The 144,179-nt window shown below is 42.5% G+C and overlaps 4 protein-coding genes across 7 annotated transcripts in view; 1 reads left to right on the top strand and 3 right to left on the bottom strand.

Annotated features, from left to right (window-relative positions):
• mks1 (MKS transition zone complex subunit 1) overlaps positions 1 to 26,733 on the bottom strand; it is a 61,733-nt gene extending 35,000 nt beyond the window's left edge. For both annotated transcript variants that reach the window (XR_013889315.1, XM_080211103.1), the window contains exons 1-9: positions 26,644 to 26,733; positions 26,053 to 26,180; positions 18,294 to 18,358; positions 17,950 to 18,105; positions 10,650 to 10,747; positions 7,054 to 7,182; positions 6,852 to 6,956; positions 4,770 to 4,878; positions 1,856 to 1,912 (exon numbers count right to left, since the gene is read on the bottom strand). Coding sequence is in view for 1 of the 2 variants with exons in the window: in XM_080211103.1 (XP_080067229.1) it covers positions 1,856 to 1,912; positions 4,770 to 4,878; positions 6,852 to 6,956; positions 7,054 to 7,182; positions 10,650 to 10,747; positions 17,950 to 18,105; positions 18,294 to 18,358; positions 26,053 to 26,180; positions 26,644 to 26,717 (921 nt within the window). In the remaining variant the exon portion in view is untranslated. The remainder of the gene's footprint in view (positions 1 to 1,855; positions 1,913 to 4,769; positions 4,879 to 6,851; positions 6,957 to 7,053; positions 7,183 to 10,649; positions 10,748 to 17,949; positions 18,106 to 18,293; positions 18,359 to 26,052; positions 26,181 to 26,643) is intronic.
• A 7,952-nt stretch (positions 26,734 to 34,685) lies between these two features.
• Positions 34,686 to 65,964, bottom strand: LOC145357316 (B-cell CLL/lymphoma 7 protein family member B-like). 3 transcript variants are annotated; one of them, XM_080210552.1, is made up of 8 exons: positions 65,784 to 65,964; positions 49,823 to 49,898; positions 47,927 to 47,956; positions 46,496 to 46,610; positions 43,010 to 43,180; positions 40,930 to 41,009; positions 39,417 to 39,545; positions 34,686 to 39,287 (listed from the first exon to the last, which is right to left on the bottom strand). In XM_080210552.1, exons 1-7 carry the CDS (start codon positions 65,873 to 65,875, stop codon positions 39,447 to 39,449), a joined length of 663 nt encoding a protein of 220 aa, XP_080066678.1. In that variant the 5' UTR covers positions 65,876 to 65,964; the 3' UTR covers positions 34,686 to 39,287; positions 39,417 to 39,446. The 3 variants fall into 3 exon arrangements, with proteins under 3 accessions (XP_080066678.1, XP_080066677.1, XP_080066679.1); XM_080210551.1 differs by having other exon boundaries at positions 34,686 to 39,545; XM_080210553.1 differs by having other exon boundaries at positions 34,686 to 39,545; positions 40,930 to 40,988.
• Positions 65,965 to 68,487: 2,523 nt separating this feature from the next.
• Positions 68,488 to 72,683, top strand: LOC145357435 (uncharacterized). The gene has a single exon (XM_080210766.1). It carries the CDS (start codon positions 68,500 to 68,502, stop codon positions 69,649 to 69,651), a length of 1,152 nt encoding a protein of 383 aa, XP_080066892.1. The 5' UTR covers positions 68,488 to 68,499; the 3' UTR covers positions 69,652 to 72,683.
• Positions 72,684 to 91,046: 18,363 nt separating this feature from the next.
• On the bottom strand, positions 91,047 to 141,845 carry vps37d (VPS37D subunit of ESCRT-I). The gene is made up of 4 exons (XM_080210524.1): positions 141,670 to 141,845; positions 121,159 to 121,330; positions 111,144 to 111,226; positions 91,047 to 92,586 (listed from the first exon to the last, which is right to left on the bottom strand). The coding sequence occupies exons 1-4, from the start codon at positions 141,766 to 141,768 to the stop codon at positions 92,080 to 92,082; spliced, it is 861 nt and encodes a 286-aa protein (XP_080066650.1). The 5' UTR covers positions 141,769 to 141,845; the 3' UTR covers positions 91,047 to 92,079.
• Positions 141,846 to 144,179: the final 2,334 nt, after the last annotated feature.

The following is a 144,179-nucleotide window of genomic DNA, read 5'->3' as shown; positions in this document are numbered from 1 at the left end:
CTCTCCCCACCACCTAACTCCCAACTGCGCAGGATTTCCCTGACAACCCCCCTGCATCCGACGTCCCACCCTCTTGTTGTCCTCTTATTTTCAGTGGGACCTTTAAGTTTAACAGCTTTACGGCAGTTAATGATGTAAAAAGGTGCGTCCTATTTCACTCAGCCTCTTTTAGACTGCGATGCTGGAGCCAGGAACCTGCTGCACTGCCTGAATCTCAGCCAGAGTCAGGAAGGTCGGGTGAAACAGGTGTTTTAGAATTTCAGCACAGCGAAGTTGGCACGGAGTGGCAATCCGATGATGTTGATTGCCACTCTGAGCAAGTTACAGCTCAATGTGTTAATATGATGCAGGACTAGTCATACAAAATCATTTTATATCTCTAAGGGGCAAAACAGACAGCCATGGCAACTAGTAAGTATAAATAAAAAAGCAAACTGATCCAAAAAAAAGCACAGATCTGGGAAATATACAAACAACTGCAAAGCTGGGACTACAAAACGGAAAGTATGAAAAACAATGTGCAAAGGATCACAAAATCAATTAAGATTCTTTATTAGGGAATTTAAGAAATACTTCTACACAAAAGGATATTAGAAGTTTGAAACCCTTTTCTGCAAACAGCAAGTGAAGCAAGATCATTTTAAAACTGGGATTGATACGATTTTTGTTAATTTAAGATTTGGGTCAAATGCAGATACATGGAGTTAGGTCACAGATCAACCACAATCTCGCTGAACACTAAAACAGGCTAAATGCCTTACTCCTGTTTCTACCACTTGAATTACTGGTAAAGCAACTTACAAAGAGCAGCTGAGTCATTTGCTGAACAGATAGCAGCAGTGAAGCCCATTTGATACCAGAAAATGACAACTGCTCACAGAAAATTCTTGTCTGCTCAAACAATATGTCTTAACTTCTACTTCAAAATCACATGCTCCTCTAAGTCTAATGGTCAGTGTATGCCATTTCTGGTTGAACTACACGTAACTTTGCGCAGCAGACTTGTTCCCACTAGGTATCTAGCACACGCCAATTTTACAAAGGATCCTTGCAGCCAACACATCATTTAAAAAAAACATTCAAGACATGTGAACACTTCTAGTTAGGTCAGCATTTACTGTCCATTCTAATTGCCCTGAAAAGGTGGGCATGAGCTACCTACTTGAACTTTCTTGTGTCTGTTGCAAGCCACGTAGCGTAGGTACACCAACAGCGATGTTAGCAAGGAAGATGCTGATTTTGACACAATGTCAATGAAGGAACAGCAATATATTTCAAAATCAAGACGATTAGATGCTTGGAGGGAAACTTTCAGGTGGTGCTGTTCTCATATATCACTGCCCTTGCCTTGCTAGATGGTTGGGGTTTGAATGATGCTATCTGGAGGGCCTTGGTAAGTCCCTGCAGTGCATCTTGTGAACAGTACACACGGCTGTTGCTGTATTTTGGTGGTGGAGGGACTGAATGCTTGCGGAAGCGTTGCCAATCAAGCAGGTTGCTTTATCCTGGATGATGTTGAGCTTTGAGTGTTGTTGGAACTGTACAAATGGAGAGTATTTCATGACACTCCTGGTCTTTGCCTTGTAGATTGTGGACTGGCTTTGGGGAGTCAGGAGGGGAAACCAAGCTCCCAACTTGCTCCTGTAGCCACAGTATTTGTATAGCTCAAAAACAGAAAATGCTGGAAAATCTGAGCAGCTCTGAGAGAGAATAAAGCCAACATTTTGAGTCAAGATGACCTTTTATCAGGGCTCATTTAGCTTCATATGGCTGTCCAGTTCAGTTTCTAGTAAAATAGATAAAAGTATTGCTCCTTCTTAACAGGAAAAAAAGGAAGGAAAAGAAACATACTTACAATTTCAAATTCTTCTCCAACCAGAGTGTAAAGGTACTCCTTGTGTCTGTTGTACAGCTGTTAGCAAAACAGTAAATTCTGATCATTCAAATTTTACCCTAAAATTGAATAAAAGGCAATATATTTTGGATACTATGAGAATCTACATAATTTTCAACGCTTGATCGTCACAATGGCAATTACTGTAATGTACATTAAACAAACCTTTACACTCAGTCTGGTTAGGGGTGGAGCAAGGACTTGTTACTGGGAAAATTGGAGGAGGGTAACAAGGCATGGTATCAGATGTCACCAGGGTTGGGAAGATAAAGCAGGTAGATGGACAAGTGTAGACGGAATGATGCTAAGCATAGGGTTAAAAGAATACAGAAGGGACAGAAGATGAAGTGAATAAGGAATATTCAGGCCTTCGTTACACGAGTTGGAGGACAGTTAACCAATACTAGATTTCAAAGTTTCAGGGAAGATGACAACTACAGAGGATGGCCCACCTGGGAAAAAAAAAATACCAGGGGAAAGTTCAGAGGAACAACAACCAAAATAGAATCAGCGAATAAGAAAGTATGCAACAGAAAACTGGGAGAGCAAGTTAGGTATTTTTCCTAATTTATTAGGAGTGTGATATTCTCCCTTGACATGTAAAGTCTTCAAGAACTTGGACGTCATACAGAGCAGTTGAGGGAAACATGTTTCACAGGAACCAAAAGCAATAAAATTCAGAAAAGGTGCAAGTGCTCCAATGAAAATCATGGCAAGAACCAGGACAAAAACATTCACAGAAATAAGAGAAATAAGAACAGAAAATATTGGAAAAACACAGCAGGTTAATTTGATTTTCAAATTTGTTGATGACACCACCATAGAGGGTCGGATCGCAAACAATAATGAAACAGAGTACAGGAATAAGAAAGAGAATCTGGTGAATTGGTGCAGAGACTTCAGGAAGTGTAAAGGAGAACATGGCCCTATCTTCATCAATGGAGACGAAGTAGAAAGGTCGAGAGCTTCGAGTTTTTAGGTGTCCAGATCACTAACGACCTGTCCTGGTTCCCCCATGTTGACTCTATAGTTGAGAAAGCCCACCAATGCCTCTACTTTCTCAGAAGACGAAGGAAATTTGGCCTATCATCCACGTTCTCACCAACTTTTACAGATGCACCATTGAAAGCATTCTTTCTGATTGTACCACAGCTTGCTATGGCTCCTGCTCTGCCCAAGATCGCAAGAAACTACGAAAGGGCGTAAATATAGCCCAATCCATCACGCAAACCAGCCTCCCATCCATTGACCCTGTCTACACTTCTCACTGCCTTGGCAAAGCAGCCAGCATAATAAAAGGTCCCCACGCCCTCTGGGCATTTTCTCTTCCGCCGTCTTCCGTTGGGAAAAAGATGTAAAAGTCTGAGGTCACGTACCAACTGACTCAAAAATAGCTCTTCCCTGAGGCCATCAGACTTTTGAATGGATTTACCCTGCATTAAGTTGATCTTTCTCTACACCCTAGCAATATTTAGCACTACATTCTGCACCCTTTCATTTCATTCTCTATGGACGTCAAGCTTTGTCTGTATAAGCACGCAAGAAACAATATTTTTCACGGTTTGCTAATACAAGTGACAATAAATCAAATCAAAATCTGGCAGCATCTTGAAGTAAAACGGAATTTGAAACTTTTAACTGTTTCTCTTTCCACAGATGCTGCGAAATCTGCTGAGCCTTTCCATCATTTTCGGCTTTAATTCAGATTTCTAGTGTCTGCACTGTTCGCTTTTATCATAAGAGGTGAAAGGTAGCATCTAAACTTGTGGAGAAATACAAAATGATTTGGTGGAAGTGACAGAAACAGAATGGCTTTCAACGTGAAGGAAATCAATTGGAACTGAGGTAACTTGTATCGTGAGACTATTGCATAGTCAGTGCAATCAGAGGAAGACAGGAGATGGTGCTATTCTTCAATCCCTGTGAGGAGTCTGCAGGGGCAAAATAAAACATTGTTGGCTACAGGTTACCACACAGGAACAGAATACACAGCACCTCCTTGTGAGCACACATTACACAGCAGCAGATTGATTTTTGACCATCCAGGAATCTTGACTTTGTTGGTTTTGTACAATGTTGTTTTAGTTAAACCCACTTTGAATTTGCAACTGTGAAACCTGCACTTATCTAACGCACTGTATGGTGATGTGGTCTTTGGATTACATTTATAATGAGAGTTTTTAATGGAAAAGTTAAAATGATGTGTTTCATGCCCTGGGAGTCCGAGTCAAATTGTTACAGACACAAATTACTTGCTTTCTAGTTTGAAATGAAGTCATTGTGAAAATCCACTAGGCGTTACGCCCTGGTGCCTGCTCGGGTACACTGAGGAAGAATTTAGGATAGCCAATGTACCTAACCAGCACATCTTTCAGATTGTGGGGGGGAAACTGAAGCACCTGGAGGAAACCCACAAAGACACAGGGGGAACATGCAGACTTCACAGGAGTCCCAAGGAGGGAACCAGATCCCTGGCGCTGTGAGGCAGTAATGCTAACCACTGAGCCACCATCAAGCTCAAAGGAGGGTCACTCATATAAACTGTACAAGGATGGCCATGTCATAATATCATGCCCCATCATCATAGACTTGTGCTCCATTGTGCCATGGCGGGCTCAAAGGAGTGCATAACAATGTTTTCTTGCAACACAAACAGAAAATGCTGGAAAATCTCAGCAGGTCTGAAAGCATCTGTGGAGAAAGAATAGCGCCAACGTTTTGCATCAGGATGATCTTCCATCAGAGCTGTTTTCTTGCTTCTGAATCAGCACATCTTATACCTTTTTTGCTGAGAGGGACTCCACATATGACCCTGGTGGAGATTAGACTTAAGAAAATGAGCATCAACTCACAAAGAAAAGCAATTTTTCCTTACATTTTTGTAGAGACTTTCCTCCCTATCTTGCTCTTCCTTCTGGACTGTGGCGGACGCATTGTTAATTTTGTATAGCCACAGGTCCCTCTTCTCTCCCTCAGTCTCAATCCTATTCCCAGAAAGAACAGAGAATTTAAGAAACAGGAAATTAAATTTCAAAAAGGAAACTCTAAAACAGGTCTGTCAGATAAACATGGAGAACCACTGGGACTGGAGGCAGAGGAGAAAAATTAGACAAAAATCTTAAGATTTCACAAATATTTTTAAAAAATGATGGCTATGCATAGCTGGACAATTAGCATCTGAAATGACAAAGGTTGTAGCTTCAGCTGGAATTAATCAGAAATGCCAAGATCAGGCCTTCTATAAAGAAAAAAAATGAAGGCTTGCATCTATACAGCATCTTCCATGACCAGTTTTACAGCCAATGAAGCTTTTGGAAATGCAGAAATCAACTTGCACACAGCAAGCTCCCACAAATTGCAATGTGATGACGACCAGATACTCTGCTTTGTGATACTGATTGACAGATAAACATTGATCAGGGCACTGGATAATTCCCCTTTTCTACTTCAAAATAGTGCCATGGGATTATTTAGGGCCACCTGAGGGGGCAGGCAGGATCTCAGTTTAACATCTCATCAAAAAGTGGCACCTATGAAATGCAGCAATCCCTTTGTACTGCATTGGAATGTCAGACTTGACTATCATTCTCAAGTACTGACTGAGAAGCAAAATGTAGACAGCACAGGATGGCTTAGAGCAGAGATGGTGTTTTCACTGCAGGGCTGTCACATTGTTGATACTAACAGTTCATGGTGAGCTGTTTCAGGATTTATCCACTGGTGAGGCAAGTATCCTAAGGGAGTGAAAAGAATAGGCATTGGTCAACTGGAGAAACCAAAGAAGTGGAAGGGCCAAATACAACTGAATTAATGAGATTAATGGCCACAGATAAGATACCCTCATTATACAGGGCTAACTGCAACATGCCTGGCACTGTATCTAATTCTATATTCTATTTTTCTTCCTCAATCCCTGTCCACTAAACATATCGTGGGAGCTTTCTGCTTTAAAAGGTACCATCTAAATGCAAGCAATGTTTTTTGTTGAATAGCCTTACAATTAATTTTACTTTAATAGAAGGAGTTGTGCACTGCCTCAAACAGAGCATGATATGCAGGGAAAAGCACTGGAGAGCCAGGGGGCTAGTCAGATGCGTCTCCAAAACTGTAAGGGGAAAAAGTGAATGAATTGGTCCTTGACAGTATATAGTACTTTAACCGCATTCCAATATTTCAAACCTGTTATTGATAATTCATACCTAGACTCTTCGCCTCTATCAGTCCTCCCTTCTCCTCCAAGTAAGTCCTATACAGTGATCAGTTCTGACCCAAAAGTCAAATTATCTCTTTTAGATGCTGAGTGACCTGTGTATTTCAAATGCTTAGTTTTAAGTTTAGATTTAAATGGAAGATCATTTACTTTGGATCTGAAAAAGGCAAATAGAATAGTTTTCTTGATAGATGGAGACTGAAAGCTGTAACAGATTAGAGATTTAATCCAGTAAACAGATATAAAGAGTGTGGCAAAAAAGGCTAATGGAATGTTAACACTTATCTCGAGGGAAGCTGGAAAACAGTGAAGAAGTGATGCTTCAACTGTGCAGAGCAATGGTCTGACCTCATTTGGAGTATCACATTCAGTTCTGGACACAACACCTCAGAATGGAGTTACTGGCTTTGGAAGGTGTTCTGCAGAGATTCAACAGAATATACCAGGGTTCAATTATGAGAAAGCATTTCAGAAACTTGGTTTGTAGTCCCTTGAGTTTGGAAGACCGAGGATGATCTAAGAGATTCAAAGGATAGATGCAGAGAAATAACTTCTGATGAGGGAATCCAGAAAGAAAGGGGGAATGACCCGGACTGAGAATTCAAACACAGAAAAATCAATAGCGAGATGATTTTGAAGTATCTCAAACACTAATGCACTGGCATAAATATTTTTAATATGATGAGAAATGTAGTTGTGATTAACTAGTGTCGTCAACATGCAGAGACATCAGAATACAGTACTTGCCTGTAGGGTGATTTGGAGCCACTGAAGTCTGGTTTTATGGAGAGAACTCCATTGTTGTCCATCTTAATGGTGCACAATATGTACTCATCCTCACGTTTCCCCAGCCTGAATGAACACACAGTACAGAATTAACCATTAAAACAGCAAACAATCTCACACACTTCAGTCTGGAATAGTTTTCATTCAGAGTTGGAAAACCTACTTTCCATAGGGCCCCAGGTCTCCCATAATGTACATGGTTTGCACAGGATTGTTCAGGACATGATTGTTCCTCACAAACTCCTCATTCGGTGCCCAGGTAATGATCCGGGACTGTGGAGTCTTCCCTTCCCTAAAGGTCAATGTAAAGATAACAAATAGGTATTACAGTTTGGTTCCCACACCAACCAGTACACCCCAGGTTCAATTTCTGTTTTACATTGAGTAATCTGAATTTAGCAAGGAGTTACAACAGGGTTCAGAGCTGTCAGCTTTTGATGAGAAGTGAAGGATCAGTCAACCTTCGCTAGCAGCGAGTCCCTGCAAAGGAGGGGCATTGGGTGAGGATTAGACCAGATTTGCGATAATACTTTAGCAGTTGAATTGCTTGCTGGCATTTATATCTCAGTTCATATTTAACGAATGAGGAAGCCTGACTTTGGATGCTATTTATCCCCTTCTTACTCCACACGTTATTTTGCCAACATGTTGCCTTCAGCTAAGAGATCAGGTAGTTACTTGCTCCTCCACTCTTGTTCCTGTTTCTTTGTCTCATCATGCCTAATGTCTCCGCCTATATGCACAACCATGATAAGAAAATTCCGAGTTGGCAGACTATTAGACAGAAACAAAATAACACATTGGTTTGCGAATCTGGATAGCACCAATCAGACCACTATTGACACCTGTAGATTGAGCCCCCAGCCAGATAGCAGACTGGTGCAACCCAAAGTCACAAACCAACATCTGAGTTTGACCTGCAATGCTTCAAGCTAACTCAGGAAACCTGAACCCCCGCACCAACATCCCCTCCTTTGCCAAGTACACAGTAAAAAGTCTGCTCTTATTTTGCAAATGAAAGAAGCCTTAAGTTTGGCCCAAACAGACTCAAGATTCAGTCTACTCCTTCCCAGGGAAGCCAAAGAAAATGTAAAAAGTCATCCCATATTACAAATAAATATTAAATTCCTGAAAAAATACAGAGAATGGAGTAAAAGAAATTCATTCAAAGGGACAGAATTCACGCAATTCAATTAAAAGGGAACAAAGTTAATCTAACTACTAGCCAAGTTGAAAAAATATCAAGTTCCTCGATGACCCAAGTCATTTAAAATGCAGTGTGGCACAGCACAAAACGAGAAAGATTGGAAGTCCAATAGTTTGATCCCTGTCCTGTCCCAATTCAGTGGATTTGAAACTAAGCAGCAGTAGGCTTCTTACAATTGGAGGTCAAACTGGAGAAATCCACCTGATTGCAAACTAATGACTCCTGCTGGATAAGACATAGACTCATCATTTTCAGGCTCATCTGTGATATCACGCTGCGCTTCCTCTCAAATATTCTGCCAACAGTCACTGTCTAGGTCTACATATGGACACGGAATGGAGGATTACAAATAGCTCCCACTACCCCAAACTCAGCATGGTAACTGAAGGAAGAAGAATGAAATATCTGTTTACACAACCATATCTTCCAATTTCTGAAAGCATTGGTGCGCCACTAAAGTAACTTATGAAAGCAAAATAAAGCAACACAAGACTGATAATGTTTTTCCTCTATACAGATGCAAGTTGGTTTGTAATCAATATCAAAAAGAAAAAAAATGCAGTAGGTCCATCCTTTTTTCCAGTAGATCAGTCCCTTTTACCTCTGGTACTATAAGGCCAGTTAGCTTAACTTCTGTAGTAGGGAAAATGCTCGAATCTATTATCAAGGAAGAAATAGTGAGATATCTAGATGTAAGTTGTCCCATTGGTAAGATGTTGCATGAATTCATGAAGGGAAGGTCATTTTTGACTAATTTGGTGGAATTCTTTGAGGACATTATATGTACAGTGGACAATGGGGAACCTGTGGATGTGGTGTATCTGTATTTCCAGAAAGCATTTGACAAGGTGCTGCACTAAAGACTGCTACGTAAGATAAAGCTGCATGGTGTTACGAGTAATGTATTAGCATAGATAGCGGATTGGTGAACAAACAGAAAGCAAAGAGTGGGAATAAATGGGTGTTTTTCTGGTTGGCAATTAGTGACTAGTGGTGTGCCTCAGGTATCAGTGCTGGGACTACAATTGTTTATGATTTGCATAAATGATTTGGAGCTGGGGACCAAGTGCAGAGTGTCAAAATTTGCAGATGACACTAGGATGAGTGGCAGAAGCAAAGTGTGCACAGGATGCTGAAAGTCTGCAAAAAATATAGATAGTCTAGGTGAATAGGCGGTATGGTAAATGGAGTAAATGTTAGGTAAATGTTAGGTCATCCATTTTGGTAGGAATAACTGCAAAGTGGACTATTATTTAAATGGTAAAAAATTGCATCATGCTGTTGTGCAGAGGGACCTGGGTGTTCTTGTGCAGGAATCTCAAGGAGTTGGTTTGCAGGTGCCACAGGACATTAAGTAGGCAAATGGAATTTTGTCCTTCATTGCTAGAGGAATGGAGTTTAAAACAGCAAGGTTATGCTGCAGCTAAAAAGGTACTGGTGAGGCCACACCTAGAGTACTGTGTACAGTTTTGGACTCCTTACTTGAGAAAGGATATATTGGAACTGGAGGGGTGCAGAGGAGGCTCACTAGGTTGATTCCAGAGTTGAGAGGGTTGGCTTATGAGGAGAGACTGAGGCTATACTCACTGGAATTCAGAAGAATGAGAGGAGTTCTTATAGAAACATATAAGATTATAAAGGGAATAGATAAGATAGAAGTAGGGAAGTTGTTTCCACTGGCAGGTGAAACTAGAAACAGGGGGCATAGCCTCAAAATTTAGGACTGAGTTGAGGAGGAACGTCTTCACACAAAGCGTGTGAATCTGTGGAATTCCCTGCCCAGTGAAGCAGTTGAGGCTACGTCATTGAATGTTTTTGTGGCAAGGATAGGTACATTTTTGAACAGTAAAGGAATTAAGGGTTATGGTGACCGGGCGGGTAAGTGGAGCTGAGTCCACAAAACAATCAGCCATGATCTTATTGAATGGCGGAGCAGGCTTAAGGGGCCAGATGGTCTACTCCTGCTCCTAGTTTTTATGTTCTTATGTTCTCTGATTTCTTCAAACCTCTACTCTAATTGTCCACTTCCATGAGCATGTATTCCACAACTCTCCTTTGTTGATCATCTTCAAGTGATCTGCACAGGACAGTGCACGGGCTCAGTTGTAAAACTGCCCAAGGTTAAATAGTTTGCCAATGCTCTATATGTAAACTTATACATTAAGGATGTCCACCATTAACCATACAACAAACATGAGACAGCAGAAAGAGAAAGGAAATGGGAAAACCAAAACAGATTAGTTATTTCAAAAGTAAAGAAGCAACAGTGCCGCAAGAAATATTCTCCTCAGTTTGAAGTTAGCTGTGTAGGAGCTGTACCAGGATCAAGCACAGGATGCCCTTAATTGGAAACTACTCCCAGCACTAACGTAAAGACATGAATAAAAGTTCAAAAGCTATTTAAACAAAATGCTGTGCAGTTTACAGAGCTGGCACAAGCTGCTTAATATTTTAGGCAATACTTAAATCGTATCTTTGTTTATAACAAAAAAACTCAACATACCAGCTTTTCAACTATATACTTGCCACCTACCACCACACCTATGCCTTACGTAATTCTGCGCTCTTGTCTCCTGCGCCGAACATGTGACATCCTCTGAACCAGGTACGAGGGAGTCTCCTTCGATGATGTGGTCATTGTCCGAGAGTACTGGAAAACAGGAAGTATGTTGACTACCAACAACCGGCACAGCTTCAACGGTCTAGCATTCACACAACCCTATAGCAGATGTCATTCACAGAATTTTTAATGGGTCACCAGCTTTACTCTTCTCAGGCAAACACATTACGTGATACAGGGAGATTATTGGAAAGGCAAAAGGTGACTTGGGAATAGATGAGAGACACTAGAGACAAATCAACCAGCACCTTCTGCTGGAAGGTAAGCATGAATGTAGGGCTAGAAAAGTATTGATCTTGACCGGATAAATAGCCTATTGACCTGCACAGTGTAGGTTCACACATTGAAAATAGACACTTGAATAAAGAAATTGAAAAACTGTTTTTTCTATGTACAAAGGGATGAAGCACTATGCTCGTCTTCCTATGCGTTAAAGTCAGAATATTGTATCATCTTTCCAACAAAAAGACTTAAATCAGTTATTTGAGCAGTATATTTAGTGGTTAACTTCATTTTTTAAAGAGGATGTTTCTATCAATATGACAGATTGTGACATTAGGAAACTTTTTTCAGTGGGGTGGTGGGAAAGAGAAGAGGAATTGGTGAAAAAACATAAGTCTGATGACACAATGAACAGGAGATGAAAGTAACTGTCAGATCTAGATCAGGAACAAGGGTGAAATAAACAGTCAGGGAACAAATCACTTATGAAACAGAAGCATCAAAGAACTGTCAAAAATAAAGTTAAAAGGAACAACTGTTGGGTCACTGTGTGTGGAGGTTGCACATTCTCCTCAGGTCTGCATGGGTTTCCTCTGGATGCTCCAGTTTCCTCCCACATTCCAAAGATGGATGGGTTAGCTACATTGGCCACGCTAAATTGCCCCTTAATGTTCCAGGATGCGCAGGTTAGAGGGAGTGGCAGGGCAAAATATGTAGGGTTACGGGGATAGGGCCAAGGTGAAAGTATTGTTAGTGCAGACTTGATGAACCGAATGGCTTCCTTCTGCATTGTAGGGATGCTATGGTTTATTATACACCAGTTAAACTGCCAGTATAGGTGATGTAGACAGCATCCAAAAGAAAATGGGCCAACTGGAGGCAAGAATCTGTAGCGTGGAATCACAATACAAGGCATTATGAAGAAAAGGACAGGCAACTAAATATTGCAAATACTAACATAATTAGAAAAAATAGGGAAGTAAGAAGGTGGCAGGGCCTGCTGATTAGATAGACTAGTTAAAATAAACATAATGGCAACAGAAAATAGGCACATAACCAACAAAAGGTTAGGAGTCTATATGGGTTGAAATATAAAAATAAGGAGAACCAAGCATGCTGAAAGAACCACATCACAGAGCATCTAATAGCAGAAAACAGGAAATAAAAGCAAGGGTTGGCCATTCAGCTCTGGGCTTGAGGTGAACGAAAAAGGTGGACAAGGAAAATCTGTGACAATGAGTGAAAGACATAATTAATAATTGCACAAAATTTTAGCTACAAATGGAAATGAAACTAAGAAAATAAACTGAAAACTGCTGACAAAGCAACAGATCAAAAATGATCAATACAGAATTTAGTATAAACATATCCCACTAAAAAGCAAGAATAAACTAGTCAGCAATAAAACATAATGAATGAATAAAGAAATAAAAGCAAAATTGTAAATGACAGAAAAAAGGTATATTCTAATGGCGGCACAATGGTGAGCACTGCTGCCTCAAGGCACTAGGGTTCGATTCCAGCATGTTCTCTCCATGCTTGCGTGGATTTCTTCCAGATGCTCCAGTTTCCCCTTCACAGTCCAAAAATGTACAGGTTAGGTGGATTAGCCATGGTAAATGCATGGGGTTATGGGGGTAGGTGAAGGGGAGGGCCTGAGTAAGATGCTCTTTCAGAGAGTCGGTGCAGACTTGATGGGCTGAATGCTCTCTTTCTGCACTGTCAGTATTTCGTGGCTCTAAATACATTGTAAACAAAGCCAAAGATGACAAAGTTAAAGAAGAAAAATGAAGAAAAAATAGGGAATCAAAAAACTAAAGAAATTAAATTGACTAGGAATATTAAAGAGTAACATCCTACAGGCACATAAAACCACAGAAAAATCAAGAGAGAGTTTAAGGAGAGATGCACGAAATAAATTCATTGGTAATGACAGCAAAACGTCAGAAATATTAAAGAGTATCTTTATGTTTTTTATATTGTATTAATATCTTTGGATTTCCAAAATATTACTTTGGCTCGATATTTACAAGAGAAACCTTACAGAGAGGTTCAAACACAGACCCTCCTCACACACCATTGATCAGTGCTACTGCCTTCAGAGAGGAGTCAGTAGGTTGGGTAGGTTTAAATTTTCCTCCAACATTAAGGATTAAGTGGCCCCTGCATCCTGAAGGCAGTCCATTGGACACGCTCATATTTTGAGACAGGATCCCAAAAGGGCAAAATAGTGGAAGTTCTCTGGAAGTTTGTCCAGCTCAGACACACACAGAGTCATGCCCTCAAAAGGGATAAGTTTCTGTAGCAAGAGGTTCCACTTGCTTTGCTCTTACCCATTGGGGCACCTTTCAGGGGACTGTTCATATGAAGCCCAATTATGCCAATGGGTTTTCCTCACAATCTCCAGTACTCGGATCTGGAGTGCCATATTTTATTGTAATAGGAATACAGCAGGGGTTCTTCTTCCAGAGCTTCTCAAACCCTCCTTCATATTTTCTTTATTGGGTGGGAGGCTTCCCTACCCAGATCATCCTGTTTATCTTCCCAACGTGCATGGGAATAATGTGGAAAGGCCCTGGCCAGGTTTTCAGATCTATAGGTGAGATTACAGCTGTTTGCTGGGATTGCTGCCTCCCTGGCTACAAGGATTCTCCGCTCCTCCAAATGCATGCACAGGTTGAAGGACAAACAATTTTTGAATTAATAGAACAATACCAGCTCATGCAATCCCACATAGTTTCCTGAGATTCTTAGGGAGTTTACCCATCGGTCAATTGCAATTTGCTCCAACCATTCGTACTCGATGTAGGTGTGAGTGAGCTTCTTAGGAGTTTTTCAACTGTGATACACTTCTAGGGCTAATTTGTAGGTATTTAGGATGGCAGCCTTGGTCTGCTCATAATTCATAGACACATCAGGAGTCAGCATGGAACCGATCTCTCCGGCTCTCCCTGACAGCTGCCCTTGAATTAAACATCTTCAGATAGCTGATGGCCATTTTAACTGACCTGTTATTTTCTCTTGTACGTTCCTTTCTTCACATTAGGGAACGAGCCACACATGGTTTTTGTCATTTTAAAAGATCATTGGCACTTTTTAAAATTTTGGGATTTGGCAAGCTGCATATAAATCTATCTTCCATAAAAATGTATAACGTAAGGTCTTAGCCTTGGTATACCATTAATGTAATTCTTAAAATAAAAATGGAGATAAAACAAGTCATTGAACTAGACATGAATTAGCTTAGGATCAATAATAGAAAAAATAATCAAATTACAATGGAAAAACATCAAGGACAAAAAATATATTAAAGAGCTGTCAGCAGATTCACAAATGAAGGTTTTGAATTATTTGAACAAGTAACAGACAGAGTTGGCAAGAGGAATACAATAAACTTGATTCATTTGGATTTCCAAAGTGCCTTTGACTTGGTACTAAACAGTAGGCTTTTATCTAAGATCTGAAGACAAGTAGCAGAATGGATAGCAAGCTGATTACGAAACAGAAAACCCAGAGCAAAGGTTAAACGTGTTGTATTCAGTGTGTTAAATGGTGAGAAGTGGGGCTCCACAACAGACAGCACTGGGACTACTGTTGATCACAACTTACAGAAACAGTTTGAACTCAAGATTTAGCACAGTTGGGCAGTTAATTCTGAAGAGGACTGTGACAAAATGGAGGAAAATATTAATAAACTTGCTAAATTGTCATGCAATTGGCAAATGAATTTCAACGTATACAAGTATGTGGTAATACATTTTGAAAATGAAGAGGAGGTTCTAAATAAGATTAAGGAACAGAATCTGGGTATTAGAGAAACACATATCAATAAGCATAATAACCTAGTTTAATGAGGCCACAAATGTAAACCAAGCACTGGAAATCATTTCTAGAGGGACAGAATTGAAATGCAAACCACAATTGGAGCACTGAGAGCTGTTCCAGGCTCCAATTTTTAAAAAATGATGTAGAAGCCCCAGAGGGATCCACCAAAGAAAAGATTCACTGTCCAGCACCATCTTTTATCACAGACTCGCCACAATGTCCACTGCGCCCTGCAGGAAAACAACTCATTGCAAACACTAAGGATTCAGAGCTCCTTGCCTCAAGTTTCATCAGAAGTCAAAGGTTTCTCAATCTGCTACAATGTGGTTCATGTGCCAGCTTGTACAACCGATACCTGGGTTGTGCTCAATGCAACTGCAAAATGTTCATAGACACATTGGGTGGTCAGGACCAAGGTGGGTGAGAAGCTGGCACAGCTCCTCCAAACCTATTATGATCACACAAACACAGACATTGTTTTGTAAAGTGCCGAGCCTGCCTCAGGTACTGACTGTAGCCGAGACCTGAACTGAAGGAATTATTACAAAGTCTGAAGCATGTAATATAAGGCAAAAAGAAAAGACGATTAATCTGCACATGTGGGAATCAATCCAGTTGCTGGAAATTAATAATACTAATGTTGAGGTGATAAACAGCTATCAGACTAAACTTGGCTATGTGTTGTGAGGCATTGTACCACATTTTACTTCTTCATTACAATGAGATTTCAATTAAACTACAACTGGAAAGAATTGTATGATGATACTGTGCTATTTTTCTATATTTTGTTTTTAAGGTGGGGCTGTTTTGTTACAAGAGTCAATTTGTCTACTAAAAGTGCTGCAGATGCTAAGATTGCAGGCTACTAAATTGATTTTAGCTAGGAACGGATTACTTAATGGACCTTTTGTTTATTTAAGTTCTCCTGGGATTTTAGACTAGTTATGCTGTCATATGAGTTTTGATTCAGTTGATTGACAGAGAAAGAGTCATATGGTTAGTAGGAGGAGCTAAGATTGCAGGAACAAAACAGTTTCACTCTCATCTTAGAATTCAAGCGGTTGCTGTCTGGGCTGCCAGAGGAAGCATTGTCACTTTCTCACTCACTCTCTCTCCAAAGGCTTCTGAAAACTCCAAGCCCAGTAACCTACATCAACGCAAGTATACCTGTGTTTTGGTAACTAATTTTAAAAGGGAATTTAAGTCTATAAGAGAAATATTGCTTGATTGGAACTTAGTGATAGGTTAGCAGTTAAGAATTGTGTCTCATCATGTTTAAGTGTTGTTCAATTGTTTAAAATTAAGCTAATTCATTTATTATAATTGAACTATAATCAAATAAAGTTTGTTTTGATAGAAGTTTCCTGGTTTGTCACTAGAATCACACCTGATGTGACGCATCTTATCCTCACTCATGCCAAAACAAAAAAATGTTTGGGGTCTAGTCTAGCTTCAGAATATACCTTGGGGTTTCTGATCTGGTACCCCAACAATTGGAAAACCTGGTTAAATATTGAAATATTTACAGGATAGGTGGATTAGCCATGCTAAATTGTCCCTTAGTGTCCCATGATGTGTATGTTAGGGAAAGTTAGTGGGGAAAATACGTGGAATTATGGGGATGGGCTCTGGGTGCATCGGAGGGCCAGTGCAAAGTTGATGGGCCAAATAGCTTGCTTTGGCACTGTAGGATTCTTTGATTTCTAAAACTGACTGCAATAGGAGTTGTATTTATTTAACTCTTGCAAAGCTGGTTGCCATTTCATATCAGGTCCTGCATGATCTTATTCAACAACTGGTCACAAACTTCATAGCAGTTAAAAAATTAACAAGTCCCTCTGGGAATTTTAATGCCTTTTCCTAACTTAAAAAATTATGGTGAGTATTTGATTTTTGTTTTGTATACACCTCCTCTTAAAGCAGCCCCACCTTTGAAACAAAATACGGAAAAATAACAACAGTATCATTACACAATTCTTTTCAGTTATGGTTAAATTGGAAACCTCCCAACTTTTTCTAGCTTTCTATCCTTCTGAAATGTCAAGTACCCATGATGCTTAGGTCACAGTATTGGTCACCTTGCAGCCACGTCTCTGTAATGGCTATCAGATCAAACATGCTTATGTCTATTTGTGCTGGCAATTCATCCGTTTTGTTACAAATACTACCATGTGCTCAGGTACACAGCCTTAAGTTTGTTTTTCTATTTTTGCAAACTCTGGCTTTAACTGTTGGCGCACTCTTAGGTTTGTATGTTCTGTACTTCCTGCCACACCCCAATCATCATTAAACTTACAGCCTTTTAAGTTTAAGATATATTTATTAGTGTCATAAGTAGGCTTACATTAACACTGCGATGAAGTTTTGCTTTATTATCTTGTCCTTTCCCTTTATTTACCCTATGATTCCTCCCCCTATTACTTAGGTTAAAGCTCTCTCTGCTGCCCTAGTTATATGACTCACCATAACTCAAAAAGCATTATCTACCAGCAAATTGACCAACTACAATGAAACCTTTAGCTTAGTCTGGAGATGCCTCCCACTCCTACAACAGCACAGTTGCCTTCTTCAGTTAAACAATAGTATAGCCCACCAGATCACAAGTAGGATTTGAATTCATACTTCTGATTCTCCTTTTCTCAAAACCTATAATTTTTTTTATATTCAATATCATGAAAATCATAGAAATGCTATTGTGCAGAAAGAGGTCATTTGGCCCATTGAGTCTGCACTGGCCACAATCCCGAGGCCCTACCTCCATATCACTTCATTTTCACTCTCTAATCTAGGATCTCAGAACACTAAGGGGCAAGTTTTAGCATGGCCAATCAAGTTAACCCGCACATCTTTGGATTGTGGGAGGAAACTCATGCAGAAGAGGAGAATGTGCAAACTCCATACAGACAGTGACCCAAGGTGGTAATCGAATCCAGGTCCCTGGAGCTGTGAAGCAGCAGTGCTAACCACTGTGCTACCGTGCATTATATACAGTACAGAAATGGACACTATCAGATGTTAATGATCAATACAATGAGCACAATACTATCTGGCTGCATGAGACTCCCGAAGTTGTTCAGAGCTTCAAGTAACTGAAAGATCAACGTGCCCACTTTAACTATTTGATTTGATCCATCCTTTGCTGAATTGTTTTAATATATAAAAAAGGGATTATTGAGTTTTAGTACCTCTTCCATGCTGGTGTATCGATCAAAGTCAGTATAGGTGAAGATTCTGAAGTTCTTTCTTGCTTCAGTTTCCTCCAGAGACAGAATCTCCTTGTGGTATTGAAAGTCTAGGGGACTCTGGCAGGCATGTTCATTCCTGAACAGGTCAATTTCAAACTAAAATAAAAGACATTCTATAGTATTCTTTTCCAATCACCATTCTTCCATTAGTCTTCTATATTGCAAAGATGTTAACTGAAGGAATTTGCATTACTTTCTCAAAGAATATCCTTTCTCTTTAATAGACATGCTTCTAAATCAGTCACTGAGATTCTGATATTACTGTAGAATGACAGACAAGTTACCTGGCTGAATAATTTCTCTTGCCAACCCAACACAACCTCCTCTTGGTCGTATATCCGATAACCAGCTGAAAAATTAACGGAAGAAGTTACAAATATTTGTGCAGTCTTGCAAGGTGAAGAAGAAATTAGGAAACGTGTTAGTATAGTCAAGGATAAAGTAAGGGAGTACCTAAGCATAAATAAGGAAACAATGGAAAATTAACTCAGCAAGACATGGAGAAATATGGAAAACCTCACCATGGTTAAGGAGAAAAAGATGAAATCAGGATAAAATGAAGGAACATTACAGAGTGGATGATAGGAACATCACCACACAGGAAATAATTAAAAGACTTACAGTAATACATAATCTTTCACAAGACATCCCAAACAAAGTACTTCAGAGATATCGATAAATGCAAAAACACCATAGCACTTGTGGTAATAGACTGGGGTAGTAGCACTTCAGGACATAAGAATATAATGAGGAAATACCTTAGCGCAAAAAATTAGTAAAAGGATTCAAGAAGCAATTAGGCTGGTGTGTTTGAATAGTGGTGGGATTAGAGATGGTAAGTGGGGAATACGATTAAAGAGACTTCTTGGACAGCCAACTAAGCCTTTCTTTTTCTTACATTCCATTGAGTCCATTGTTCAAACAAATCAACCAAACAACCTGGAATGCAAGTCTCACCCTGACAACTTAAAATCTAAAAATTTACATTATTTTAATTATGTGACAGAAGTAGTCGCAAATAATTTCCATAAGAAGTAGGCCATTAGGCCCAATGAGTCTGCTCTGCCATTCAATGAGATCATGACTGATTGGATATGATCATCCTCAACACCACGTTCCTGTGTTATCCCCTTACTGATTAAAAATCAGTCTGTCTCAGCCTCAAACATGCTTAATCACCCAGAATCTACAGCCTATTGTAGTAAAGAATTCCAGATTCACTACCTTCAGAAGAAATTCCCCCTCATCTCTGGCTTAAATGGGTGATCCATTACTCTGAGGTTATGCCTTCTGGTCCCAGGCACTCCCACTAGGGGAAACAACCTCTCAGCATCTACCCTGTCAAGTCCAGAGAATGCTACACGTCTCAATAAAGCCACCTCTCATTCTTCTAAACTCCAATGAATACAGGCCTAACCTACTCAACCACTCCTCATAAGAAAATCCGTCCATGTGAGGTCATTCATTTCAGTCACAAAAACAGGAAGATTATCTGAATGGTGGCAGTTTAGTAAAAGGGCAATGTGACCTGGGTGTCATGGTGGAACAGTCACTGAAAGTTGGCAAGCACATACAGCAGGTGGTGAAGAAAGTTAATTACATACTGGCCTTCATAGCAGTGAGGATGTCTTGCTGCAGTTATACAGGGTCTTGGTGAGGCCACACTTTGATATTATACACAGTTTTGGTCTCCAAAAGGATCTCTATAAAGGATCCCTAATTAGTCAGTGGAATTACTCCTGGAGCGAAATATCCTATCCTCACCTTTATGTCAAAATAGAAAAATTGTTGGGGTCAATTCCAGTGTCCTAAGGTAACCTGGGAATAGGGATCCTTTATAGTAAAACAAACGTTATTTTATGACAGAGTTTAAACATAACCCTATAACTGTAACTTTAACTATAACTACAATGAAGCAATTTAATTATTAACCCTTTAAGAATATTTAAAAATGAAATATTTCCAACTTTTCACTTATTGAGTTCCAAATAAGCAAATCCTTATAGACTTAAATGCAACCTTAAATACAATTAGTAACCATGAATATACTGCCATAATGAATATAAATGGTCTTGAAGCTTTCAGAGAGATTTTATGGAGACAGAGCAGCTTGTAGAAAACCTCTGTCTTCAGACAAATCAAGCCCAAACTGAGAAGTGTTTCTTTAGGTCCAGTACCCTAAAAAACATAATTGTCTACCACCACCATTCATAATTGGATGTGGCAAGCATCTGACTCACTGGGTATGAGATTGTTTAGCTGTCAACAGCATACATACAGTCCTGTGCTATTGCTTCACCAGGTTTCCATCTCATTCAATGGTACATCTGATGTTGCTCTGGCAAGTTTATTTACTCTTTATCGAACCAAGTTTGGCCTTTCTGTCCAGCACTGGTTTGATGGTAATGGCAGAGTGAAGAATATGCCAGACGTGCTGTAGACACTAGATAGAGAGACGTAGTCATGGAGGTGTGGAGTTGATTGGGATGGAGTCTTCCGACTGTGGCACTCATTTCTATCCCACTCTTTTTATCATGATGGTTGGAAGCACTCACTTTTCAACTCATTTGAAGCTACTGACTCTTGCATGGATACAATCATGAATTATGCTGGCTGCATATGTTATAGGCTTCAAATCCTCCTGAAACTGGCTACTCCTCATATTAGTGCATCATCAACTTTGTAGGGAAGTAGCGAGGGAAAACCAGGCACATATCCTCAGGGAAAGAGAAAGTTTATTGGCACCTTCCAGCACCCAGTGATATTGCAGAGCTATCAATGTACGCCCCTGGGTGACTGAGAAGACAATACCGTAAGGAAGGGAAATATAGAAATCCTGAAATAGTGTTGCCTAATTCTTACTGATGGGATAAAATCTCTCAAATGCTGTGCAGCAAAACACAGGAGGACACCTTGTGCCATCCCTGTACCTTCTTTCTTATCCTGCATATTCTTCCTTTTCAGACAATAACCTAATCCCCTCTTGAATGCTTCAATTGAAACTGCCTCCAGCATAGAACATAGAACATAACAGCGCAGAACAGGCCCTTCGGCCCACGATGTTGCGCCAACCAGTTGGAATTTACCCTAGGATTCTCTGGGAGGCAAGGGAGGAGATTGCAGAGCCTCTGGCTCTGATCTTCAGGTCGTCGTTGGTCACTGGTATAGTGCCAGAAGATTGGAGGTTAGCGAATGTTGTCCCATTGTTTAAGAAGGGGAACAGAGACTTCCCCGGGAATTATAGACTGGTGAGTCTTACTTCTGTTGTGGGCAAGGTTTTAGAAAAAATTATTAGGGATAGGATTTATAGTTATTTGGAGAGTAATGAAATGATTAGAGATAGTCAGCATGGTTTTGTGGAGGGTAGGTCGTGCCTTACTAACCTTATTGAGTTTTTTGAGAAAGTGACCAAAGAGGTGGATGGGGGTAAGGCAGTTGACGTGGTATATATGGACTTTAGTAAGGCGTTTGATAAGGTTCACCATGGAAGCCCTCTGCAGAAATTGCAGATGTATGGGATTGAGGGTGATTTAGGAAATTGGATTAGGAATTGGCTGGCGGTTGATGGTAAGTATTCGACATGGAGTTCAGTTACAAGTGGTGTGCCTCAGGGATCTGTTTTGGGGCCACTGTTGTTTGTAATTTTTATAAATGATCTGGATGAGGGTATAGCTGGGTGGATTAGTAAATTTGCTGATGACACCAAAGTCGGAGGTGTGGTTGATAGTGAGGAAGGGTGTCTTAGTCTACAGGGAGACTTGGACAAGTTGCAGAGCTGGGCCGAGAGGTGGAGGATGGAGTTTAATGCGGAAAAGTGTGAGGTAATTCACTTTGGCAGGAATAATGGATGTGTAGAGTATAGGGCTAACGGTAGGACTCTGAATAGTGTGGATGAACAGAGGGATCTAGGTGTATGTGTACATAGATCCCTGAAAGCTGGGAATCAAGTAGATAGGGTTGTTAGGAAGGCATACGGTGTCTTGGCGTTTATTGGTAGGGGGACTGAATTTAGGAGCCGCAGCGTCATGTTGCAACTGTACAAAACTCTGGTGCGTCCGCACTTGGAGTATTGTGTGCAGTTCTGGTCCCCACATTATAGGAAGGATGTGGAGGCTTTGGAAAGGGTGCAGAGGAGGTTTACCAGGATGTTGCCTGGTATGGAGGGGAGGTCCTATGAGGACAGACTGAGGGATTTGAGGTTGTTTTCGTTAGAAAGGCGGCGGCTGCGAGAGGACCTTACTGAAACATATAAGATGATTAGAGGTTTGGATAGGGTGGACAGTGATAGCCTTTTTCCTCGGATGGAGAAAGCTAGCACGAGGGGGCATAGCTTTAAATTAAGGGGTGGTAGTTATAGGACGGATGTCAGGGGTAGGTTCTTTACCCAGAGGGTGGTGAGGGATTGGAACACATCTCTTATCGCAGATACTAACCATTGTCTGTGTGAAAAAGTTTCTCCTCATATGCGCACTGCTTCTTTTGCCAATTATCTTAAATCTTTGCCCTTTGATTCTCAATCTTTCTACCACTGGGAACAGTTTTTCCTCTATCTACTCTGCCCAAATCTCTCATGATTTTGAATACTATCAAATCTTCTCTTCTCCAATCTATCAATTTAACTGAAGTTCCTCATCCTTAGAATCACTCATGAATCACTTCATCAGTCATTCTAATTCCTTCAAATCTGTCCTAAAACGTGATGCCCAGACTGGACACAATACTCTAGTTGAGGCTGAAACAGCTTTCTATACAATTTTAACATAACTTCCTGGCTTTGATACTCTATGTCCATAATAATAAAGTCATGATGTGGAGATGCTGGCATTGGACTGGGGTAAACACAGTAAGAAGTCTCACAACACCATTGTACGTGATCATTGTATGGTTAAGTTTTTGATGCAGATGGAGGATGAGAAAGTAGGGTCCCGAACAAGTGTCCTCTGTTTGAACAGAGGGGAGTACGATAGGATGAGAGGGGAATTGGCAAATGTAGATTGGGGACGCAGATTGGTCAGTAGGATGGCTGAGGAACAGTGGAGGATCTTTAAGGAGATCTTTCTCGGTGCTCGGCAGAAATATATTTCAAAGGTAAAGGAGTAATGTAGGAGAAGGGATAATCAGCTGTGGTTATCGAAGCAAATAAAGGAGAGTGTTAAATTAAAAGCTGATGCGTTTAGAGTGGCTAAAAGTAGTGGGCGAGTAGAAGATTGGGAGAGGTTTAAAAACCAACAAAATATGACTAAGAAGTTGATAAAGAAAGGAAGGATAGACTATGAAGCTAAACTAGCACCAAATATAAAAAAGGACAGTAAGAGTTTTTACAAATATATAAAGAGGAGGAGGCTGGCTAGAGTGAATGTTGGACCCTTAGAGGATGAGAGGGGGGATTTAGTGGTGGGAGATGAGGAAATGAGGAGATGAGTTTGCCGGATATTAAAGATAGAAGGATGGTTGGAGTTGAGGGCCTGAATGCGATTACTTTCACTAGAGAGGTAGTGCTTGATAGACTAGCGGGACTCATGGTGGACAAGTCCCCAGGACCGGATGGAATGCATCCCAGGGTTCTGAAGGAAACGGCAGAGTCGATAGTAGATGCCTTAGTGATTATTTACCAAACTTCGCTGGATTCCGGGGAAGTGCCGGAAGATTGGAAAACGGCTAATGTTATGCCTCTGTTTAAAAAAGGTAGCAGGCAAAAGGCAGGGAATTATAGGCCGGTTAGTTTAACGTCTGTAGTTGGAAAAATGCTTGAATCCGTCATCAAAGAAGAAATAGCAAGGCACCTAGAAAAGAATGGTTTGATGGAGCAGACGCAGCACGGATTCGTTAAGGGGAAGTCGTGTTTGATGAATTTATTGGATTTCTATGAGGACGTGACTGGTGCGGTAGACAGAGGGGAACCGGTGGATGTGGTGTTTCTCGATTTTCAAAAGGCGTTTGATAAGGTGCCACACAAAAGGTTGTTTCAGAAGGTTAGGGGGCATGGAGTTGGGGGTAAGGTGTTAGCGTGGATAGAGGATTGGTTGTCTAATAGGAGGCTGAGAGTTGGTATCAATGGGTGCTATTCTGATTGGCAGTTGGTGACTAGTGGAGTGCCGCAGGTATTGGTGCTGGGGCCTCAGCTATTTACCATTTATATAGATGATCTGGAGGAGGGGGCTGAGTGTAGGGTAACAAAATTTGCTGATGACACAAAGATGAGTGGTAAAGCAAATTGTGCGGAGGGTGTGGAAAGTCTGCAGAGGGATCTGGATAGGCTGAGCGAGTGGGTGAGGATCTGGCAGATGGAGTACAATGTTAACAAGTGTGAGGTTATCCACTTTGGCAGAAATAATAGTAGGAGGGATTACTATTTAAAGGGCGAAAAGCTGCATCATGCTATGGTGCAGAGGGACTTGGGGGTCCTTGTGCATGAGTCGCAAAAACCCAGTCTGCAGGTGATCAAGGCGGCGAATGGGATGTTGGCCTTTATAGCAAGGGGGATAGAATATAAAAGCAGGGAGGTCTTGCTGCAACTGTACAGGGCACTGGTGAGGCCGCAGCTGGAATACCGTGTGCAGTTTTGGTCGCCACACTTGCGCAAGGATATTTTGGCCTTGGAGGGAGTGCAGAGGAGGTTCACTAGGCTGATACCGGAGATGAGGGGGTTAGACTATGAAGAGGGACTAAATAGACTGGGTATGTACTCATTGGAGTTTAGAAGGATGAGGGGGGAATCTTATAGAGACGTATAAAATAATAAAAGGGATGGATAGGGTAGAGGCAGAGAGATTCTTCCCACTCAGAAAGGACAGCAGGACTAGAGGGCACAGCCTCAAGATAAAGGGGGGGCAGTTTAGATCAGAGTTGAGGAGGAACTTCTTCACTCAAAGGGTGGTGAATCTCTGGAATTCTCTGCCCGTTGAAGTGGTGGAGGCTACCTTGCTAAATATATTTAAGACACGGGTAGATAGGTTTTTGACAGACAAGGAAATTAAGGGTTATGGGGAGAAAGCGGGAAAGTGGAACTGAGCCACTTCAGATCAGCCATGATCTTATTGAATGGCGGGGCAGGCTTGAAGAGCTAGATGACCTACTCCTGCTCCTATTTCTAATGTTCTTACGTTCTTAACACCAGGTAAGCAACAGATTTATTTGGTAATAAACGCCACTTGCTTTCGGAATGCTGTTCCTTTGTCAGGTGAGTGGAGAGTTCTGATCGCAAACAGGGCATATAAAGACACACACAGATTACAGAATACTGATTAGAATGCGAGTCTTTGCAGCTATTCAAGTCTTAAAAGTGCAGACAATGTAATTGGAGATAGCATTCATTATGACAATGGATGAATGAACACCGCTCGACAATCACCAGGCAAGACTGTTCCTTTCCTATTGGCGAACACTTCAGCGGTCACGGACATTCGGCTTCTGATCTTCGGGAAACGCTCTCCAGGGCAGCCTTCATGACATACGACAGCGCAGAGTCACTAAGCAGAAACTGATAGCCAAGTTCTGCACACGAGGACAGCCTCAACCAGGATCTTGGGTTCATGTCACACTATCTGTAACCCCCATGACATGCCTGAACTTGCAACATCTCACTTACTGTCCTGTCTGGAGACAATACACATCTCTTTAACCTATGCTTAATGCTATCTCCAATCACACTGTCTGCTTCTTTTAAGGCTTGAATAGCAGATTAGCTGCAAAGACTCACATTCTAATCAGTATTCTGTAAACTGTGCGTGACTTTATATGCCCTGTTTCTGATTAGAACTCTCCACTCACCTGACGAAGGAACAGCATTCCAAAAGTTAGTGGATTTACTCTCAAATAAACCTGTTGGACTTTAACTTGATGTTTGAGACTTCTTACTGTGCTTACCCCAGTCCAATGCCGGCGTCTCCACATCATAAACAGATTTATGCATTCTCAACCAAACTGTTGTTAGTTGTAGTGGTTAATATGTGAGCAATTTTGCATTAAATGCACTTTGGGAAAAAAAAGATTTGCAGATCAAATAGCAGGCAACCCAAAATGTGGTATAAATGTGGAGCTTACAGGTTATTCCCTCCGAAGTCGGGACGTCAAATGCAGACATTTCGATGACATCTTGTTCCTGTTCAACTGCTGGTTGCAGAATATGTCGGGTGAAAACAGCTGTCGGGGTTACCCGCTGAAGCCATACTCTTTAAAAAAAATACACTTAATTTCTTCCTTCAGTCAACCTTCGACTTAAATTCTTTAATTCAGTAAACCCATCAATAGCACTACAACTGCTTGGAGGCTGGGCAGCGTGACTTTGGAATAAACAACTCCCTCCAAATACCAAGGGGTAGTTTCAAGAAATAAATATTGCACAGGACAGCTTCAAAGGAAGACAACCTCTCCCCCTGCAGGAAACCACTTTCCATCTCAGCAACCAGCCGTTTATAAATGAGTTTAAAAGCTGGGCAGGTACCCCACTGAAACACCAATTTCATTTGTTGGACACCCTTTACCGAACACATTGCACTAATATCACCCACCAACCCTGCATCAATCTCACTCCTTCCTGCCGAACCCTACACCAATCCCACTCCCTCCCCCCAAAACCCTGCATCAATCTCATTTCCCTTTCCCTTTCCCATTCCCATTCCCAGTCCCAGGTACCGGATCCGGAGGTTCTTCACCGGGTCTCGAGTTCGGTAAATCGCCTCCACTCTCTCGCTGCTACAATCCGCCATTTTCGCCGGTTACCGGGGCAACGGAGCAAGGGCGGGGCTGCGATTCCCATAGCAACGGACTAGGCCTCAGGCCTGCTGGCGGTGGGACGGACACTGTTCTGGCCGATGGGGATAGTCCACGGAGCAGCTCATAGCCATAACCATCCTGCTTCCCAGCCTCGGTGGGCCCGACCCCAGGCAGCAGAGCAGCAATCCTGAGGCTGGCACTCTATCTCCTAAAGCTCCCTGATCAGAAACAGCCCTTTCTGGCAACTGGGGATACGCTGTTGAATTTTTGCTGCCCAATTGTTCAGTTTTCTTCTCCTTAGGCTCCTTCTGTATAGATGCTCAACCCACATAAAATCATATAAACCAGACCCCCTTGGAGAGGTTCATGCAGTAAAGAACCCAAGGGTAAAGTAAAGAAATTATCCCATTAAGTGAGCCCAAAGATATGCCAGTTAAGTTGGTTATGCTAAATTGCTCCTCTTGTCACGGGATTAGTGGGGTAGTTCTTGTTAGCCAAACGAGCAAAACTAACTCAAATTAACTTAGGGACAAATTAAGAGGGGCAGCCCCCCAAAAAGGAAGCGGGGGGATGGCCCGAACAGAAACCAAAGTTTAAAGGAAACTTAAAACATTAAATCAAAATGTGATTGAGGGGGTCTATAACGCACGCCAGCCCCTGCGGTGCCCAGCGGGCATGGAAGGCGTTGACTGCACCTGCGGACACCGCGTGCTCGCTCTCCAGGGACACCTGGCCGCGAATGTATCCGCGGTAGAGGGGCAGGCAGTCGGGACGGACAGCCCCGTCGATCACCTGCTGCCTGGACCTGTTGATGGCGTGTCGCACGGGATTAGTGGGGTAAATATGCAAGATTTCAGGAATTGGGCCTGGATGGGATTGTGGTCGGTGCAGACTTGATGGGCCAAATGGTCTCCTTGTGCACTATAGGGGTTCTATGATTCTATTTTCTGTATTGTCCAAGTGGTGCCCAGTAGCCTTGGATGATCTTGAATACCAGTGGACTCAACATGCTATTCAACTGGCTATCTCAATACAGCATTTAATATTTATAGCCCAACTCTTTTCATTACTTCTCAAGAGTCTCCCAACTGCATCTAACCCTATCAGCATAACAGACTATACCTTTCTCTACCTTCGCTATTATCGAGCTACCTCTAAAAAGCACTTTTGCTAGTCACCTTGACGACTTGGTAGCAAGCGCGACACTTTCATTATACTCTCTGGCCAAAGGAATTTCTCCTGAATTCTTTACTGATTTCTTACTCTGTCAGCCTCCATCTTGTGAGTTGATGGTTTGGACCTCGGTGCATGATAAACGTCGTCTGAGTTTCTGAGGCATGCTACAGTGCTCACTGGCCCAGGATTCAACAATTTTCAAGAAACTGGAAATTGTTGAAATGATGTAGGGCAACAGAAGAATCATGAATGTAGATGGAAAGAGACTGGACAAGGAGAAAAATAGAGTGAAGAAGTAACTTCAGTGAGGCAAGAACAGGATGAAACAGTGCTGTCAGGGTTTCTGGAACCGTTGCTTGGGGGAGGTAGTGGAAGCAGTTACGGTAATGACTTTTAAGAGGCGACTTGACAAGTATATGAATACAATGGGAATAGTGGGATATGTTCCTTGGAAGAGTAGCGGGTTTTAGTTGGGTCGGACAGCATAGTTGGTGCAGGCCTGGAGGGTTGAAGGGCCTGTTCCTGTGCTGTAATTTTTCTCCCTATCTTATGTCTTTCAACCCTACACACACATGTTGCCACTTTTGTTCCAATGGGCCATCTTCTTTAAGATACTTATAAAACACATTGGGATTTTTCTTTATTTTGCCCACCAGTGTTTTTTCATATCCCCTCATTGTTACCCTATTTTCTTTTCAAGTATCCCCTGCCCTTTCTATACTCTAGGGCATCCACTGATTTGAATTCCCTAAATCTACCATAATCCTTTTTTTTCCAATGCTGTATATCCCTTGACACAGTAAAAAGTCTGACAACACCAGGTTTTAGTCCAACCGATTTATTTGATAATACTCACAGCTTTCGAGGGGACTGCCTCTTCGTCAGGTGAATGGAGAGTTCTGGCTTCAGACAGAGCATATAAAGCACAGACAGTTTAGAGATTACTGATTAGAACGCGAATCCTTACACCTATATATGCTCTGTCTGACGCCAGAACTCTCCATTCACCTGACGAAGAGGCAGTCCCCTCGAAAGCTTGTATTATCAAATAAATTGGTTGGACTAAAACCTGGTGTTGTCAGACTTTTTACTGTGTTTACGCCAGTCCAACGCCGGCATTCCCACATCATGACTACTATCCCTTGACATCCAGGATTCTCTGGAATTTTTAAAATTCATTCGTGGGACGTTGGCATTCTGGCTGACCAGCATTTATTGCCCATCCTTAGTTGCCCTTGAGAAGGTGATGGTGAGCTGCCTTCTTGAATTGCTGTAGTCCACGTGCTGTGGGTTGACTCACAATGCCGTAAGGGAGGGAATTCCAGGATTTTGACCCAGTGACTGTGAAGAAATGGTGATATATTTCCAAGTCAGAACCATGAGTGGCTTGGAGGGGAACTTCCAGGTGGTGGAGTTTCCATGCATTTGCTGCCCTTATCCTTTTAGAAGGAAGTGGTCGTGGATTTGAAAGGTGCTGTCTAAGGATCTTTGGTGAATTACTGCAGTGCATCTTGCAATTAGTACACACTGTGCAAATGAATGTCAGCGGTGGAGGGAGTGGATGTTTGTTGGAGCTGCACATTCAGGCAATTGGGGAGTATTCCATCTCACTCCTTGCTTGTGCCTTGTAGATAGGATTTGGGGAGTCAGGAGGTGATTTGCCACAGAATTCCTAGCCCCTGTTTATTTGGTGAGTCCAGTTGAGTTTCTGGTCAATGGTAACACCGTTGAATGTAAAGGAATGGTAGTTAGTGTCTCTTATTGGTGATGGTCATTGCCTGGCATTGGTGTTATGCTACTTGTCAGCCCAAGCCTAGATATCACTTTGGGACCAGTGACTATAATTCTATTAGTTTTATGATAGCTATGGAGAATGATAGGTCAAAATTGAGGCAAGGCCAATTTTAATGATATCAGGAACTTTCAAAAGTTAATTGGGGGAGTCTATGGGAAGGCAAAGGGATGTCTGGTAAGTAGGAGGCTTTCAAAAGTGTGTTAGGGAGGAAATTGTGGGTCCCCTAGCAGAGATGTTTGAATCATCGATAGGGTAAGCACGTTCCTCTTAGAGTGAAAGGCAAGGCTGGCAGAAGTAGTGATTTCTGGATGACTCTGGATATTGAGGCCCTGGTCAAGAGAAGGAGGCACATGACATGCACAGGCAGCTGGGATCAAGTGAATCCCTTAAAGAGTATAGGGGGTGTAGGAGTAAAGTTAAGAGAGAAATCAGGAGGGCAAAAAGTGGACATGAGATTGTTTTGGCAGATAAGGCAAAGGAGAAGCCAAAGAGCTTTTACAAATACATAAAGAGCAAAAGAGTAACAAGGGAGAGAGTAGGGCCTCTTAGAGATAAACAAGGTCATCTATGTGCAGATCCACAAGAGATGGGTGAGATCGGAAGTGAATATTTCTCACCAGTGTTTTCTGTTGAGAAAAGCGTAGATGTTAGGGAACTTGGGGAAATAATCTGAAGGAGTGTACATATTACAGAGAAGGGGATACCGCAAGTCTTAAAGTGCATCAAGGTGGATAAATCCCCAGGACCTGATGAAGTGCATTCCAGGATGTTCTGGGAGGCCAGAGAGGAAATTGCGGGTCCCCAGCAGAAATATTTGGATCAGTGATAGTCACAGGTGACGTGCCTGAAAATTGGAGGGTGGCAAATGTTGTGCCTTTGTTTAAAAAGGGCTGCAGGGAAAAGCCTGGGAACTATAGACCAGTGAGCCACACATTTGTGGTGGGTAAGCTGTTGGAAGGTATTTTGAGAGACAAGATCTATAGGCATTTAGAGACACAAGGACTAATTAAGGATAGCATGGCTTTGTGAGTGGAAAATCATGTCTCTCAAATTTGATTGAGTTTTTTGAAGGGGTAACCAAGAAGGTAGATGAGGGCAGTGCAGTTGATGTTGTCTACATGGATTTTGGCAAGGCTTTTGACAAGGTACCGCATGATAGGTTGTAGCGTAAGGTTAAATCTCACAGCATCCAGGATGAGGTAGATAAATGGATACAAAATTGGCTTGATGACAGAAGCCAGAGGGTGATTGTAGAGGGTTGCTTTTCAAACTGGAGGCCTAAGATCAGTGGTGTGCCTCAGGGATCAGTGCTGGGTCCACTGTTATTTATCATTTATATTAATGATTTGGATGAGAATATAGGAGGCACGGATAGTAAGTTTGCAGCTGACACCAAGATTTGACAGCAAAGAAAATTATCTCCAATTGCAATGGGATCTTGATCAATTGGGCCAGTGGACTGATGAATGGTAGATGGAGTTTAATTTAGATAAATGCGATGTGTTGCATTTTGGTAGATTGAACCAGGGCAGGACTTACTCAGTTAATGGTAGGGTGTTGGGGAGAGTTACAGGACAAAGAGATCTAGGGGTACAGAGTCCTATCTCCTCGAAAATGGAATTACAGGTGGACAGAGTGATGAAGAAGACTTTCAAAATGCTTGGTTTCATTGGTCAGAATATTGAATACAGAAGTTGGGACATCTTGTTGAAGTTGTACAAGACATTGGCAAGGCCACGCTTGGAATACTGTGTACAGTTCTGGTCCCTCTATTATAGAAAGGATATTATTAAACTGGAAAGAGTGCAGAGAAGATCTAGTAGGATGCTATCGGGACTTGACGGTTTGAGTTATGAGAGGCTGGATAGACTAGGACTTTTTTCTCTGGAGTGTAGAAGGCTGAGGGCTGATTTTATGGAGTTCTATAAAATAATGTGAGGCATAGATCAGCTAGATAGTCAATATCTTTTCCCCAAGGTAGGGGAGGGCATAGGTTTAAAGTGAGAGGGAAGAGATACAAAAGTGTCCAGGGGGGCAATTTTTTTACAGAGGGTGGTGTCTGGAACAAGCTGCCAGAGGTAGTAGTAGAGGCAAGTACAATTTTGTCTTTTAAAAAGCAGTTAGTTACATGGGTAAGATGGGTATAAAAGGATGTGGGACTAGCTTTGGGATTTAATAAAAAGGGCAGCATGGACAAGTTGGGCCAAAGGGCCTGTTTCCCTGCTGTAAACCTCTACGACTCTATTGTCCAGATTGGTTGTTTGAACATGGGCAATGAAGCTCAGGCTAAAAGTTAGATGATGCCTTTTTCTGAGTGACTCTATGAAAGATCTTGTGTCGTTGCATTAAAAAAATCAAATTCCACTGAGGAGGTTTGAATTTAATTCTTTGGCACCTGAGGAGTCATGAATAGTGCAGAACATTGTGCAATCATCGATGATTATCACAACTTCTGACCTCATGACGGAGGGAAGGTCCTTGATGAAGCAACTGAACTTGGTTGGGCCTAGGACATTAGCCTGAGGGACTCCAAAGATTTCCTGGAGCTGAGATGACTAACGATCCACAAACAGAACCATCTTCCTATGTACCAGGTATGACTCCAACCAGAGGAGTTTGCGCTGTGGTACCCATTAATTCCAGTTTTGCTCAGGCTCTTTGATGCAACACTCGGTCGGTTGAATGTGACCTTGATGTCAAGGGCTGTCACTCTCACCTCACCTCTGGAATTCAGCTCTTTCATCCATGTTTGAACCAAGGCTGTAATGAAATCAGGAACTGAGTGACCCTGGCAAAACCCAAATTGGGCATCACTGAATAGGTTATTGTTGAGCAGGTGCTGCTGGATAGCACTATTGATGACTCCTTCCATCATTTTACTGATGATCGAGAGTAGATGATTGGGTGGTAATTGGCTGGATTCTATTTGTCCTCTGCACAGGACATACCTGGGCAATTTTCCACATTGTTGGGAAGATGCCGGTGTCGTAGCTGTACTTGGAGAGCTCGGCTAGGGGATCGGCAAATTCTAGAGCACAAAGTCTTCAGTACTATAACCGGAATGTTGTTATCAGGGCCCACTGTCTTTGCAGCATCCAGTGCCCCCAACCATTTCTTGATATTGTGTAAAGTGAATTGAACTGGTTGCAGACTGGCATCTGAAATATTGGTGAGTACTGGAGGAGGTTGAGATGGATCATCCACATACCACTTCTGGCTGAAGATTACTGTGAATGCTTCAGCTTTATCTTGTTGGTCTCACCCTTTATGGGAACATGTACTCTATTTCTTTTTGAATGATGCCCACTGCTGTGATGTGGATTTTCCCACAGTTAGCTGCTCCCAGTCTACTTTGGCCAGATCCTGTCTCATCCTGTTACATAATGTGGAGATGCTGGCATTGGACTGGGGTAAGCATTGTAAGAAATCTCACAACACCAGGTTAAAGTCCAACAGGTTTATTTGTTAGCACAAGCTTTCGGAGCTTTGCTCCTTCAGATGAACGATGAGTTGTGTTCACAGATGGGACATATATAGACACAAACTCAATTTACAAGATAATGGTTGGAATGCAAGTCTTTACAGGTAATCAAGTCTTAAAGGTACAATACATACCTCTTTAACCTGTGCTTAATCCTCTCTCCACTCACATTGTCTGTACCTTTAAGACTTGATTACCTGTAAAGATTTGCATTCCAACCATTATCTTGTAAATTGAGTTTGTGTCTTTATATACCCTGTTTGTGAACACAACTCCTACTCACCTGAAGGAGTGACACTCTGAAAGTTTGTGCTACCAAATAACCTGGTGTTGAGAGACTTCTTACTGTGTTTATGCTATTACCATCAGCCTTCCCCCAATTCAGAAAACTTATTTCCAGTCCATCTTTGTCCTTTTCCATAGCTGTCTTAAATTTTATCTAGTTATGGTCATTATCACCCAAATGCTCCCTCACTGACACCTCTACTATCTGCCCGACTTAATTCCCTTAGATCCAGAACTGCCCCCTCTCTTGTAGGGCTTCCTACATGCTGGATCAGAAACCTCTCCTGGATGCACTTTAAGTGTTCTGCTCCCTCTAGGCCTTTCACACTTTGACTATCTCAATTAATATTGAAGAAGTTGAAGTCCCCTACTATTATTAGCTTATTATTTTTACACTTCTCTGAGAGGGAGAATCGGGATATTGAATATAATCAACCATGATCAAAATGAATGGCAGAGCAGACTCGAATGGTCCCTTTTGCCCCCACCTGACCCTCTCCCCTTCTTTGACAGCAAAAAGGCCAGCACATTTCTACTTGTCAATTTTGAGGAAGTCATATTGAATTCAAAACTTTCATTCTTACTCTCTCCACAGATGCTTCTGGACCTGAGAAGTTCTTCCAACACTTTGTTTTGATGTTAGATTTGCAGTATTTTGATTGTATTTTACTGGTAGATTTGCAATTTATTGTTCTTGGTCAGGTTGCTGTCATTCCATATTATGCAATTATTAATGGCTATTAATATAGCATCCACAAATGAAAATATCTGCTGTACCTCTCAAGTTCCCTTATAATCTAACACATTAACTTTTATTTAGCAAGGAGTAGATGAGCTTATTCCTCAAACTTCATATCTATCATTTGACATTTATAGGCCTATTCTGGAAGTTAATATTTTCTTGTATTTTGTCAGTCCTCATTAGTATAAACTAAACACTCAACTTTGGCAAAAAGCATTTATGTATATGAATAAACATGGGTTTAAGCACTAGTCCCAGTGGAAGACAAACTCCAATTCTGCCATTCTGAAACATGAGCCTCTAATTCCACTTTGGTCAACGGTCCACACTTGCCTTTTGAAATCCCAGGTATAGTAAACCTTCCGCATTAACCTTGCCCATTTTGTGGGGGGAGGGGAGAGGACGGCTAGGTTTTATTAATCTACAAATATGCCAGTTATGTTATAGTCACTTGTAATATAAAAGATCAAAATAAAAACATGTTATTTTCAATCAATTGCAATACTTTATTTTCACAAGCATTTTTAATAACAATCTAAATAATCATTCAGGTTTTACAATATGAAAGGCAACACTTAACCTCTGAGGTAAGAAAGTATTTTTTGACATTATGGTTTGCATCTTCAGCAATTTATTAATCACTGAGGCACACACCAGTGATTTATACATTGTTTGCTTTTGTCTCAGTGTTCATGAATAAGAGGCAAATTTTACAGTGAATAACGCAGTGAAGGCAATAGAAAAGTATTAGCACCCATTCTAAGGTGCCCCAGTAAATATCAGAAAATAACTTTCACTAAGTGCTTTATCTTAAATGGAGCGGAGTATGCAAATAACCATAATACACAAATACTTTAAAAATACACACGTGTGCTTATTCCGATTGCCAAGTCTGGTGCTTACCTTTTCAAATTTAAAAGAAAATATCAACATGAAAAACATTAAAACCAAATGCATAACTGAAAATCCATTGTTTAGAACTTGGGCTGTGCAATAGAATCAAACTAGTCATTTTGTAAAATTGAGTGCTAGATAATTGGTGTTGACATAATGTCTGTCACTGTAACTAGAATGCAATCTGAGCAATATTCCCCATTTGACAGTCAACATATACCTTCAAATCATGTTTCTTTGGAATGTCACACTGCTAAAGTGTGACAACTTATTAACATTTCTCTTCACTACCTTGACAAATTCATTTGAGCAGTAAAAGCCAGGAACAATATTTGCAATAAAGCTAACAAAGTTTTTTTAATTATGAAAAGAACTTATTTACATTTATGAACCATTTAAAACACAAACTTCTACAGACTGTTGAATTAATTTTCAATATTGGCTGCTATGCACAGGTATATAATACACTGTGTCCATGGACCACCTTTATGCAATGCCTATTGCTTCACTGGTCTAATAATGAACAAGGCTTTTCACACAGCCAACTCACATTAGAATCACTCCTACATCAGTATATTCTGAGACTGATTGAAGAAAATTGAGTTACAAATCAGTATAAAACTCAAGGACATAAGTCCATTACAACACTGAAAATGAACTGCCTATTATATCTCAGGAAAATTCAATTAACTACCATTCAAATCTTATTATGAGAAAGTGTGAGTCTGTTCACATGTCCCAGAACATTCTGGCTGGTTTCCATTCCATTGCACAACACTCCTTGCACTCAAAGCAAACTTTTAACGTAATGTCCTGGACCAAAAACAAACAGTAGCAAAATGGAATTACAAAGAAAAATATTCAACGTACAAATCGATTAGTCTATTTAGCTCTTTGTATTCAAAAAATATATCTCTTATGAATTTTACTTCAGAAATTACAATCTTTAATAGTTTTCACATTGTCCTGGCTTCATTTCCATGAAAAGCAAAATCTGTATCAGCAAGTTGGATGTGTCCATACTATAATTAGGAAATCTCTGCTCTTCAAAGATTCTGAACAAGAACCCAGTGGTTGAAAGATCTACTATGTACAGCAGCCATCTACTATGAATCTCCACTGGGATGGAGATTGGGATGGGCACACCATAATTGGCACTAAAAAGATCCATACTTTGCTTATTCACACAGAATTTTTTAATACTTTTTAATGTTGTCAAGATCCACAAAATAAATGATAAAGCTAAAACATACAAAGTATTGACAGGGGCCACAAGTAAAAAATTAGGAAGTTAGGAGTAAAAAGTAGAATCAGGAGGAACTTTTTAACCCAAAGGGTAATGTAGATCTAAAATATTACATAAGGACAAGATATTGAAGCACAAAATACAAAAGCTGTACAAAATGCAGTCAGATCCATATTTGGAAAGGAGAGACTGGAGGTACTTTTAACTTGCACTGCTCTGTGAAAAACAAGTGATAGCAGTTATGCTGCCCATTTTATACTCTACCTCATTTACATCAACTTCAGTAGAAATGAAACATTGGGCAGATTTAAAATGGCTGCCAAATCACTATTACCTGCTTTTCATATGGCGAATATGGAGATAGTGAGAAGATTTGTACATGGACAGATGTATAAAAGAGGGGAGAGCCATGTGCACCAAACAGAAAAGTTGAATACAAAATGAGGACAACAGCAAGTGAGGATCAGAAATTATTTTCCAAACTCAAACAAATAACACTGACATACACCTAGGCCAGGCAGCAAGCATAGATCGTGAATAAGGATTTGATTAGGGGACACCACAAGAACACACGTTTTGGGCCATTTGTGAAGGGCTGAAAGAGAGGATGCTTAGGCAGGAGCACTGTCCAGGGAAGAAACTTCTATTAAGACAGGCAGGCTCCAAGGACAATGGGAATAAGAAGAAAATATTATGCTTTACCCTGAACTGCCTTTTCATTGTCCAATTAATAAATGATTTTTCTGCACGCTTGTGCCTAAACAGGCAATTAGAAAATTATATAGAAAAACATTCTGCAAAGTTGGGGGTACAAAATATATAATAGTTTTAAAATAAAGTCAGTATGATGAATGTCCAAGATTTTGTTTTTGAAAATTTCTCCTTTCTTTAAAGTGTTGGTTGTCTCTTGCAGGGGCTGGGGGTAGGTTAGACAAGTCTGATTTTTTTACCACTCCTAAGTGATACTTTTTCATGTAAGCCCCAATGCATTTTCACAAAATTCTCATCAGTTGGCAACATGCCAGCTAATAATTAAGATGATTAAACAATGATGTTTTCAATAAAAACTGGAATAGTGGTATATGATAACCAGTGTAATGCACTGGGATCATGACTATGTTTATGGATCTGCATACTACAACTGTCAGATTGTATTTTGTTAAACTCATTGATTAATCAGTATTACTTGTCATTTTACGCAGCTGGCATTTAATCTAGTATCATCCCTAGTTAGGAAGTTGTCTGTTTTCAGTAAAACCAGCTGCAGAAGACAGTAGCCGATTGATTTAGTGACCAAAGTAATAGAATGTGACTTGTTTTGGTAGCTGAAAAAGAATTTTCTTTCCTCTTCCTCTCAACATGCCAGCTCCTTGCTGGGATTCTATTCCATGGATGCCAGTAGTCTCCAATTATATTGCTAAAGTAGTCAATTTTCTTGTGTGAGCCTATGCAGTCAGTGCTGACAAGACAATTCAAATACGGAGGGAATTACAATTAAATCCAACCCAGTCATCAAGTCATCTACACATACATTTTAATGTCATAGTCATAAGGAGCAAGAACCCTGGCTGGTTTTCCACTGAAGGTGAACATATCCAAGAACAAAATTTATTTATTTTCTTAGTAAGTCTCTAAATCATCTGTGAGCCACTGTAGAGTTCTCCCAAAGGAAAAATGCAACTCCTGGTTAAAAAGGTACAGAAAATTGGTTCAGAGTCACTGAAAAAGTGCATACTTTTCTGCAAAAGGTACAACAAAAGCCAACAATATTTAAAGATATTGTTTCTCCACAAGATTTCCCAATCTTTTTTTCTTAAGCAAATTTATTAAAATGCTTAGCTCCAGAAATGTAATGCCAGAACATTACCGCCCCACCTGCCACGGAATCGGAGCAGATGAGGGGAGGACAACGGAAATGTCCATTGACATCAGGCGGGATTTTCCGGTCTTGCTCAAACAAGGCTGTAAAATCAAATATGCGTGGTTTATATGCTAGTCTTAGAGTTGTTTTATCAGGAAATGTTGAGCAGGTTAAGTTTATACTCATTGGAGTTAGGAAAAAGAGATGATCTTACATAAAATTCTGACAGGACTTGACAGAGTGGATGCTGACAGGATATTTTTCCTTGTGGTGGAACTAGAGCTTAGGAAGTAGAGCTTCAGAAGAGAGAGTCTCCCATTTAAAACAGAGATGAGGAGGAATTCCTGTTCTCAGTGGGTCATGAATCTTTGGAATTCTGTACCCCAGAGCATTGTGGAAGCTGAGTCATGAATATATTCAAGATTGAGACAGACAGATTTTTGAAGTATAGAGAGTCAAGGGTATGGGTAAAAGACAGGAAAGTGGGGTTGAGGTCAAGATCAGACCAGCCATGATATCACTGAATGGCAGAGCAAGTTCAAGGGGCCAAATGCTCTTAGTTCTTATGTACTGAGTATTTATATACAACTTCAACAGTATTTTTTTTTAAACAGTGCCCTTTGTGCCTTCCTTGGCTGCAGATGACAACTTCCAATTTTGCATCATGGAGAAAATTTCAGGGTGAAGACTGGGTGTTTAGGGATAAAGTCAAGAATCAACATCAATCTGTCTTCAATCAGCTCGTTTAATCTTCATTAAGACTTGGAGGCACTTCAGTGTCAAGGCACTTTCATATTGATGCTCGAGCTCCGTAATAGCAGCCCTCAAATCTCCATTCCACCTTTTTTATTGTAGCGGTGTGCAGCCATTCCCTGTGGAAGGCCAATAGGAAGGAGGCCAATGTTTTCTTGCTTTCAATAGGTATCCTTAGGACCCATCAAACCCAAATGATGCTAATTAAGAGGCGAGCAGGACAATTCCTTTCTATTAGAATACTGCTTTTGACACTATCAATATAAAAGTGTCTTCAACTAGGAAGACCCAGTGGAGCCATGGACCACACCCCACAAAAGGGACATCATCCTGCAATACAGAAACATTTTAAATTCAGACCCAAAAGTCACAACCATCACAATTCATTAAAAGTAAAAAATAAATATCATTCTTCAAAAATCAGTCAGTCAGTCGTGTGATGGTTAATTCAGAGTGTACCATGGAATAGAGCCAAGTCGAGATTCTGGGTTAGCTCTCAGTTACTGGCTGGGTCACAGCGTTCTGTCCAGTGCAAACCCTCTTCAGTGGTGGTGCCCCTGAGTCTTCATCATCCTCCTCTTCCACGACCTGTGAACAAATTACAGAAAGAATTGATCTGAAGAATTAGCAAATCTGTCCTGTCATAGTTAGAAATTTTTGACTGAAACCAAAATTCACTGCAACAAGCACCCAAATTAACATTATGAAATTGGCCCCTATGAAATAAACACTGAAAAAATGTAAATCTTACTGATGCTGAGTACAAAACTAAAGTTTTCTTTCCCGGTAAAATTGCCTGGCCCTGTGAGATTTTCAGGGCCCTACCAAAATATTTTCTTCACTGAATTAATAAATGAACTAGTAAAAATTCTGAATGGTTTAGTGAATCAGTTTTGTTCCAAATCAATTCAATGTCAGTGGGATTTGAAAATGTAGAGATAAAGAGCTAAAAAGAATGCATCTCTCTTGAATCTCAAAGTTATTGCTAACACCTTTTAGTTTGGTTCTGACAACAATAATTTTAACATTCCTAAGAGAATTTGCAGAAGGAAAATTAAAAGGCCAAAAAAAAGCCCCCAAAAGGGTAATTTATAGCTCAGCTTTCTGGATCAACTCTGCAAATGCCCTCATCTCAAATTTCTGCTCTATTCGTCATTGATCCTAGCTGGTTGACCACTTTCCAGTACCTTGCTGAAGTGGCTATTCATGTGCAAGCCTAAAGACAGGGAACCTGCAAGCTATGGGAAGCACCAGAGCAAGCTTCATCCTGCTGGTCCCTACACAATTTTAATTTCACAGCAAAGACCACAGGAAAAGTGATCAGTAACTTGAGCCGATTTTCCCTCTTTAAATAAAGGCAAGTGTAGCTTCCCAACTGTCATCATTTTAACCCACTAAATCACCAGGAAGCCCAAGTATAAGGTTTATGGTCATAAAGTGCAAATGTTTTAAGTGTATTTTAAACCATCCTGTACAAAAGTTTTAAACAACTGTACTATCTCTTGAGCACTAAAAGTGTTGGCAACGGTCATCTTAATTTATAAACCAATGGTTCTGCAACATGGCTAAAATTTCTCTAATCATTTTCACCTATGTGTTTGTCAGGAATTTATTATTCCCCTTCCACTATGGCTACGTGATATCTGATCTGGCATTGAAACAGGAACATTAATAACAGGAACATTAATAACAAAATGAAAGTGGCAGTGTGCATACATAGACTAAGATTTGTCCTTCATTCATCACTCTGTGTGCTTTTCTAAAATAAAATTCTGGGATTTGCACATTTGACTCACCCATGTCCAATCAGAGCTAAATAACCCGAGTAAAAGAAGTGCTGTTTAAAGAGTTCAAAGTTGGTTCTGGAGCTCAACGTAAACATGTGTTCTGCTCTAACTACTTAAATATATATATATATAAAAGCTCAGTATTTCCTGAATGTAGGTGTGCACGCAATATGTTCCTGGCTTACCTGAGGCTGCAAGGGAACCAGTTCCTCCTTTGTGAGCATTGGAGGGTCATCTCCTACTTCTGAGGAAGGAAGGGAAGGTTCTGTGAGAGAGAATTGACAAATTACAACTGCTATAACCATAATGTCCATTTGCTGAATAACAGAGAGATGGCAGCGAATCTAGCAGGAGGAGAGAGAACAGTGAAACTCTTAACCAAAAATAAGCTGGAAATTGGAATGTTAGTTTGCAATATTTTCAAAGCAGCTTTTTATACTGATCATTCAAACACTGTCAGGAAAGCATTTTAATAAATTAAATGGAAACTGTGTCTAGACAGGAAGAGAACTATTATTTTCTTGTTTATTCAGAACTTGCTGACAGCAATAGATAGAACACTATAAACTGGTTTCAGTGCCCTGAAAGTTGAGTAAGCAGCCAGGGCTCCCATTCCTAATTACTATCCAGTGACAATAGTAAAGCCTTCTGACACTCAGTCTAGGCTCAGTTAGCTGATCTCCATTGGAGCAATTGGTATTGGTGTATAGAATGGTTATTATGGCAAACTACTCAAAGGAAAAACTGCAGTACTAATAGAACTGTGCAATAGTGAGAATCTGTGTTTTCCGGAGAGAGGATAAGAAAGCTGAGTACTAACTGAGTTCTACAGCACCACAGTTAAGGTGCACATATAACCAAAGGGACACCTGTTCTCCTCTCTAAGAAAACCGTTGTGATATAATTCTATGGACACTAAATATTCTCCAGTATCTTGCTCAAACTATTACTGTTCACTCATAGCTCTGGACATTCATTGGTGATAGTTATTTATTTTGAATGGCGTAACATGAGTGTGTGCCTATCTCGAGAACAATTATAGAGATCAGTTATTTCAGCACATACTGGAGGTTTAAATGGCAAGTTTCTGCACTGTATTCACTTTGGTAGTGAGAATAGAAAAGCAGAAGATTTTTAAGATGAATGAAACACCTAAATGTTACTGTTAGAGAAACGGAGGCGTATTCACACAAGGAACACAAAGCTAGGAATTAGGAAGGCAAATGGCATGCTGGTTTTTATTGCAAGAGGATTGGAATACAAGACCAAAAAAGTTCTGCCTACCACACAATTGAGCAATGTGGTATATGAATTTCAATGTCGGTGTGATACTAGGTACAGAGGCCGTACGCCGATGGTTGACTGATCAAACCAAACAGCACGTTCCTTCGGTTGTTCACAATAGGCAGAGCACAGACCATATTAAACATCCCATGCTTGCAAAACCCAAAACAAAATGTCTATTGTGATGTGATTCTGCGACTGGGCAACAATGTACTAATAACTACATTAATAAACAATTTAAGATAATCAGTTGAGATTGTAACATGGTTCGTTCATGCTAGCTAGAAACAAGTAAAAAGTCTGACAACACCAGGTTTTAGTCCAACCTATTTATTTGATAATAAATAATTATCAAATAAATAGGTTGGACTAAAACCTGGTGTTGTCAGACTTTTTACTGTGTTTACGCCAGTCCAATGCCGGCATACCCACATCATAGCTAGAAACAACACATACATTCATACACAAGGACCATTCTCTGCAAACAAAAGGAATATGATTAAGCCTTGTGGCTTTTATATATTACCCAGAGGCTTGTGGAGCCTACAGTTCCTCATTGCTTTCTCCATGGCAATACCTCAGCCAGAGTTAATTCACCAACCAATTGACATTCCTTTTTTCCTGTAGTATAAATTGTTGTGACTGTTGGTGAAATTTGGATTCTTGCATTTGTCCTGATGAGTGTAAGGTGAAAAGTTTTGACAACATGTCTCACTTTTCAGCAATAACTCGTTGCCCTATTTTGATGATATTTATTGGGGAACAAATCAGATCACCAGGAGAGCTCTCTGCTCTTGTTCACAATTAACTGAACAGTCAGGCAGGGCATTTTAACATTTTAATGAATAATGGTATCTTTGACAATTTAGCACTCCCTGCATACCATTCTGAATTGTCACCCTAGTACCTGTTCAAGAATAGTTTTGTAGTTCACATTGATTACACAGAAACAGTAAAGATAGTTTCTATTGCTCTCCATACCTTCCATGCTTTCCTGCCCAAGCATGGGAGGCTGAGAGTCATCTGCTTTAAAATCAGACAGAAGCGTTGGGCTGACAGGTTCACTTTGCTCCGGGCTGGGGCTCGAGTTTGTACTGCTATCCACTTTTACCTGGTAGGCATCTGACAGGGAGCTTTGATTACTCGTCTCATCTGAAAGATTAGGAAGGAAAGACATACTTAAATCAATCTGAATTTCTCATAAGGAAAAAAAAAGTCCAATAATTTAGGCCTATCATTAATAAGCAATTTAAAACTCTTTCCTTAATTTCCATCCCTGCTCCCCTGGAGGCATTGACTCCTGCTTGTTTATGGGTACAAGGTGCTTTATCGTTCCTAGTGACCATTCTCCATGCACAAGTCTGGACAGTAAATACTGTCAAATTGTTCTTCTACATCTGGCATCCGAGCCAAGCCCAACTCATCCAATACAATTGTTTCTCATTCCTGACTCAGGGATATTAAGACCAATCACTGAGCTATACCATGATGCTCAATCAGACTAAGTAACTGGGATTAAGAATCAAGCTGAGAATCAAACATGGTACTTTCGAGTTTGTGCTACTCAGAGTGATGCTGTTATTAATTAGTGCCATTGCAGGAGTCTACTCATCTCTCCATTAAAGGAAGAGCTCAAGTCTGGAGATGGTCCCATCAATAAAGCCAGTCAGTGTTGGCAGTCCAGATAACAGTGGGAACCTTAACAAACAACCTGAGGTGATGTCTACACCTGCACTTTTTTCAGTCAAGGCGGTGGGGTGGTGGAACGGTGTGCTTGCAAGATTGGAGGAAGAAAGGGGGTTGAAGAATAGAGCTGTTCCTGGTAAACAATCAGTAAGAAAATTCCCACCCAAGTTTTCTTCCTCCTTAGCTCAAGGACTTTGACAAAATACTGTCCTGACACCACTGCTATCATTTAATTAGATAAAGAACAAAAATTAAATCTGGGACCTTCAGGTTCTATACATGGTCAGTGATAGTTGATGCATTTACTGACTGAGCTAAAATGTGTTGCTTCTTTTAAAATATATATGCAATTAATTAATTAGTATCTAATTTGTAGTTGATGTAATAAAGGTCACAGCACCAGTTGTATTGGAGGTCAGTCATTTCAAATTTTCAATTATTTCTTCTGTATTTATTCCTCAGCTTCTCTACCCATGATGATGGTGTGTTAACAGTTCACTTAGGGAGTCCCAGATGCTGCGCCAACAAGTACTTTTGCATGTTATAATCTGGAGCAATAGATAGTGATGGTACAGGCTCCAACATTCTTAACATCACATGGCTGACCAGGGATCTCTCCAACTCGTACTGCTTGGCACATTTGGAAGGCTTTGCAGGTTAAAACTCAACCTGCTTGGTCATATTATGAATGCATCTTCTTCGGCCATCAAGCCTAGGGACGGGATGCAAACCAGAGCTTCTGGCTCAGGCAGGGATACTACCCACGATGCCACAGAGCCTCCTATCCTCTACTGTCCTGCTCTACAATCAGCCACCTAAAGTGTTTCACGCAATCCCAAAGTGGCTTGTGCTCCAGCTTTCTTTACAATTGAATTGTCCCTCCTTCCCCAGAGGGTGAGATGAAGTTTGGGAATTCATATTAGCGTTGACCATAGATTTCAGTGAAGTTTTATGCCACTTTCAATCTGCATGAATTTTGAGAAGAAACTGTTTATTTACTCTGTTCTTCCGAACTTGAACAATGTAGCGTGAGCTAGGGTAACATTCTGGTGGTCACAAGTTAATAATTGCTTGGGACCCGTGATGAGGCCAATTTGATGCGATGAACTAAGGCTGTAACAAGGAGCATTTCAGACAGAAATGTCGTTGCTCTGATAGTGCTTTGATGCTGTTATGCTGAACAAGCCTAGGGACAAAGTTATTAGGGACAATTCGCCCATCCCGCTGTGCCGGCCGGGAGATTTAAGTGACACCTAAAGCTTGGGATTTGCGTTGGGCATTGCACCATGAAAGCAGCTCCCAGTGCCGGATTTCCGGCAGCATCAGCTCCACGCTGGAAATAGGCGCCAAGCTGCATTATGTATGCAGGATTTCATTTACATACTTTATATTAAATTAGCAAGCCCAGGACTGAAGTCGCTGGTCCTATTAGCCTCTCCCTGCACCAGGAGTATTTAACACCAGCGGGATTTATAGTAGCTCTTCACTTATGGGGAGCTGGCAGCTCGACACTGCTGGAGTGAATGGGTCGGGAGGGGGCAACAATCAGGGTCCCTTGGGCATTGGCACCTAGGCAGTGCAAGCCTGGGCATCCTGTTGGCATTGCCAACAGGGTAGGAACTAATAGGGAATGGGGCCTCTGGGGGCGACAGGTGGGGGTGGGGAGCTGGGGATCCCACTGCCACTCTGCATTTGGGATTGGTGGGGGGAGGGAGGCCAGCGATTAGGGCTGGCCATTGGTGGGGGAAGGGGGATGGAAGAGAGAGAGAGAGAGAGAGAGAGAAAGAAAAAGAGATCGGGGCTACTGGGAATGTTCGGGGGGACCAGCAATCAAGTTGTGGGGGAGTTAGAGAGTTGGTGTTGCAGGGTCCATGGGACTGGCCAGCCTCCCAGGTGGGAATAGGCCCTGCTCACTGATTTTCAGTATGATTCACAATGAGGCGCTCTGCAGTGCACACAATGTGGGAGATTCATTTTGAGATTTCCACCGAAAAAGCACGATTTGCTCTAATATAAATGCGAATTCAACACTCAGAATTTTTTTTGGGAGAATCCCGGCCATTGTGTGTGAGCATAAGAAAATTGCCATATAAAAATGTAGCACAGAAACATATAAGATAGGAGCAGGAGGAGGCCATTTGGCCTTCGAGCCCACTCCGCCATTCATCACAATCATGGCTGATTATTCAACTCAATAGCCAAATCCTATTTTCTCCCCATAACCTCCGATCACATTCGCCCCAAGTACTAATTCTAGCTGCCTCTTGAATACATTCAATATTTTGGCAATTAGTATTATACATGAACATTTTAAATGATTAGATATTGCTTTACACAGTTCTTTACCAGTTGATACTTGGGACATAGTAGCAGAGCAGGTATGATAATAGACTGGACTAGCAACTCAAATCCCAATATGGAAAAATCTGGTCATTTGTGGAATAACACTGGAAAAAAGTCAACGTGAAAATCTCAACCAATTTCATAATAGCTGTCAGGGAAGACAACCTACCATCTATATCAGGTCTGTCAAACATGTTACTCCACTCCTACACTGCACAAGTGAGTCTCAAAACCCTCAGAAGTGAGTTTGCAAGCCACTCAGTTGCAAAGAAAAACTAAATAAATCTCTCAAAAAGGACAGCTTATCATTACCATCTCCAGTGTAACTTGTATCCCAAAAGATGTAACAGTACAGATCAAATAAAACTAACAGTAAGTGCACTGGGTCATCTCTACATCATGTCAGAGCACCATGCAATAGAATTTAAACACACTCACCATTCAGCTCCAGAAGAATGGGAGAGGAGCTGTTATCAGACACAGGCAGCAGTGGGAAGCTTTTGTCTCCCTTTGTACCTTTTGTTTCAAGACTGTTCTTCGATTTTGATTTGTCCTAAGAACATAAAAACACAAGAAATAGGAGAAGTAGTCTAGTCGGCCCCTCGAGCCTGTTCTATCAGTCAATAAGATTAAGTCTGATTGGATTGTGGACTTAACTCCACTTTCTTGCCTGTCCTCCATAACTCTTAATCAAATTTTCTCTAGCCCAGCCTTGAATATATTCAACAACCCATCCTCCACAGCTCACAAGGGAAGAGATTTTCAAACACAATACTCACCCCTGGGAAATGAAATTCCTCTTCATCTCCGGCCTAAATGGGAAACCCTTTACTCTGAAACTGTGCATCCAGTTCTCGATCCCCGCAAGAGCAGAAACATTCTCTCAGCATCTACCGATAAGCCCCCTCAGAATCTTATATGCTTCAATAAAATCAGCTCTCATTCTTTTAAACTCCAACGTGTATAGGCCCAATCTGCTCAACCTGTCCTCATAAGACAACCCTTCCTCCCAGGAATCAGTCTATTGAACCTTTTAATTGCTTCGAATGGAAGTAGTTCCCTCCATAAGGTGACCAAAACTGCACACTAGATGTGATCTCACCAATGTACAGTTATGGCAAAACTTCTCTACTTTTATACCCCACCAGCCCTCTCTCACCCTTGCAATAAAAGGTATTCTATTTGCCTTCCTAATTCTTGCAGGATCTGCATGCTAACATTTTGTGATTCACGTATAATCACATTCAGAATCACAACATTCTGCAGTCTCTGACCATTTAGTTAATATTCTGCTTTTCTATTCTTCCTACCAAAATGGACAACTTCACATTTCCCCACATTATACCCCATCTGCCAACTTCTTGCCCTTCCTGATACATACCTCAACAGCCGTTACTGGATAGTGATCATAGTGAGAACCTGGGATGGATTTTTTAACTCTATGGCAAACACAGGGGCACAGAGGTCAAATGTAGCATTTCTGAAAGAGGCTGAGTTGGGATCAACTAATTCTAAAGTTTATTTTAAAGTTTATTTATTAGTAGTCCTATATTAACACTGCAATGAAGTTACTGTGAAAATCCCCTAGTTGCCACACTCCGGCAGCTCTTTGGGTACACTGAGGGAGAATTTGACATGGCCAATTCACCTAACCTGCATATTTTTGGACTGTGGGAGGGAACTGGAGGAAACCCACGCAGACATGGGGAGAATGTGCAAACTCCACAAAGACAATGACCAAAGCTGGGAATCGAACCCGGGTCCCTGGTGCTGTGAGGCAGCAGTGTTAACCATTCTGCCACTGTGCTGCCTCTCAGCACAGAATTGAACCTGGGGTCTTCTTAGTTTTACCCTGGTCAATATACTTACCAATTGAGCCAATCGAGGAGCTCGGATGTCCTTTGGGAAAAAAAAGAGAAAAATAAGAGTATCAAGAATTGTCAATTGTAACAATTAACTTAGTGACTGCTGATATCATTAAGGGGAACTGGTTTGAGGAATTGCTAAGACAGTCACTTGGTTGTACAGAACTTGAATATTGCTGAAAAGAGACATGTTGCCAAAGTTTTTGCCTTGCACTCTACTGGGCAATGCAAGAAAGCCAAATTTCAAATCAACATAACAATTTATATTGCAGAAGAAAAGGAATGCTAATTGATCGACAAGTCAATTTTGACCAAGACATTACCATGGACAAAATAGCAGGGAAATATAGGCTCTCCAAGTCTCCAAGTAATTTAAAAAAGGCACAAGGCTGAACATATTATTTTTGTTTTCAGAGAGTGGGTCCTGGAGAATGGAGATATGTCACTTTTAGCCACATAGTAAATGAGCCACATTAAGAGCTTGTTAAAAGCTCTCTTTTCAGCAATTACTGAGACCAATAGTGCGAGGAATTGGAGTTAACTCTATTGGTATAGTACTTTCAACATTGAAAAGTTGTTTTACAGCGTTAGCTACCAAATAAACCTGTTGGGCTTTAACCTGGTGTTGTGAGACTTCTTACTGTGTTTACCCCCGTCAAACGCCCACATCTCCACAAATGTGTCAGGGAAAAGGCTGAAGAGTCAAGCATTACTAATAGGACAATATAAGAGGGATGAATAGGGCAGAGATACATAATACTGGAGTCAAGGATGGTTTGAAGATGGTTGTAGAACTGGAGAAGGTCAAACATGTAGAAGTGTGAGGCTATGAAAAAATTTAAGCACAAAGTGAAAATCTTTCATTTGAATTCCTAACCAAGAACAGATGTGAAGAGCAAGCAGGGTTTGGTGTGGATTAGATTAAGAGGCAGCAGAGATTTAGACAAATTGCGACTTATGGAGGATGTAGATGATGACCAGCAGAACATTGAAGTAATCATGTTTGGTAGTGACAACAGCAAGAATAAGTGTCTCAGTGACAGAAGGGTTTAAGTAGGGATAAAGGCTGGTGATGTTACAGAAATGCAAGTAAGCAGAGTTTGTGATGGACAGCATATGAAATTGGAAGCTCAACTTAAAGTTAAATAAAACAGGGTCTGATTCAGGTAGAGACAAGGGCCAGGGAATGGGATAGAGTTAATGGCAACAATAAAGTCTTTGTGGTGGAAGCAATTGCAACTCATCCAAAGCTGGACATTGGAGGAGCACTACAAGAATTGAAAGTTGGGGTAGAGAGATAGAGCTGGCTGTCATCAGGATTTCTGTGCAAGTCTTTCAGCATCCACAGAACACTCAATAGAAATGTGGAAAAAACAGTCAAAAGGAAAAATGGCAATTTTGTCCATTCCTTCTTCTCTCACTCAGCCATGAAGGCAGTGGAAGCAGTCTTTGAATATTTTGAAGCTAGATAGATTCTTGATAAGCAACAGGTGAAAGGTTGTCGGGGACTAGGTGGGAATGTAGAGTTGAAGGTACAATCAGATCAGCTGCAATTTTATTGAATGGCAGAGCAGGCTCAAGGGGCTGAGTGGCTCATGCTCCCTATTCATATGTTTGTTTGTATGTTTTGAGTGCCTATGTCATCGTGAGCCACTCAAAGGTGAGGTGTGGCACAGCTGCACCTATCATAACAAAATGTAAATTAGCTCCAACAATCAATAGTCTGGCCTTTTTTGGTGTGCAGCAAGGGATTTAGTTTTAAAGTTGGGGCAGTTTTGTGCTGTGGGCCTAAACCCACTGGGAACTGGATTAGGATTGTCTAACCAATTTTTACATATGGCCTTTTGTTACAGACTTCAATTTTTATGTCAATCAAAGTGAATAATGATGAAATACCCACCTCTTTGGGGTCAGTCACTGGTACCCATTTAAAGATCCGCAGCGATGTATCACCCACCGTCACCCACTTCTTCTCCCTGTGGTGGTTCAGAGTTCACTGTCAATGAGCTGAATTTGTGAGGAACCGAGAGCTTCAAGTTTAATTAAATGAAGTGCTAATCCATAAAGACTAATAAAGGCTCAGTCTTCAACACTAACCAATAGAAAAGTTGTAAACAGCACACAGCAGTTGCAGCAAGGCAGGCTGCAACACTGCAAAACTGCCTCAAAAAAATTTAACCTCTTAAGGAACACAACTATCTATTTCCCTGTACAAATATTATCAGAATCTGTCAATATTGATTAAAAAAAAATCAACAAATTGCAACTGTGCTATATTAAAATTATTTTCAAAAAAAAAATCCTAGCCACGTCATGCTCAATCACAGTTGCTGAAGGACGTTTATAAACTGGTCAGGGACCAGAAGTTTACACTACTGGCAATCTGCCCACATACTGCATAAACATTGATGTAATTCTTATTGACCTTCCATCACTGCTTATTTACAGAGATTATACTTTGCTACCATAAAGAGACAGGTAAATGCAAACATGGTTTCGCTGTAACAGTTAAATAATATATTCTGCTCCTGCCTTGCATTCAGCCTACTCTGGGAAATTCTTCTGTTAGTTTATTAAAAGACACAGAAATAGCTGTACCCAAGTTGCTTGAATACCATGAACACTGAGGACCCTTTAAACATCTTTTTAAATTACTTGTAATATATCCATAAATTGAAGATTGCTATTATACCACATTGGAATTGAATAAATTTAGTGTAATTAATAATACTGGTGAGCTGCAGGCAGAAACTGCTGCACGCTACAATATGATTGCATTAACAGAAACATTTCCAATTTTCCTGTGCTAGGTCCCTTCTTTAATCTCTGAAATTAATTGTCAATGTCTTCTGGTCAGTTTCCATAATTACTTTAAAAGGAATTATGTTGTGTGCATTGTTAGCTAGATGATTACTTACACCGCTGCACTTCCCAGAGCCAGATTTAACACGGTCTCCTTCCTTGCCTGACTTGGATCATTATCAAAAGAATGACATTTATAGATTGTTTCATATCTCTGTACATATCAAAAAGTTCTTTCCTGCACTATCCTTAATGCTATGGGGGAATTTGCAGCTATGTTTGGACATTAATCACACCTCAAGCCAAATAGACTCATGTAGTAAATCCATGTAGTAAACCATGTAGTAACCATGTAGTAAATCCTTTCCTTTTAGAACTATCATATCATTCCATGTACCATGTAGTAAATCCTTTCCTTTTAGAACTATCATATCATTCTTAATCAATACAACAATGTCCCCCTCCTCTTTTTTTCTTCTCTGTTACTATGGATCAATGGAGGGCATTTAGGAAAAACAGTTCAGGTACAAGATATGCATATTCCTGAAGGGAACTAAGCCCTTCTGGATGACAAAAGGAAACAGAAGTTAAAATAAATTTGAAAAAGGAAACTTACGAAAAATGTCAGCAACAAGATTGAGTTAATAACCTGGAAGATTATGAAATGTACAGAAAATAATTGAAATGGCTAATATGAGAGGCAGAGGAGTTATGAAAAAAGACTAGCAGGCAACATTAAATTGAACTATAAAACATTTATAAACATAAAAAGTATAAGCGGTTAGTGAGGGAAAAGGTTGGTCCTGTTACCGATCAAAGGAAAATCTTCATGTCAAAAGGAGGAAAATGCAAAAGTATTAAATGATTTGTATCATATTCACAAAGAATGTGGATGATTTGACAATTACTATCAAAAAGGAGAGGAAAGTAATGGATAGGATAATAGAGAAGATATAGTTAAATGATTAGAATGACAAAGTTGGTTAGTCACCTGATCCAGTTGGAATACATCTTAGGGTGCTAAAAGGAGCAAAAATAGAAACGGAAGAGGAATTGGTCACAGTCTTTCAATTTAGGAGATTGCTAATTTTATGCCTTTATTCAAGGAGGGGGAGAGGTATAAACCAAGAAAACTATGGACTTTGTCAATCCAAAATTGGTGGTGTGAAGGCATTGGAAACCTTTTTTAGGGACAAAATAAACATTCATTTGGGAAGCTACGGATTAATCTCAGACAGCCAGTATTGTTACAGACAAATCAGGTCTGACAACTTGACTGAATTGTTTGATCAAATTGCAAAATTTGATCAAGTTACTGTATTAGATGTATATACAGGCAGTCCTCGACTTTATGACACTTGAGTTATAATGAACATGTTTCCAAAATTTATAATCTGACACCCTGTTCTGACTTTCTTGTGTTGGTTTCAATTTGGGGTGGCATTCATACATGTGCATTGACATTCAATTGCTGTTCTGATGCATTTTTACAGTACTTAGTGCTTTTGTTTTTTTCAAACCCTTTCTTAAAATTCAGAGTTTCTTTGCCTATAATAGAAGAGTACAAATCTGGTGCAAGTGACGTTTCTTCTTCTAAGGAACGTTGAATAATTACTATGGAAACAAAAGTGGAAATAATTATGAGCCTTTTAATACAAGTAGAGGGGTGGTTTATGCATTTTAAAGGCAGGGCCAATTTGCAGAACATCAATGTCTCCGGTGAAGCTGTGATGTGGGTATGCCGGCGTTGGACTGGCGTAAACACAGTAAAAAGTCTGACAACACCAGGTTTTAGTCCAACCTATTTATTTGATAATATACTCGCAAGCTTTCGAGGGGTTACCCTCTTCGTCAGGTGAACTCTCCATTCACCTGACGAAGAAGGTAACCCCTCGAAAGCTTGCGAGTATATTATCAAATAAATAGGTTGGACTAAAACCTGGTGTTGTCAGATTTTTTCCGGTGAAGCTGCCAGTGCTGGTGAGGCAGCAGTTTGTGCTTTTCTTGAGACATTGACTGAAGTTATTGAAGAGGATGGGGATTGTACGTGGCAAGTTTTTAACGCTAACAAAACTGGAATCTTTTGGGGAAAAATGCTATCCACAACCTACATTGCCAAAGTGGAGAAAATCCTTGCGGGTGACTTTAAACTTAAACCTCTGCATTTAGAAAACCCAGGTCTTCAAGGGATAGTCCAAGGCATTTCTCCCAGTGATCCGGGAAATCCAGTTGTAAGGTGTGGGTCAAAAGGGACATCTTTAAGGATTGGTTTATTTATCATTTTGTGCCAAGTGTCAGGGATTATTGCAACAAAAACAATCTTGCATCTAAAGCACTGTTAACCCTGAGAGTCATCCAACCATCCTTGATGACATGCACCCTAACATCAAAGTGGTGCTTCTGTCTCCCAACACCTCATTGTTGCAGCCTATGGATTTTAATGCCTACAATCGTAGGAGCACATTTGCTCAGGGCAACTCAGAAGCAAGGAGGACCAACTCTGAAGGAATTATGAAAGGGCTTCAAAATTTACCACACAGTTAACAACATAGGTAAGGCATGGAATTACGTCACACAATCAAAATTGCATGCTGTTTGGAGGAAATCGTCTGACTTGCAAGGCTTTGTGGATATTGTTGAAGAGATCACTGAAAATGTTGTTTAAATAGGTTAAAAACCTCAACTTATACAGCACAAGAGAATGCTGATTAGTTTCTGATATCACATTCTGAAGAATTAACTAATGAGGACTGAATTGAATTGGAACAGCAAAACGTGGCAGAGGAAGAAGAAGATACACCTACTGTTGAAGAATTATCTCCCCATAAAGACTCGACAGCACAAGCGTTGGCTGAGGCATTTCAACATTTGGAAGCTGCCATATTCCTGTTTGAGGGACACAGCCCCAACATTGAACATGGTGCACAGTGAATAGGGGCATATTCAGCTGCTCCAGAGAAATTCACAAGGAAAAGAGGAGCACATCTGCCCTCATTTCCTTGGGCACCTTCTTTAGGAAAGCAGGCAAAACTCCAGAAAAACTTGCAGCCAAGAATCCTAAGACAGCTCCGGTTAAAATACCTTCAAAAAGTCCAGGTCCCCTCACTGAAATCATCTCAAAAAACCGTGAAATCCTCACTCAGTCTGACCCACCCATGAACCCAGGAATGATGAAGAAAATGTAAGGCTTTAAAATTTGTCTGTGCTTTCTTGTAGGTAATGCACTGTGTACAGTACCATACAGGGCATGCATTTCTGTGATTTTTATGTCAATAAATACATTAATGTCGCTATATCTATAGTTGTTGAATACAAAATTTTGGGTCATTTTGGTGAAAATAGGAATATCAGGTTTTGATCAGGAACAATTCCCCATTAATAACATTAATCTTATGACATTGACTCAAATGGCAATTTTCAGGAACAAATTGTGTGCTAAGTCCAAGGGCTGCCTGTATGGACTTCTGGAAGGCATTTACAAAGTGGCACAAAGAGGCTTTTTAATGTAGATTGAAACCCTTGATTAAGGGTAAAGTGTTGGTTTGGATATAAAATTAGTTTGGCGACATAAAGCAAAGTGGCCTGATGTTTTTCAGATTGGAAGATGGTTTGCAGTGGTGTTCCCCAAGGGTCAGTTTTGGGTTCATTACTCTGCATTTTTTTTAAATAAATAACTTAGACTCTGGTGTAGGAAACAATATTATAAAACTTACAGGTATTTGGTAAAGTAGATCATAATGAAGGTAGTTTACTGTATTCAGGATGACTTAGGATGGTGAAATGAGTTAAGTATGAAGTAATGCACTCTGAGAAATAATATGAAAAGGCAGTGTACAATAAAAGGCAAGATGGTGAAAGTGTAGATGAGCGGAGAGACCTTGAATTTCAAAGATATAAATCCTGAAAAGGAGACAAGGAACTTGATAAGATGATTAAAAAGCATATAGCTTACTTGGGTTTATAAACAGAGAAATATAACATAAAAGCAAAGGTCATACTAAAATGTTATAAAACATCAGTTCGGCCTCAGCTGAATAATTGGGGAAGATGTAAAAATATTCAAAAGAGTACAAATTAAGTTTACCAGGAATTACTGGGGACGTGCAACTTCTGTTCTGAGGACAGGCTGCAAAAATTTGGAACAGAGAAAGTAAAGAGATGACCATGGAGTTTTTCAAGATGAAAAGAGGTTTTGACAGAGTAGATAAAGAAAAGCTATTTCCCTCTGGCAAATGGGTCAATAATTGAATGTCAAAGACTCAACAGCAAAATATCTACAAGAAAAATTAGGATTTTCCCCCACTCACTTGAGCTGCTGGATGTGGAACACTCTACTGATAAAATGGTGGAAGCTGATTTCATAAATAGTTGGGAAACTTACAAAATGACTGACAAGCAACAAGGACGTGGGACTAAGCATGACTGATCTTTCATAGAGCTGGCACGGGTACAATGGGCTAACTGGCCTCCTTCTGTGTTGTAAGTTAGTTTCTATGAAGCACGTAGAACCAAGGAATCAATTTAATCAACAAGATTTGATAATTAAATTGTAAACCTTTTGATAAGGAGGTTCTGCTGCAGCCTACAATTCATTATTAGTACATTAATGTTCACTTGGCAGAATGTTGAAAGCCAAGTGGTCACTAGGATTGCAAATTGGGATTTCAGGGATATGAAATTTTTAGTCACTGTCTAATTTTTCCATCCATTAGCATTCTATTCAAATATGATCAGGTGTAAAATATTGTGTTCGATTAAAAACATATTCAATAGCACAATAAATTGAAATGCTTCCAATCCATCAGGATGGGTCACACAGAATGTTCACAGAATTGACTGCAGAATTTGATGCAAGAGAAAATTCAGTGGAGAGGGGGAGAGGAGGTGCTGCTTTTTATTTTTAACTCTAATATTTGTAGTAGAAGATTTAGGCAGTACTTTTGTTCACAGCTTAGTCTAGGTTAGAGTGTAGAAACAGGAAAATGTCTCACAAGGCACGGTATTTTCATACACAACAATAACAGAAAATGCTGGAGAAACTCAGCAGGTTTGACAGCATCTGTGGAGAGAGAATAGATCCAACATTTTGAATCTGGATGACCCTTTATTAGAACTGAAGGATCTGGGGCCAGCTCATGGGACCTGCTGCTTAACGTAAACATATACCAGAGGAAGCTACCCATGGGCTGGCAGTTTCCATCCATTTTCCCACCCGCTGTGCCACTCTGCCTAAAAATGAGAAAATTCTTCCTAGGGAAGAAAAAGACATTGCCTGTGCTGGCAACACCAAGAATTCCCAGGATCTTGAAAGATAAGAAACTTTTTTGTTATCTTCACTGCTTGTGTTAAGTAATGTAAAATCTTGCTCAATAAATTTTTACTTTTTTCACAAATACTATTTATTCATACCTTGAAGATCAAGCATAACTGAGGATCATAGTGTTAGAAATTAAAAATTTGGATCTTAGAATTTGTTAAATTAAAGGGTTTTATACCTTGAAATCCTAAACCTTACACCTGGATGCCTTTGTTCATAAGTCAGTAAAAGCTAGCATGTAGGTATAGCAACCAATGATATGTTGGCCTTCATTGCGAGGACATTTGAGTATGGGAGTAAAGATGTCTTGCTGCAATTGTATAAAGCCTTGGTGAGATAGTACCTGGAGTAGTCTCATCCAAGGAAAGATATATTTGCCATTGAGGGAGTATAATGGAGATTCATCAGACTAATCCCTGGGATGGAAATACTGCTTATGAGAAGAGACTGACGAAACTAGAATTGTATTCTCCAAAGTTTCAAAGAATGAGACGTGATCTCATTGAAACTTTCAAATTCTTACAGGGTATTGCAGGGGAGCTATAGAGGGGTGTGGAAGGCCCATCACTAAGTATGTTCAAAAATCAATAGGATACGAATTATATCAAGGGGTATGGGAATAGTGGGGAAAATAACTTGGAGGTAGATGAGGCCGCAGCTGGAGTACTGTGTGCAGTTTTGGGCGCCGCACCTGCGCAAGGATATTTTGGCCCTGGAGGGAGTGCAGAGGAGGTTTACTAGGCTGATACCGGAGTTGAGGGGATTGAGCTATGAGGAGAGGCTGAATAAACTAGGCTTGTACTCGTTAGAGTTTAGAAGAATGAGGGGAGATCTCATTGAGACGTATAAGATGATGAATGGGATGGATAGGATAGAGGTGGAGAGACTCTTCCCGCTCAAAAAAGACAGTAGGACTAGGGGGCACAGCCTCAAGATAAAGGGGAGGCGGTTTAGAACGGAGTTGAGGAGGAACTTCTTCACTCAAAGGGTGGTGAATCTCTGGAATTCTCTGCCCGTTGAAGTGGTGGAGGCTGCCTCGCTAAATATTTTTAAGAAGCGGGTTGATGGGTTCTTGATAAGAGAGGGGATTAAGGGTTATGGGGAGAGGGCGGGAAAGTGGAACTGAGCCACAACAGATCAGCCATGATCTTATTGAATGGCGGGGCAGGCTCGAAGGGCTAGATGGCCTACTCCTGCTCCTATTTCTTATGTTCTTATGTTCTTATGATCAGAATGATGGGTCAGGTGCAACAGGCTGCATGGCCTACTGCTGCTCCTATGTTCCTATAGACCAGTTATCTAAACTTCTGTTATCAGGAAATTGATATAGCTAAGGACGGGGTGATTGAATAGCTTGAATATTTTCAGTTGGTCAGAAAGAGATACCAGCATTTGTAAATGTTAGGTCATGCCTTCTGAATCAGATTATTTTAGTCGTCTCTTCAAAAAAAAACAATGAACAAATTATCTGTGGATGCTATTAATATGGACTTTAAAAGCCATTTGATAAAATCCCTCATATAAACATACAATCATATGAAGATATGAATTAGGAGCAGGAGTAGGCCACTCAGCCCCTTGAACCTTCTCCACCATAAAATAAGATCATGGATGATCTAATTTTAAACATCAACTTTGCATTCCAGCCTACCTCAGATAACTTTTCACCCCCTTACTTGTCAAGAAACTATTTCTGCCTCAAATGCCTTTTGAGGAAGAGAGTTGCAAAGTTTTACAGCCCTCAGAGAAAACATTTTCCTCATCTTTGTCTTTAATGAGCAACCCCTTATATTTAAACAGTGACTTCTAGTTCCGCATCCACCCTGCCAAATCCCCTCAAGATCTTATATGTTTAAATCAAGTCACCTCTTACTCGTCTAAACTCCACCGGATACATGCCTGGCCTGTTCAAGCTTTCTTCATGAATCAGCCCGCCCGTTATTAATCTAGTAAACCTTCTTGGAACTGTTTCTATGCATTTACACCTTTCCTTAAATAAGGAGACCAATACGGTACACAGTACTCCAAATGTGGCCTCACCAGTGATCTCTACACCTGGAGCATAACTGCTCTACTTTTGTATTCAATTCCCCTCACAATAAACAATAACATTTAATTACCTTTGCTAATTACTTGCTGGACCTGCATACTAACTTTTTGCGATTCTTTCATTAGAACTCCCACAACCCTCTGCATCTCAGAGCTCTGCAATTTCTCACCATTCAGATATGTTTATTTTTTCATTCTTCCTGTCAAAGCAGACAACTCACATTTTCCCACATTATACTCCATTTGCCAGATCTATGCCTATTCATCTAACCTTTTGAAGCCTTCTTATGTCCCTTTCACAACTGACTTTCCTATTGTATCTTCAGCAAATTTAGCAACCATACCATTGGTCCTGTTATGCAAATTGTTGATGAAGATTGTAAAGATTTGAGGCCCCAGCACTGATCTCATGCCACACCACTTGTCACATCCTGCCAACTGGAAAAAGACCCACTTATGGATACTCTTGGTTTCCTGTTTGCTTGCCAATCTTCTATCCATGCCAAAATGTTACCTCCTACGCCATGAGCTTTCATTTCCTGCAGTAACCTTTGATGAGGCACCTTATCAGATGCCTTCTGAAAGTCTAAGCACAGTATATCCTTTATTGACAGCACCTGTTACTACTTCAAAGAACTGCAATAAATTGGTTAAACATGATTTCCCTTTCACTCTGTCTGGTTACCTTGAATTCATCTAAATGCCCTTTTGTAACATTTAATTCATAGCTTGTAACATTTAATTCATAGCTTGTAACATTTTGCGTCTAAAAGGTGTTATGTTTTCTGCCTTTTTTGAATAAAGGAGTTTTACATTAGCCATTTTCTAATTTAATGAAATCATCCCCAAATCTAGTGAAATTTGGAGAATTAAAAACCAACTATCTCACCAATCATTTCTTTTAAGGAACAGTACAAAATCCATTAGGACCTGGGCACTTGTTAGCCCAGAATTCCAACAATTTGCTAAGTACCACTTCGCTGGTGATTGTAATTTTCCCAAGTTCCACTCTGACTTCCATTTCCTGAGTTACAGCTGTTTCTGGGATGTTACCTATATCATCTATAGTGAAGCCTGATAGAAAATAACTTTAATTCATTTGCCATCTCTTTATTTTTCATTATTAATTCTCCACTCACTTTCTCTTGTTCACTCTTCTCTTTTTAAAATATCTATAGAAACTCTTCCTATATGTCTTTACATTTCTCACTACTTTCTCACCTACTCTAATTTTTCCCTCTTTATTAACCTTTCATGCTCTTTGCTTTTTTTTAACATTTGGTCCAATCTTCTAAACTGACAGCCATAGCTACACAATCATAGCCTTTTGTTTTAAGTTTAAAATTATCTTTTGTTAACCACAGATGGTGGGTCCTCACTTGGAATTTTTGTTTCATTGGGATGTATTTATTCGTGTATTCTGACATATCTTAAATGGCTGATCCTATTGACCTATCCCTTTACCTAAATTGCCAGTTCATTTTTGCTAGCTGTTTCCATGCTCTTACAATTGTCCTTATTTGAGTATACTAGTCTTAGACCCTCCCTTCTCTCCCTCAAATTGAAAGTAAAATTCAATCATAACATGAATCCACAAGAGACTTACCCAAAGTTAAAACTCATGGAATTGAAGGCAAATTGTTAGGAATTGGTTAGGAAGTTGGCCAAGTCACAGTAGACAGAGAATAGGATGAACTAGCAGGCAAGATAATTAGCAGGGTGTGACTAGTGTAATATCCCTTGTAAGATGCACAGGTATGCTACAACCCAAAGGTCTCTGCACAGGTTGTGCATAAGGTGACCCCTAAGTTGCCAGGCCAAAAAAATTGAATTAACTAAATCTGCACACTCCAAAAAAAGAATTAAGGGAACATTGGACTAGTGGTATCCTGCAAGGCTGAAACTATTTATTGTACACATTAACAACTTAGTTGACAGGATAAAAAGTCACATATTCAAATTTGCTAATGGCAGAAACAAAGGTGGTGTTATAAACTGTGGATGGAAGTGGAAAATTACAAAGAGATATTCATAGATTCAGTGAATGGATAAAACTGTGGCAAAGAGATTTCAATGTAGGCAAATGTGAGATAATCTACTTTGGGCCTAAAAAGGGATAGACTAGGATACTTCTAAATGTGAAAAGCTAGATACATGAGGCCTAAAGATATTTGATGGTCCAGGCATACAGATCTTTAATGTGTCATGGACAGGTACAGAAAATAATCAAAAAAGCTAATGAAAAGCTGGCCTTTATACCTAGAGGACTAGAACACAAAGGGTGAGAAATCAAGGCTGCAATTCTCCTATTGTGACTTGCAACTTTTCTGTTGGGTCACAGTGGGAGCTGCGTGTCTCCAGCCTTGAACAGGTATTTGCATGCCAAGAAGGCATGCACATCTCCCATTACATTGGGTGGGGGTGTCAAGGCTGGCCTGGGAATTGTTGTGGGGGTCACAATCGGGCAGTGCGGGGGAGGGGGCTGGAGGGGCAACATTGGGTGGGAGACCCGAGCTGGCCAGCAAACAGGAGGTTGACAGTTTGGGGCCACTGCACATGCACAGAGCTCCAGAACTGTCAAACTCAAATGCGAATAGGCCTGGCTCCCCTGGGTTTTTAATGAGATTCACAAGTGGGACCTCTTCAGTGCACAGAGTGTGGAGATTCAGGTGAGAAGCTGAACTGACAAAACAGTTGGTATTTAGAACAGTTCTCTCACCAATTCAGCACTTTTGGGAGAATAGCGGCCTAATTTGCAGCTATACAAAGCCCTAGTTAGACAACTGGTCCTGATTGCCATACCTTAGAGAAGATATAGTGTCCTTTTTATGAGTGCAGCTGCAAAGGGAGATTAAACAAACCAAGGTTATAATCCCTGGAATTTAGAAGGATGAAGAGTGAGTTGACTGAAGTTTTCAAGATGTTAAGGGGAACAGGTACGATAGATTTAAAGAAACTATTCCCACTAGTTGAGTAGTCTCAGAACATAAACAATAGTCTCCAAATAGTCAATTGTGATTGGCAGGTCATCCTGGAGTCTCAAAAAGTTGATTGTCATTGGCTGTTGAACAGCTGCTGAAAATGCGTGGGACTTGGGACTTCTTGTGATGACAAGCGAATCAGGTTGGTCCAGTACAATGCAGTACTGTGCACTGCATTATCAAAAATGTTAACTTTTGATGAAGGATTAAAAGGGACCCATCCGTCTGGTCACATGGATATAATAGGACATGAACATGACACTTTTCTGAAGGATATTATATGCTTTTCTGAAATGCATTATATGATTCGCTTAATGTATCATCTCACATTGATTCCAACAATACCAATGAAGATCAGTTTTATTTTTTCATTGGATATGGACATCATTGGCACAGTCAGCACTTGTGCCTCATCTCTAATTGCTCTTGAACTTGGTTCGTCAGGCTATTTCAGAGGGCAGTAAGGAGCCAACTACATTGCTGTCACAAAGGCCAGACCAGTTTAGGACAACAATTTCTATTCCTGAAGGGCACAAGTGAACCAGTTGGGTTTTTAGGAAAATGGATGATAGTTTGACAGTCACCATTCCTGAAACTAGCTTTTATTTCCATATCCTAATTGAATTTAAATTGCATCAACTGCTATAGTAGGATATGAACCCATTTCATAAGAATGTAAGTAGTAAGAGGAGTCGACCACATGTCCCATCGAGCTTTTCAACACAATCATGGCTGATCTCATATTTCAACTCCACTTTTCTGCCTGCTCCCCATATCTCTTGATTCCTTAAGATACCAAAAATCTGTTTATCTTAGCCTTAATTATTTCCAACATTGGAGCATCCACAATCCTTAGGGGCAGAGAATTTGGAAGATTCACAATCCTTTGAATGAATCTCATCTCAGTCCTAATTAATTGGCTCCTTATCCAGAGCCTGTGCTCTCGTGTTCAAGATTTCACAACTAATGGAAATCTTTTAACATCCGCCTTTCAAGCTCTTTTAGAATTTTGTAGCTAACCACTTCTCATTCTTCTAAACTTCAGAGAATACAAGTCTGATTTACTCAGTCTCTCATCATAGGACAGCTCCCTCATCCCAGGTACCAACTTAATGAATGTTCACTGTATTGATCCAATGTAAATATATCCTTTTTAAGTGTGGAGACCAAATCAGAACACAATATGCCAGATGCAATCTCACCAAAGCCCTGTACAGCAATAACAGGACTTATTCAATCTAGTACTACAATCCACCTGCAATAAAGCTCAACATACCACTTCCCTTCCTAATTGCTTACTGCACTTGCATTCTAATTTTCTGTGTTACTTGTCCAAACACACCAAAGTCCCTCTGAACATCAACACAAGCTTCTCACCTTTTAAAAAATAATAGCCTGGCCCTCTGAATACTAGTTCAGAGACATTACCTCTATGTCACCATCTCCCCATAGAGACCAACCATTTTTAAAATGATACTTGAATTCCCTGTGACTAAATGAAAGGATCACATTACAAAATGTTAAGTTTTCAACTGTAATAAACAAACTTAAAGCAACATTGACTGAACACTATTTCAGCAGGCAGCTTATACGTTAAACTACAGAAAAGAGTCCCCGTATTATGCGTCAATTCTCAGAAAAACCCATCTGCTTCACTAATGTCCTTTTGGGAAGGAAATTTTGCCATCTACATCTGGTCTGGCTAACAAGCTACTCCAGACCCACAGCAATGTGGTTGACTCTTAACCGCCCTCTGAAACTGCCCAGCAACTCACTCCATTCAAGGACAGTTAGGGATGGGCAATAAATGCTGGCTTTGTCAGTGAATCCCACGTCCCATGAAAGAATAAAAACAAAAAAAATTAAAAGGGGTACAGGAGCAGGGAAACTTGGATATATAGGTACATACGTCATTGAAGATGGTGGGATAGGTCAAAAGAGTGGGCAATAAAGCAGCTGGTATAGGCTTTACTAATAGAGACAAGAGCAAGATTAAGTTGAACTTGTATAAGGCATTAATTCAATCTCAGCTGGAGAACTGCATTCAGTTCTGGATGCTGTACTTTAGGAAGGATGTAAAGGCATTGTAGAGAGTGCAGCAAAGGTTCACAGGGACGATTCCAAAGGTAAGGAATTTCAGTTATAAAGATAGATTGGAGAAATTTGTTACCGTTTCCCTTGAAAAAAAGTCTGAAAGGAGATTTGATAAAGGTATTCAAAATCATGAGGGGTGCAAACAAAGCAGATAGGTAACAGAGGAGATTCACTAGAACAATTCCAAGGATAAACCACTGTAACAATGAGGATAGATCGGAAAGATTGGGTCTGTCTTCCTTGGAGAAAAGAAGGCTGAAAGGAATCTTGATCGAGGTATTCAAGATCCTAAGGGATATGGACAGGATAAATAGTGTAAAATTGTTCTCTCTCAGGCATACATCAAGAATTGAAGGGCACAGATTCAAAATAATGGGCAAAAGGAGTAGAAGAATTGTGAAAAAACATTTTTCACCCAGAGGGTGGTCGGAGTCTGGAAAGAGCTTCCTGTCAGGCAGAGGTGATTTTGATCAAGGTATTAAAATGGGAATTAGACTGTTACCTGAAAAGAAATAATGCACAATGCTATAAGAAAGGCAGGGAAGTGGAATTAGATTCCAAGCTAGTGCAGACTCAATGGGCTGAAAGGCCTCCTTTTGCACTACAAAGATTCTGCGATTTTGAGATAGGGTAAAATTACTTCCACTTGTCAAAGGATCGAGAAATTACAGATTTAAAATAATTAGCAAAAGAAGTAGAAACGAAACAAAAAAGTTGTCTAGGATGTGGGAGTGTGGTAGAAGCTGGTTAAGACAAAGCAATGAAAGCAAATTAAGTGAAAAGGAAAAACATACAGGGTTTCAGGGAGAAGGTGGGAGAATGGCACTAGGTGAATTGTTCATTCAGATAGTCAGTGCAGACACGATGGGCCAAACAGTCTCATTTTGTGCTTTAATAATTATGAAACAGTTGGAGGGAGGAATTAAAAAATGTACAACACAATAAATTAGAATGTGAAAGCAGTTTAGAGACTGGGGTTATTCTATCATTGATAAGATTTCCCAACACTATCCAACCCCTACCTATTCTCCTCAAGTAATGCATAGTACAACAGTTAGAAACTTCTGGATAAAAGCAAAATACTGCAGATACTGAAACCTGAAACAAACAGGAAATGCTGGAAAATTTCAGCAGCTCTAACAACGTCTGAAGAGAGAAAAGAACCAACATCTCGAGTAAGGCTCTGACAAAGGGTCATCCTGACTTGAAATGTTGGCTTGATTCTCTCTCCACAGAAGCTGCCAGAGATTTTCCAGAATGTGTTACAAGCTTCTGGAATTAAACTGCATGGCCCTTACAGCATGCTGCAATATGTCAGCAAAAATGCAGCACCAAAACGAACAAACCAAGTCATAGAATCATAGCATCCCTGCAGTGCAGAGAGTAAGAAGTCTCACAACACCAGTTGAAGTACAACAGGTTCATTTGGTAGCAAAATCCATGAAGCAGTGGATTTTGCTACCAAATAAATCTGTTGGACTTTAACCTGGTGTTGTGAGACTTCTTACTGTGTTTACCCCAGTCCAACGCTGGCATCTCCACATCGTGATGTGCGTATGCCGGCGTTGGACTGACGTAAACACAGTAAAAAGTCTGACAACACCAGGTTTTAGTCCAACCGATTTATTTGATAATAGACTCACAAGCTTTCGGGGTTAGTCCCTTCATCACCTGACCGATCAAATAAATCGGTTGGACTAAAACCTGGTGTTGTCAGACTTTTTACTGTATCTCCACATCGTGCAGAAAGAGGCCATTTGACCCATCATGCCTACACTGACAACAATCCCACCCAGGCCTTAAGTCTGTAACCCCAAGTATTTACCTTGCTAATCACCCTGCCATTGAGCATGGTCAACACAGCTAAGCTGCACATTTTTGGACAAACTTTCCCTCCAGTATGTGAAACGGCCTTAGTTTTAACAGGTTGCAGGCCGTTTCCCACAGGGTACTAAGGGCTGTGAGAAAAATATACAGGCTAGTCAGCATTTGAAGTGGGAGCTCATCAAGTGGTGAAGCAGGGGATTTCCTCTCTGTCCAGGGACGGAATGGAGCACTGGTCCACTTTGGGGAACACGATGTGGAGATGCCAGCATTGGACTGGGGTAAACACAGTAAGAAGTCTCACAACACCAGGTTAAAGTCCAACAGGTTTATTTGGTAGCAAACGCCACTAGCTCTCAGGGCTCTACCTCTTCCTCAGGTGAGTGTTCATTCAGATTTGAGGAAGGAGCAGCGCTCCAAAAGCTAGTGGCGTTTGCTACCAAATAAACCTGTTGGACTTTAACCTGGTGTCGTGAAACGTCTTACTGCGTTTACCCCAGTCCAATGCCGGCATCTCCACATCACTTTGGGGAAGCCAGTTTCACTCTGAGGCTCTCAGCAAATGAATCAGACTCACTGCCCACCCAGCTCCGACAGAACAGGAAATCCCACCCCCAACTGATGAGTCAGCCCTGAGACGCGGTTACCATAACAACCAAGAACCGCCGCAGTCCCTGACTAGTGGGCCGGCACGTCAATCAGAAGGCCAACACGTCACTTCCGCTGTCAGCTCCGGTTGCGCCGCCGTTTCTCCCCCCACCTTCAATAAAAGTCCGGAGCGGAGAGAGCCTCACCATTTGCGGACCTTCTCGATCGCTGCCATCACCTTCTTGATGTCATCCTTGGCCCGGCTGCGTGTCTCCGCCCTCACTGACCGGCCCGACATCTTCTCATCCGCGATTTGGCTCCGAATTAAAACTTTATCCTTCTGGCCGACCAGAGCGGCTCCGACCCGCCAGCCCGAGCCTTTCTGCGCCTGCGCTTTGCGTCCAATTGACGCAGAGCTGGGCACGTGCAGGAGGTACGTCATCGGCAGCTTCCTGCAGACTGAATGGGGAAGGTTGCATTTATCAGAGCTGGAAAGCTCGGGAAGGGGGAAAACATATTCACAAAACACAAGCATAGGATTTAGGAGCATGGCTAGAGGCCATTCAGCGACTTGAGTCTGCTCTGCAATTCAGCAACATAATGGCACAGTGGTCAGCACTGCTGCCTCAAAGTGCTGGGACCTGGGTTCAATTCCAGCCTTGGGTGCCTATCTGTGTGGACAGTTTTTTTCGCGTTTTCTTGGGTTTCTTCCGAGTGCTCCAGTTTCCTCCCAACCTGTGGGTTTAAGTAAATTGTTTATGCTAAATATGCCTCTTAGTGTTGAGGGATTAGCAGGGGTTAGGGCCTGGGTGGGAGTGTTGTTGATGCAGGCTCAATGGGCTAAATACCTCCTTCTACACTGTAGGGATTCTGATGTGGCCTCAACTCCATTTTCCTATCTATTTTGGGCCCTCACCCCTCATCTGCAACCCTTGACTCTCTTCTATCAAAAATCTATTTGATTATACCTAGAATAAATGCAATGACTCAGCTACCACTGCTTTCTAGGGTAGAGAGTTAACTAATGTGATCCTCAGTAAAAATGTAATAACACAAATGCAAAGTACTGCAGATATTAGCAGTCTGCCAAAAAAACACCCAGAAAATGCTGGAAGTACTCAGCAGGTCAGACAGCATCCACAAAGACTTCATGTTTCAGATCCCTAGATCACAAGAACTGCTCAGATGCTAATGTAAAAGCAAATAATGTTACATTTGGAGAACACTATGGTTGTAAATATTTCTCAAACAATGCAAATAATCTGCTATGTTGAATTTTGTTGTTGATCATTGAATTTGTTTCAGGTATAATTAGATAGATTTTTGAAAGAGTCAAGGGTTATGGATGAGGGGTGAGGGCCCAGAGCAGGTAAGAAAATGGAGTTGAGGCCACATCAGAATCCATACAGTGTAGAAGGAGGTATTTGGCCCATTGAGCCTGCATCAACAACTCTCCCACCCAGGCCCTAACCCCTGCTAATCCCCCTCTCTGTTTCTCTCTCTGCAGACCAGCTAATAATTCCCAGCATTTTGTTACATGTAAGTATTTCTCCATTGAGATGGTCTTATTGATCACCATAGCCATAGCGGCATACAATGCAGAAAAGGCCCATACAGACTGTACTGACAATAACTATCACTAAAGGCATGCTAATCCCAATTTCCTGCACTTGACCCATATCTTTGAATGTTATATTTTGTGTTTTTCTAAATATTTTTTAAAGGTAAAGGCAAATACTGTGGATGCTGGACTTTAGGGGAAAAAAATAGAAAATCTCAAAAGGTCTTATAGTATCTTATAGTGGAGAAAGAATAGAGCCAATGTTTTGAGTCTGGATGATCCTTTGTCAGGTTGTGAGGTTTCCAGCTTCCAGTACCTTCCCAGGCAGTGAATTTCCTTTGTACTTTTTGTTTTTGTTCGGGCCGTTCCCCCTCCTTTTGGGGAGCCGCCCCCTTTTTCTTTGTCCGAATGTAATTTGAGTTTGTTTACTTGGTTTGTCCGGAAAATACCCCCCCCAGGCAGTGAATTCCAAATTCCCACCCTCTGAGTTAAAAAAGTTTTTTCTCAAATCCCCTCTGAATCTCCTGCCCCTTACCCTAGAACTATGCCCACTTGTGATTGACCTCTGAACCAATGGGAACAGTTGCTCACTGCTTAGCCAATCCATACCACTCATAATCTTATGCACCTCAATCTCCCCTCAGCCTTCTCTGTTCTAAAGCAAATAATCTCATAGAAAGAAATAATCATAGAAACCCTACAGTGCAGGAAGAGGCCATTTGGCCCATTGAGTCTGCACTGACCAGAATCCCTCCCCAGGCCCTGCCCCCATATCCCTGCATATTTTACCCGCTAATCCCTCTAACCTACACATCTCAGGATTCTAAGGGACAATTTTAACATGGCCAATCAACTTAACCTGCATAACTTTGGACTGTGGGAGGAAACCCACACAGACACAAGGAGAATGTGCAAACTCAACACATACAGTGACCCAAGCCAGCAATCGAACCTGGGTCTGTGGTGCTGTGAAGCAGCAGTGCTAACCACTGTGCTACCATGCCGCCCAATCTCTATCTGCTGGATACTTCAAATCACCACCATTCAGAATATGGTGCATATTTTCCCCCTGAAACATATTAAATTTGCCCATAAGTTTCTCAATAGTTTTCCCTGAACAATAAAGTTTTAAACTTTTCAAATTTGGCCACTGTGCTGTTTCCAGTGCAATTGGTGGAACTGCAACAGCTTGAGCTGCCAATCAGGAAGATGGGGGCGGGATTTGCGGGAAAGCGCCGCTGCCATAGGCTGAAGGTGTTGGGCTGTAAATGGCTGGAGGTCGGGTCCATCATGAATCCCTGGCGTGTGATTGGTCAATAGTGCTGTCCGTCAAGACCGCGGCACTCCTCCCAGCTGGTAAAATGGCGCTGCTGTTTGCTGGTCGGTGTGTGAGGAGTCACCGGGTACGGGATGCAGGGGACTGGGCCAGGAAAGTGGCTGTGGGTGACAGCCAGAGACACCACCAGAACCTGGGGGATGAAGTGGCAGCCAGCTTTGGGCGGGGGCCCCAAGGCCGCTCGGAAACTCACTGGCGGCCGTGGCCGCCACCCGCCGCGGGGGAGCGGCTGTATCCCGGTAGGACAGCCGCAGAGCCCGGGGCCCTCCTCTCACTGACCCTCACCGTGCCACAGTCCCACCGCTCACAGCGGATACCCGGCCTTCCTGGCACATCATTCCCTTCAGTGAGTGAGCCCTGCTGTGGGGGCACAGCACTCAAGGACACTCAGCCACCGAGGATGCACAGTAAAGGGCCTGCAAACCCTGGAAGTCGCTTGTCCTGTCCTACCCTGGTCTCCCAGAGGAGGAACGACACTTGTCACCATGGACTTTGGAGTTTTCGTACATGTAAATGGCTAATCGTCACAAATACGCCTGCATCACTCCAGGATGGACACTTTGTCACCAAAATACTGCACCAATGCAGAACCTATGGCTACTTTAAAGAGGGCAGATATTCCAATAGGAACAATGGACCCCCCTTTTGTCAAAGCAACACGGTATACTATGATATTTTGCAAATCTCTCCCAATGCCACCCAGAGTCAGATCAAATCCGCTTACTACAAGCAGTCACTCCTTTATCACCCAGACAAGAATGCAGGCAGTGAAGAGGCAGCATTGAGGTTCACTCAAATAAACGAGGCCTATTCTGTGCTGGGCAGTGTGAGCCTGCGGAAGAAGTACGATCGAGGCATCCTGACTCCAGCAGATTTGCAAAGTGGGAAGAAACCTTTGGAGAAAGCCCAAGCCTCAAAGACAAAACAGTCGCAGGCTTGGGCCTCAACAGAGAAATCACAAAATAGGAAATCGACGTTCAATTTTGACGAATTCTACAGGGCTCATTATGAGGAGCAATTAGCTAGAGAGCAGACCCTGCGCTGGAGAAGGATGCAACTACAGAAAAACAGAAAAGGTCTAGATAGAAGATGGCATTTTCACAAGCTAGTTGAGGCGGCAGTGACTGTTATGCTTATGGCAGGGTTTTTCTTGTTATTCAGTGTCAAAAACAAATAAATGAATGAGGCTCCCACATGAGCTAACATTATTTCATGTGTGCCTGCTGCTGTTTTGCCACAGTAAGAAGTCTCTCAACACCAGGTTAAAGTCGAACGGGTTTATTTTGTAGCACAAGCCACAGGCCACTAATAACCTCATCTGATGAAGGACCAGCACTCCAAAAGCTAGTGGCTTGTGCTACCGAATAAACCTGTTGGACTTTAACCTGGTGTTGTGAGCCTTTCTGTGTTTACCCCAGTCCGATGCAGGCATCTCCACATCATGGCTGTTTTGCCACTCAAGATGATGTGGCCAACCAGATGTGGGCACATTCTCATAGCTAGATTTTGTAAACTAGTAACAATAGCTGCAACATTCTTGCAATTACAGCATTGCCAGCCATTAGGATGTTTACTACTGCAATCACATTACTGTTTGATAACAGAATGTAAAAAAACTACTGACAATTTTGGAAGTTTAAAATAGAAAATGTTGGCATTTGAAAAGGATCAGTCAGCACTTTTAAAGCCTGGGTTCAGAACTTCATAACCTTTGTAGTCAGACAGACTTCCAGCATTTCCCATTCTTATTCATGACAGCTTTCCTTTTGTTGCTGGCTCTGTGATTGAACACAGATTACACGGTTAGTTTTAGTTTGTTCTTTAATGCTGGCTGAATGTTATTCTCTGTAGTTTGAAAATAGCTGAGGCATAGATAATATTGGACCCTAAAATGGTTTTGAGTGCTAGAATATTTTTGCATCCAATGGTACCAGTGTGGGTGGCACTGGTTAGCACTGCTGCATCACAGTGCCAGGGACCTGGGTTCAATTCCTGGCTTGGGAATTCCTGTCTGTGTGGAGTTTGCACATTTCTCTCCATATTTACGTGGGTTTCCTTCCACAGTCTGAAAGATGTGCTGATTAGGTGCATTGACCTGAACAGGCACCGGACTGTGGTGACTAGGGGAATTTCACAGTAACTTCATTGCAATGTTAATATAAGCCTTACTTGTAACTAAACTTTAATAGTAATTGCAGGCTTAGACTGCATTTACACTGCAAATGTAGCATCAGTGCAAAGCAGCTCTCACTAGGTGATGGTGTCAATGCAGAGTCAGGCCTGAAATACAATTCAATTCCCTGCCTCCATTTCATTCTCCCTATCTTGCTATCAGTAATACGCTTCTGATTCTATACCTGTATTTCTGCATACTGTGACTCTACCTGAAGTAAATTAGCCAGGTGTTCCTTCCCTTCCCTTATGTATTGAATGACTCTAACTCGTGTTCCAGCTGAACGACTGCTAGAGTAACCTGAGGTATTTTGCACCGATGTGACATCTCGGACAGTCTTGACCAATTCTCACATTCAGGGTCCCAACACGCTGCACTCTTGTGTGCTCATGTCTGAATTGCCCTTTGGTGCTAGTATTGGTGTATTCTGAAGTGAACTTCAGCCTTTCAATTAATGTGTAAAGTTCACCTGAGTACTTACGATTATGCTATCGGATGCATCCCACAACAACATTTGTAATGTGTGATAAACTGATTGTAGTAATGGGTAGATTTATAATAAATTTAGTATATACTTAAACTGATCCAAATTGTGCCCTATCTTAAGGCATAATTTGGAATTTTAGAAATTGGTAAATTATTATGAATGATCTGCTTCGCAATTGAATAGCCTCCCAAAACTCCCAGTCTGGCCTTTAATGTGAAGGAGGTCTGTAGTCCTTGTGGAATCATATCTCAGTAAGACTTCGGAGAGGAAAGATGTAAATTGGATTGCACGGGTGACAGAAAGTCAACCTAAACCATTATTGTCAGGGGATACAGTAAGAGGGAGAGAGTGGAAGGGGAAGATCCTTTTGAGGTAAGGAATTTGGTATGATCAGTAGGGGTTTCCAGCATAAAGTGCCACTTTTCGCTAGATTATAGCCCAATTCACCATGATCAACCGACTAGACTGAAGTGTGCATTCAATTTTACCCTAATTCATTTAGTCCTTTTATCTGCACCAGATTTAATTTTTAAGTTTTCAAACAGGTTGTTGTGTATTGATTGTTATCACTGTGCCCACAGAAGTGCTACAATAAGGAGTGAAAACCAGGTAATGTAAGCTTGGTTTTATTTGCTTGTGTTCTTCTGATTTGTTTGAATTTTGTAGGTTGCCTGTTCACGATGCAAATCCTAAATTTGCACTATGAGTCATTATTGTCAGCAATGTAGAATATTGGCAATTGATGAAAACACAAGTTTTTACCTTTTACATGTGGTTATTGATTCCTCACCATTACAACTTAGAAATTTAAATTGTTGAGGTAGTCTGATAGAAAATGTCTTCCTGCAGGAGTGCAGTTATTTTATACAAGAGGTGGGACCCAGGGTGAAATGCATTTCCATTGGGGAATCATTGGCATTTTTTCAGTAGAAGTTTCACACGCTGTAAAATGCATTTTGGAAACTGCAAACATTAACCCATTGTGAACATGAAAATGTGAAACATACCATCACTGTTTATGTCCCGCTAAAACTAAATCCTGTTCTTCTTTAGAAACAAACAAAGAACATAAAGTCTGTTTAATACAATTAAATATCAATTGTGCCAGTGAGCAATGGTTTGCAGATATACAGCTATATGGTAAACATCACTATCTTTTTCTTTGCAAGCTGCACCACTTAGATATATCTACTCTTTAGTATCTAGCTAATTCCCTACTTAAAGTATACTGTCAGGTGGGATAAATGAGAGCTATTAATATGCAATGAGCAAGGTCCAAGGAACACCTGCTGTCACATCTCAATGGAAGAGCTATGTCTCTGATTAAGCAGCATTATTGACACAAGTATGTTAAATTGTATTCTGGTGAACAATGTATATTGAACTAAATTATTTGGAAGATTGTACATAGCATCATTCTGATTCCCTTGTAAGATTGTGCCTTAAGCCAATGTAGAAACCATTTCAGAGATTTATATTTAATACACTTTGACCTGTATAGATATATAATGGGATTATTAGAAAGTGTAAGAATACAAAATAAATCTTCTCTTACCATATTGTTGGTTCATCTTTCTAATGTGCTGTTCGAGGGTATAACCATTCACATTGTGCAGTATGCATCCTATGCCATTAGTTGACAGCCAGTCAATGTATCTACTTCTCTTGAATATGTTATTCAAGTGGGAATGTGACTTTAGTTCAATGAGTATGTTCATAGTGTGCCAGAAATTGGGAGCGAATTTCTATGGACATATTGCACTAGCCACCTCCAAATTGTTTCAAGTCCAGAGCACTCTGTTTTATCAATTGGTGGTGTGTGTGTGTGGGGGGGGGCGGAGGAGGTGGGTGGTGTGGATGACGATTCAAAGTTTCTTTGGTACTTCACTTCTGAGTTCCGTGTGTGTGTGTGTGTGTGTGTGAGTGTGTGAGATAGGCATGAAGCTGGGCTCTCGTGTTGGAACGTGAAGCTGTACATAGTTCAAGATCTGGGAGGTTATGCTGGAGCTATATAAAGCACTACTAAGGCTGGAGCTGAAATAATGTTTGAAGATTTAATCACCCAATATAGAAAAATGTGTTTGGATTAGAGAGTGTCCAGGTGCAATGGAGAGTGCAGAAAAGAAGAAAAATTGAATGGGCTAGAGATGTTTATTTTTGGAACAGCAGAGACTGACGGGAAACTAACGAAGTGTATAAAATTACGAGCGCTCTAAAGACAGTGGATTGGCAAGCTCTACTCCCCTTGTATGAGGGGCTCAAAACAGGGAACATTGATTGAAGAAGTAGGAGATTTGAGGGAATTTGTCTTTCACTCAGGCAATGGGGTTTTGGAGCTCACAGAGGTTGGTAGAGACAGAAACCATCGTAACATTTATAAGATATTTGGATATGCACTTGAAATGCCGTAGCTACATAATCCCAGTTACTAGCTGTGGTCCAGGTTGGATGGCTGCCATTTGGAAGGCAAAGATATAATGGGCTGAATGGCCTCCAATGTTGCAAATTTCTATGAGGCTCAACAAAGTGCTGAGGTATTGATGCATAAAGGTTTGTATCTTCGGGCACTTGTTTTCTCTTTGGGCAATATTGAGGAAGGATTGGAAAGTTCAGGCTAATTGTTAACCTGTTGAACCATGAACACTCCTTCCATGATCAACAAGCCCTGGAGTGGGATTTAAACCCAAGCTTTCGACTCAGTATCAGCAGCACTGAGCCAATGATCTCCAAAACCAGAGATGCTGGCACATTTGGAATACGATGCTAGGGAGATGGGTACACTTCACTTCTCATTAACTTACATTGGCTCCCAATAAAGCAGCTTAACAATTTTAAAATTCTCACCCCTTGCTTTCAAATCTCTCCATTTCTTCATCCTTCCCTTTCTCAGTAGCTCTTCCAGTTCAAACCCCACCAAGATTTTGTTCTCACTTCATTTATGACCTTTTGTGAATCCTAATTTTAATAGGAGACTGTCCCTTCAGCTGCCAAGACCTGAGAGTTTTGAATCCTCTCCCTAAACCTCTATGCCTCCACCTGTCTCCTCCTTTAAGACAATCCTTAAAACCTACCTTTTGTGAGTAAGTTATTTGTCTCCGGTCAAAATTCTCCCGTCTCTTCTATAGCGGAAATCATAGCGGGTGAGACAGAAAATTCACTGGATCATTTAAAGGTCCATTGAGCTCAGGTGGGACTTTCTGGTCTTGGTGAGCATTGCTGGAAAATCCCACTCAATATTTCCTAATATGATTCACTGCCAGTAGTCCTGTGAAGGGCTATAAGACTGGCAATAGTATTAAAAGCGCTATAGAAATACAGGTTGTTGGCACCATGCTGTGCGTGCTGCCCTGAATGTCTGCCTGGTATCTGCTCTGCTCCATATCCTGTGTGCTTGGTATCTGCTCTGCTCCATATCCTCTGTGTCTGCTCTATATCCTGTTTACCTGCCTTTATAACCTACAAATAATTTAACAAAATATAATGACAAAGTTAAATCAGAGGCTTTTTTCAGTTGGATTTAAACTCTAAAACTGAGCATTTTCATACACAGCTTAGAGAAATTATGATCACTGAGCTGCTTTGTGGCAAAGTTCAACTGTGGTGTAGATTTTCATGTCACATTTGTACAAGTCATGCACTCGCATGTTTTATACAACATCCACTTACACTTTTGATTTATTATTGTCACTTGTATTAATGTAGACAGTGTTTATTGTGTGCTATACAGACCAAGCATAATGTACATAAAGAAAGGAGAAAGTGCAGAATGTAGTGTTACAGCCATAGCTAGGGTATAGAGAAAGATCAACTTAATGTGAGGTAGGTCCATTCAAAAGTCTGATGGCAGCAGGGAAGAAGTTCTTGCGTTGGTTGGTACATGTCCATGGACATGTTCTCTCATCTCACTCATATATTGGGTACAACATGTACTCATGGTAGTTGGGTATATCTAACTAATAACATGTAAACTCTCATCACTTGGGTCCCCTTACATCACTCAGATATATGTACTCTTAGACTGATTGTGTACTATATGTAGCTTCATAATACTTGTACAACTTTGTTCTGAAAACATCAAAGAATGAAGATGTGTGCAACAATAACAGTTTTAAAATTCTAGAAGATGCAGAATTAATTTGTAGAGACGCCAATGAGCTTATAACTCCATTGAGAAGTGCAGTGCTGTCATTAAATAAAAACGAACAATGTTGTGGAACCAGAGATATTAGCCAGATTTTGTATTTGCACCTGCGGACTGACATGCTATAAATTTCCAGCATTTGCAATTATTATCTAATGCTTAATCTAACTTGTAATTCAGAGTCGAAGACTTTAAAAGTACTGTTCCATTAACAGCCAGAAGGTGGCACCTCAACACACTTTATGGTGATCCGAGTCATTGTTCCACTTGTGGCGGATGAACCAGAATTAGGGGATTCCGTATAATCTACATTCTTGACGAATTTTCTTTTTTTTATTATTTATTTTAAAGATACTCCTAGTAGATTTAATTTCCACAGGTGCTGGCAATCATCTACAACCTCATTCAAGTAAATTTTCTGTTATTCCTGTTATAACTGTGAGCTATTTGATCACTGTCAAGTCCACTCCTCTCATAACACTCCATTACATCTGCACCTTTCAGCTGGAGTCATGGGGTAGTTATTAGAATAATAATCCAGTCCAATTTTTAGGATCGGTCTGCTTCCAAAATCCTAAAAATTTCATGTACCATTTTATCTCTCATACTTGTTTCTCCCACTTTTGAGGCACTGGACAAAGCTTCCAGCCCTTTCTAGAACTCCCAATGCCTCACCGCTATTGAGTGCAATGGCTGGGATTTGCTCTGTGTCTTTTCTGCTAGATGAGTGTATTTGTGACGCAGAGGCCTGGCTTTGCGTTCTATGGTAGGCCAATGCTAATAACAGCGGTGAAGGAGGTGAAATTCTGTTAATCTTCTCAGTTCAAGGTCATTCTAAAACCAAATCTTATTCATTGGTCTGTTTCACTCTGAGTAATGCCTTGCATTTCAAATCGCCCTGCAGTTTTACTTCTTGCTCATTTATTAATCATTTTTAAAAGATTAACATCATGTGGGCTGCCCCCTGCTGTTTCTGTCATTTCAGTTTCATCAAGGAAGAGAAGCCTTTGGCTTCCACCGAACATTAAGTATCCTGCAGTGAGGCAAGAGAAACTGTGAACAATTTTCTTGCCTGGAAGTGGTACATTAGCATATTTTATATCCTTTGGTAACTAAGAGGAGGACAGCATGCAAACTGCTAAGAGTTGATTGTGGTGACAGGCACAGTTAGTGGTTTATTTTTCCTGTGCACATGCAGACATCCTGTTAGCAACAGGGCTGCCCTCAAACAGATGCTAGGACTGGGATCTCTCCACAAGATTGGACAGATACCAAACCTTGTCTTTCTTTGTGAATGAGGTTTTGAATTTAATTTAGTAAATAGATTTAATAAACATGAATGTAATACACAATAAGAACATTATTATAGATCTACAATTGTAAACTGCATTTATCAATTATATACTAACATGTATGCAATGTTATATGACTCTCCAATACCCCAACCCTTTCCTTTAATGCACCACCAATATCCTAACGTATAGAATTCCTCTGTCTCAACCACTCCTGTAGCAATCCATTCCAAATTCTAATATCTCTCCCTATTAAGAAACCTCTAACTTCTCTCTTCATTCTCTTTGTGGCAATTTTACATTTTTGGTCTTTTGTCATGAACCAGCTGCACATAATTTAAGAATAAAAACATTAAATCTCCTTAGGTTTATCCAGTTCAATGAAACTAGTCCCAGGATCTCTCCTCATGATCATAATTTCCCACTATAACTTGCTGGTTAATATACATAATCAATAACCTAAATATTGTTTCTGTAGGGTGGAACTGCACACGATGCTCTAATTCACAAGCAATTATGTACTTGAACCCTAGATCTCACTGTTTATCTGTACATTTCAATCCTTCTCTTAAATGAATGTTCCCAGTCCATGTTTTTCTCTTCAAGTGGATTATCCCAGACATCATTAAATTAATTAGCAATTTTCACATGTCCACAAACCTGTTAGTCTATTACAGCTCCTCTTTATATGTCAAATGCTTTATTTCAAGTGATCAATGAAGATGATGTCCTGTTCCCTTTGCCCATGTTTGAATGATTTAAAGTTTTAAAGACTATTTTTTAGTCACAAGTATGTTAACATTAACACTGCAATGAAGTTACTGTGAAAATCCCCTAGTCGTCACACTCTGGCGTCTGTTCAGATACTGAGGGAGAAAATTAGCCTGGTATTGATTACTGGGCACATCACTTCTAACTTACCTCCAATCTATACACTGCCCATTAGATCTAATCTTGTGCACCAATCATCTTTCTATCTGTGCTGCTACATTTCCTAATGTCTGAATTTTTGAAACGTGGATTCTGTTCTGACACACTAATTTTTGAAAATAATATTCATGGGATGCAGACATCACTGTCAAGGCCTATATTTGTTTTCCATCTTCAATTACCCTTGGGAAGGTGGTGGTGAACTACTTGAACTGCTGCAGTCTATCTGGGGCTAGTAGACCCCACAATGCTGTGAGGTAGGGAGTTCCAGGATGTTGACCAAATATCAGAGGAATGCTGATGTAATTCCAAGGCAGGATGGTGTGTGGCTTGGAGGGGAACTTGCAGGTGGTTCTTTTCCCATGCATCTGCTGCCCTTGTCTTTCCAGGTGGAAGAAGCCACGGATTTGGAAGGTGCTGTTTAAGGAGCTTTGGTGAGATGGTGCGATGCATATTTTTCATTCACTCATGGGACATGGGTGTCGCTGGCTGGTCAGTATTTATTGCCCATCCTTAGTTGCCCTTGGAAGGCAGTTGCGTCAACCACATTGCTGTGGCTCTGGAGTCACATGTAGGCCAGACCAGGTAAGGACATAGACTTCCTTCCCTAAAGGACATTAGTGAATCAGATGGGTTTTTCCAACAATCGATAATGGTTTCATGGTCATCAGTCGATTCTTAATTCCCGATATTTTTATTACATTCAAATTACACCACCTGCCATGATGGGATCTGAACCAGGGTTCCCAGAACATTAGCTGAGTTTCTGGATTAATAGTCTAATGAAAACACCACTAGGCCATCATCTGTCTCTTATCTTGTAGAAGGCATGCACTGCTGCCATTGTGCATCGGTTGTGGGAAATGGTGAATGTTTAAGTTTGAGCGGGTGCTGATCAAACAGGCTGATTTGTCTTGGGTAGTGTTGAACTTCTTGAGTTGGAGCTGCAGTCATCTAAGCAAGTGAAGAGTATTCCATCATATTCCTGACTTGTGCCTTGTAGACCTTGGGGAGTCGGGAGGTGAGTTACTTGCCGCAGAATCCCCAGCCTCTGACTTGTTCTTATAGCTACGTATTTATAGCTATAGTATTTATACGGCTGGTCCAGTTCAGTTTATGATCAATATTAATCCCCAGGATGTTGATAGTTGGGGGATTCAATAATGGTAATGCCATTGAATGTCAAGGGAAGATGACTAGCTTATCTTGCATTGCATACAGTCACTGTCTAGCACTTTTGTGGTGCGAATGTCACTTGCCACTTATCAGATCAAGCCTAAATGTTGTCAAGGTCTTTCTACATACGGACACTGACTGCAGCAGCATGTAAGGAGTTACAAATGGTGCTGAACATTGTTCAATCATCCTCCCTTCTGACCTTATGATGAAGGGAAGGTCATTGATCAGGAAACTGGAGATGGTTGGGCATAGGACACCAGAGGGACTCCTGCCTCAGTGTGGCTGAGTAAAGAAAGAAAAAATGTAGGTAGCACTCCTGATCATGATCGTTACCCAGCAGCTATCCTTGGACTTTGTATCTGTCAGATCCAAGCACACAATGTTAAATTGAAGCCTTATCTGTCAGGTGGATGTCAAAGATCCCCCAAAACTAATTTGAAGAAAAGCATGGGAGTCCTTCCCATTGTCCTGGCCCACATTTATCTATCAGCCAACACATTATTATCTAGTCATTCTCACATTGCTGTTCAGGGGTCGGGGTGGTTGCTGTACCCAAATTGCCTGTTGTATTACCTGCAGCACTAAAATGACCACCACAAAAAAAATGAGCTTCAAAATTCACTGATTCATCCTGAGGTAATGAAAGGAACCATATAAACACAAGTCTTTCTTTCTGGCGGGCCAGACGCAGATAGGATTAGTCTTGTTTTCATAATCTACCAGCACTCACTGCCTGGGATTGTATCTGAAAAATCTGTGGTTGGCAAAGAAACTGGAAGGAGGCCAATATCTATGGGGTGGCATATGATAATGATTTTAATTCCCATAAAAAGGTGAAATAAAAATATCCAATGTTTTCAAAGTTTATTGGATCTTCCTTAAGACGCGGGTTGATGGGTTTTTGATAAGAGAGGGGATTAAGGGTTATGGGGAGAGGGCAGGAATGTGGAACTGAGCCACGACAGATCAGCCATGATCTTATTGAATGGTGGGGCAGGCTTGAAGGGCTAGATGGCCTACTCCTGCTCCTATTTCTTATGTTCTTATTTCTGTAAAACTGTAGTGAGCTACAAGTTAAGATCCAGGCAATCAAATGGGGATATGGCTGAAATCTGCAGTGCTGAAATGGTTAACGCTTTGTTGATGAGGGAAAGGCAATCCAGCCAGCTGCTCACGCACAAGCACAACCAGTCATTAAACTTCCATCTCTGTGATGAGATGGAATCAGTGACCCGTGGCATGTATCGCAGCCTCGGGGGTAAAGATACATATCACTTCCCCATCAACATAATGTATCTGTACTGCAGACACAACATGGTCAATCTGTTAGCCATTGTTTTCATGTTTACTTGCTAAAATGTGCTTTTCTGTCTGTTAACTGTGGGACTCTCCTTCACTCTGTGCACACCATGACAATATAAAAATGATATTTTCCACTAATAATAGAGCTATTTCCACTTGATATCTTTAGTTGTGTTGCACTGGTAGTACCAGTTTACAATGTGAGGTACAACTTCAATAATAACCCAGAAAACTCACTATTCATACCTGCTCACAAACAGGGAATGGGATTCTTAAATTGAGGGGCTGTTTCTAATTTCACCAATTAAGAAAAGGGATACCTGCAACATGGAGGCAAAGGGCATCGCAAATGATTCTGCATTCTCATTCCGTTAAAAACTTTCCAGTCAGTTTACACTGTTAAAACAAAGTGACACAACAACCCCTCTGTCAGTGAGTGATACAGTCTCCATTCTAGCAGTGAATGACCTACTCTCCTTTGAATGATTAGAGTGGATCAGCATTACTAAATGCTTCCCCCGGTCTCTGCTCAATCATCCTGAGAAGCAGTTGCTTTGAGGTCATGAGGGTACTTTGAAAGAGTTATTTAACCTTTGATGTGAGGGTTCCTCAGGATCTATAAATTGCTTGCATTGGTTCACTGTTCACGCAGTTGGATGATTTCTGTTGATATGAAAATCCCTGAATGTGTCCCAGTTGAAGTTTCACCATCTTAGTTCACTTTATGTTTAGCAAACTGGCATGAATATGTGAGAGTGTTAGTAACAATCCCTTGGTAAATCTCAGGACCTTGCCTGTCTGAACCTGCTCTAAAGCACCCTCGGGCCCGACCCATTAATGCTTCATCACGTCCAGATTGGAGGTAACTTATAACCATACAGCCAGTAGGAATGTCACTGCTTGCAGAGAAAGCAATTGATAATAAGCAAACCTCTCCTTGCCTGTGACAATGCAAGCAGTAATTCCTTTTTAACCTTTCACTGCCAGATCAGACAGTATCAGTACCTCAACTTCCATTGTTAATGGACAGCTTTTCTCCAAAAACCTTAACACATTTCCCATTAGTGAATAGATGCTTACTTCTTAGATTAACAACATGTGACAGTATATGTTGCCTTGATTACTTCAAATTCTTGCACATTCCCTTTGATAAGGCATGATTGTATTTACCCTCTGGTATCTCACTGAAGTCATTCCTCATGTGTCCATCTAGCCAGTGCATGTCAGAAAGCTAATCAGCTGTGGTCATCACAGTCAAATACCATCCTGTCCTCAGACATGGTCACCTGTGGACCACCTCCTTGCAGGAATCCCTGGATAGTGATCAGGAATCCTTGTATAGGGATTGGAAATCCCTGTATAGTTATCAGGAACCTCTGGATAGGGATCAGGAATCTTTGGGCAGGGATGAGGAATCTCTGGATAATGATCAGGAACCTCTGAATAGGGATCAACAGTTCATTAAGTGATCTCAAGTTAGTGAAATTCAGTTTTTTTTTCCCTCTCTCACGAGCCCATTCACACCAAGTATCATCCAACAGATACCTGAGTACAGTCAGCATTGACCTGATGTTTGTGGCTCAGTACCACACATGTTTTATTCAGTTTATCCAGCATCTTTTGGTTTATTTCAGATTTCCAGCATTCATAGTATTTTGCTTTTATGTCACTGCTTTCACTGTCTAATAGTTTGAGGCAATAAGTCCTCTCTCTAAGTAGACCCCAAAAGGTGAGGCTGCCCTTTCTGACTGAAACAAAATCCAAAATGTTTAGTTACAATATAAGTACCTAGATAGTCCTCTTATTACAAATTACCTTCCCATACCACATACTAGAATTCATTACTATTTATTTGGCAATATATCAACATGCATTTTTAAACACTTTGTTTCTCCCTTCAATACAAAACCCTGCCAAGAGCAGAACTTTAGGTGTTGAGTGAAGCGTTGGACAGAGCAACCCTACACCTGGGAAACAATAGAAGGGCAGAGAGATTGAAGGCAACAGCAAAATGGTTGAAATTGCAGGAACAAAACTGAACACTTCCCAGTCGATCATTGTGTGTGATTCAGTGGGAGGTCTAAATGGGTCATTAGACTGATCTATGTAAATTCTGACCCTGTTGTAACCTTTGCAATTTTGCGTTTCTTTGTATTGAGCTTTTTACAGACTGGACGTTGAGCCGGCATATGCCCCCTCAATCATTCTTTCAACACACAGCTTTGAACATTGTGTAACTGTTTGCTGATCAAATTACATTTTACACGCAGTTGTGGCACTGTCCTTGGAGCAGCAGTTACCTACTCACGTCAAGTACCTTTCCATGCTACTTTCAACACAAGCTTCAGTTTGATATCTGCATTGGGAGAGGGCAGAGAATATTCATGAAGATCCACTAAGAACTGTCAGCAACTGCATTTTCTGCTCCTGGTGTTTTTCATTCTTGTTTAATTTAAAGCAGCTTCTTAAACAAGCTTTCTGAGTGTCTTTGAGGCTATCACAACATTTCTCAACATTTGTCTGATAAAGTGTAAATAGAACTGGAACTCACAGTGGAGACTCAGTGAACATTTCCCTTAAATTTGAAATGAGTTCATGTTTGGGCCAATGAATATAAATATTTTTTGTATTTAATTTAATGTTTATGATAATGGTGGAACTATTTCCCACTTTTATAGCTTCCTTCTCCAAACACTTGAGTTGTATTGAATGAGAGCTGTTGACTACCTCAGTGTTGGTCCCACACAGCCAACAGCCCAGCTGAAGAGTAATTCCAGCTGGGAGCATTTGCCTCTCAGCATTGAACATTTGGCCTAACTTCTTTGTAAAACTAATGATACTCACGCAGCCACACACACTTACAGCGTCTTCAGAGATGCTGCCCACACCAACACCAATTCAACCAGTGACACAGGAAATATGAAAACTGCATCAGCATACTCTGCCACATGGCTGCTGAATGAGCACTTACATTTTAATTAGCTGTTTCTGATATAGGGTCAGGAAGTGAGCTACTCGCTGAACGATTCCTTGCCTCTGACCTACTCTTGTGGCCACAATGTTTTTATAGCTAGTCCAGTTAAGTTTCTGGTCAATGATAACTCCCAGGGTGTTGATAGTAGTGGTTTCAGTAATGGTATTGCCATTGAATGGCAAGGAGAAATGGCTATATTCTCTATTGTTAGAGATGGTCATTGTCTGGCATTTGTGTGGTATGGATGTTACTTGCCACTTGTCAGCCCAAGTGTGGATATTGTTCAGGTCTTGCTGTATTTGGACATGGATTGCTTCAATATCTGAGGAATCTCAAGTGGTGCTAAACAATTATCAGTGAAGATCCTTACTTTTGACGTTATGGTGGAAGGAAGATCAGCGGTGAAGCAGTTGACAATGATTGGACATCAGATACTTCCTGGAGTGATGTCCTGGAGCTCAGACGACCTCCAATGAAAACAACAATCTTCCTTTATGCCATGTACGTCTCCAACCAGTAGAGAATTTTCCCTGATTCCGACTGACTCTAGAAGACAAACCCTCCAATGGTTCAACAAATTTCTTATTCTGATACATGATCCAGCTGATTCTCTACCTGCACATTCTAACCTATCTCCACATTTGGATGCAACTCCAACCACAGCCCCTGCAATTCCTGTGACAGGCAAGTTCTAAGGGTTACTGTTAGGAACTGGCAGGCCTCGGTAACAAATTCATAGTGGCATTGGGAAAATCTTCAAAACAGAAAGCACAAGGGCAGCACAATGCCACATAGTTCGCTGTGCTGCCTCACAGTGCCAGGGACCTGGGTTCAATTCCAGCCTTGGTTCACTGTGTGGGATCTGTTTGTTCTCCCTTCTGGGTGCTCCAGTTTCCTCCGAAGATGTGCAGGTTAGGTGGATTGGCTATGCTAAATTGTCCCTTAGTGCCCCAAAACGTGTAAGTTCGGGGAATTGGCAGGGTGAATGTGTGGGGCTATGGGGAAGGGGCGGGGGTGGGCCTAGATAAGATGCTGTGTGGCTGCAGACTCAATGGACCAAATGGCCTCCTTCTGCACTGTAGGGATTTTATTATTCTCTGATTCTAAGATACATTCAAATCTTCATTTCAATTAATGTATAAGATACTACATATATTTTGTATATTACAGATTTGTTTCTTTGACAGAAAGTTCCCAATAAGAGGACTGAGAGAAACATTGTAATGCTTATTCATGCACACTGGTGCCAATGAAATTAAGAATACTAGCTGTGGCTTTCTGGTGTTTGTATAAATGTATATTATCTTATACACACTGAAGCAAATGCAATGCGTGATACAGTATTTCAACCGTAGCATTTCAAGGGAAATAATGGATTCTTATTGCAAACTAGATGCCCCAACTTCAATTTCTTCAACTGAAGTGTGTCCTTAGAACTGCACTCCTACCAAATCAAATCATTATTAGGTGACAGGTTTCAATGTTTTTCTTTGTTTTCCTGCCAAGGAATTGATCTGGTCTTCAGGAATATGAAAGTACGTACCTGTCTAAAATGCTAAGGTTTGCAAATGCAACAAGTGGGTCCTGTGGCCTCAAATCCTCACAACTACACCAGGAAAACTATTCTCTTGAGCCCAGCAGCTCCTGTGAGATGGAAGGCAAAACTTTTGCTTCTTTCTTGACCTCCCATATATTGAAGATTTGCAACTTGTACTCCTCCCTGAACAAGCTGTGCTGCAGCAGGGAGTCAGAAGCTGATGAAGGAGGATAAAGGGACTGTGCCTCTCTGCATTCTGTGAAATTGATGGCTTCCCTATCAAAAACCTCGGTACAGGATGAAGAGCCATTTTTGGCCCTGCTTTAGATTTGTTTTTGCCATAATCTCAGGACTGCCCACACGTTCTCTTGGTGCATCTACTCTCCAGTGAAATTTTAACTTCTGTTTACTATAACTTTAACCATTTCTCCATAACAGGCTATTTTCCTAAAAGTGGAAGCGCAATAGTGGACAACAATGAAAATATGTGTTTATGATGCATATAACGTATGAACTGAGAACATTAAATCGACAACTGCTGCATTGACTACTGGATTCCAATCCCAGTAGTGTCAGCTGCTGTGAATTGGAGAAGCACGTTTCATCCTTCAGACAAAGTTCAATTCATTTTAGTACAGAGTGTGAACAGGCAATGGAACCCAAAAGCATGGCTGCTGCACAAATTTTATTAAAAGACATTTTATTGGAATCTTGATTGTACAAAAAACTTGTGTTCCTCCACTTTCATTTTAAAAATATCATCCCAAACCTGAGATGACCCCAAACCCATTTTACTTCCCAAAGCACTGTGGGATAACCTGCCTCACATCTTCCATTGGCCGCTCCTTCTCTCTTCATTTGTTCGTTTGCTGTTCATAAAAGTCTGAGCTCTAGTTCTGTGAAGTTTCAATCTTCCATTTTACCTACACTGCCTCTGATTCTGAAACTTTTCACTAGATGACGCTTTGCCGCCATGTCTATATCGATACTTAGTTTGAGGGGCATTGAACTTTCAGACAACAGGGGACAAAGGCCTGCAGTAAAATGAGTCAGACTGACTTGAGAACGGTGAAGGTACAAGAAGATTTTGGGCCAGATGATATGGTCAAGATGTATGGCAAAGAGTGCAGCAAGGGTATAGGTCAAAACGGACAGGATGAGCTGTAAGGAATGAAACTACTGGGGTCACAAGAAGTGAGGCATATGGCCTTCTAAAAGATTGAGGGATGTGAAGGAATGTGTGAGACAGGGTTACCAGGGCATAGGCAGGTGGAGGAGTGTGATAGAGTGCGGCTGGTGCGGTTGTGAGATGTCCAGATGGAAATGAAAGTTCAGAGTAGATAGATCAGAAGGGAATAGTACACAGGGAGTGGTGATACATAAATGGGAGACTCATCTAAAATACTACCATTGGGCTAGGAAGAACAGGGTCAGAATTCTCTACAGTTTGTACAGCTAGGGGGGAAAAACTTACATTTATTTAGTAACTTTCATGCAAGGACATTCCAAGACGTTTCACAGCCAATGAATTACTTTTGAATCACTGTTGTTATTTAAGCAAATGCGGTAAAGAGGAAAATCATTTTGAATTTCAGGGAAATCACAACCACAGTAATTGCAATTTAATCTTAACTGCTCCCACAGATTTAGTAAAAAGTCTGACAACACCAGGTTTTAGTCCAACCGATTTATTTGATAGTATCTTTGCGAGGCAGTAGAGATCTCCAATGCGGGGAGTACGTGGAATGAGAGCACGGAGGGTGCTCTGAAGGTCCGGATCAAAGGTCTTGATCAGATTGTTGCGTTGACGAGTGTGTTCTTTGGTTGGATCTGTGGGTAACTGTCTGTAGTGTTCCTCATTGTTTAGTTGTCGGTACACTTCTTTACAGTAATCCGTTCTGTTCAGTATGACAATGGCCCCTCCTTTGTCTGCTGGTTTGATGACAATGTTGCGGTTGGTCTTGAGAGCGTGGATGGCATTGCGTTGTGCTTGGGTGATGTTCGGGGCTGTCTTGTGAGTGCGGCTGATGAATCTGGTGTTAACGCACCTCCTGATGGTTTGGGCATACAAGTCCAGTCGAGGGCAGCGGCCTTCCGGAGGAGTCCAATTGGATTCCTTCCTCTTAGGTTGTTGCACTGCGGATCTCTCTGTCGGCTGTTCTGGTTCATCAGCTGTCTCATTGTGTTCGCTGCTGGCCTCTTGGGGTTTGTGGAAGAACTCCCGCAGCCTCATTCGCCTGATGAATTCCTCTGTGTCCGCTGCGAGACTGATGGGGTCCATTTTGGTGGTGGGGCAGAAATTGAGCCCTCGGCTGAGAACTTCGATTTCATCTGGTTGAAGTGTGTAGTCCGACAAGTTGACAATAGACCTCCCTGCGGTCGTGCTGTTTTCTACTGTGGTGCCGGGGGAGGCTTGGTTGTTGCTGGCGGTGATGCCGAGTTTCTCAAGTTTCCTGTTCTTGGTGTGCATGTAGGCAGTGTAGTTTCTTTGTCTCATCTGCTTGGCAGAGTTTCGCAGTTGGTCTGCATCCTGAGCGCAAGTTGAGAATATGTATTCCATTTTAGTTTCCAGGGTGTGGCGTTTGCTACTGCCTCCCAAAGATACTATCAAATAAATCAGTTGGACTAAAACCTGGTGTTGTCAGACTTTTTACTGTGTTTACCCCAGTCCAACGCTGGCACATCCACATCATGCCCACAGATTTAAGCAGTTAACATCCCCATAGCAACCCTTGCAATGACACTTTAAATTGTTGTTTACTCACTTCCTGGAGGAATGGCAATTATGCCAAGATCAAAGAGGTCACATTGAGCTGGCAGGGACCCAGCGTGAATTTAGAAATCAATAATAGAAAGTAAGATAGAGCTTTTTATCACCATTTTCCAACTGGCGTGCAGGGATTTTGGGAAGTTTTGGGTGTGAACTTCCTCAAAGGCTTCTCTGCTTCACCACGGTAGCAGCTTTCACATACAAACGGAAATTCTCCCAAACTTGAACCAAGATTATAGCAACAAAGTGACAGCAGCATTGGTTCAGCAATTTTGTCTACCTTAGGCCCCATGACAGAGTCAATTCTTGGTCAGTTTATGAATGGCAAGACTCAATCTGACAATGTTGCCTTAAACTCATCCTCTGCAGCCCAGCCCTATTTTATTGCCTTTGACAATACTTGCTGACCCTGGGATTTCAGTGAGATTTTGGTTGAAATGGTTATTAGTTTTGCTTACATCTGAGGCCTGTTTTCACAATGCCAAAACAGGACTTTTAAGTCTCATTGGAGGACTGATTACAGGTTGTAAAGTGTGGCAAAAAGCTAGAGTTGAGGAAACAACTGAACAAAGCTGATAGAAACCCCTGTGGAGCTTCAAGATCCAGACTGCAGCTATTAGAGCTTTGCCTCCCTGAAATCTGAGAATAATCAAACAAAATTTTATGAAAGTTAACCATCCTCCAAGCTTTATCTTTCAACCCTGCCTCTCCATTCCCTCCCTCTTCCCCAGCAGCAGGGCATTTAGGATCTCAGTCTGTACTGATAGCCACAAACCTTTTTCTAAATCAGATGTTCAACTAACTGTTTAGGAAGAATTAATTAATGTGCCATCAGCCAATTGTTTAGAGAATCTGATTTATTTATTCAGCACTTGGTGGAAAAATGTTTGCGTTCTTAATTGTTTAATTGGATCTCCAGTTTTGTTTTACAATCAGATTTAAAAACCTGCTCATGCTACAAAAGGACACCTGCATTTATATAGCACCTTATATATTGTCTGGAGGTCCCAAAGTGCTTTAGTTCAGGAAGTATAGTCAATGTTGTGATGTAGGAAATAAAACTGCCCATTCGTTCATGGCAAGCTCCCACAAACAGCATTGTGATAATGACCAAATAACTTGCCTTTTGGTCATTTTAATTGATGGAAGAATATTGGCCATTACACCAGGAAACTCCTTTGTTCTTCTTTGAAATAGAATGATCTTAGTTACACCCAACTGAGATTTGCTGACAATGCCTCAGTTCACCATCTCAAATCAAGGCTGCTATTCCATTGCAGGACTGAGGGAGCACTGCACTGCTAGAGGTTCTGTCAGACCAAGACCACCTCTCTGTGCTTGGGTAGATGATTGTAAAGGTATCCACAAAAGAGAGCAGTGGGTTATCCCTATTGTCCTGCCTAATATTTATCACTCAATCAACATCACGATAAAAACATATTATCTGCTCATTATCACATTGCTATTTGTGGGATTTTGTTCACCACAAATTAGCTGCTATATTTTCAAGCTGCTGACATACATAATGTACTTCATTGGCTGCAAAACACTTTGAGATGTCTAGTGGTCATGAAAAACATTATATAAATGCAAGTGTTCTTTTACACGACACACTGTCCTATAATTCTAGAATATTGTTTTGCAATCAAATGCAGAATGGACTGTCACAGAATTCTACTACTCCCAGGCTAACAACACCGACAACCCCACCACTACCCCCCAACCCAATCACCCCACTGCCCACCCCCCCCACCACCTCCACACAACCTCATTAAACTAAGCTTCTGCCATTTCTCACTACCTTTTGTTTCCTACTGCCAATCCACTTTTCAATGTTGACATTTATTTTGCATTCACGCCATGTGTCTTAACTTCTTTAAAAATTTTCTTGCTGCCAACAACTTGTGGAAAATCCAAATCTATTATATTTCCTCATAGCTCGGTCCAATAGTTACCTCCGCAAAGAATTCCTGAGGGTTAGTGAACCATGGCCTATTGCTTTTACTGATTGCTCCCTTTAGCCCTGTGCTCTTTAGTTGAGCAGTGAAAGCATTCCACGCAGTGTCCTTAAGCATTTACACACAAAATGTTGAGACTGGCTGGCCAGGAACCTTTAGGTTTATTACTTTTAAATGCCAATTTGGCTCAGTTGTCAGCACCCAGGTCAGAAGGTGCAAGTTTCTTCCCTTGGGCATGAGCACATAATCTAGCTTAATACTTCCAGTGCAGCACTGAGGGACGACGGCATTGCCAAAGGTACCATCATTCAGATGAGTTGTTAAGACTGAGATCCTGCTCAGGTGGGTATAAAATATTCCATTTGGGAGAGCAGGAGAATTCCCACAATATTGTGGCCAATGTTTCTTCCTAAAAAAAATAAGCAATTTACACTTTCTGATTTACTGTTGGGGCAAATTTGCTGCGTAGAAATTGGCTCCTGCAATTTTAGTAATATCAGGAGAGGACACAGCACTGGAGGATCGATAGACAGGATCAAGTGAGGTTATGATGGAACTAAGAGAAAGGGATATAGTTTTTAAAAACAATGTCCTGTTCTGTGGGTGCCAGCAGCCTTCAGTACCTCATTTAAGACACCAGCCTTCCAGTGCTTGTCTAGTCAGTGAGTGTTAGCACCATAAATGCTGATAGGGAGGTAATACTGATATTTAAACACACACTTCCTAGCAGGACTCACAGCACAGGTTCACTGGCTGATCTTCCCTTCCTTGTAGCAAAACTATTACTGTTAAACATGAGGCTAAAATTAACTCAGTGCACAGTACGAGGCTGAACTGAGGCACCTTCCTTGTTTATATGTTCCCTTTTAATGTACCACAGAGTGCTACAGAACAATGTGCACATATTTTCTCCAATTGTTTAAAAATAAACATCTCTGTGCAGAAGCTGTTTGAACCGGGCCGTAAATTTTAATTAGGGTTTTCATGCCTTCATTTTATCCAGATTAATATGACCTCACAAACGCTCCCCAGTATTCTCAGGTCTGGAGCACAGCTCCAAGGTTTAGCTGCTAAACTGGCCTCTCTCTTTAAGGTTGCTGATTTAAATCAAGGTCATTGTAACTGCTTCTAAACTTCTGAATTCATTCGCAAGGCAATTATAATCAATGTTCCCTCAAATTCTTTTCTGTTGTGCATGATCTGTTCATTTCAACCCCCAATTCCTTTAAATTGTTTTGCACAGTCATGCATGGACGTTAGCAAGACGATTTGTGAGTGGCCCACATGGCTTCTGGGTTGCTGTCCATTCATGCAAACGAAGGAACATTAGATGGAAGTACTTGTAAATTTCAGGCTGTAGATCATGGAGTTTCTTTCCTTTTCTTTCTTCTTAAAAAACGACAATAAGCAAAATACACTGACTGATTTACTGTTGGGGCAAGTTTGCTGTATAGAAATTCCTGACTGTAACAAAGTGGTTTTGAAATGTGAAATTTCAAGACCTTGTACATCTTGGGTCATTACAGGCTAGGAGAAAAATTTGTCTGCAGCTCGAATAAGAAGCTGCAGACATTCTGGTTCCAGTATGATGTGTGGCACAAGGATTTACAAAAGCAGATGGAATGCATCGCTGTTTCAGAGGCGTGGGAGACACAAATTGCCCATGTATGTGCACACCTGAGACAGGCTTTCTTGTGTGTGCAGGTAAGGCAGGTCCACTTGCATATGGTCAAATGCAATCTGAACCCACTAATGAATGCGTTCCTTTCATGCAACTCCCATCCCATCCCCTCCCACCCCTACCCCCACCCCTCACCCCCCACTTTTATTGATGCAGCAATTATAAAATGAACATTTACTTCCCGGCTTTCATTCCTGAGAGTGTCAGGTGGTCACCGCAGACTGTTAAGCAAATTCGAAGACAAGTAGCCACCCCTGACAAATAACAGGGGGATTTCCAAACAGGACCAAAGATTGGGGAGGAAGAGCTGGGCCTGTCTATTTTTGTGTTCTGACTGTCAGAGACACATCTGTAAATAGATACTGCATTGTTTCAGTTTCTGGGCAGCTTTGAGTGTCTACATGAGCTCCATACATTGTTAATGGGTCAGTTCAATGACAGACTGTGCCTTATCCAACCAGAACCAAGGCACAGCAAGCTGAACTGAAGCTAAACAATACTGATATACTTAGATCAGAGGAAAATTGTCCAGTTCCTTTGCACAAATCTATGATCTGCCATTAGTAGGGACTCATACAATTGGCCAAGTTTAGGTCAGTTGGACTTCCTTTTAAGGTTCCACATCTCCAGCTCATTGACAATATCAGAAAGACTGATGGATAGCAAATAAAACAAAATCAAGTCTCTCAAATATTCATTCACTTTCATGGTTTTTGTAGAACCAAGGCCAGAAGCTACGGTCTTCATGGAGAATGAGCAGATTTGCGGAGTCAGATCCACCCTCCTCAGAAAAAGAGCTAAAATGGTGGATAATCCCATATAGTAAAAATGTCGTCGGAATCTTATCTTATTCAGCTATGGCAAACTTTGCTGCTATTCAATGATGTTAGCTGAGGTGAGAAGTGTTGTTCCTACAACCAGCGAGTTGGTGGCAATCGTTTTTGCTCATGTTGCCAAATCAGGCATGAGATTTTCACTTTCTGTTCTGAGAACCATATTGGTTGGCCACTGAAAAACTGGAGAGCCCAAATTGAAAATCCATTTCATCCACAAATGTCTTCCATTTCATTTTCTCTCTCCATTCCTGTAAGTTGTTTTGGATTTGATTTTGCTGTATAATGTATCATTCCATCCTCATCATCAGCGGTTCTGTGTTTGATCTGGAAGGAGTGTCTGTCTTCCTATCGGTAGGGTGGTTGTTTCTGCACGGGGTATGCTCGCTGAACCTTGAATGGCCTTGGAGTCCATATTGGGAGCTGTCCCAGCATGCGTAGGCCTGAACGAAGACCGTGAGGCGTGAATGGAGTGTTAGGCCGTGAAACCACATGCTGACGCTCCCGTGAACTTAGAGGAGGCAGATTCTTGCTCTGAGGAGGAGGTGATGGCACGGAGAATGGACTCGTAGCCTCAGAAGATACCTCAATGGCGGGCACAAAGCTATAGCGCTGGTGTAGTCCATGACCGGTAGGTCCATTGTGTGGGGCGGGAGGGACATTATGTGAAGTCACTCGATGCTCTGGTCTTTGCTGCGTTGCCTGTTGCTGATTCTTCTTTCTGTCCTTTTTCAGCAGGTCCTGGAGTTTCTCCACTTGTGTCTTTCTCAAGTGGCAAAGCTTTCTTGTCATGTGAAACCTCCCCAAGAAACTCTCCAATGATACTTTACCAGCCAGGAATGCGTCAGTGATTTCCTATAAAGAAAAACAGTCTAATTATATACTTTGATCCAGTAACAGAGAGCACAATGAGACAAGGGACAAAGAAAACACTTCACTGGAAGATTTGAGGCAGGACAGGTTTGGTGACCTTTATTTCTGAGTCTATGGAAATATCTAGGGGTCAGAGAGTGGAGGTCAACTCATATTAATGTATACAAATTTTACAATGGAGTGTAACAAGATATATGACAAATATTGCAGCAAATCTATCAGCAAATCCCAGCACTGTTGATAAAGTGAGTCCTGGTTAAAATGCAGCAGTTGAGTTGAATGGTAGTGGAAGCTCTCATTCTGCTGTTACTGTGGTTTCTAGCTGTTGCTTATAGCAGTGAAGTTGCTTCTTGCAGAATGTCACTTTCATGCAATCAGGATGTCACATTTTTGCAAGCGTAAATATGACTGGGCAGAACTAAAACAAAGAAGCTGAGAGCTGTAGATTATCTCTCAGTCAGTTCTGAACTGTACTCACTGGATTATGGAAATGAGGCACCTGTAAATCTTTCAGAACTACAGACATTCTAACATAAAGGGCCTGATTTTACCATCAAGTTGTGCCCATTTTCGAGCGTGAAAACTTGGTAAAGTTGGGCATGAGGTGAGCAGTGCGATTTGCGACCGCCTCTGCACCCATTCCCCCTTTACCAAGGACCTAAAATGGTCGCATTTGGTACCATGCCTGAAACGGGGGCGACAACAATTTAAATGTATTTGAATGTATTTAAATTGAATTAACGGGTTGGACGCCCAACTTTACCAGCACTTCCCCCGTTACCACCGCATTCGCCAATCCTGAATCAGCGCGAATCAGACATGCTCAATAAAAGTCTGGTTTATCAGAAAGGGTTAGTGAGGAGGTGAGTGCACAGAGTCTGATAGCTCTCCGCTACTCACAGATGTCTTATTGTTATGGCCATTTTCTGTCTCAGGTTGGTGGCGGCTCTGTGAGTGTTTGGGGGGTTGTTACTCTGTAGGGTTTCTGATATCTGACTTGCAGCACAGACCTGGGCCTCAGGTGTGGCTGGGGGAATTGGGGGGGCTGTGACTGTGGGGAGGGTGTGACTGTGGGGAGGGTGTGGCTGGGGGAATTGGGGGGGCTGTGACTGTGGGGAGGGTGTGACTGGGGGAATTGGGGGGGCTGTGACTGTGGGGAGGGTGTGACTGTGGGGAGGGTGTGGCTGGGGGAATTGGGGGGGGCTGTGACTGTGAGGGGCTGTGACTGTGGGGAGGGTGTGACTGTGGGGGGGCTGTGACTGTGGGGAGGGTGTGACTGTGGGGAGGGTGTGACTGTGGGGAGGGTGTGACTGTGGGGAGGGTGTGGCTGGGGAATTGGGGGGGGCTGTGACTGTGGGGAGGGTGTGACTGTGGGGAGGGTGTGGCTGGGGAATTGGGGGGGGCTGTGACTGTGGGGAGGGTGTGACTGTGGGGAGGGTGTGGCTGGGGAATTGGGGGGGCTGTGACTGTGGGGAGGGTGTGACTGTGGGGAGGGTGTGACTGTGGGGAGGGTGTGACTGGGGGAATTGGGGGGGGCTGTGACTGTGGGGAGGGTGTGGCTGTGGGGAGGGTGTGACTGTGGGGAGGGTGTGACTGGGGGAATTGGGGGGGGCTGTGACTGTGGGGAGGGTGTGGCTGGGGGAATTGGGGGGGCTGTGACTGTGGGGAGGGTGTGACTGGGGGAATTGGGGGGGGCTGTGACTGTGGGGAGGGTGTGACTGTGGGGAGGGTGTGGCTGGGGGAATTGGGGGGGCTGTGACTGTGGGGAGGGTGTGACTGTGGGGAGGGTGTGACTGTGGGGAGGGTGTGGCTGGGGAATTGGGGGGGGCTGTGACTGTGGGGAGGGTGTGACTGGGGAATTGGGGGGGGCTGTGACTGTGGGGAGGGTGTGACTGTGGGGAGGGTGTGACTGGGGGAATTGGGGGGGGCTGTGACTGTGGGGAGGGTGTGACTGTGGGGAGGGTGTGGCTGGGGAATTGGGGGGGGCTGTGACTGTGGGGGGGGCTGTGACTGTGGGGAGGGTGTGACTGTGGGGAGGGTGTGGCTGGGGGAATTGGGGGGGCTGTGACTGTGGGGAGGGTGTGACTGGGGAATTGGGGGGGGCTGTGACTGTGGGGAGGGTGTGGCTGGGGAATTGGGGGGGCTGTGACTGTGGGGAGGGTGTGACTGTGGGGAGGGTGTGACTGTGGGGAGGGTGTGACTGGGGGAATTGGGGGGGCTGTGACTGTGGGGAGGGTGTGACTGTGGGGAGGGTGTGACTGTGGGGAGGGTGTGGCTGGGGAATTGGGGGGGGCTGTGACTGTGGGGAGGGTGTGACTGTGGGGAGGGTGTGACTGTGGGGAGGGTGTGGCTGGGGGAATTGGGGGGGGCTGTGACTGTGGGGAGCGTGTGACTGGGGGGATTGGGGGGGCTGTGACTGTGGGGAGGGTGTGACTGTGGGGGGGGCTGTGACTGTGGGGAGGGTGTGACTGTGGGAATTGGGGGGGGCTGTGACTGTGGGGAGGGTGTGACTGTGGGGAGGGTGTGACTGTGGGGAGGGTGTGGCTGGGGGAATTGGGGGGGGTGTGACTGTGGGGAGCGTGTGACTGGGGGAATTGGGGGGGGTGTGACTGTGGGGAGGGTGTGACTGTGGGGAGGGTGTGACTGGGGGAATTGGGGGGGGCTGTGACTGTGGGGAGGGTGTGACTGTGGGGAGGGTGTGGCTGGGGGAATTGGGGGGGGTGTGACTGTGGGGAGGGTGTGACTGTGGGGAGGGTGTGACTGTGGGGAGGGTGTGACTGTGGGGAGGGTGTGACTGGGGAATTGGGGGGGGCTGTGACTGTGGGGAGGGTGTGACTGGGGGAATTGGGGGGGCTGTGACTGTGGGGGGGGGTGTGACTGGGGGAATTGGGGGGGCTGTGACTGTGGGGAGGGTGTGACTGTGGGGAGGGTGTGGCTGGGGGAATTGGGGGGGCTGTGACTGTGGGGGAGGGTGTGGCTGGGGGAATTGGGGGGGCTGTGACTGTGGGGAGGGTGTGACTGTGGGGAGGGTGTGGCTGGGGGAATTGGGGGGGCTGTGACTGTGGGGGGGGGTGTGACTGGGGGAATTGGGGGGGCTGTGACTGTGGGGAGGGTGTGACTGTGGGGAGGGTGTGGCTGGGGAATTGGGGGGGGCTGTGACTGTGGGGAGGGTGTGACTGTGGGGAGGGTGTGGCTGGGGGAATTGGGGGGGCTGTGACTGTGGGGAGGGTGTGACTGTGGGGAGGGTGTGGCTGGGGGAATTGGGGGGGCTGTGACTGTGGGGGAGGGTGTGGCTGGGGGAATTGGGGGGGCTGTGACTGTGGGGAGGGTGTGACTGTGGGGAGGGTGTGGCTGGGGGAATTGGGGGGGCTGTGACTGTGGGGGGGGGTGTGACTGGGGGAATTGGGGGGGCTGTGACTGTGGGGAGGGTGTGACTGTGGGGAGGGTGTGGCTGGGGAATTGGGGGGGGCTGTGACTGTGGGGAGGGTGTGACTGTGGGGAGGGTGTGGCTGGGGGAATTGGGGGGGCTGTGACTGTGGGGAGGGTGTGACTGTGGGGAGGGTGTGGCTGGGGGAATTGGGGGGGCTGTGACTGTGGGGAGGGTGTGGCTGGGGAATTGGGGGGGGTGTGACTGTGGGGAGGGTGTGGCTGGGGAATTGGGGGGGGTGTGACTGTGGGGAGGGTGTGGCTGGGGGAATTGGGGGGGGTGTGACTGTGGGGAGGGTGTGACTGTGGGGAGGGTGTGGCTGGGGGAATTGGGGGGGGTGTGACTGTGGGGAGGGTGTGACTGGGGGAATTGGGGGGGCTGTGACTGTGGGGAGGGTGTGACTGTGGGGAGGGTGTGACTGTGGGGAGGGTGTGGCTGGGGGAATTGGGGGGGGCTGTGACTGTGGGGAGGGTGTGACTGTGGGGAGCGTGTGGCTGGGGAATTGGGGGGGGCTGTGACTGTGAGGGGCTGTGACTGTGGGGAGCGTGTGGCTGGGGAATTGGGGGGGGCTGTGACTGTGGGGAGGGTGTGACTGTGGGGAGGGTGTGACTGTGGGGAGCGTGTGGCTGGGGAATTGGGGGGGCTGTGACTGTGGGGAGGGTGTGACTGGGGAATTGGGGGGGCTGTGACTGTGAGGGGCTGTGACTGTGGGGAGCGTGTGGCTGGGGAATTGGGGGGGGCTGTGACTGTGGGGAGCGTGTGGCTGGGGAATTGGGGGGGGCTGTGACTGTGAGGGGCTGTGACTGTGAGGGGCTGTGACTGTGGGGAGCGTGTGGCTGGGGAATTGGGGGGGGCTGTGACTGTGAGGGGCTGTGACTGTGAGGGGCTGTGACTGTGGGGAGGGTGTGGCTGGGGAATTGGGGGGGGCTGTGACTGTGGGGGGGGTGTGACTGTGGGGAGGGTGTGGCTGGGGAATTGGGGGGGGCTGTGACTGTGAGGGGCTGTGACTGTGGGGAGCGTGTGGCTGGGGGAATTGGGGGGGCTGTGACTGTGGGGAGAGTGTGGCTGGGGGGATTGGGGGTATGAATAGTGACTGTTGACGTGCTAGGGGCAAGCAGTATTCCATAACCTGTACATGTGTTCCCTCTCCCTCTCCCTCTCCCTCTCCCTCTCCCTCTCCCTCTCCCTCTCCCTCTCCCTCTCCATCTCCCCTTCCCCCCCCTTCAGAGTAATGAGATGGCTTTTGCGGTGCCACCAATCAATCTTTCTGTTCTTTTGATTGCTGCTGGAGCTGAGGAGGAGGAGCTGGAGGAAGAATTGTGGGCAGAGGAGGCCCAGGCCTTCCCATTTCCAGGACCAGAAGGAGATGACCATCAGAGGCAGGAGGTGGCTGCCATTCACCTGGTGGGGGGATGGGGGGGTGGTGTGTAGGAGAAGGAGGGAGCAGAGACCCTGACAGTTCTGTGCACGAGTGTCCTTCGAGCAGATGTCGAACACCGTGTTCTGCTGACGTCTCCAACTCCGAAAGGAGACCATGCCACACCTGTGCAACCTGTTGCAGGACCTGGCACTCGAGGCGGGAGGGTCCATCCACTCGCAGTGGCTGCCAAAACTGATGGCTCGAATCTTCTTCGCAACTGGTTCTTTCTAGACCCTGAGCAGAGATGTTGATGGCATCTCCCAATCTACCGTGTACACCCGTGTGAGGCAGGTCACTGAACCCTGTATACCCGGGATGGCCAGTTCATCAACTTCAACCTGGACCAGGCGCAGCAGGAAGCCCGGGCTGCAGGGTTTGCAGCCATTGCAGAGATGCCTAATGTGAACAGGCTGATCAAGTGCACACACATCACCCTCAAGGCCCCCCTACAGAATCCACAAAGATTTCTAAATAGGAAGGGGTTCCACATCCTGAACGTTCAGCTGGTGTGCGACCATAACCATCATGCACACCTGCGCCAGACATCCAGGCAGCGTGAATGACAGCTTCATCGTCAAGAGCTCGGACATCCTGGAGGCATTTGAGGAGTAGTTAAGGATGCGAGGTTGGCTCCTGGGTGATATTGGTTACCCGATTTGGACATGGCTGATGATGCCTGTGTGGAGGCCTGTGTCTGAAGCAAAGACCCGTAGCCACCTGCGCGATAGTGATGAGGTGCATTGGGCTCTTCAAGATGCGATTCTGGTGCCTGGACCAATGTGGCGGGACCCTCCAATACAGCCTGGTGATCTGTTCCTGTATAGTGGTCATGTGCTGTGCCTTGCACAATCTGGCTCTACAGAGAGCTGACCTCTTGGAGAAGGAGGAGGACATGGAGCTGGGCATCGCTGGGGAGGATGATCAGCAGGAGGAGGAGGAAGAAGAAGATGAAGAAGGCATGCCGAGGAACACCAACTGGACGCTCGATGGCTGGTAGCCCAAATGAGGCATGCAAGGGTGGCAAGGGAGGCTCTGATCACCAGACAATTAACTCGCTAGGGGTTTGTGTCTGTAGACCAGTGTTGGCCTGGGAAGCACCAAGACAGGCAATCGCTGGTCCATCTGAAAGCTATGGGGCTCCTTTCAACAGCCTCGTAGTTGGTCCAGTGTGGCCGTCAGCCCCTCCTGCATTCCCTGGCTCTGTTACTGCACCTCCAGCAGCTGAGGGAGAAGTGATCTCAGAGGCCCAGCATGCCAGAGGCCTCGGATATTCCCTCCTCCATCTGATGTCCATTCTTGAGTTTTTAATGGAGCTGTCCCTCATTAGGGCAGATCAGCTGCAGACAGTTTGGCAGAGCGTTCCAGCAAATTACATGCAGTTTGCTTGTTAGCATTGAGGGGAAGGCAAGTGAGCACTTTGCAAGTGTGCTGTCGGGGAATGCAACAGGGGGGGGCACGGTAGTGGATGAGTGCCTCAATGACTGGGGACAGGGGAGAGAGAGGGAGGTGTCATACAGATGAAGATGGGGGTCTTGTGTGGCAGGGTCCGGGATGGGTGTGAGGAAATTCAACGATTAAATCTTTGAATAGTTGTTTTATATCAATCCTAGATTATTTTCCACACCGTGTTTTCTCTCCCCTTTCCTCCTCCCTATCCCCTCCCTGCAGCAGTGGTCTGGCAGCTGTGACCACAGTGTATTTAATTGACTGTTCAGTTCTTCAAAGTGCGCTTCCCACGTTGGGGCACACTTTGAGGTCCCTAGCACTGTGAGGCAGCAGTGCTAACCACTGTGCCTCCATTTAAGGCATCCTGGAAGTACCTGGCTTGCTTTTGCAGCATCCACCTTTCCCAGTGGCATTGCCGAGGGTCTGTTACCACCCACTGATTGGGCCTGTGGGACTGAAAACCCACTCACCCTTCTTTTTGCTCAACAAGTTTGGAGGCAGCTGGGGGGGGGGGGGTGGGGGGGGGGGGGTAGGCAGCCTCCACATAAAATCGTTGAGTTGATCTTATGCTCGCAAATGCAGGCCTCAGATCCCCATTTGGGCAGATAGAATCCTGAAGCCTGTGGTTAATCCAGCCCAAGGTCTGCCAGCTAAGGAAAGCTTAGAATGATTATCAACATATACCTCAAATAGCTTGCAAGTCTGCAATAAATGATTTGATCTGATTTGATTTATTATTGTCACATGTATTAACATATAGTGAAAAGTATTGTTTCTTGCGCAGACAAAGCATATCGTTCATACAGAAAGTAATGAGAGAGTGCAGAATGTAGTGTTACAGTCATAGCTAGGGTGTAGAGAAAGATCAACTTCATGTGAGGTAGGTCCATTGAAAAATCTGATGGCAGCGGGGAAGAAGCTGTTCTTGAGTCAGTTGGTACGTGACCTCAGACCTTTGTATCTTTTTCCTGAGGAAATAGTTGGAAGAGAGAATGTCCAGTGTGTGGGGAGTCCTTAATTATGTTGGCTGCTTTGCCGAAGCAGTGGGAAGTGTAGACAGAGTCAATGAATGGGAGGCTGATTTGCGTGATGGATTGGGCTACATTCATGATCTTTTGAAGGAAGGAAATGAAGGAACCTCCTTTATTTGGCTTAATCAGGTACACACAAGTAATAACCGTTGGCTATATGTGTTCCTTAAATGTTGACAAGATTACATCCTATATACTCAGTTTAATCACATATCATAGAACTGGATTCAGGGCTGTCTGTGTGGCAGTTTGTTTAGAAGCTGTTGTTCAGTTTTTGCTGGCTTTCCCAGTTAACCTGTATGATGGCAACCAGAGTCAGATTTCCTACCATCCATTCACACAATTCATGGTGGCAACAACCAATAATTTTCTTTAATAGCAAAGAAACTATAACTAAAGCACGGTGCCACTCAATTCAGAAAAAATTGTTTCAAAGCAACATCAAAACCACAACACAAATAACTAGCTTACAATTCAGTGTGGCAAGCTGGGGGAGGGGAATCACTTCCTGTATGAAATATTGTGCGAGTGACAAATGGAGAACTGGTGTCAATACTGGGCCTTCCTGTACATGAACACTGCAACCTGCCAATCTGTGTGATCTGGTGCAAAGCATCACTCGGGTGAAGGATAGGAATATGTGGACCACAACTTCCTGAGATAGCAAAGTACATTATGAAGCCTGCCTAATTATGTTCAAATTGTTAGGAGCACCAGTTTATGTAATGGGACTGAAGTATTTCTGTTTCTTTGTAAATACTAATTTTAGGAAACAGTCTCCAAAATGTTGCAGATTGTGTCTGATCTGTTGGAAAGTGCTTTTGATGGACATTGACTTATTCCATTCTTCTATTCTACATTCATCTTTGGTATGGATCTACATCAACCTCTTTTTACAATAGGCACCCTCGCCAAATGATGCTCTACATGGTAAAAATAAACATCGGAATCTAGGTTTCCTCATGTTTTTTGAAGGGGGAACCAAGAATGTAGATGAGGCCAGTGCAGCTGATGTTGTCTACATGGACTTTAGCAAGGCCTTTGCCAAGATACTGCATGGTGGGTTGTTGCATAATGTTAAATCTCACAGGATCCAGGATGAAGTATCTAAATGGATACAAAATTGGCTTCTTAACCAAAACCAGAGTTGTAGAGAGTTGTTTTTTAAACTGGAGCCTGTGACCAGTGGTGTGCCTCAGGGATCAGTGCTGGGCCCACTCTTATTTGTCACTTATATTAATGATTTGCATAAGAATATAGGGTTAGTAAGTTTGCAGATGACACCAAGATTGGTGGCATAGTGGACAGTGAAGAAAGTTATCTCCAATTGCAACGGGATCTTGATCAATTGGGCCAGTGGGCTGACGAATGGCAGATGGAGTTTAATTTAGACAAATGTGAGGTAATGCATTTTGGTAGATTAAACCTGGGCAGGACTTACTCGGTTAATGATAGGGCATTGGGTAGAGTTACAGAACAAAGAGATCTAGAGTACATGTTCATAGCTCCTTGAAAGTGGAGTCACAGGTGGACAGATGATGGAAAAGCCTTCGGCATGCATTGAATACAGGAGGTGTGATGTCTTGTTAAAGTTGTACAAGATATTGGTAAGGCCACACTTGAAACACTGTGTGAAATTCTGGTCACCTTATTTTAGAAAGGATATTATTAAACTAGAAAAAGTGCAGAAAAGATTTATTAGGATGCTACCGGGACTTGATGGATTGAGTTATAAGGAGAGGCTGAATAGACTGAGACTTTTTTCTCTGGAGCGTAGGAGGCTGATGGGTGACCTAATAGAGGTCTATAAAATAATGAGGGGCATAGACAAGGTAGATAGTCAATATCTTTTCCCCAAGGTAGGAGAGTCTAAAACTAGAGGGCATAGATTTAAGGTGAGAAGGGAGAGATACAAAAGTGTCCAGAAGGGCAATTTTTTCACACAGAGGGTGGTGAGTGTCTAGAACACGCTGTTAGAGGTAGTAGTACAGGCAGGTACAATTTTGTCTTTTAAAAAGCATTTAGATAGTTACATGAGTACGATGGGTATAGAGGGATATGGGCCAAATGCAGGCAATTGGGATTAGTTTAGGGGTTTTTTAAAAAAAAACAGCAGCATGGATAATTTGGGCCAAAGGGCCTGTTTCCATGCTGTAAATCTCTATGACTCTATGTATCAGGAAACTACAATTCTACAGAGGTTTAGCCTAAGAGTTAGCTGTGGTATGTGCTCTTGTTTATAGCTAGATCTTATCAAGAGAGTATCTGACAAGCAGGAGAGAACAGCAATCAGCAAGCTAATTTGGGTTGATCTTTCAGGAGTCCTAACATTAGCTGGCTGTACTGATAAGGAAAAATAGTAACGAGGATTGTTGTATTGACATGTAATAACTCCATAGGCCTTAATTATTCATTCATCCATTTCCACTGTGTTTCAAAAAACTCATGTTGTTACAAGGCCCTTTCACTTATCAATGACAGAAGTCACAAGCCCTTGAAACCACTTAGCCTTGTATAAATAAACATTGTGAAATGGACCACAGAGATAAAGGAACCAGAGCTGTCAATCAAGTAATGTTTTCTCAGCAACGCAGCTTTCAACACAAATAATGGATGTCTGGGCTCTCAAAGCAATGGGAGTGAGTAGAGTTTGTCATGGGTGGCATGAGGGGCCATAGAGATTAGTGCAGGGCCATAGCTTGGTATAGTCAGCTTCAAGGTGCATCGCGCAGGGGAGTGGGGGGAGGTGGAGTGGTGGTGTAGGTGCAGCATTATAGCTTGGCATTGGGGAATGAGGGGCCAAGGAGGTTAGATGGGGAGCCTTAACTTGACATAGGGTCTTTGAACTTTGCCTTTTATAGGATCTCCAAATGCAGACTAGGGTTCATGACTCCTCTCCACCTTTAACAACCTGGTCCAACTCCATGAATATTGAGGAGGAGTAGGACATGCATCTCTCTGCAATGGAGTGCCAGGTGTGGGCCTTTGACAGCCTTTAAAGGCATCCTTGAAAATCAGTCCTGGGATCCTGCAGTCTGGACCGTCCACCATTTTTACTGGTGAAATTTCTGCCTCGTAACCCTGCTTCTCTCTGCACAGATGGTACCAAACCTACTCAATAATTCCTGCATTTCTGTTTCTAAAATGAAGTAGGCACTAGGCAGGAACATGAATTGGAAAACATCTGATAATAATATAAATCAGGAGGTGAACAGAAGAGCTTCAGAGGTTTGGAATTTTATGTTTTTATTGCACAGCCCTCTGGAAGTCATGTATTCCCAAAAATTGAGAGCACAGAAGCAGACAATTTCATTTATTACACAGATTTCATTTTCCTAAAATGCCAATCTCACAAATCCCATTCCCATTTCGTGTCTTCGTACCCTTTAAAAATGTTTAAAAGTCTGTCTCAATCATTGTTTATGACAGAGCTTTCCAAATCCAAACCAACTGCTGCATAAAAATATATATCATAACCTTTATCAACATTCTCTTGGTGATTTATCAACTTACTAACTCACCACTGATTGACATGGTTTCCCCGATTTACCTGGGAAAATCCCCTCAATTTTCAACACCTCCAAGAGATCTCTTAAACCTTTTTGTTATAATGGAGAAGCTGGTTAGTTTGTGCTCATAACTAAACCCTATCACCCCATGGTATCATCTTAGTGGATCACTTCCGTCTGCATGAGCTTGAAAACCCTCCTGAAGTAGGGTGCTCAAAATGAGACACAGTGGGCTGCGTTTCATGGGGTGTGGTGGTAGCTGCGAAAGTGCATGGTTTGCTGACTCCCGCCTCACCTCTGCCTGCGAGAGGTGTCCAACAATATGGCAATTGGCCAATTAACAATCACATGACAGGGTGTTGTCCAACAATGTGAGCGCAAGGTGGGCTTCTTGCCCACTGGGCCATTGAGGACATTACATCCAAACCCCAAGCTGGCTGGCCACCACCTGGATGGAGGTCAAGGCCACTAAGTTAAAGGGACCTTTGGCACTTTGTCAGATGCACCAGAGGTACTCGTTTCCTAAAGTTTTGTTTCTGCTGTAATTATTTGCCAGCTTGTTTTTCATCTGCTTTTACTGAGGGGGAAATTTCAGGCCTATTGGCAGTGACAACAAAGCCATGGAATGGAACAGAAGCATAACTCTGATGAATACGGGGAAATATAGACCTTCAGGCTGTGTATTCTCTGTGTCTCTCCACATGTGGCAGAGAAAAGGAAGCCAGGTGATGAGGAGGTCAACAGGATCTGGAGGGCCCCCATGTTCATTGATGACTCTCTGAAAACCTTCTCACTCTGTAAGTGACAGGAAGAAAAAGAAAAGACCTCACAGCCTGACCAAAGCAGCTTGGTCAACGGTTGCAGTGGAGGTCAGCAACCTTGGGATCACCCTAAGAACATTGGTTGAGTGCTGAAAATATCTCAATGACCTTTTAAGGGCGAGGGTGACTTCATTGTGGAGATATCCATGCACAGAAAGATTTTGGAAGGGTATTGTCCCCTGCATTGCCCAAAGATGTGAGGTATCATGATGCACAAATGCCAGTGAACGTGGCTTCAAGGCCTATGAAGGTGTTGTGGGGGGGAGGGGGGTGAGGTTACTGGGGGTGGGATAGCGCACTGATTTTTGGGCACTAATCATTGTGCAGCCTGGAGGGTTTCTCAAAAACCATAGTTATGAAGGGGCAATTGTACAGGAGATTCAAAACTATTGCAGTGTTTTCTTTAACTCTGGTTTCACAGGAAGTGAGCAGCTATACTGTGCTGCAGGTGAGCTAGACAAGGGCAGAAAAAGGCCTAATGAATCCCCAGAAACTGGTAAATCCGGGGATTTGGGCAGCGACGGTTTGCGCAGATTAGGAGAGCAGAGGATAGATGCAGTGGGTTTAAGGCAGATAGGAAGATTGGGGAATTTCTACCTTAGGGAGCAAGCCCATGCCTCTGCCAGTGCACAAAGGTCATTTCCCCCAAATGTACTAACCCCCTTCCTCTCCATCTTTTGAAGAATTAAAGAAAAGGCTGCCCACTCCTGCCTGGCAGCCTCAACAACTGTTTTATGGGATTGGCAGCATACTAATGGGGTCAACTGACTTGGTAAAAATTTAAATATGGTAAGGCGGGCTGCTGATTTTGGCTCCTGCCTACCTAGCACCCCCCCTTATTATAGGGGTGAGCTCAGGCGTGAGTGGAAAGATGATGGGGTGGACACCCTTCCTAATTCAAGTGGCCCCTGCTAAAATACATCAGGTGGAGGCTAGTAAAATGCAGCCCTTTACATCCACCTTTACAATCAACAATGGAACAAAATGAGGTTCCCATGTGGTGCACAGGGGATGTATTATTGTGGTCAGTATTATTAGACTGCTAGTAAGTTTAAATGAGAGTTAATTACTCTTTCAAAATGGCAGACAGGCTCCAGATTTCAGACCTCCTCTATTATTGCCCTCCTGTGAGATGACATCAGGCTTGTGACCCATTGATGGCACAACGGATATTACATCACCACAGGACTAAAACAGTCCACTTTTCAACATGTAACATTCATTGTAATTGATCCTAACTGTAACCTAACCACGCAAGTTCCATCCACTTTGGCTAACTTTCCAGTGTAATTTTCAGCTGAGAACATGTACCTAAAATAAACATTAATATGGTAGTGATAAAAAGCCAGAGAGATCTGGAGTAGCTACATTAATGATAAACAGACTGCAAAAACACAGATATCTCAATTTACCTGTGTATAAAAACACTTCAGTTTGCAGTGATATTCTCTGCCTCCCATTCAGATTGTTTTGTTGTATCTTTATTGGGCTGCATTTCAGTTTAATTTTATCCACCTATTCTAATCCTTTTTTCTTGGAAGAGTGAGTTTAAAATTCTTGTACTTTCAGTGTTTTTCTCCACATCCCTATTCACTCTTCTCATTTTCAATGTGTGCATAAAATTTAATCAAATTGCCTCTTGTTAATGGAAAACCAACAACAAAGGAAGATTTCACAACCAATCAAGTTTCCTAAGTTTGGTTAGCACTGTAGAGTAAAGAATTAATAATATATTAATCAGACCATGATGATATGAATTATCTAATTGTGAGATCAGTAGTGGGATGACTGGACAGCTAGATGTAGAACAAACTGCATCCGGAATAATATCTGCTTACTCTGAGATCTTTGGAAATAGATCTTCATAAATTAAACCATACCGACTATCTCAAGTCTTTCATAAGGAAGCAAAGCCTCTTCAAGGTTCGATAAGACTCAAGACAGTGTTATTAGTAAACTATCATGAACGAAAAGAGAAAACGCTGGAAAATCTCAGCAGGTCTGGCAGCATGTGAAAGGAGAGAAAAGAGCTGATGCTTCAGTTTGTCAAAGCTGCAGCTTGAAACGTCTCTTTTTCCTTTTGGTTTCAGATTCCAGCATCTGCAGTAATTTGCTTTTATCCAGTTTTAATTATCATGAATGCTCGGTAACAGCATCCAAACAAGTTTTGGGGAGGAGCTGATATAGTGGTATTGTCACTGAACTAGTACTCCAAGACTCAGGGGATCCACAGTTGAGGGTGGGGATTTGAATTCAATAAAAATCTGGAATTAAAAGTTTAATGATGACCATGAAACCATTGTCAATTGTAGTAAAAACCCATCTGGTTCACTAATGTCTTTTTGGCACAACATTTAAGAAGCATTAGACTGAGCACTTGAAACGCTGTAGCATTTAAAGCTATGGGCCAAGTGCTGGAAAATGGGATTAGAATAGACAGGTTCTTGATGGCTGGTGCAGACATGATGGGCCAAAGGGCCTCTTATTCTGCTGCAAAATTCTATGGCTGCGATCTTACGACCTCGTCCTACCCAAAGCAAAGTGGTTTGAGTGGTAAGAGGTGAAAAACAAGAAACGCATTGTACTGGCTGTGTTTTGCTGGTGAACTCAGCTTCAGTTGATCAGGGTGGGAGGGAGTGAAGGAACTCTGCAGGGGGTTGACTGGGGAGGAAGAGAAGGAACCCGGTAGAGCTGCTGATTGGTGGGGAACTTTGTAGATGGGGGTGGAGAGAATGGGTGGTGATCTCAGTGGGGCAGGGTAGACCGGCATAAGGGGTGATAGCAACCGAGGGTTCACCGATCTCTGTGTGTGGGGGCTGACAGGAGATCTCCCAATATAGTGGATGATCAGGCACCCCAACAGCTTAGCAGCCACCTGGCACCCATGCTGCCAAGAATTGTATCCAGGCAGCTCACCAAAATATCCAGTGCCTTATGACTATATGACAACATCGAAACAACATTGATATAGACCCTGTGACAAGTCCAATCTCTTTCTGGACTTCGATCAACAGGGATCTGTTCCCACCGGGTTGTTTCTCAGCAGAGCCCAGTTGGGCCCAAGCAAGAAAATAACTGGAGGCGGCGGTGGTGGTGGTGGTGGTTGGCGGGTGGGGGGGGGAGCGCGGAGAGCGTGGTTGATGATTGAGAGTGGAGGTCATCATAGGTTAATGTTTACAGTAGATTCCTGAGATTAATAACTATGAGGGAAAATAAAATTTAAAAAAACGAGTCTATACAAGTATATTTGAGCAGCTCATCTTGGCCAAAACTAAAGAATGTTTTGTTGCCAGAAGTAAAATGAACTTGCAGAAACAACACAGATCCTCACGAGATCCAGGATGGTTTATAACCCATGTAATATAGGCAAACATGGTAGCTAATTTGCATGCAGCGGTTTCCACAGGCTCAATGGGCCGAATGGCCTCCTTCTGCACTGTAGAGTTTTTGCACTGTATGATTCTATGAGGAACAAATTATCTGTATGGGGTGCTGCTATATGCTGAATAAGTGGCACACTTAGTAATGACATGACTGGATAAGGATCACACGATGAGTTAGAAAAAGTTGTTATTACATAGTGTAAATTTGTCATATTATAGTTAAACATACATTGGAGTGTGTTGGACAGGATTAAGGGACAAAACTAACCTCCTTGCCCTTCATCCTTTCTCACATCCACTCAGCACATTGAATTCTTTTCAAGAGGATTCAGATGTCTTTTCTTTCATTCTGCTCAGTGCATAAATATTCAACGTGCTTTTGCACCCAGAGCAGGTGAGATTCACAACTCCTCCATCAACCAGCTGCCCTCAACACTCCTCCTGGGATTCCTATTTCATTTCTCATCAAGTTGCCAATGTCCAGCTTTTGTTCAGATCTTTTTGAGGAGAGATTGCCGCTGCTTATTTTAACATTTAAAATGCACGTCTGGTTTCCCAGATTTTATAAACTCTCTTTGATGTGATTTTCTTTTCCCATCAGGTTTATAGGAACCACAGTAAAATATTAAAACCAGGCTGGTGTGAGCTGTCAACGTGATGTAAAGCTCATCAGAGCCTTAAAATGGAATTCAGAGCCACTGGGATGGAGCGGGGCTGGCTCAGGGAGAAAAATAATAAGTTTAGGAAAGTCAAACCATTGCAGCTGGTTACTGACATAAGGAAATCAGGAATGGATATGACAATTTCCCAGTATAGAGCCAGAGTCTATAGTCTCACAGGCATAGAAAACTCACACTGTTCTTTTATTTTCAGAACCATGAATTGAAATGACAGCAATATAACTTAAAATATATTAATTTAGGTGCAGGGACTCAGATCAAAAATAAAAAAATAGAGTATAATGCAGTCCAAATATTGTAAAACAATTATGGCGGCACAGTGACACAGTGGTTAGCACCTCTGCCTCACAACACCAGGCAGCCAGGTTCAATTCCAGATCTTGGCTTTGTGTGGAGTTTGCACGTTCTCCCTGTGTCTGCGTGGTTTTCCTCCGGGTGCTCCAGTTTCCTCCCACACTCCAAAGATGTGCGGGTTAGGTTGATTTGCCATGTTAAATTGTTTCTTAGTGTCGGGGGATCAGCAGGGTAAATATGTGGGGTTACGGGAATAGAGCCTGGGTGGGATTGTTGTTGGTGCAGGCTTGACAGACTGAATGGCCTCCTTCTGTACTGTAGGAACTCTGTGAAATTCTGACAATTATTAATCAGAGACACTCCAAAGAAGCTGAGAAATGATCCATATAACATGTTAGATTCTAACTGGGAACTAAGGGATGTATCAAAACATAACAGCTGGGATTTTATTACCTCACTTGGGGGCGAGGTTCATAAAATCCCATCCGAGACCAACAGAGAATTCCGTTCTGCAAGCCTTGCCTGCCTCGATTCCGGAGTGGGCATGCCAGTAAAGGTCTGGCGAATATGTTATACTATAATACAAAATGTAATGTTGGCACCATCATCAGTTTTGGTCTCCTTACTTGAGAAATGATGTACTGGCACTGAAAGGGGCACAGAGGAGAGAGAACAGACTGAGTAGATTGGGGCTACACTCACTGGAATTTAGAAGAATGAGGGGAGAACTTATGGAAACATATAAAATTATGAAGGGATTAGGTAAGACAGAAGCAGGGAGGTTGTTTCCACTGGCAGGTGAAGCTAGAACTAGGGGCCATGCCCCAAAATAAGGGGGAGCAGATTTAAGACTGAGTTGAGGAGAAACTTCTTCACTCAAGGTGTTGTGAATCTGTGGAATTCCCTGCCCAGTGAAGCAATTGAAGCTACCTCATTAAATGTTTTTAAGACAAGGATAGATCATTTTTTGAACAATAAAGGAATTAAGGATTATGATAAGCAGGTGGGTAAGTGGAATTGAGTCTACAAAATGATCAGTTGTGATCTTATTGAATGACAGAGCAGGCTCGAGGCGCCAGATGGCTTACTCCTGCTCCTAGTTCTTATGTTTTTATCTGAAAACGCAACATTAGTTTTCACATACAAACTGACAACACTCAGCTCTATCTCAGCACCAGCTCTCTTGATGACTCCACAGTTGCTAATTTGTCAGACTGCTTATCCAACATTAAATACTGGATGAACAGGAATTTCCTCCAAGTAAACAGTGGGATGGGTTCAAATGCTGCTCCTGACAGTTCTGGCACATAGGGACATGCCAGAACTGTTAGGAGCTGTGTCTCTGAATACTATGTTACCACCCATTGGAGTGTATGTGGATGTCCACCACCCATTTCCTCCAACACACCCAATCTTACCACCAAATGAGTAACGGGAACATGTAAAACTCTCTTGCCATAACCATCCTGTTAGCTGGTGTAAATATGGCTATGACTATGAAAGGATGAAGTGACGTAGATAAAGAAATCAGCTGTTTCGTTCACACAAGAATGAGATGAATGAGCAGTTAATCTGTTACTGGTATGAGGCAGCCAAGACAACAGGAAATATCAATCTCCTCAGTGAATAAGATCAAAGATGGTTAACGTATAACTGAAAGAGCAGCCACGGCCTCCGTTCAATATCTCGCCAGGTAATGCAGAACTGCCTGAAGCAACAGCCTCGATTAAATGCTAGATTGGGTGTTGAATCTGTAACCTCAAATATGCAAGAGGATATAACAGAGCTACAAAAAAATCAAAGTAAGATAAAGGTGCTAACTCGTTTGATTAAAAGATGTGAAAATCAAATTAAACCCATTCCACATCAAATCTCTTAACCTAAGGATTTTGGCTCAGGTGTGCTTACTGCGTTTTCTTTACACCTCTCAATCAGACAGTCCAATAAAAAAGCAGTATAATGTTTGTAATGACTGCAGGGTCTGTATCCTGATAGAGTATTCTGCCTTCCTCCATTCTGGTTATACCTTACCTGGTAAAAAGTCTGACAACACCAGGTTTTAGTCCAACCGATTTATTTGATAGTAAACTCGGTAAATCGGTTGGACTAAAACCTGGTGTTGTCAGACTTTTTACTGTGTTTACCCCAGTCCAACGCCGGCACATCCACATCATTTATACCTTACCTTCCATACTGAACATTCGGACGTTGGTACTCCATAAGTTCATTAAAAGTGCATAAATAAAAGTACAACATATGCAAATAGAGGGATATATGAATACTCGTTTTACTTCACATTAGAAAAGAAAAGTCCCAGCTTTCCAAGTTTACAGGTTGTGACCTGTGGCCTGCAGGGATTTTTGGCAAACCCTCAGATAAAAGCAAATAACTGCAGATGCTGGAATCTGAAACAAAAACAGAACATGCTGAAAAATCTCAGCTGGTCTGCCAGCAGCTGTGAGAGAGAATAGAGAGAAGAGAGCTAATGTTTCGAGTCAGGATGACCCTTCATCAGAATGGATCCTCACCTCAGATTCCTCTTCACTTTTGACTGCCTCTCTCTGCAGGAGCTCCAGCGCAGTCCTAGGGCTCTGTCTTTCCAGGTAGGCAGCTGTGGAGACAAAAACCAGAGACAGCCACATCAGCAGATTGTAGTGTCTTTCGATATAGTTGCATATGCTGAATCTCCTGTCATTTCCCAAAGGCAGATAGCCTATTGTTCCTAGGGCTCCCAACTATGATTAAATATGTGCCTGGAGGTTTCATCACATGAGTCGTTCCTAGTTTCAGCCATCAGTCAACCAACATAGCCAGTCTTGTAATGCACTGCCTTCCTACGTCAATCAGCAAGCAAAAAGATTCATTACCCAATTGGATAATGAGTTGTGTCAGCCGAACAGCCTTTTCTTCTAATTTTCAATGTTTTTATATCTGGTAAAGAGGACTATTCAAAGAAAATCTAAAAAACAACTTTCTTCATGTCCCATTGATTTTCCTTCAGTGTTTCACACAGCAGTGTCCTGGAGATTGTTCTTTAATTCTAGACACTCCAGGCCAATCCCGGAGGGTTGGCAACGCTAATTGTCCCCTGGACAGATTCCACCAGATTGCTTCCAGCTTCAGACTTGGTGGTTTCTGAGTAAGTTTACAATTTCACAACCTCTTACAACCAACAGTTGAAAAGCTGGAAATCAGTGCACTGTACCACAGTGTCCAACATCCTCCACTTAGTTAGTCCTCAATCTTATAGTGACATAGGGGTATCTAACAGTCACCAGTAAGAAAGGGGTTGCATGAGTGGAGACAGGCTCCTATCCCGAGAAGATTGAATGCCTCAGTTTATTATGGTAGACTGGTAGTTTCACAGCAGCATCAGTGGAGGCATGGACCATCCAGTCACTATTTCGCCAGTCAGATGTTAGCCCATTAATTCCATTCTAACCAACAGGTCATACTCACACCTCTTTATCATAGATTCCAACTAACCTAATTGATCTCCGAGCGAAAGGTTATTTCTTTCTCAACCTTTTCATCTTATGTCATTTGTTAACATTCTATACCATGAGCCCAAATGTACATTATAATGAAATGTATCATTCTGTTTCTCTTTCTATTCCTTTCTTCCATTCATCAACTTTAACCAAAACTGGTGTTTAAATGAAGCTGCTTAAAGAAATGTTGAGCACTGGACCCCACTACTCAATTACTTAAAGTGCAGATGAATGCAACACCATCATTGAGTCATTCATTCTCAGGATCTATCAAAGTGAACCCAATTAAGGACCATAAGCAAATGCATCTGTAATGCTGTTACCCATTCATGTGGCAAATGGTGCAGGTTAATAGCACAAATGTTTCAATTGTCTCAACACTGAGAACCTGCCACTGAAGTGATCAGCACAATAAGCTGCCCTGATCATGTTAAATAATTATAACAACAAATCTAATAGTATGTGATAGCTTTTTTTAAAAAGCAAAAACAACAACTTGGATCGCTTCACATCCTTAAAATGAAAATATTGCTTTTGAAATACATTGGGTGAGATTTTAACTCACTCAAAACCCATCCAGTTATATATTTAAAATCAGGCCCATGATCACTGTTACTTAGGCAAATGATATAGTCAATGTGTACATAACAACATTTCATGAATACATTGATATACATCGATTATTATCAGTAGGTTATGTTACATTAACAAAGAAAGAGAGCTAAGGAGGGAGTATGATGAGTAGATGAATATTAGGTAAGTCAGAAGGTATGTATGTAACTGAGTAGGTTAAATGATAGGGGATTAGTCAGAGCTAGGTGGGAAGACAGTACTACATATGTCAGATAGGTAGAGAAGGAGGCAGATAGCTGAGTCAGGTAAGAAGATAATAAGTGATCTGGAGGTTGATCTATTAAAAAGGGAACAGGTTTCTTGGTCTTGACTATTTTTTATCGTTATGCATCCAGCAGTGTTTCTTAGCTGGAATTCATTCCAGTTTCTCAGTATTTCTATTCCTCTGTCTCTGAGCTCAGTGAGAAGGCAGTCACTCAAGCTCTTGTCAAGCCCTGTGAGATTTGATCAAGGATGTGTGAACTGTGTTTCAGTGGTGGTACTTTCACATTTGACTCGGAAAATCCTGAGAACATTATCTGAGCAGATGCTTCAATGTAGTGTTGTGGGAGTTTTGCACTGTCTTACTGATAAGTTGTTAAAACAAGGCTCCTGTGCCTCACCAGATGGATGTAAAAGATCCCTTTGACTATCATAACAAAGGGCGCAATCTTCCAAAAAAAGTTCTTAGTGCCAAACGAGTGAGAAACTGGGAGAGTTTCAGACCTGCTTTTTGGGGTGGGTTTGAAAATGTAATCTTATTATCTCTAGTTGGGGGAGAGAACAAAAAACAAAGAACAAAGAAAATTACCACACAGGAACAAGGCCTTTGGCCCTCCAAGTCTGACTGAACTAAAACCCCCTATCCATCTGGGGACCGTATCTCGCTATTCCCATCCTATTCATGTATTTGTCAAGACACCCCTTAAATGTCACTATTGTTTCTGCTTCCACTACCTCCCCCGGCAGCGAGTTCCAGACACCCATCACCCTCTGTGTAAAAAACTTATCTTGTACATCTCCTTTAGACCTTGCCTCTCACAACTGACATCTATGCCCCCTAGTAATTGACTCTTCCACCCTGGGAAAAAGCTTCTGGCGATCCACTCTGTCCATGCTCCTCATAATCTTGTAGATGTCTATCTGCTTGCCCGTCAACATCCAGTGAGAACAAACCAATTTTCTCCAACTTCTCCTCATAGCTAATGCTCTCCATTCCAGGCAGCACCCTGGTAAATCTTTTCTGTACCCTTTCCAAAGCCTCAAAGTCCTTTGGTAGAATAGCGATGAGAATTGAACACTATATTCCAAGTGCAGCCTAACTAGGGTTCTGTGAAGCTGCAACGCAACTTGCCAGTTTTTGGAAAGGGGGGGAGGGCAGAGCCTAAGATTAGTGGTGAGGTCGACTGCAGATTGCTTGATGTGTCATTGCACAGGCGCCCCAATCCCCCAGTGAGCTGGGAGACTTCCTGCCATCTCCTCACCACCCACCCTGCCTCCACATACATTGACCCTCCACTCCCCCAACACCAGCAGCAGCATAACCCCTGCATTGCAACACAGGTCGCCCGCATCACTGTATCGGGACCCTCCTGATGGGTCCCCTGTCATGACATCCTTTGGGCCCACCCTGCATGCACCCCCCCCTCCACCCTTCAGGAACCTGCCAATTGCTGTCTGTGCTGGTCTCCCCCACCCCTGCCAATCACTCACCATGCCGATCTCCCCCACCCTCCTCTGCCGATTACTCAGTGTGCCGGTCACCTGTTCCTCCCACCCTAGGAATTGCTCCCGCCCTGGGATTGCTTCCTGTGCTGATCTCCATCCTCCACTACTGATTCCACCCGCCCCCCCACACATGCCCCTGGACAATTGGCCCTCCTGCAGATCTCCCTTCCCTTCCTGCCTTGTCGAGATGGAGAAAGCTGTGAGTCTTGCTGGCATGAGGACTGACCAGCGAGGAGCAAAGTACATGTGAGGCCAGAGGATGCCATCCGGTGCCTACTAAAGGGCACAATGCCAATCTTGCCAGCCCAGATGTGGGCCTGGTTTTTCGTCTCTCACGCATTCTTACTGGCTTGTCCTGTCGAATGATGGCAAGCCCACAAGATTGCGCCTGAAGTATTGTGTCATTTATCTCCTTGCTGTTGGTGGGATCTTTGCTGCGCATTAATTGGCAACTGTGTTTGCTGACATTGCAGCAGCGACTGGGATTCGGAAGTATTGTATTGGCTGTAAAGTGCTTTGGGACATCCTGAGATTGTGAACAATAAATGGTAAGTTTGAGAAAGGTCACTGTGCCTCAGGTGGAAAGTATCTCGCAGCATACACCACTTAACTGAACTTTAAATAGCAAGCCCCCACCAGACTACCTGAGCAGTTAAACTGTTTGATTTATTTCCAATTCTGTATAGACTCTGTGAACAGCTAGGTGTGCCTGATGACCTGTGCTTATACAGAGCCCCCACAGCTACAGCTGGATAAGAGCAGATGGGAGTAACCACAGAGTGCAGCTTTTGAAATGAGGAGATAATGAGGATGTATTTCTATACACAAACAATGCACAGAGGGAAATCCTACCAAGTGACCATGAAATGAGCTCCACCACGACTACCATCTGTTTCCCTGACTTCATCCATCTGCTGTACAGGCACCATCTGTGACCCACACGGACACTTCTACAGTGGCGTGTGTCTGGAGCTGGCAGTCTCTGTTGAATGCCAAACAATCAAATCCGTGTGGGTTTGCTGCCAGTCTCAGTGTGTTTCCCCTTTAGCTCCGAATCAGCCACATGAGATGAATCAATCCCCTGGTGACTTGTGGTTGGTTTTAGGTCGAGTGACTTGATTGACTACTTGGCAGTCACCAAATGTCTCAGACAACAATTGAGGATCAATAACCGACAAGCAGCTACCAGAAACCACCGAACACATCATGAAAGTTTAGTGGTTGAGTTACTGGAGAGGCAGAGCAATGGTTATTTTAATACACCAGTAATCTTGAGACCTAGGTTAATAATTCAGAGAATGTCCATTCAAATCCCACCAAGACATTTTGAGAACTTCAATTCAGTTATACAGATCTGCAAATAAAAAGCTGATATCAGTAAAATCACCATGAAGTTGTGGGATTGTTGCGCAAATTTAATTTTTTCACTAAGGAAGGACTGGCTATTCTTGCCTGTCTGGCCTGTACAGGACTCCAGATCCATGTGGTGACATTTACTGTCCTAACAAGTCTTTAAACTGGATTACAACCAACATTTCAAGATCATTCACCACCTTCTTCAAGACACTTACTAATGATGTTTAAATGCTGACCTTTTCAACAGTCTCCACATCCCAAGAATTATTTCTTACAAAGTGTTATCAATGGAAAGATTGAACCAATTCAGATTAAACAGTGGTTTAACGCTGATCCTACTTGTGGTTGACAAGCTCCCTTCAGCCCACTTCAAGTTTCAAATCTTGTCACCATGTGGATTAAACGCTGCGAATGTGACACAATGTGAAGATGTACAAACTCAACAGGCTAGAATGTATGTCAGTTCCAGTCTGTATTTTGCATTGATCCGTGTGATACTCAGGACAGAATCTTCTTCAGTTATTGCTGTAGGGAGTGGGGGAAAAGTGGGTTTGGGACATGGGGAGGGGTGCGGGGGAGTGGGGGGTCAAAATTTCAAATCCCAACAGTGGGATGAACTCATGCAATTAAGTTCTCTGAATTTAAAAGTTGGATGAGTTTCCTGATGGCATGTGTTGGGAAGCTCATTTGCAGGTATTTTTGTGTCATGCATGCTGATTACATGGCCAGCTTAGCAAAATTAAGTTCCCTTCTGAATTAAATTACCTGCGGAGTTGTGAGAAATGTGCTTTCAGATTCATGACTGCATAGTGTACACCAGGAGAGGAAGTCACCTTCCTGGGCTTTGGAGTGAGTAGCTGCTACCTTGCCCTCTCTCGGAAACGCTCTCTACGGCAGGTCCAAAACAGTTCAGGTGTTAGTCGTCCAAGGTGTGGGGAGGGTGACCAAGGGAGTGGGGATGGAGTCTGCTGGACAACCTGGACAAGAGAGGTGAGGTAGGTGGGGAAAGGTGAAACTGGGTCTGGACAAAGGCCAGGGTCAGTGGTCAGGTTGGGTGTGTGCCCTGGGAAGGAAGTCACACTGAAGCTCCTGACTTGCAGTGAGTGATTGTCTATCCTTTAAATATGGTGCTTGGACCTTCGCGGCTGTGAGGTATGGGTGCCGTGATGATTTGCTGCCTACCCCACTGCAAGCTTTGCTGTGCTCCTTGCACATGGGTATGTAATGAGCGGGACCGTGTGAGGTTGCACGTGGCCATCCCGTCACGCAGCAGAAACACTCACTTTCCACTCATACCTTCCAACTTATACCCCAGAAAGGGTCAGTCTGCCCTGTTTTGAAATGGAGCATGGAATTCTCTGGCTGTTCCTGCCAGCAGGATTCTGCTGTCCCGCTGCGGTGAACGGGAGAATTGGCTGAGTGCTAAATTCTCCATCCTCACTGGCAGTGGTGGCAGGAATGGCTGGAGAATCATAGGGTCCCTACAGTATAGAAGGATGCCATTCGGCCCATTGAGACTGCATTGACAGCAATCCCACACAGGCCCTATTCCCTTCACTCCACATATTTACCTTACTAAACCCCCTTACACGAGGGTCAAATTAACGTGGCCAATCAGCCTAACCTGCATATCTTTGGAGTGTGGAAGGAAACCGGAGCGCCCGGAGGAAACCCACACAGACACGGTGAGAACATGCAAACTCCACACAGAGAGTGACCCAAGCCAGGAATCGAACCCGGATTGCTGGCGCTGTGAGGCATCAGTGCCACCCAGCTGCCCATTCAGCCATTAAGAGAGACAATGGGGGAAGGGATTTTCTGTCCTCCCTGGAGCATGTTTCTCACTGCAAGAGGCAGCGTGGGGTTCACAGGCAGCAGGATTCTGTGCCACCGGGAAACCCATAGTGGGAGTGCACTGTCAGTGGGACCATAAGATCTTGCCAGTGTGAACAGCCAGGAAATTCCAGCCAACGAGAAAGTAAGTGTTCCAATGTTACCTGTGAAAAACATTTTAAAAATGGCTTAATTTGCTCACTTGATGCTTCCTCTTCTTGCATCTACAGTTAGTTCACAGATACTTCTCATCTAAACTCATCTGAAACTCTACTGCTTGTATCCTAGTGCCTAAGTCCTGTTCACCCTTTACCCATTATGCTCATTGGCCTAGAGCTCCTAATTGAGCAACATCTAGATTTAAAAATGCTTATCCTTATTTTCATATCCCCCTGTGGCCTCATTTTTCCTTAACTGTTATCTCCTGCAGTGTTAGACATTGCCAAGATATCTGCATTACCCTAATGCTGGCATTTCTATCCATTGTTTGGTGGCTATGCCTGTAGCTAGCGTAGACCGAACTGCTGGAATTCCCTCCCTAAACCTCTCCCACTCTACTCCACTTTCCTCCTTGGTATGGCTCCTGCTCTGCCCAACACTGCAAGAAACTACAAAGTGCTGTGAACAAAGCCCAGTCCATCACGCAAACCAGTCTCCCATCCATTGACACAGTCTACACTTCCTGCTGCCTCGCAAAAGCTGCCAGCATAATTACAAACACCATGCACCCTGAACATACTCCCTTTCACCTTCTTTCATTGGGAAAAAGATACAAAAATCTGAGGTCACGTATCAACTACTTGAGAACAGCTTCTTCCCTGCTGCCATCAGACTTCTGAATGGACCTACCTTGCATTAAGTTGATTTTTCTCTACACCCTAGCTATGACTGTAACATTACGTTCTGCACTCTCTCCTTTCCTTCCCAATGAATGGTATGCATTGTCTGTATAGCGCACAAGAAACAATACTTTTCACTGTATATTAATACACGTGACAATAATAAATCAAATTAAATCAAATCAAATCCTTTAAGATGCGCCTTAATCTACCTTTTTGACCAAGATTTTGGTTATCTGTCCTAATATCTCCTTACATAGTTTGGCATTTTTTTTGATAATGTCCTGATATTTTACTACATAAAGCATGGTATGTAAATGCAAAATGTTGTTAGTTCACATTCAGAGTTCATGCTGAGTCACAGCTTGATCAGTGCAGCAATGTCTGAAATGTGTCACACTAGGAGTGTTGTGGTAGCAAGTGTGTGACCTTCGCTCATTCTCTGTAATGTTAATAAAAGCAAGCAGATGAGTTTGATCAGCCTCCCACACAGCAAACCGAGGCAGTGTGAAACTGAGGTAGCAATGTGGCAGTGCATGGTTCAAACATTCTTACAAGTGGTGACATTTACTCTGTCATTTCCAACTTTTATTGTCTGCAACTGCTTTTAACTGTCAATGTTCATGGAAACATTCTCCCCATTTCCTCTCCTCTTCTTCTAAAGGTATTGAATGTCAGTAGGTTACACAGTGCGACAATCCTGTGCCTTTAAGAAATATATTTATATCATGTTTCTTGTGAAGGGTAGGTTTAAAATTCGGCTCTATTTCTATGGTGCTGCATTGTCTGCACCAGGCAGCTCACATGCTAAGAATGTAGCCTAATGATTGATCTTAGACAATAGGGTGTTTGTTTGAATCTAAGTTAATGCATTTTTGTTTATTTTTGTTTTACTCCTGGGGTTTCAGAATAGAGTTTGATCGACAAGCAATAGAGTCATGCGCTAATTGGTGGAGCTAAGCTTGCAGTTCTCTTCGATTTTAAAAACTGTTAGTTTCTGCTTGGTTCTTTAAGAGGTCTTTCTCTCACTGGAGTCTGCTGCTTAGGAACTACTAGAAGAAATAGGTCTCTCTCCCTGGAGGTTTTCTGGAGCCTTGAGGGCTGGCAGCCCAAGTACCAGCACATAAACTTGTGCTCTTTGCCAACTGATTTTGAAGGGCAACTTAAGTCTATGAGGAATATTGCTTAAATCAGAACTAATAGAGATAGATTAGCAGTTAAGAATTATATCTTGTCATGTTTAAGTATTTCAATTAGTAAATCCATTCATTATAGTTAAACTGTATTGTTAGATAAAATTTGCTTTGATAAAAACATCCTAGTGGGTCAATAGAATCTCATCTGGAGTGAAACAGTTTATGCTCACACAAATGCCAAAACAGCAAATAATTGGGGTCTTGTCTAACTTCATAATATATCTTGAAGTTTCTGATCTGGCCCCTAACAACAGGCATACAAATCTGAATATACTGAATGTCAGTAGAGTACACAGGAATACGAGACTGAAGGTACTGTCAGTAGAGTACACAGGAACAGGTACAGAAAGGTACTGAATGTCAGTAGTGTACACAAGACAGGTCTATGAAGGTACTGAATGTCAGTAGTGTACATAGGAATACAAATCTGAAGATATTGAATGTCAGTAATGGGTGGCATGGTGGCACAGTGGTTAATACTACTGGCTCACAATGCCAGGGACCGAGATTTAATTCCAGCCTAGGGTTACTGTCTATTGGAGTTTGCACATTCTCCCTGTGTCTGCCTGGGTTTCCTCAGGGTGATCAGGTTTGCTCCCACAGTCCAAAGATGTGCGGGTTAGGTTGATTGGCCATGCTAAATTGACCCTAGTGTCAGGGGGATTAGCAGAGCAAATACGTGGGGTTATGGGAATAGGGCCTGGATGGGATTGTGGTTGGTGCAGACAGGGTGGGCCAATTCTATGATGCTATGATAGTAGAGTGCACAGGATTAGGCATGTGAAGGTACTGAATGTCAGGAGAGTACACAAGAACAGGTACATGAAGGTACTGAACATCAGTAACATACAGGAGAACAGGTATATGAAGGTACTGAACGTCAGTAAAGTACACAGAAGTTTGTTCCATCATTAGTTGATCTTGAATTGCTTTTGGAACTGATGTGATCTGGTTCCTGGAAATTTCAATTATCCCTGCTTCCTGTCTGGAGGAAGCTAAGTCCATATTTCCACTGCCCTTTCCTGGAAGAAATGCTTCTTGATTTCACTCCTAAACTGCATCACTGTGCTTTGAAGATGATGCCACCTCTTTCTGCATTCCCCACCACACAATACAGCCTCTCTTTATCAACCCCTTTCAAATGTTTTATTCATTTTCAACACTTCAGTTGGATTGAAACTCAAAGGAATGCAACCCAATTTAATGTAACCTAATGATTTAACTCTTTATATTCACATGCTGTATGCTCTCTTCATTGGTCACGTTTCATGTGCATGTTTTAATTGTGATAACCCGATTTTCCCATTAACTCACACCAACTTGTATTGTAAATAGGCTGGTGTTAAAATACTGCAGACTGCAACATTTAGACTACATCATAAACTTTACTTTAATTGTCACCTAGTGGAGTGTTGAGGACAGGAGTGGGGGACGGGGTGTGGGTGTGGTGATTGGAAGGCAGCGAGTTACAGAAGCAGAATTGCTTACCTAATTTTCTCTGCTTGTCCTCATAAACCACAGTCACCTCCTGCAACTCCTGGTATTTCCTAGCTAAATGTAGCTTTTTGTCATCTAGCCGAGGATGCAAACTGAGATTATCTTCAGCCATCTTTCTGTTACTGGCTAGAAACATCTCTCGCTCCAACTGTAGAGTCTGTAACTGGAAACAGAAACACACAGTTTAACTCCAGAAATTCACCAACATCAGATGTAACAGATCAAGGTTTGCACCACATTGATGAATTTTTGTTTGTGCATACTCCTTGCACAATGCCAGTCCATTGGTATTGATAGGCATCAAGATGCTTTTCAATTCACTTTGAGGAGATTTTATCTCCACAATTACATGGGTTTGAAGCTGCCAATCTGCATGCTCTTTTTGTAATGATGGAGTTTGTAATAATTCTAACGATGCAACATGATGACTACGCTAAGAGTTAGAAACCATTCCCACCTCCATTCTTTTGGTACCTGGTTCCCAGGTTCTGCTGAAAGGTAAGGGCTGCTGGATCATTTTATTCATTAGGTTGAGATTCTCTATTTAAGAGAGAATGAATGATTTTGGAGCGAAGATTTATTATAGGCATATTATACATTTATCAGGAACAACAGGGTAGTTAGAGAAAGAGTTGGTCCACTCAAGGACAAAGGAGGGAAATTATACGTAGAACCAAAGGAAATGGGTGAGATCCTTAATAAGTGCTTTGCATGGGTATTCACAAAGGAGAGGGACCCGTTGATTGGTGATGTCTCAGGGGGATAAGTAACCCCTTTAGAACAAATCATCATTACGAGGGAGGAAGTGTTGGATGTATTAAAAAACATCAAGCTAGTCTAATCCCCAGGGTCAGATGGCCTCTATCCCAGATTGCTGAGGGAGACAAGAGGCTAAATTGCTGAGCCTCTAACAGAAATTTTTGTTTTCTCATTGGCCACAGGTGAGATCCCAGAGGATTGGAGGATAGCCAATGTTGTCCTATTATTTAGGAAGGGTAACGAGGATAACCCGGGTAATCATAGGCCAGTGAGCTTGACATCAGTGATCGTGAAATTGTTGGAGAAGATTCTTAGAGATAGGATCTATACACATTTAGAACTGAATGGTCTTATTAGCGACAGACAGCATGGTTTTGTATGAGGAAGGTCATATCTCACTAATTTAATTGAGTTTTTTGAGGAGGTGGCAAAAACGATTGACAAGGGAGAGGCTGTGGATGTCGTCTACATGGACTTTAGTAAGGCATTTGACAAGGTCCCTCATAGCAGGCTGGTGCAAAAGATTAAATCACAGGGGATCAGGGATGAACTAGCTAGATGGATTCAGAACTGGCTTGGCCATAGGAGACAGAGGTTGCGGTGGAAGGGTGTTTTTCTGAATGGAGGTCTGCAACTAGTGGTGTTCCGCAGGGATCTCTGCTGTTTGTAATGTATATAAATGACTTGGAAGAAAACGTAGCTGGTCTGATTAGCAAGTTTGCAGATGATACTAAGATTGCTGGGGTTGTGGATAGTGACGAAGATTGTCAGAGAATACAGCAGGATATAGATAGGCTGGAGAATTGGGCAGAGAAATGGCAGATGAAATTTAATCTGGACAAATGCAAGGTAATGCAGGTCCAATTCAGGCCGGAGCTATACAATAAATGGCAAGAGCATTGACAACAGAGAGATCTGGGAGTACAGGTCCACAGATCCTTAAAAGACTGAACAGATGGAAAAGATGGTGAAGAAAGCATATGGCACGTTTGCCTTCATTAGACAGGGCATTGAATATAAAAGTTGGCAAATTATGTTATAGCTGTATAAAACATTGGTTAGGCCACATTCGGAGTTCTGTGTCCAATTCTGGTCACTGCACTACAAGAATGATGTGGAGGTTTTGGAGCGAGTACAGAAAAGGTTTACCAGGATGTTGCCTGGTATGGAGGGTATTAGCTACGAGCAGAGGTTGAATAAACTGGGATTGTTCTCCCTGGAAAGACAGAGACTGAGGGGTGACCTAATAGAAGTTTATAAAATTATGAGGGGTATGGATAGGGTGAACAGTTGGAAGCTTTTTCCCAGGGCAGGAAATAACAATTACAAAGGGGTTCAAGTTGAAGTTAAGGAGGGAAAGGTTCAGTGAAGATGTGCGGGGAAGTTTTTTTACGCAGAGGGTGGTGGGGACCTGGAATGCACTGCCAAGTAAGGTGGTGGAGGCAGACATGTTAGCCACATTTATGACTTATCTGGATAAATATATGAACAGAGGGAGAACTGAGGGACCCAAGCGGTTGATCTAGACAGGACAATGTGATCGGTGCAGGCTTGGAGGGCCAAAATGTCTATTCCTGTGCTCTACTGTTCTTTGTCAACTGAAGCATTTCCCTTTCCTTGTCCATCATTTCAATTTCCCTTTTAGCTGGAGATGCTGGGTGGAATTTGTGTATGGTTGAGTGTTTGTGTGAATGTGTGTGTGAATGCGTGTATGTGGAAGTGTGTGTCTGAGTGTTTGCTTGTTTGTATAATTGTGTGTGTGTGTGTGTGTGTGTGTGTGTGTGTGAGAGAGGGATTATGTTGGTGAGAGAGTGGGTGAGAAAGATTGTGTGTGCATTTAGAACAAAGAACAAAGAACAACACAGCACGGGAAACAGGCCCTTCGGCCCAACGAGCCCGCGCCGCCGTCCCACTGTCTCAGTGACCTATTCATGATTTTAGTCTACGCCTAATGTGCGAGGATCAGGGAGGTCCAATTTAGGGACAATTTAGTACCCAATCAATCAGACTAAAAGCACATCTTTGGGGATGTGGGAGGAAACCGGAGCACCCGGAGGAAACCCACGCAACCACGGGGAGAACGTGCAAACTCCCACAGACACAGGCCCAAATCCATGTGTCCGCACAGCAACAGAGATAGTCTCTGAGCTGTCATGTTGCCCTCGAGATGGTCCAGTTTAAGCACACTAACGACATGAAGCAATAGGCAACTCCCGAAGCAACATCCAAGAGCAGCCCACTACAACCTGCCACATGCATGCCCCTTGCTGGACTTAAATGCCTGTGGAGACAAAAAAATTCATTATTAAACAGGCAAAGACTGTAACATCCCTGAGGCAAAAACGTAATCCCAAGCCTACAATGTTTAGTAAGGCCTACTATATCCCCCTATATGTAGCCCGCTCATGTGGCTGTCTAAGTGACTCTTAAACAACCCTAGCGTGCCTGCTTCCACCACCTTACTCGGTAGTGCATTCCACACCCCCACTACCCTTTGCGTGAAAAACTGCCCTCTAATATTTGTCTTATACCTAGCCCCCCTCACCCTAAGCCCGTGACCCCTTGTTCTATCCATTTCTAATAGCGGAAAAAGCTTACCACCATTTACTCTATCTATCCCCTTCATAATCTTATAAACCTCTATTAGATCCCCCCTCAGCCGACGTCTCTCAAGGGAAAACAGCCCAAGTTCATTCAATCTTTCCTCGTAAGACAGCCCTTCCATACCAGGCAGCATCCTGGTAAATCTCCTCTGCACTCTCTCCAGGATCTCTACATCCTTCCGGTAGTACGGCGACCAGAACTGGACGCAGTACTCCAAGTGAGGCCTAACCAACGTTCTATACAACTGCAACATCAGACTCCTACTCTTATATTCTATACCTCTTCCTATGAAGGCTAACATACCATACGCTTTCCTCATCCCATTCTGCACCTGCACCGACACCTTCAGGGACTTGTGCACTTGCACCCCCAGGTCTCTCTGCGTATCTATACTCCGGATAGTTCTACCTTTTATCGTATAACTCCCCTTCACATTATTCCGGCCAAAGTGCATCACCTCGCATTTCTCCGGATTAAATTCCATTTGACATCTATCTGCCCAATCTACCAGCCTGTCAATGTCCTGTTGCATTGCCAGGCACTGCTCCTCAGTACCCGCCAATCCAACCATCTTAGTGTCATCAGCAAATTTGCTGATCACACCACCTACCCCCTCTTCCAAGTCATTAATATATACCACAAATAGAAGAGGTCCTAGTACCGAGCCCTGCGGCACACCACTGGTGACAGACCTCCAATTGGAAAAGGAGCCTTCCACTACTACTCACTGTCTCCTCCTCCCAAGCCAGTTCTCCACCCATCTACATACCTGGCCTTGTATCCCATGAGCCTTCACCTTTTCTATCAGCCTACCATGAGGGACCTTGTCAAACGCCTTACTGAAATAAAGCTGGAATTGAACCCAGGTCCCTGGCGCTGTGAGGCAGCAGTGCTAACCACCATGCCAGCTCTGCTTCTCCTGATCTCTCTACCTAGCTACAGGAACTCAAACTGCTCCTGGGCTGTTGTCTTTCTTGTTTTTTTTAATTCATTTATGGGACATTGGTGTTGCTGGTGGCCCGCATTTATTGCCCATCCCTAGTTTCCCTTGGAAGGCAGTTGAGAGTCAACAACATTGCTGTGGTTCTGGAGTCACATTTAGGCCAGACTGAGTAAGGGCAGCAGATTTCCTTCCCTAAAGGACATTAGTGAACCAGATGGTGAGTGTGTTTATGAGTTTGTACATATGAATATATCTGAGAGTGTGGATGTAACAGTGTGTTTGTGAGTTTGTACATATGAATATATCTGAGAGTGTGGATGTAACAGTGTGTATCTAAGTTTGTGTGTGCGTGTGTTTGTGTGTATGAGTATGTGTGAGAGTGTGTCTGTGACAGAGTACATGAGTATGTGTGTGTAGGAATATGTATGAGTGTGTGTGTGAGAGACAGTGGGTGAGAAAGTTTGTCTGTGAAGATGTGAATGATCGTGTGTATATGGGTATATGTGAAAGTGTGTATGAGTGTGTATGGGAATGAGTTTGTAAAAACAAGTTTGTAAGAGTGTGCTTATGAATGCAAGTGTGCACAAGTGTGTGAGGCAGATGGAAACACCAGGCTGAACTGCATGTATTGTAGAACTGAATGTCAGCTATCATTAGAGCATTTAAAGGGATACACGTCAGATAAGGTAGCCACAAGTTATGATGACACTGAGCCTTTAAGAAATGTATTTGAGCCATGTTCTTGTACAGCATCTGTTGTAACAGTTACAGGCACTCGCAGCCGTTCTGTCTATCCAGCATCTAATATTATCGTTGCAACAGCATAACTGCTTCTTATGGCTAGAATGTTGGTTTTAATCTGAACCAATGCTGTTCTGTGGACCTGTAATCCCAGATCTCTCTCTGTTTTCCCCTGGGATTTTGCAGGGTGGGGCCTGATTGGGATGATTGGCAGGTATGGTCATGTGACAGGGAAGTTGGGCTTACACAGGTGCTGGTTTTGGAGTTGAGAGAGCAATGTATCTCTTTTCCCTTCTCTGAAGTCAGTGACTGGAAGCTGCTGGAGACTAAACCTACCTCTCAGAGGTTTTGCTTTTTTAAGGATATATCCTTCTCTAAAAATTGCTGCCTGGACTCTATCCAGAAGTGTTAAAAAGCTGAAAATCCAATATCATGTAAGCATACTTGATTTTTGCAAACTAATTTTGAAGAAGTGTGTTTGTCTATGTGGTGTGGTTTTAATTTGGAACTACAGAGATAGTTGGTTGTTAAGGATTATACTTTGTCATGTCTAAGCATTTTAATTGGTAATTCTTTTTTTTCTAAAGTTCTATTTTAACTGTGCTCTTAAATAAAGTTTGTTTGAATCATATCTAGAGTGAAACACATTATGCCAAAATCAAAGTGGAGGTCTAGGCTAACTGAATAATATATCTTGGGGTTTCTGGTCTGGGCCTTTACAAAGGCTATTAGAATGGTATCTTATCGTTTTAGATGGAATTGTTGCATTTTCAGCCTAAGTGCCAAGGTGGAGTTGGGAATATGGAGGGCCTGATTGTACCATTAAGTTGTGCCCATTTTCAGACAGAAAAACTTGGTAAAATTGGGCATGCATTTAAAGTGATTTAACAGGCTGCACGTCCAACCTTACTGGCACATGCCTCTTTACCACTGCGTTCGCCCATCCAGATTTGGCGTGAAACAGACATGCTCTACAGAAGTCTGATTCGGGTGCGCCAGGAAGTGGAAGGAAGTGTCGAGTGCCTGATGGCTCTCTGCTTGAGACCGGCGGGAGGGTGGGTAGTTGTGGAGGAAGGTGGATCCGACAGCTCTCTGTTTGAGATTGGTGGGGGTGGGGATCCACCGCCATTCTGTGGTCAGTGAGTGGGAAGGGTGGGTCTGCTGTCACTCTGCCTGAGATTGGTGGGGGGGAGGGGAAGGGGTCAGCGATTGGTCTGGGTGGCAGAGGGGATGGGGGGATAACGGGATCAGTAATGTTGTGGGGATGGGGCAATGCCTGTGGGGGCATTATCTGGTCCGACGTGGCAGGAAAGCTGCATTCTATCTTTTTTCTTCTGCACATGTGCAGTTGGAGGTGCCGATTGGAGCTGCAGGGTTTCGGGCGCACACAGGCTTGTGCAGCGCAACTTGGAATCGCTGATATTTTACAGGCAGTGTGTGTATGGGGCGTCTGAGAATGGGTCTGAAAGACAGATCTGAAACACTCCCAGTTTCAAGTCCACCCAGCACTTAGAATCAAAATGGTAAAATAGGGCCTGGAGTGTTTCCCGCTGCAGAGGCTGACATGTCAAACCTTCCAGCTTCAACCTCATTAATTACGTACCTGGTAGTTTCACTCCATATTGAACGGCGAGGCAGGCCTGGGTGGCATGCAGCCTGTCATATTAAAAAGACATCCAACATCACTGGCCCAGCATTAAAGGAAGAAGGTGGACCTCCTGGAAATGGAAATCGATCTCCAGGAACATTCTGACACTGGAAGATGGACCTCATCTGGAAGGTCCACCTGCAGATGTTCCCCTGACGTATAGCTGTGGTATTCCAGGGTTCAGGGTTGCTGGCAGTCACCATCCTGAATCCTGGAGCAGTCCCAGGCATTATTCAGATCAGTCCTGACATCTGCTCACCAAGTTGCTCCAAACATGTTTTAAGCTGGTGCGTTTTCCCACCAGCAAAGCAGAAATTCTAAGGTGGGGGAGTGTTGGCTCTTCATCTGCATCCTGTCAATGGGATGCAAATGAGGTTCATACCATCCTCTGGAGGGTTTTCCGAGCCTCCATGGTGGCACCAGCGGAAGATCACGCTGTAAATTCACACTGGCGTAAAACCGATTTCTGGGCCTCTCTTGCCATGTTCTCTCACTGTGCCCATCATCGAACTGGCCAGCAAGAACTTGATCGAATTCCCCCCCCCACTCTTATAAACTTGCTTTAAACTTATTGCTCTAATTCACATTAGAAACTTTTATTTAAAAATACAACATGCTCCACCATGGTGAAGGAGGAGGTGGAATTATATTTTGTGCACAGAACTTGTGTTAAACTGAAGGAGAATTTTCTCTTTTCTTTGAAACAGATATTTAGGAAGTTATAACATGCTGCACTTTCTGCACCAGGACATGATAGAAGGACATGTTTTTGTGCAATTAATCAGAACACACCAGCTCAAATCTTTCATATTGAACCACTAACTATTAATGAGCTTAAACCTGCAGACTTGGTCAATTCTCCTCTGTGGGATATAACCATTCATTCTAACCACTTTGGTTCTGGTAAACCAAAATACACAATGTCCTGCAGCGGTGTACATCTATAACAATAACCCAGTTTGCTTTTTACTTCAGAAAGTTGGAGACTGTGGAAAATAATTCCAGCAACCCTCTGTCACCTCTGCATTTACTTTTTCACCAGCTTTAGGCAGATGGAACAAGCCTCAGTCACCTTTAAATGTGGTAAAGATAAAATCATTTAACAGGCTACAACAGGAATCATGCATTAAGGTGTGTGAGGTTTTACACCATTTCATTAGCACCTGCTATGTTAGGAAATGTCTAAAAGGCTTGAGTGTTTAATCATATTTTAAATGTGTTATTTTTACACCTTTCATCCTGAGGAACATTTTACAAACTGAAGATTCAGCTAAGAATTGAAGGTGTAAGTGAACTGTAGCAAATTTGCTCACGACCCAGGCTAGCTTAGGTTTTGGTTGTCATTAAGTCTTCATTAGTTCTGTTTGATGACAAATTGTACCAGTAAACTATCGAATGAGATGAGTGTACATTAATTAGTCAGTGGGGGCAATTATGCAGAATCAAATGAATATAACTTGTAAGTAATGAAGAAATAATGAAGTGATTCTTGACTCAAATTGGTACCAGTCAACTCCTGTACTCACTCATAGAGAATACATTAGACCCATGAACCAGCTCAGAAATACTTGTTGGTTCCACTATCTGAAAGACACAACAGTATAAAAATTCCCTCCCTAAACCTCTTTGCGTTCCCCCCCCACCTCTAACATGATCCTTAAAAGCCATCTGTTTGAGCAAGCTTCTGGTCACTTCTCCTGGTATCTCTTTGAGTTTGTGTCATTTTTTTTCCTTGGTTCATGCTCTTGTTCAGATCCATAGAGTCTTTTACCTTGTTGATGGCACTATATCAATATAAGTTTTTGGAAATAAGTGACATTACTTCATGTCACGTCAATACCAGGTTGAATGTCTGTAAGTTAATTTTGTTCAGCAGTCCTATTAAGAACTGCTAACCCTGTTCAGATAATCAGTCATAGTCCTTTACATTGTCACGGAATTTGTGTGGAATTGCAAATTACTATCTTTAGCTAGGCAATTGTAAATTTCAAAACTGAAATTGATAAGATTTTTGCTGGGTAGGGATATGGATTCAACCATGTACATGGAGTTAAAATACAGGTTTAATTGAACATTGGAACAGGCTGAAGGGACTGAATGGCATACTCCTGTCCTATGCATTCTTAAGTGCAGAAACATAACTGATGAGTTTGACATCAACAGTAAGATACAGTTCAGATGTATGCAGCACATTCCTATCAGGATATGGGTTCCTGCACACTCTATCATTTAGTATGCATGGCTCACTTCTACAATGTCCCAAAGTGCCATCCAATTCTTCTTGGTGCTGTATCATCAGCTCATGAACAAGCACCAAATTTTACATTTAAGTTAAACCTGAATAATTTTGGAAAGAAAAATTGCAATTGCTGTTTAACAAAGGAAAAGTATGCATACCTTTGTCAAGAGAAACATACCTGCTCACAGTGTGGGTAAATACTCCTATCTTCTTTCTTCTACCTCACTGATACATGAAATAAGTAGACTGTGAGTTAGATTTCCTTTATGGCCTTCTCAGGAATCTACAGCCAAATTTATGATTCAAAATTGGACCAAATTGTTGTTGGACTTCCCACAATGACACTGAAAAATAAAACACTGGAAAAATAATCCATCCATTTCATTTCCCAATGCCTATTCCAAATGTCCTGGATTGCAAGCTAGGACCATGCCATGTTAGTCCTTGTACTTTCTTTTCTGTGAATAATAGACAAATGTACTTTTACCCTTAGATGTTTTAAAAACCTACTCTGTAATGATTCTGATTTCAGTAGTTGGTGCTGGATTCACTGATTTCAGTAGGTGATGCTGGATTCAGTGATTTCAGTGCATAATGTTCAATTTACTGATTTCAGTGACTGATTCTGGATTCACTGATTTCAGTAGATGATTCTGCATTCTGATTTCAGTGGGCAAAACTGGATTTACTGATTTCAGTATGTGATGCTGGATTTACTGATTTCAGTATGTGATGCTGGATTTACTGATTTCAGTATGTGATGCTGGATTTACTGATTTCAGTATGTGATGCTGGATTTGCTGATTTCAGTATGTGATGCTGGATTTGCTGATTTCAGTATGTGATGCTGGATTTGCTGATTTCAGTATGTGATGCTGGATTTGCTGATTTCAGTATGTGATGCTGGATTTGCTGATTTCAGTATGTGATGCTGGATTTGCTGATTTCAGTATGTGATGCTGGATTTGCTGATTTCAGTATGTGATGCTGGATTTGCTGATTTCAGTATGTGATGCTGGATTTGCTGATTTCAGTATGTGATGCTGGATTTGCTGATTTCAGTATGTGATGCTGGATTTGCTGATTTCAGTATGTGATGCTGGATTTGCTGATTTCAGTATGTGATGCTGGATTTGCTGATTTCAGTATGTGATGCTGGATTTGCTGATTTCAGTATGTGATGCTGGATTTGCTGATTTCAGTATGTGATGCTGGATTTGCTGATTTCAGTATGTGATGCTGGATTTGCTGATTTCAGTATGTGATGCTGGATTTGCTGATTTCAGTATGTGATGCTGGATTTGCTGATTTCAGTGTGTGATGCTGGATTTGCTGATTTCAGTGTGTGATGCTGGATTTGCTGATTTCAGTGTGTGATGCTGGATTTGCTGATTTCAGTGTGTGATGCTTGATTCATTGACTTCAGTGTATGACGCTCAATTTACTGATTTCAGTGGGTGATTCTGCATTCACTAATTTCTGTGACTGATTCTGGATTCACTGATTGCAGTGGGTGTTTCTGCATTCACTGATTTCAGTTATGATTCTGGATTCACTGATTCCAGTGGGTGATGTTGGATTCACTGATTTTAGTGGGTGTTGCTGGATTCGCTGATTTCTGTCACTGGGACATTGTATGACATATTTAAAAAATAATCTATGCTTGATGGTCCTGATTTCAGCGCGTGGCGCTGAATCCACCGATTTCAGCGCGTGGCGCTGAATCCACCGATTTCAGCGCGTGGCGCTGAATCCACCGATTTCAGCGCGTGGCGCTGAATCCACCGATTTCAGCGCGTGGCGCTGAATCCACCGATTTCAGCGCGTGGCGCTGAATCCACCGATTTCAGCGCGTGGCGCTGAATCCACCGATTTCAGCGCGTGGCGCTGAATCCACCGATTTTTGTAGCTGAGACATTGTATGATGTCACAATTTACAACTTCAATGATGTTTGCATACAGGAGACTGACCTAAGCAAATGACTGACCTAGTGAAGGGTTCAAACTGCAGGAATATAGATCAGAGTGGATTAATAGGGATAAGGAGTTTAATGGAAAGGGTTTCCTATTGAAGCAGTGAATATAAAATGACCAAATAGGCAGTTTGATGCATTTTTGCAGAGGCTTGTGTTTGCATGATATGGTGGGATGATAGATGAGTGTGAACCATATAATAAGAAGCCATGGGCTGGTTGAATTTACTGTGCTTTCCCAGTTCCCAGAATGATTTCGTTCAGAATATGGAAATGTTTATTTTCCTCTCTGTGTGCACTGGAGCTGCAGATTAATGGTAATGAATTGTCTAGTTAATTATTAATTTCTAGTTATTGATTTTTCTAGCAGACAATCAGTTAATTGTTGACCTGCTTGGAGCCCTCCTGAAGGCTCATTACACACAAACAGGAAGGAGCTAACCTCAGATCTCAAAAACATGAACTCAGTGCAAGTACAAACTTAGGGCTGGGAAGCAGTTTTCTCTGCCAGAAGTTACTGGGTGGACTTTTCCACTTAGTGCTAGATTTCTGTCTGCCATAACCCTATTCTCCTGCATCAGGGCTGTTCTGTGTCCCATGCTTGTTTTCTAGTGGGATTCCTGCTGTTATGTAAGAGAAATCAGACAGAAATGTAGCACCAGAGGAACTTTGTACATAAAGGGACCATACATCTCCAAAGACAGAAAGGACAAAAGGACAAAAAGTATTTTTGTGCTCAGTGGGGGATCTTCAGCAGTAAATATGGAGCCTTATTTCCATGGGAAAGAGATGTTTCCGTGGCTCTCATGATCAGCAGCAAACTTAGGGCAAGTACGCTGGTTACTCTGGATCTCCCACCACCATCCACTAGAGTGGACCCAGGGAGCTATGGTAAGGGATGGGCAGAGTTGCCAGGCCTCACCTTCCTGTCAGTATTTACATGCAGCCAACTGCCACCTTATTAGGACAGTGTGAGGAGGAAGCAAGAAGCCTCCACATACCATTTTCCTATAACTATCTTAGCCAAGTTAGGAGGGAATTATGAAGGAAACTTTAACCTGCTGACTCTTGATTTGGTAAAGTTTCATGAGTACTGGCTGCCCTCATCAAATTGCCCAATTGGCAGAGACAGAAAGTGTTAGCGGGCTGCTTTAGTGGATGTTGCTGAATTCTGACTGGGGAAAGAGAGTCTCTGTGCATGTCTGGAGCACCCCCCACCCCAAGTCTTCCTATAGCAGGCCACCTCCAGGAGGCAAAACTGCCTGTCACCATCTGTGGAGACCCGGAGGTAGCTGGAAAATCTCAGTGGGCCTTCTTTAATAAGAACCTCAAGGAGCCCTTAATGAGCCAGATCAGCTACTGGCCATTTGCAGGCCAATCACCCTGCTATCCTTCTGCTCTGACTTCTGTGAAAATGGTTCAGGGGTGGGATGGAGCAAGGATGAAGCATGGATACCAGCAAATGCTATTTTTACTCTCTGCTCATCTCTGATTCTGGCCTTGGTCAGAGATGAATATCAAGCCCCTCCCAAACAAACACACAGTGTAAGTTTCCCTCAAGTCTAGAATATAATCAATCTGTCCCTGGAGACTCATTAGTCTGAAGCCTTTTTCACATATCAGGTATATCTGTTGCACTGACGTCATAAGCTGTGGATCTTGGGTGTGCAACAGAAACTGGGTAACAAATTAGTGCGACTGGATAATGCTAATTTAAACTATTTTATCTGGCAGTTTTGGTGTGACTTTTACATTTTAGGTTGTGACTGCCTCTGTAACCACTGCGAGACTGTTGGACAGTGCAGTCTGGCTGCTGCATTTTACTGTCTTTATGAAATTATTCACTGTGCAACAAGCTTTGAGAGATTTTGATAAGGTGCTAAGTCAACAGGAGAATCCAACATGCTTTAGTATTGTGTTTGCTTGATTTAACTCCCAGATCATTTTGTTTATCTAGGATCTCTTTTAATCCTCATTGTAGCAGCAAGTATTCCCACTCCTCCTATTGGCCTTCAACTTCCTCACCCTGTGATTATTTTTTTGGTCATTAATTTTCTGAGTTGTAATTTTCCTGTCCAGTCAATTTGGAGATTGGTGTATCATTTGCTTTTATTTTCCCTAGAACAATTTCCTAGTTTTAAACATGTTTAACTTTCCTAAAATCTCTTGCAGTGATATTTCCCAGATAATTTATTTGATCCTCATTACTTTGAAGCCCACTTGCCTTTTTAAATCATGTGGATTTCCTGTTGCACTGTTCATGGGTGGTCCAGGGAATGGAGTGTGGTTGACAGGTTAATTGCTAATATAGCCTTTTGTCTTTAAATGATCATACAGAGGAAGCTTGAAACAAACCATTAGACTTGTCCCATGTATACACACTGAGTCTATCCCATGTATGCACAGAGCAACAACATACATCAAACATCCATACACTTAAGAACACAATCTTTTGTGAGGGGTGAAAAATCTCCTCCTCTTGTGCATACCCTGTGATTAAGGGATATAGAGGCACAAGTCCAGGTAATTCCATGATAAATACTGTGGATGTTGGAATCTGAAACATAAACAGAAAATGCTGAAAATGGTGAGAGAATAGAGCCAACAATTTGAGTTTGGATGGCCCTTTTCTTTAGCTCTGATGAAGTCAGACTTTCAAGTCAGAGAGACCCTGACACTCTCTGACGAAGGGTCATTCTGACTCATAACATTGGCTTTATTCTCTCGCCACAGATACTGTCAAACTGCTGAGATTTTCCAGCATTTTCTGTCCAGGTAATTCTAGCTGCTTGTGAATTCCTGAGGTCAACCAGAGACAATAGCAACTGAAATAACTGATTTCCAACATACGTACAAACAAGCTGCCGTTTATGGGTTACAGGTTGGAATAATTGGATTCGAGCTCACAAATGCACATCAATCTGTATTTTGGAATCACGTGTAGAAGTGAAATTGGTCTTTGTTAGTAATGTGAAAGAAATGGATACTGAATTAGTAGAAGGTAACAAACACATCATGCCTTAACCTTGAACTTAACGGATGTAAAATCAGTTTCTGATTCACTGAGCTCCTCTCATGCTACTGACAAAGACCCATTTCACTCCCAATGTCTTTAATTTTATATCATATTTAAATTTGATAATGAATTTTCCATGGCATTGAAGAACAAGTGTATTATTCAACTGGAGTAAAGCCAAAAGTTGGGACTACTTGGACCATACATACCAATAAAAAAACAGGAGAAGACCATTCAGCCCTTTGAACCAACTCCGTCATTTAATAAGATTACGGCTAATCTGACAGAATATAAAAACTAGGAGCAGGAGTAGGCAATTCAACCTCTCGAGCCTGCTCTGCCATTCAATATGATCATTGCTGAACTCATCTCGGCCTCAACTTCACTGACCCGTTTGTTCACCATAGCTCGTCAAACATTTACTAATTAAAGATATGTCCATTTCTTCCTTAAATTTACTCAGAGTGGCAGGGTGGCATACAGCACGGGATCTGCATTGGATTCCTGGCTTGGATCACTGTCTGTGCGGAGTTTGCACGTCCATCCCGTGTCTGCGGGGTTTCCTCCGGGTGCTCCAGTTTCCTCCCACAGTCTAAAGATGTGCAGGTTAGGTGCATTGGCCATGTTAAATTCTCCCTCGGTGTACCCGAGCAGGCACTGGGGTGTGGGCACTAGGGGATTTTCATAGTAACTTCATTACAGTGTGAATGTAAGCCTGCTTGTGACTTTGAACTTTTAAAAAGTCCCGGCTCTGGACTAGTGAATTCCATAGACTCATGACCCTCTGAGAAAAGTAGTTTCTCCTCGTCTCTGTTTTAAATGTGCCACCCCTCATCCTAAAACTACGAACTCTCGTATTGCCCTACAAGGGGAAACATCCTCTCTATGTCCGCTTTGTCCATCCCCCTTATCATCTTGTACACCTCAGTTAGATCTTCTGTCATTCTACTAAACTTTAGAAAGTATAGGCCAAAATTGTCCAATCGTGCAATCCCTCTGGAATCAATCTAGTGAACCTCCTCTGAAGTACCTCCAACCCTCCTCAAACAAGAGGACAAAGATGGTACACAATATTCTAAGTGCGGTCTCACTAATGCTCTGTACAGTAGCAGCAACACTTCACTATTTTTATATTCTATTCCTTTAGCATTTGCCTTCCTTATTACCTGCTGTACCTGCGTACTAATTTCTGTGATTTGTGCACACAGATCTCTCTGCACCGAAATACCCCAAAGTTTCTCTCCATTTAGACAATAATTTGCCTTTATATTTTTCCTACCAAAATGGATAATCTCAGATTTATCTGCCAGATTCTGCCCCATTCACTTAATCTATCCATATCCATTTATAAATTTCTTATTTCATTATCGTAACTTACTATCCCACCTATTTTAATGTGATCTGCAAATTTGGCTATGATATTAGCATTCCTGCATCCAAGTCATTAATGTAAATTGTAAGTAGTTGGGAACTAAAGACTGAACACTATGACACCCTACTAATTACATCTCGCCAACCAGAAAAAGACCCATTTACCTCCACTCTTTGCTTTCTGTTGGTTAGCCAATTCTCTATCCAAACTAATAAATTACCCATAACCCCAAGTGAGCTTACCTTGTGTATTAACCTTCTGTGTGACACCTTATCAAATGCCTTCTGGAAGTCCAGATTTACTACATCTACAGGATCCCCATTATCTTCCTTGCTTGTTACATCTTCAAAGAACTCAAACAAATTTGAACTACTCTTCATAAAACCATGCTGATTCTGATAGATTGCATTTTGACTTTCTAGATGTCCTGTTGTTACTTCCTTTATAGTAGATTCCCCAAGGACAAATGTTAACTAATTAGTCGACAGTTCCCTATATTTTGCCTCCATCCCTTTTTGAATAATCGCATTATATTAGTATTTTTCCAATCCACCGGAACTTTTCCCACATACGGGGAATTTTACAATATTGAAACCGATGGATCCATTATCTCCAATGACTCTTCCTTTAAGACCCTAGGATGTAGGCCATCAGACACTGGGGATCTGCCTGCCTTCAATCCCAATAATTTTCTTAGTACTTTTTATCCCATGATGGCGATAGTTCTAAGTTTTCCCTTTCTATAACCTCTGCATTTTCTGTTGTTATTGGGATAATACTCGTGTCCTCCACTGTGAAAACAGAGGCAAAACATTGTTTTATGTCTCAGCTATTTCTGCGTTCCCCACTATTAACTCCCCAGTCTCATCTTCCAAGGGACCAACATTCACTTTAGCTACTCTCTTCCTCTTTACATAATTATGGAAGCTTTTGCTATCCATTTTTATATTCTGCACAAACTTTCTTTGGTAATTTACCTTTGCTCATTTTATTTCTTATTTAGTGACTCTTTGTTGATCTTTAAAAGCTTCCCAATCTTCCAGTGTGCCACTGGCCTTTGCAATAAGATATGCCTTAGTTTTTGGCTTGAAGTTATCCTTAACTTCCTTGCTTAGCCGTGGAAGTTCTTCCTCCCTCTAGCCACCCTTCCTCTTCTGTTGAACACATTTTATTAGGGAAGACTTGAATACTCTTTAAACAATTGCCACTGCTCATCAACTGTCCTACCTTTTAGTCTTCCTGCCCAGTCCACTAGGGCCAAATCTGCCCTCATGCCTATGTAATTACCTTTGTTTAACTCCAGAATGCTAGTGTGGGACTCCAGTTTCCTGCCCTCAAACTGAATTTGAAATTCTAGCATGCTATGATCACTATTCCCTACAGGATCCTTAACCATGAGATCATGTATCACATTACATAATACTAAATCTACAATAGCCTGTTCTCTGATTCCACAACATATTACTCCAAAAAAAACTCTAATACATTCAATGAACTCTTCCTTGAAGCTACCCTCGCCAATTTGATTTTTCTTGTGCATATTAAAATCACCCATAATTACTGATTAACCTCAAATCTGCATCCTGCCTATCACTGATAACCCATCACCTCCTTGCTTAACAAGAACCTATCTAGCTCTGCCTTAAAGATGTTTAAAGACTCTGCTTTCACCACCTCTTCAGGAAGAGAGTTCCAAAGTCTCATCACCTCTAAGAGAAAACATTTCACCTCATCTCCATTTTAAATGGGCAACTCTTTACTTTTAAACAGTGACCCCTAGTTCTAGGTTTCCTCTTTCAAAAATACACATTGTCTGTAAAGTACCTGAGAGAACATCACAAACATTTCAAAATGGCCATCACACAAAGTGCAATAATATTCAGATTGTCTACATGGGTTAGGTTGCAATACAGTTGTGATACATGTAATATTCACTGTGTACATTCAATTGGAATCATACAGCCCAAGGTGGTTATATATTCAATTCACTGTGGCTGAAAGACCTTAGACAGCAACTTTTCCCCATTGCAACTCTGTGACAGCTGCCCCAAGATTTCCTATATTCCTAGCAGGTAGTCCTGGGCTTTGGAATATGGAAGTCTGCAACACTCGGTCAGGGACAGTTCCTCGCACTGGAATACCAACAAGTTTTGGACAGACCAGAGAGCTTCTTTCACTGAGTTGATGATTCTCCAGCAGTAGTTGGCGTTTGTCTTGGTGTGCATCCCTGGGAATAGCTCATAGAACACAGAGTCCTGCCTCACAGAGCTGCCCGAGATGAACCTCATCAAATACTGCTGCATCTTTCTCCAACTGTCTCTGCAAAGACACATTTCACTGGGAGATGGACAATGGTCTTGTCCCCACTACAGTCACCTCGAGGGCAACGCATGGATGGGGTGAGACTTTGGCATCTAGGAAGAATCTGGTGGGGGGACCTTTCTCACCACCAGACAAGCTGGGTCTTGGTGCTTGTTTGAAAGTTCTGGTGATGAGGCATTCATCAAAAGACTGTCACAGTTTGCTCAAGGAACCATCTGACAGGATCCACCATCTTCTTTCCCAAAGGAGTGGTAGGATGTTACATGCATTCACTGCCCAATGGACTTGTGCTCAAAGGTGTGTTTTTGAACACGTTTTTCCACAAGGGACAATGGGACAGCACAGTCCAATGACTTCCAAGGCAATGTGACCCATCCTTCACAAGAAGGGGATAGGTAGAATCTTAGCATGTAATGACATCTGGGGTGGCATTTTACAAGAATGATTCTAAGCTAGTATGAAAATGGAAGAGTTCCTGATCCATTTTCTAGGTGTATTTCATGCCCAATCCTGTATACATAGTACACTGAAAATTGTCTAGACTGTTTCCAGCTGCTGCAGGCAGTGGGCTGGGTTTAATGCAACTGGCAGCCTGCAGAAGGAGCTATTGCGCATGCACAGACCTTTGATTCTGGACATGCGCAATTCCAACAGCAGGGGACTGACAGCCTGAACAAACTCCTCCCAGCCCTGCCACTGTGGGGGCCTGCAGCCAATCGCGAGTCTCACCCCACCTGAAATGCAGCCTCTGCTACCCCTACCAACACACAGGCTGATCGTGGCTATCTGTAACAATTGGGAAACAGGGCTGCTCCCAATCTGATCACAGACAAGAGTGGCAGTGAGCCCCCCCCTCCCACATCAGGCTGCTCATTGAGGGCCCCCGTCCCCAATAGGTTCCGGCTCCACTGTCGAGGCCAACACGAGTGTTCCCCATTCATGGGGAGCGGGCGTTTTCCTCACCGGAAGGAACCTCTCCTGATGAGGCCATAATCTGGACAATTCAGCACTAGGCTCGCTAATGCCATGGAAATTAATATTATTATATATTTAAGCAATTTATTCAGCCTCTCACCCATTTCTGGTGAGAGGCCGACCTCGACGGAAATCCGACTCTCGTAAGACTGCGGAAGCCGAGAAATCGAGCGTGATCCCGATTTCTCAGCTTTCATATGATTTTACCAGCTTGCTCTGCCCATCAATTGGTGGGGGTGGGGGGTGTGCAAGCTGGTAAAATCCTGGCCTTGGTGTTTGTGTACTGACGATCAGAGCACAGCTTGATATAGCCACACACAAAATTGGCCTTCAGGATTAGGGTGATGTTGCGCATCTGCCCCCCCCCCCCCCACTTTATCTCGAGGTTTGTACACTGTGTCCCTATGAACGCAGTCTATTCCTGACCCCCACATGAAGCAGCTACAGCTTGGGTAACCGCTACAGTGCAGGAGTGAGGAATGGGCCAGATCTGTACCACATACAGCAACACTAACACCTCGCACCCAATGACCAGCTTCTTATCCGCAATGGAGAGGGAGTGTTGCTCGCACATATTTCACTATAGCTACTCACTCTTTTCAGTTTCTAATGTGTGCCCCGGCCCCTGTGAACCATATCCCCAACACCTCCAGACAGTCTGACCTGATGTTGAACTGGACAAGGGATTAGTCAGTCCAGTTCCCACAGATCATGGCCTTGCTATTGGCACGAGTTACCTTGGCACACTTTGAACTGGCTGCTGATATTGATCAGTCTGTGTACCAACACCATCGATTCTCCCAGAAGAAACATCCTCTCCACATCCACCCCATCGTGACCTCTCAGGATCTTATATGTTTCGGTCAAATTGCCATTTACTCTTCTGAACTCCAGTGAATACAAGCCTAGCTTGTCCAACATTTCCTCATAAGACAACCCAGCCAATCCAGGCATTCGTCTGGTAAACTCACTCTGAACAGCTTCTAACGCAATTACATCCAGACAGGGCACGCTTATCTAAATTAGGTCTAAAGTAACCAATTCTGTCTTTTAAGCAAAATGTAGTAGATTGGATTTCTAATGGGAGCTATCTATGTAAACTTCCATGCTCCATGACGTTGCAGCGCCTCAACTGACAGGAGAGCGCAATTACAGCGTGACCAGCTGACATTGGCAATCCCATTGGAAATGTTGACATTGGCAATCTCAATGTAAATGTGGGCAGAGGAATTCCTGATGGGAAAGGTTGACAGGGAGTGCTCAAGGAAAGATTTTTAAATGTGATGTGATTTATTGCTAACTGGGTGACTATATGGCTCTTTAGTGCGATTATTAAAGCAACTTTGAAGTTAATAAGCACGAGATTAAATGTTCCTGCTAATTTGAAGCACTGAAACCCTAGGCAGGGAAATATTCAGCCTGTTGGCTGCAGGATCTAGTCTCCTGTTTGTAGGACTGGGGATGTGGAGCAGCTTCTGACTGGGACCCCTTTGGCGGAGCAGTGAGTGTGGGTTCAGGGTACAGATCCCAGCCGGCACATACTCCCCTCTGATCTCTTCCATCTTCTCAGGATTGAGTGATGGTCGCTGCCGGCACATTAACAACGTGAGCGAATCTCTCTCTATTGTTCCAGACAAGAGCTCATCACATCCAGTTTCCAGCCACTCTGCCCTGCCTCAATAAAGGTCCCATCAGCATCTCTCTGTGAATAACAGGTCCTCAGGAGGGTCCTGACAATGGGGGTGAGGAATGCTGCTGCTTTGTCAGTTGCTGTGCTTATTAATATCACACTGGCTGCGTTTCAGTGGGAAATCGCTGAGTATCTCAGAGTCCCTGCCGTCTGCAGGGCTGCTTCCCATTGCCTCTCATTACACCGCGGCGCCTGCTCTCTCTGGGTCTCTGTCTCTTACCTGCGGGCTCAGCTGCACCATCCTGCTCAGCTTCTCCTCGTCTTCCAGCACATCCCTCAGCTGCCGGGTGCTGAGGATGCCGAAGCGGTCCCGGGACATGCTGCCGCCGGCTAAGGTGAAGTCAGTCGCGGATCGGGACCATGCCAAAGGCGCTGCATCCGATAGCCGGAGCCAGCGAGCCGGGGCGGAGTGTGTGTGCAAACAGGGCGGGTCTGTGAGATCCCACTGCCGCCAGGCGGGGCTGAGAGGCACCCAAACCATAAAGAACATGTCACAGAGACACAGCGAAACATGCTCAGCAACAATTGTAACTTGGATTTGCACAGGGTGAAAGTCCCAAGGGATAGAATCAGAATAGTATCAAAGAGGAAGAAACATTATCACAATCTGTATAGTGACAGGTTGTTTTGTTTTATTATTGTTACATGTGTTGGGATATAGTGATTTCTTTGTGAGCTACAGATAAAACATATCTTTCATAGAGAAGGAAAGGAGAGGGTGCAGAATGTAGTGTTATAGTCATAGCTAGAGTGTAGAGAAAAATCAATTTAACATGATAGGTCCATTCAAACGTCTGATAGCAGCAGGGAAGAAGCTATTCTTGAGGTCGGTTGGTACATGTTCTCAAACTTTGTATCATTTTCCCTTGGTCAAAGACTGTCAGATTTTAACAACCAACGAAAAAATGACAAAAATGAATAAAGGGATAAAGTTGAGTGTGAAAGTCAACTGGTTATTAATTTTAAAAACAGGTAGGAACAGTTTCTACAAGTATTTAAATAAAAAACTAGAAACTAAAGTCAGTCCTCTAGAGAGTGAGCCTGGGGAATTGATAATGGAAAACAGGGAAATGGCAGAGGCATTGAGCAGGTATTTTATGTTTATCTTCATTGTGGAAGACTTAGAGAACTTCCCAGATACTCGTAGATCAAAAGCTGAATGGAAGGATAAAGCAATCACTATCACCAGGGAAAGGTGCTGGGAAACTATTGGGTGTAAAGGCTGTTGCATCTCCAAAGACCAGATGGCCTGCATCCTAGTGTCAGGAACTGGCTGCAGAGTAATACATGCATTGGTTATAATCCTCCAACATTCCCTAGATTCTGGAAAGGTCCCAATAGATTGGAAAATAGCTACACTTCTTATTTAAGAAAGGAGGGATATACAGAGCAGGAAACTACAGGCCAGTTAGCTTAATGTCAATCGTAGGGAAATTACTAGTATCTATTATAAAGGATGATATTTAGAAAATCATAATGTGATCAGGCAGAGCCAACGTGGTTTTGTGAAAGTGAGAATCATGTTTAACTCATCTGAGGAAGTAACAAGCAAGGTGAATAAAGGGGAACCAGTGGGTGTCATCTGTTTGGATTTCTAAAATACATTTGATTAGATGTCACATCAAAGGTACCTACACAAGAGAAGAGTGCATGGAGTATGGGGTAACTGGTATTTTTGCATGGAGACAGGATTGGTTAGCTAACAGAAACAGAGAGTTGGGATAGATGGGTCATATTTGGGTTGGCAAACTGTAACTAGTGGAGTGCCATGGGGATATGTGCTGGGGCTTCAACTCTGTACAATTTACATTAATAATTTGGCTAAATGTATGGTGGCTAAATTTGCTGATGGCTCCAAGATAGGTGGGGACGTAAGTTGTAAAGAGAAGATAGAGAAGTCTGCTAAGGGACAGAGATAGGTTAAGTGATTGGGTAAAAAATTGACAGATGTAGAAAGATGTGAACTTGCCTATTGTGGCAGAAGGAATAGAAAAGCAGTGTGCTATTTAAATGGAGTGTGATTGCAGAACTCAGTGGTATAGAGAGACCTGGATGTACAGATACATTGGTTACAAAATATTAGTGTGTAGATACAGCACGTGATTAGGAAGACAAATAGAACATTGATGTTTATTACAGGGGGAATCAAATACAAAAATTGGGATTTTTACTGCATCTATACAGGCCTTAGTGAGACCACATCTGGAGTACTGTGTACACTTTTGGTCTCATTATTTAAAAAGAAAGGGTAAGAAGCAGTAGAGAGAAGGTTCACTCAACTCAATGGTGGCACAGTGGTTAGCACTGCTGCCTCACAGCACCAGGGACCTGTGTTCAATTCTGGCCTTGCGTGACTGTGTAGAGTTTGCACATTCTCCCTGTGTCTGCGTGGGTTTCCTCCCGCTCTCTCCCACAGTCCAAAGATATGCAGGTTAGGTGGATTGGCTGTGCTAAATTGTCCCTTGGTGTCCCAAAATTAGGGGGATTAGTGGGGTATATAAGTAGGGTTCTCAGAGAGTCTGTGCAGACTCGATGGTCCAAATGGCCTCCTTCAACACTGTAGAGAATTTATTCCTGAGATGAAGAGTTTTAAAGAGAATGCAGAAAAGGTTGATGTGGATGAAAGCTGACTTGAGTTACATCGATAGATTGGAGTGGCTGGGCCTGTTCTTTCAGAGAAGAGAATACTGAGAGGTGATTTGAGAGACGTGTTCAAAACCATAGAGAGTC

This window comes from Carcharhinus amblyrhynchos, chromosome 23 (assembly GCF_965287045.1).
Source record: "Carcharhinus amblyrhynchos chromosome 23, sCarAmb.v2.hapA, whole genome shotgun sequence".
In the NCBI taxonomy this organism is placed as follows: domain Eukaryota; kingdom Metazoa; phylum Chordata; class Chondrichthyes; order Carcharhiniformes; family Carcharhinidae; genus Carcharhinus; species Carcharhinus amblyrhynchos.
Note: the sequence above shows the minus strand (reverse complement) of the source record. Positions and strands in the feature narration are given on the sequence as shown.

Excerpts from the sequence above, each read along its gene's own strand:
- vps37d (XM_080210524.1), bottom strand. The coding sequence starts at position 141,768 with ATGTCCCGGGACCGCTTCGGCATCCTCAGCACCCGGCAGCTGAGGGAT. Across the intron at positions 121,331-141,669 it reads TGGTGCAGCTGAGCCCGCAG|TTACAGACTCTACAGTTGGA; the intron begins GTAAGAGACAGA and ends TTCTGTTTCCAG. Across the intron at positions 111,227-121,158 it reads GGACAAGCAGAGAAAATTAG|CTGCCTACCTGGAAAGACAG; the intron begins GTAAGCAATTCT and ends TTGTCTCCACAG.
- LOC145357435 (XM_080210766.1), top strand. The coding sequence starts at position 68,500 with ATGGCGCTGCTGTTTGCTGGTCGGTGTGTGAGGAGTCACCGGGTACGG.
- LOC145357316 (XM_080210551.1), bottom strand. The coding sequence starts at position 65,875 with ATGTCGGGCCGGTCAGTGAGGGCGGAGACACGCAGCCGGGCCAAGGAT. Across the intron at positions 49,899-65,783 it reads ATCGAGAAGGTCCGCAAATG|GGAGAAGAAGTGGGTGACGG; the intron begins GTGAGGCTCTCT and ends GAACCACCACAG. Across the intron at positions 43,181-46,495 it reads CATTCTTCTGGAGCTGAATG|ATGAGACGAGTAATCAAAGC; the intron begins GTGAGTGTGTTT and ends CTAATCTTTCAG.